The sequence below is a fragment of the Brachycentrus maculatus genome, unplaced genomic scaffold, assembly GCF_059751285.1.
Source record: "Brachycentrus maculatus isolate JH-2025_06_01 unplaced genomic scaffold, ASM5975128v1 h1tg000117l, whole genome shotgun sequence".
NCBI classification, from domain to species: domain Eukaryota; kingdom Metazoa; phylum Arthropoda; class Insecta; order Trichoptera; family Brachycentridae; genus Brachycentrus; species Brachycentrus maculatus.
The window spans coordinates 2,249,396-2,393,574 of record NW_028280870.1 but is presented as its reverse complement, the minus strand read 5'-3'; the positions used below and the strand labels follow the sequence as shown (position 1 = coordinate 2,393,574).

Genomic DNA, 144,179 nt, shown 5'->3' with positions numbered 1-144,179 from the left:
GAAGCGCAGGGCTTATCACCTTGTCTTAATGAAATAAACTATTAAAATAACACTGCATCACTACGATGCAGTGCCCTATGCACCTTTTGGGTGAAGTGAATAATCCAGTGTCTGATATAATAAATAATAAATATTGTTATAACTTTACTATCGACCACCTAATATTCTGTAGCAACAACCTCATAGCAACTATTAGTTTTTTTACACTCGATTTCAGCGGTAAAGCAAAACGTTCACTGACGCAAATATTTCGGTCAATGATTCTGCAATACACGTAGTACTGCTGCACAAACGTCATGTGGTGACGCAGAAATGTTGCAAAGACTTAAAGCTCATTGTTTTTCTTGCTCTCCTAATACAGTGAATTTATCAACAACCTGAAAAAATTAATAGTTTTAAGGGTGTACTCTCAAATATGTAATTCAGTAGGGGACCGGATGCGCGAGAAGCCACGCGTGTTGATTGCGGACATTTTTTTATAATATGTTTTTTGATTTGGATTTTTTTGTTGATTTATACTGATTTTTTTTTTTAATTCCTTACCTTTATAACTCTTCTTTTCAAAACCATATATTTATTTTGAAGAAAAACTAAATTTTTCAATAAAAAACGATGATTTAAACAAACAAGAAATACATTACGTTAAATGTTACCTGGTTATATTTTATTATTAGGGTTTTATTACCCTTATCCGCACCCCAATGGTGCATAGGGCACTGCGTCATATAAACGCAGTGTTATCTTGATCGTTTACACATGAAGGAAAGGTGATCAGCCCTCCGCTTCAGGTACCAGTCCAGGGTAATATTGAATAAATATGTCAGTGAAAAAATCACTTATATTTATTTTACCCCCCCTGGGAATCGAACCCGGGACCTCCAGAACGGTAGCCGAGCGTGCTGACCATTACACTACGGAGGCGGACAAATATACGTTAAATCGCGACTTAATTTTTTCTAAACTCAATAACGTGTGACGTAATTGTTTCTTTTCTTTAAAACACCATTATTTTGCAATGATAATTTTTTTCTTCGAAATAATATATGGTTATGAAAAAAAGAGGTATTGAAAAAGGTAAGAAGTTAAAAAAATTCAATATTTATTCATAAAAAAACAAAAAAAAATGTATGTTCTTAAAAAAATCGGGCGTGATGTCACGACCGGTCTCAGCGCAGGCGGACGCTTACTGAATTATGTTATTGCGTGTAAGACCTAAACTGTTTGTCAATCCGCCAAAAAACACATGATATCTATTCAGAAAACTATTTAGTTATTTTTAACGTTACGAAAATTTGTTTGAATAACGCAACCCTATTATGTCAGTTTTCTTCCGTCGTTCATCGTACAATTATAAATTATTTATTATAATTCGATTTTTTTACCTTGCATTTATATTGAAATATTGTTTTTGTGAACGAGATATAGTATGCGATAATTTCCTGTTCAAAGGTATACATACCCGTGTATAAAAATCAAAACTTATTAATTGAATATATTACTTGTTACGCTGTTGATTAAAATTCATGAAATTATCATCCCTCGTACTGAAGTTGGAATTAAATATTAATTGACGCAAGTGAAGTGTAAAACAACTGGTGATAATATTTTAGTTTTTAATTAAAGTTTTACTTAAAATCTGCTGTGACACGTGTTTCGATGCATTCCGCATCATTTTCAAGCACCGTATGAAAATGATGCAAAAGCACCGAAACACGTGTCACAGAAGATTTTCGAAATAGTAGTATTTACTAATTAAAACTTAAATTAAAAATGGATAGATTTTACCACAAAGTGACTGCCGAATCAATTAATGAAAAATTATTTTAGCTCCAACACATTAAAAAAAAAAGCTGATAACTCAAAAGTGGTAGTATCGATCGTTTGTTCAAAATCGTTAATCTCCTAAGGTTATTCACCGATTGCCTTGAATTTTTTTTTCAAAACCATTTTTTTTTGTATTAAAAAAACATTTTTCTGAGAAATAAATACATAAATATATGATTTTGACAAGAAAAGAGTTATTGAAAGGTTAGGAGTTAAAAAAATGATTAAAAAATCTATGCTTATATTTTTTCAAATAGTTTAATTTCAATAAACAGTTGACGCTCTCTTAACCGGCCTTGACAGGACCAACCCAGGATAACGAAAATGCCGGTTAAAGAGAAGGTAGTGAAAAAACAATTCAAAAACACTAAGAGCAGAACTTTTAATCTGTATTAGAAACTCACATTAAAAATTAACTTTTCTCTCGTTTTAGTTCTCGTTCTTTAACTCACATTAAGTTTTCAGTTTGGAGAGCCGTGCTGTAGCTGGATGCTTAAAAAAATTGTATGGAGAAATAAATATCATTTTTTGACATCTCGTCAAAGATGAAGAATAATATGGAAGTCTGGGCATTTGCGGGGCTGACGACCGTCATAGGCTGGTTTAAGTGATCACTTTACACGCGTGTAGCATAATATGAAAAATAACTCCTATAATTGTAGATAATCCAGATTTGTGAACAAGTATTTGGACACACTCAAAATTTTGTAGAGAAATAAATACATGCTGAAAGAGAGTAAGGTGAGAATCTTTTACACCTGCGTAAGACCGATCTTGACATACGGCACAGAAACAAGAGCCGACACCGCGAGAACAAAAAGCCTTCTTAGGACATCCGAAATGAAGACTCTACGACCCATTGCAGGCCTAATACTTTGCGACAGAGTTAGAAACTCTGAAATAAGACAAATCTGCGATGTTGAAGATGTTGTGCGATGGGGAAGAGAAAGAAGACGTTTCTGGAGAAATCATGTGGGAAGAGCGAGTTCGGATCAAGTGATGAGGATAGCAGCGGACAGCAGGATCCCCAGAAAGACCACCTAAACGATGGAGGGATAGCTGGTCTTCCACCTCCCAGGAGCGGACCGGAGAATGACAGGACATAGTCTTAAAAAAGAAGAAGTAGAAGAAGAATATAATAACCTAACAATCTTTTATAAATAAAAATATATATCATACTAACTGGAACAACATTTCGCGTAAGTTGGACGCTTCGGAGGTCATTCCTACAGATAAACAAAAAATAACCGGTTCCCAAATATATACAGTAAAAATTAATGGAGTCAATAGTCTGAATTCTAATCGACGACCGAATACATGCGTTTTTTACAGCAAATTCGCAATGCGAATTATTTTTGGGAAACATTAGAAAAATCTCAGAAAAAATAACTTTATTATGTATTTTCATACGGTGAGATTATTGACATTATAAAAAAATCAGCAAACTTCAAAAGTGCAAACAGCAACGTCACTTCACGTTGAGTGTCCGAAAACAATATTTTTTTGTGTTTTGTTTTATTTATTTATATCTCAAAACAGTGTTCATATTTCTAAAAAAGAGTTGAATTATAAAAAAATATTTATATAAAACGGACTTTCGATTTCAACTGACACCCCTCCCTTCAATTAGTCCGATATATCGAGGTTTTACTCTAAACATTTCAAGAATAATTGTATTCGATAATGGGAAGAATGGTGACCGTAATACAAGTGTATAAAGTTATCTTATAAGCCGGCCAGATGCCAGGTGGCGAGCCCCGGAATGCTTAGACATTTATCTTCTTCCGTATAAAAGCGATAGATGCTCTCCTCAGGTTGAGACACCTACAATGTATAATAAAATAATGGTCACTTCAAAAGACAAATATAGATGTTTAAAAGCAGTTTAAAATTGGTATATATTTATCTTCTTCCGTATAAAAACGATAGATGCAAATCCTCAAGTTAAGACACCTACAATGTATAAGTAACTAAAGGTCACTTCGAATGACAAATATAGATGTCAAAAACAATTGATGTGATATATATATATATATATATATATATATATATATATATATATATATATATATATATATATATATATATATATATATATATATATATATGTATTTATCTTCTTCCATATAAAAACGATAGATGCTCCGCCTCAAGTTGAGACACCTACAATGTATAAGTAACTAAAGGTCACTTCGAAAGACAAATATAGATGTTTAAAAGCAATTTAAAAGTTGTTTGTTAGTGTCGAATTGGTCGCTGCGTTATAGATGGACCATTATTTTAGTATCTCTCTTTATAATCGTCGGGCCAAGGCCGAAATTTCGCCATGCGAATCGGCGTCGTGTGTATACTATAATTGGACCAAATTAGTTGGACCACGTCATTGTGTTACAAATGGTCCAAAATGTACAGGTGTCTATTCTGACGCGAAGTTAGACTTTAGATATTAACACCTTATAAAAAGTATTTATGTTTAAAGTTATTAAGCTCCCCAATAAACAATAAATGACAATATTTTACGTAATTGACTTTTTTTCATTTCTTTTTTTGAGATAGGAGTTAAATTTTTATTTACCTCGATTTATTATGCAAAAAGTTTAACGATCATTACGTGAATTTTGTTTCTTCTAACTAAAATAAAATGTTTTATTTAATGTTGAAGTTTTTGCTTAAAATACCGTTTTTGTAATAAAAATATAATAAAAGATATGTTTTATAAAATTAAAATTAAACCTTTGCTAGTCTTAAGACTAAAAGTTGCGATCAGGTATTCACGCTGACAGTATAATATGTACTACTAATATGAATATATAAACAATAAAATTCCATATAAAAACTTTTTTTTAAAATACAATGAAAAGTCCACTTTGATGTGAAAAACATAAAAGTATTATTTAATAATTTTGTAACTTTAATCCATGTCTGCGAGGCACTTTATAAATATAGGGTTTGGTTTTTAAGCTGGCAACATTGTTTCTACAGACATTCAATTTGACAGTTTAAAGTTGATTTGTAGTCCGTACATTTTGCCATTTCACGGTGAATAAACTGAATGACCATTATGCGCGTCGTAGGTTCGGGTGGACCGAAAACAATATTCAGCTTGATCCTCTTTTTCAACGCAAAATTTTGCTAACTGATGAGGTAAATTTTTGGTCAAATGGCTATGTCAATAAGCAGAACTACCAAATTTGGAGTGGAGAAAACCCAGAAGCCTTTGTCGAGACGCCCTTACATCCATTAAAAGTCACTGTTTGGTGTGCTTTATGGGCAGGTGTATTCATTTAACCAAATTTTAATATTTAATACCCATAAGACGATATCGGCCAGAATGTTACGGTCAATGGAGAGCGCTACAGAACCATGACTACTTGCTTTTTCGTACCTCAGTTGAATGGCATTGATGTGACAGAGCTGTGGTTTCAACAAGATGGCGCAGCATGCTACACGGCGGGAGCCACCATCAATTTATTGGGAAATTTTAATTGATTGTTTCGGCATTAACTTTGTGGTAAGACATGTTACAATGATTAAAGAAATTACATTATTGTTATTATACAGACCTGAATGATGGGAGTTTAACTTCTGAAACATGTAGTCTATAATAAAACTCAAGTGGTAAAAAACAAGTGTTTTAATTAATATGTGTTTTAATTAATATGTTAAAATTTTAATATGTATACCTCTAAAAAACACATTTTCAAACAAATTTATAACAACGCTTTTAAAATTATGTCTGTCATTCTCAAAATAGTCCATCAGAAGGAAATTCATTCACACGCACAAACAAACAAAATGTGAATGGACTATTTTTGTTTCTAACCAGGTACTCGTTTATCTTATCGCAGCTTTTATGACGATCAACTCATGTTCGGTATTGTGATGCCAAGTTGCAATGGGCTAGCCAGTGGTGGGCAACCTTTTTAGCCAACTACTCAAAAAATATGCTATGGAGCATATTTTTAATGACAATGATTGAAAAATTTCTTGAAAGCCAAATCTGTTTGCAATTCTAGTAAACGTTTATTATGATTTTATGCCTTTATTAAGGGTTTGCTCTCAAGTAAACAAAGACAGTACGTGACTGGCTGCGCGAGATTCCGCACGTGTTGCCTGCGCACAATTATTTTAGAATAAATATTGGAATTTGTCCAAAAAATAGTGGTACCATTTTTTTTTAATCCTTAACCTTCAATAACTCTTTTCTTTTCAAAATCATATATTTTTTCGAAGAAAAACTTTTTACAATACAAAAACGGTGTTTTAAGCCCAGTATACGTTATGTACGTGGTTTTAAAAAGAAAAGATTTATTGAAAGGAAAGGAGTTTGAAAGGAAAGGAGTTCTAAAAAACAAAAAAAATATCCAATATCCTAATAATAATATATCTTTAAAAACATCGTTCGTGGAAAGACGTGTAACCTATCAGGCGGTCGGTCGTTGATTAAATTCTATGTTTTCGTTGTAAATCCTTTAAAAAAAATTAAGTTGCGGGCCATTGATTATCCCGGCTTAAGTTCACCATCAAATTACACACCGTGCCTCGTAAATTTCTAGACTGCTTTATTATTTTTTCCGCTTGGTGATTTTCAGTATCTTTTTTTTTGTTAGTCTTTCATAATATTTTGAACAAACCTTCTTATTTATTTATTGTAACTGCAGACAGTCGGTAGAGTTAAATGTTGAATTGTTGGGTAATATATCCAAAATTAAACACGGTTATTGGATTGAATTCTACTTTATTTACATATATATGATAATATGTGACGCGGTGATAGAGTGTTTGATAATGTTTTAATAATACGAAACGCGTCACATATTATCACACATACGTAAATAAAAGTAGAATTCAATATTTCTTACTTATTTCGCCAAAAACTACACCGTATTAAAAATATCGCGTTACATTTAGCGATTGTTACGAGGCAATGGAAATCTTGTAATACATACATAATATTTCACCGCGTTTATCTGAAAGTAAATAAAATTAAAGAGCTAAGCGAATAAAAAATGGAGAAATGTTTCACAAAGAGAAACTTAATGTCTGTCCATGTATCCGAACATTATCTTTGTGAAATCGATTCCAAAAATAATTATATTATCTGTTCTAAATTAACAAAAGTAGACAACAGTTGTATATTTAGGCAGGTATATAACAAGATAGAGGTGAACAACTTAAAATTGGATTGGCAAACTGAAAATCCTACCAAAAAAAACTGAAAAATAATCTTTAAAACGTCACATTTTTACCGTCCGGCACGTCAGTTAGTGTTTTAAAACGACGATTGGCTTGGATTGGCTTGTGCTTTTGTCCATCTTTCTTCGGATTGGAGCTCTTGCGCGTAAATTCGATCACGCTAAACTGTCGCAGTAGTTTTCATTTTTAAAAACCGGAATGCTAACGGTGAAATCCCGTATAGTGGACAAACGCCCCTATTCTTACCCTAAAATTAGTAGTGAAAATAACACTAAAATCCCGAGACGGAAATATTCAACAAATTACACACGCTAAAATAATCCTTACATGTGCATTTAAAAGTTAGTTAAGTGATCACCTTGTACACTGTGTACACCACGCAAAAACGATTCTACCTTAATATCAGACGTGCGGTATCATAAATGATAATAACAATAAAGGAATGTTACACGTGTGTAAAGTGATCACTTAAACCAGCCTATGACAGTCGTCAGCCCCGTAAATGCCCAGACTTCCATATTCTTCTTTATCTTTGATGAGATGTCAAAAAATAATAACAATAAAGGACATCGGTAGCATAAACCAAGTTAGGACACAAAATGCCGAACCCTCTTCTAGTGGAACGGAAGGTCTGCTGACGACAGTCAACAGTTGGGCTCCCCCTGAGATGTTTACCGTGGTTTTCTCCCAGTAATGAGCAAATGCTGAGATGTTCCTAATTGGCCCACACTTGATCCCAACATAGATTGAAATAAAACAGGTTTTTACATATAAGAAAAAAAATCCACTCAATGACCTATAAACCTTGTACCAAATAAGCGAGGTACATAATTAATTCAACTCCCATATAAATTTTATTTTAATAAAGCCGTTACTTAATTCGGAATCTGAATTTGATCAAAAAATAAAATAACCTATGTCTACTTTTATTTTATTTGACCAGCGATGTATTTCGTATCCATACCTCATCAAACTGGTCATACATTATAATGTTAAAGAAATGTAGAAAAAAAACCTCTTCAATGTCAAATATGTTGGTGAAGACCTGCGAATCTTGCCAAAATTTATCTAGATTTAACTTTGCGTTAGTTACGTCTACCCGCTCTGCCCCAATGAAAGCTTCAATCGAGGCGATCAGTTCCTGAACGGACAAATCACAAAAGTTGATACAGCTGGATGGGGATAGAAAACAGGTGGTTAGCACAGTCTACAGCCTAAACTGAAGTTATTATTTTTTGACATCTCATCAAAGATGAAGAAGAATATGGAAGTCTGGGCATTTACGGGGCTGACGACCGTCATAGGCTGGTTTAAGTGATCACTTTACACACGTGTAATATTCACCAACTCTACCCATTATTGACAAACACACTACTCAAATTCTTGGAAGTTCTATATTTATGAACCAATTTAGAAACCTTGTTCTTGAATCACTAGAACTTCACTAGAGATCTATTGGTGAGATGTAAAGAAGCTTTTTACTAAGCAGAAACTCTTATATTAGTATGTGAGGTCCAAATCCTGGATTTCAATCACACACATGAGAAACGCCAGAAAATACCATTTTCATTTTTATTATTTAAGCTAATAATTTGACCAGATAATTTATTTACAACATGTTGTAAATAAACTGAAGTTGTTTAAATTTCTAGGTAAAAACGTGGTTTATTATTATTATTTGTATTGTTTTATAATATAGTTTCTTGCCAAAAATAATATGTATTATCTAATGAACATTCTTTTAAATTCAGTTTAGTTTTCTTCTTCTTAGCTCCATCCCAACGTATCGTTTTTGTAGATTGTTGGGGCAGCTCTCTTCGTTCTCGGGCTGTAGGTCCTTCTATTATGAAGAACGTCACCTAACCCATGGCTCGAAAACAGTCTTCCTCTAGATGTCTTTTGAGGAAGATCCATGGCGATTGCCTAGTTCACAATATTTTCAGGTTCTCTGCGTCCTATGTGCCCATACCATCTCAATTGCCTTTCCTCTACCTTACAATAGATGCCTGTTACATCCACGAATGCGTAAATTCTTTATTTTGTCTCTAAGAGACAGTCCAGCTGACCATCTTAGCATTCGAATTTCAGCAGTTTCTAGTTACCTAGAGTAGGTGTTGTATTGTACATCGTGCAGCATTCGGAGCCATAGAGAAGTGCCGATAATTTAAATTCACATCAGTATCGGCTGAATAAATAACCTCATTGATGCACGGCTTTTAATGCATGGTGGCCCATGACACCCCGTAAACAAACAACCCATAGAAAAGGAACCTGCTCAATAAACCATAGTCATCTTAGGTAAAAACGAAGGATGACGTCAGGAAAACTTCGTTTTTCGTTTCATTAAAATGACCAGAGCTTAATCAATCTTCCCTATAAGAAAAGTACTTATTTTTTCTTTTCATTTATTTTCTAGCTAATTAAAAAAAAAACTTGAGAAGAACCCATTGTGAATGCACGCATATGAATGTCAAATACGCGCGATAACTATGCTAATATATTCGAAAACTGATTGCACACTGATAGATCGCAGACGAGTGATACAAGGTTGCCGTTACGTTTTTTAACTGTTTTATTTTTTTAATTAATAAAATTATCACTATCGATAAAATTAAGAAAGGTTAATTGAGATGGTTTGGGTATGTGAATCGAACGAGTGACGAAAGAATAGTAAAACAAATTTCTGATGCGAATGTGGTTGGTAATAGAAGCAAGGGAAAACCGCGGAAAACTTGCCATGATCAAGTATTGTAAATACTTGAAAGCGATTAGGAGTCTGAATAATCGACGGGTTTGTGTGAGGAGATGCATGAACGATGCGTGAAAGAGGTAAAAATTGTTTAAATATTGGTGCGGCGTCCTAATCTCTCTGCCTACCCCTGCATAAAACGGCCTTTGATACGTGTTTATTCCAGTATCATAGCCGTTGTCGTCCCCACCTCACGATATCTTCCATCTTACACACGCTTCGGATATCAATGTTTCCTGCGCGATTACAGATCAGAGAGTTCTCAGAGGTAGACGAAACTTTGTTCTAGAAGCATCTGCCACTAAATTGATTAGATTTAATCAAGTCTGTCTTCTAAAATTCTTCCATGCATGAAGAGGCGAAGAGTGTTTGCAAGAACAGATCGGTGTGGCTACCCCTGCGGGGAAGCGGCGCGTTGTTTAGTTAGTAAGCTGTAATTTATGAATGAAAGTCAACTGCCATTACATATGTAATTGTCTCCATACAATGTACACCCATCACATGTGGCGGGGTCACCCATTATTAGCAGCACCTAACGAGAATTAATTGACGTATTATATTTCAATTCCTGTTATCGGAGCCGCCTTTATACGATCAATTGACCATTATTCAAGTCTATCCTGTACTAAATGCTCTATTTTGTCTTCATAGCATAGTATACGATCCTGTGAAGCCAAACTTTACGGATTACCAAGGATTGAAATTGACATTTGTCCGACGAGTAGTCCGGCGTATGAATGAATTTCATTAATTCACCCTGGGAATCGAACCCGGGACCTCCAATATGGTAACTAAACCACTAAACTACGGAGGCAGACAATGATATAACAGGGTCATTTTTTTGCTGTCATATAAGTCTTATGTATGTATTTATGTATATATTTTTTTTATTTTTAGACTAAACCTACTATTTTATTTATCTCTTTTTTCTCAGTTTCCCTGAACGGCTAAAGGACGAGAGTCTAAAAGAAGATGGTTAATAGCCCTTGGAAGGGACAATGTGCGTCATGCACTCAAGCCAATAAGCAAATAAGGTCGCACTCCTTCGAGAGATGTCAGGTACGTTCATGTCATTACTTTTGCATCATGCACTCAAGCCAATAAGCAAATAAGGTCACACTGCTTCAAAGGCTTACTTTGCGTATGGCTCCGGCTTTTTCTTCACCCATATAAGTTGTGCTTTATGGGATAAGAGTCTTGGCTCCAGTTTTGTCAGCCAGTCCATCGCCTCCGGGGTCGCCCCATGAATATCCCGAAGGTCATCACCAAAACCTTTGAGTCGGCAGCCCGGCACCATGTGTCATACGGTCTGCTCAGCTCCACACTCAAAATCAGGGTTGTTCTTTTCCCCCACCTCCAGAGTAAGAAGTTTCAGCAACCCTGCTCCGTTCTTACTCTGTTCTGCTGTATAATAATACCGACATTGGGAGTCCACTACAGTTCATACACATAGAGCCACCCTGCGGATTCTCGCATTATCTTCTTCTTCTTTTTGTAGATCCTAAGGATCTGGTTGTGCTTCCGCCTGTCGCTCTTGGGATGTTGACTCCCAGCTATCTTTACAACTTTTTGGAGGTCTGCCTGGGGGTCTGCGTTCTTCATGGTTTCCTTGAAAGGGGATACGTGGAAGTCTGTCTTCGCATTATCATATCGATATTTTTTCACATTCAACCTTTTCATAAAATAATACGGGAAAATCAATTCGAGCTATTTCTTAGGCGGGGAAAGGCCCATTTTTTTCCCTATGTGGTACGGGAAAATCGGGCGAAGGGTTTGTTTTGGGAATATAGATTTCATCGTAGTGATTTTTTCAGTGGCAGAAGGATCCGGGGCCCAATGTATGGTACCTGCTGTATCGCTGGCTCCTGGCGCTGGCCTTCTTCATCCTCTGCACCAACAGCATCGTGAACCGGCGCCGGTGGGCCGACGACCACAGCAACGCGCCGTGGAAGTGGGTCGTCTTCCTGACCAACTGGGCCTACCTGGTCTGCACACTCCAGTCCATCCTCGGCTTGGGGATCGTCCAGTCTGCGTGGATCGACAAGGCCAAAGCCAAAGGTTTGCTATTTTGTTTATTAATATTTTTTCCAACTCTCGAGGTGTGAGGTGTGCAAGCCCCTAAGGTCCATATTGCATATACGAGTACTATGCATTATATGAAATACAATAAAAAATATAAAAAAAGTAAAGACATTACATGAATGTTTTTTTTTTTAAATCTCAATATAGATAAAGAGAAGAAGAATGTGGAAGTATAGGCATTTACAGGGCTTACAACCGTCATTGGCTGGTTTAAATGATCACTCCAGGATTCGGACCTCACATACAAATGCAAGAGTTTCTGCTTAATAAAAGCTTCCCTCATCCCACCATAGATGTCTCTAGTGAAGTCAAACACTGTGTTTCGAGTTTAATTAATATATCATATTCTACTTCGTCTATGTTGAGATGTCAAATTGTAATGTGAAAAAATAACAGTTACCCGCCCACTTGTCACACCTCTACTAAATGTGATATAATGTCGACCTTGAAATGGAATTCTCACGATTTTTACATGAATCAAATGATGAGCACATTCTGCATAATAAGCATAATGTGTTCAGCTTTTCCAGGGTTTTTTTCTATAATTTGAGGAAAATCACTTTATCATTATTGATTATCTTTCATTTCAAAGAAAAAATATCATCGAGTCTTGTTTACGTTTTTCTATCCTCAATGAATTCCATTGTAGTAATAATATCTTAGACGTGATCTGTGAATTATTATTTCCTCACCATTTTTTTAATATATATTATTTAAATCATAATTTATTCATATTATCTTATGCTTAATACAAAGGGGACATCTGTATGCTTCGTCCTTCGTCGTATCTTGATAAATTAAGATAGGAATTTTGTTTTTTCTTTCTCAGACGAAAATCGTCCACTTTCCAAGGTGCACTATTTATATTGGATTCTTCATAATCTGGCCGTGGACATGGCGCTAGTTGTCACCCTGATATACTGGACCCTTGTGCATGATTCGAGTGAGTTTATACCTCATATTTATTGTTAACTTAACTAACTAAATAACTAACTAACCATCACGCCGCTTCCCCGCACGGGTAGGCGGAGAGAATACCACTCTGTCTTTGCAAACATTCTTCGCCTCTTCCACGTTCATGCATCTCCTCATACATACCCGCCGATTGTTACGACTCCTAACCTGACCACTTTCAAGTATTTGGCATACGTGATCATGCCATGTTTTTCTCAGTCTTCCTCTGCTTCCTTCTTCCTCTGTTCTTTCCTCACTCATTCGTTCTACATGTCCAAACCATCTCAACACACCTTTCTTTATTTTATCGATAATGCTTATCTCAACTTTGCATTCCTTCCTTATTTCACTATTCGAACATCTATCATACATCGTTTTGTCGCACAGTCTTCTGAGAGATCGCATTTCGACTGCATTCAGTCTACTTTCATCCTTCTTTTTCCAACTCCATATTTCACTTCCACACATTAGAGTTGGAACCAGGACTCCGTTGTGCACTGCCAGTTTAGCTTCTGCTGATAGGTTTTTATTTGCTATAACTGATTTCAGTGCACCATTCACCTTGTTCCCAGCATTCACTCTCCTTTCTTTGTCTTTATCAATCTTTCCATCCCTAGAAAACATACTAACCAAATATACAAATTAGCGATTGAACTTACTAACTACTAATCCCTTTCACTGTCTACACGGGCGCACTTTCAAATTTGGTGAAATTCAAATATATTTATAAACTTTATAAAATAAAAAAACTTTGTTTTAACCACTTTTTATTGGTACACTTTTTCCAACCGGTTTCGACAAGAACCTTGTCATCCTCGGGGTTTATGTACTAATTCTAAAACATTGAAATACTCATGGGTAGGTTATCGTTAATTACCCTTCTTGTGAAAATGCTTTAAAAATGTGATTTGAAAAAACAGGAAAAAACTCCTAAATGTTGCTCTTATTGAGCATTGCGCAGCGAATACGTCCACTCTGGACGACAACTTCAAGAAGCGGTATTATAAATTTGTATTATTTAGATTGGCAGTGACAGGGACATTGAAAGCTATTAGCGTTTCCCGATAGTAAAGTAAAGGGGACCTGCAGAAGCTGGTGCCAAAGGTGCACAATGTGTGCAAGGAAAATGATTCGCTGATGAATGTTGACAAATCCAAAGTCTTTTTTTTTTTTTTAAAAGATGAATGTAGATCTGTATGTTAACTATTTTACTAATGTTGATGTGATAACATGTTGATGATTTCGACTATTTGGGAAGTTGTTTTCCAAAGTCAAAGTAAAAGGATAAACGTTTTTTGTGTCAAGACCTAAGGAGGAATACCAATCCACCTAAGCCACTAAAACAACCTTATCAAGCTTTTCTTAAATCTTGAGATAAAATACTGTATCTTTTTCTCTCTTGATAAATTAATGATAATTTGGAGTTCAATCAACATCCATTCAAGTGTTGCATGCTTATTTGGTTTTAGAAATCCACGAATTGGATCTTATAAACATCATGTCTCACGCTGGGAACTCAGTAATGATGCTTTTTGACATGTTTATGGTGATGCATCCCTGTCGTCTTATCTACATCCTGAATTCCGTCGGCCTCGGTATCATCTACACCGTCTCATCTTACATCTACTATGCCTGTGGCGGCACAGACAGGTAATTCTATCAAATATAAATTTTGAATTTCAATATAAGCTATTTTTTATTATATCAAATTACAAATTAATAGATACATAAATCAAGGATACTGCATTCGAAAATTTTATTATAAGTTATTGATTCCATTTTAAAATGCAAAATCGACGACCTAGAGACCTAGAGCTATGCCTTGAGGAACACTTTTAAAGGATCATAAAGATTGACAAAGGGGTTTTTTATATGGTAGTTGCAATTATTATTTTCTCGCTTATTATGTAAAAGGTTAATACTCGTATATTGTGAAGTTGAGTTTTCTTCTTTTTACTGGATATTATTTTTATTCTATCGGGAGGGATACTTCTATTGTGGGATACTCATGTGAAGAGGAAACCACTCATCAGAAAAAGCCATTGACCGCATCAACAGGCCTTTGGCATTTTGTGTCTTACTTTGGTTTATTTCACCAATGTCCTTTACTATCTTGACCATATAAGACTTTCTCTCGTGCGAACTCCTTACGAACTATCACAGATCTTATGTCGCATAGATCCTCACCGAGACTCCTGCTATACGCTTCCAGATTTGTCTTTTAAAACTGAAAAGGGGGCAATGTATCAGCAGATAAGGCACATTTTGAGGTGTTTGGCAAGAAGGTATAAGCTAATCTAAGTCTCGACTTTATGATACTTATTTATGAAATTATAATACTACTTCTTACACCAGCCTTCTTCTTGCGTCCAGTATTGAACAAAGGCCCTCTTGGACTTCCACATTTGTCTGTTGGATGCGGCTCTCTTCCAGTGCAGGCCCGCCACTTTCTTAATGTCATCAGATCATTTTGTCTGGGGTCTACCCACGTTTCTGCGTCCTGTTGTAGGCCTACAATCAGGGACCTTTTTCGTCCATCTATCCTCAGACATACGTGCCGCATGACTTGCCAATTCCACTTGTGGTGCCGACTCAGTGGAACTCCACTTTTGTCCCGCGTTTCTTTGGGCCACATTATTATGTATGCCAACAAAATACCACATGGTTGGGCATTGCTTATTTTGAAAGACTGCGTGACGATGCTGTCTTTCAAAAACAACTAATCTTTCTGTATTTTATCTATTCCAGACATGGACGAGCCTTCGTTTATCCTGCTCTGGACTGGAAGAAGCCTGGGAGGGCGGTTTGCTTCTCCCTCTTGTGCCTCACCATCCTGACCGTCACCCACTGCTTGTCGTACGCTCTGTACAGGATGAGGTGCAGATTGGCCCAGCGCTTCAACCCTGCTCCGATTGTGGATCTCACCCCGCAAGAGAAACCGATGCTAGAAGTGGCCTGAATTTGAAAAATGCCAGATGGCTGTGAATTTATTTTATCGTGCTGAGACCAAATGTAAAAATCGATACACGAGTCCTCTTCTTCTTCTTCTTCTTCTTAGTGAAGGCCTTGTGACCTGTTTTTAAGAGGGATTAGCCTCGTGCGATGTCGATTACCAGGTGTCAATTCATATCTTTGGTCACCGTGCAGTGCAATATGAGGGAGTCTGGATGGTCCCATTCTCCTCACATGCGCGTACCATTATCTTCTTCGTTGCCTTGCCCACCTAACGACATATTTCTCTTATCCTGGTATTCCTAAAACAATTCCAGTTTAAACATTTTTGAGTTCACGATAATAAGCCAACGATACTCTTTTCATCAATTCAATGAAGTAACTATTTAATGAAATAACCATTTGTTAGCAAAATTCACTGCTGGGTTATCTAAAAAAATCTAATGACTTTGTAAAAATCGTTTGACATTTACTCTAAAAAATTCACCAAAAGTTTTTTTTTTTGCTTTTGCTTTTTAATTGCTTTCAAAAATCAAAATCAAACAAACTTATCTGTTTTATGAAAAACAGTGAAAGATTTCTTTCTTTAATGCTGAAAAATCTATTTATTTCACCAATTCACTGAGTCATTAAAAAATCAATAAATATTATTTTTACAACGTCATTATCCCAAGACTTTATCGATGTCGTGTATCGTAAATTAGATTTACGTATATCAAGCATTTATAACTAATATTGTCGTTAATTTTAATGTTAGACAAATTGTATTCATATATCATCCTGATCATTAAGTTTTATTCATGGATTTAAAAAACGACTACTTTGTGGCTTTTTTGAAGAGCCCAGATCGTATTTTTACATTTAAAACATTGTGCCACAGAAATTCGGCAGAGTTGACTGGCTAAATTGATATATTGTGTTGTCCACTGTGCTTAGCAGTTTTTATAGATTTAAGAAGCCTCTATGGCGAAAAATTAATAGGATAAAAATACTTTGCTGTTATATTGCGCACGAATCAATAAGAACACAAGTAGATAAGTGTAATGTTTGTTTTACAAGAATCTTGTGACGGCACTCTAAACGTTATTTTTTTTATTTCTAAAATAAAAATCGTTTTTTTGTAAAATTTACATTTACAAATCAAATTAATATTTATTTTCAATTTATTCGACAGTCATTCTGTAGTCATATCTATCCATTTATAATTTAAAATTTACTCGGTAAATACCACTATTTCATTATCTATTGTGACACGTGCTTCGATGCATTCCATGTTTGAAAGTGATGCGGAATGCATCGAAACATGTGTCACATTAGATTTAAAGAAATTGTAAGATTCTGTACCATGTTAGAATTAAATTAAAAAATAATATTTATTGTTACAATCCATCGACAACTTTTGTAGTTTTACGGACACAAAAAAATGTACATTTTAAAAATAAAAGATATTTTATGTTGCGATATGACTAATTTACATTTTGAATTTTAAATATTTGGTTTATGGAAGGGGGGTGTCAAGGTTTTCTTTACTGCGGCCTCATGTTGAATCAGATAGACGATTGTGTCCTTTATAAATGCAATGTTTCCCCACCTTAGGGGTGTATAGACCGTGCATTTCGCAAGTAAATTGACTTGTATCGGTTTTAACTGAAACTATATAACTGAAAGATAGAATGAGCCATTATATGTTATTTGGTGTATTGTCTTTGATCTAATCTAAGAGCGGCTGTGTGTAGAGTATGGAAAGGAAATGATAAAGATTCCCGTTAGTGTTAAGATATTTTTTTATCAACCCCGACATGTTTTAGGATATAGTTACCCGACATGGGTTAGTACTGCCTCCCAGTGGGATCGAAAGGTATTTTAGGTGCTAGGAGAAAGGTAAGAATTAGAAAGATGTACATTTTCATTCATTCCACCTGTATACAATGAGAAATTCTATCAATTTCAAAATTTCAGTAAGGAAACGATAGACCAAAAAAGTTTGAAAACCCGCGCTTTATTTAGTTGTTTGTTTTATGTGTCAAGTCAAATTCAAATAAAACTAATTAATTATAGAATAATATATTCTTGATATTATTGTCGTGAACAACATTGGTTCTTGTTAATGATAAATATTAATTGAATAACAAAATAAATCATTCATATTTTGGTAGAAATCCCCTCAAATCATGGGGGCTGGAATTACGCTGAAAAAATAAAGCCATTAACTGATTCGGCAGCCATTTTGTGGAAATATCTATTCATTTTTAATTTTTTTTATTCTTGGTACCACTATTTATTAAAATCTACAGTTACACGTGTTTCGATGCATTCCGCATCATTATGTATCTAACACGGTGTTTGACAAGGATGCGTAATGCATCGAAACACGTGTCACAATAGATTTCTAGAAATGGTGGTATTTACCAAGTAATATTCAAATTAACAACGTTTTATTTCTTTTGAATATAAGAATGTAAGCGCTCGATGTTCCTTTTAAAATACGACACATTATTTAGTAACGTTTTATTATAACTATGAGCACTTAGTCGTTAGTATTTATTAGTATTCGCACCAAACCATGTCCATACTTAAAAAATATGTATTTAAAACTCGACATAACGATGTCAAAATTGGCGAAATATTAATCACCCTAACGAAAGATGTTATAATTTTTGCAAATGGCGTCGTACGTCAATTATATTTGACATTTCGCTCACTCCTTTCAAGAACGTCATAAATAAATAAAAAATATTTTTCAGGAGAACGTTTTTAAAGTTTAAAAATATAATACAATGTGTTAAAAATAAATGTCAAGCAACTTCTTGAACTTTTTACTGTGCAACAGATCTTTTTAGGTAAAACCTAAAGGTTTTTTCTCCATTTGAAAAATATTTAGTTTATTTGAAAAAAAAATTAAACAATACGTTTTCTTCAAAATGCAAAAACAACATTTTCTGCCCTGTAGCGGGTAAATATTAAGTTAAAAATATGCCTCTTTTGCTAGGATATAGCACATTTTATGGGCATTCCGAAAACATGCACAACTGAAAATTGACGATTTTTGATTTATGACGTTCTTGAAAGGAGTGAGCGATTTGTAAACTATAGACATCTCTGCAGTAGACAAACAGATTTAGGGTGGCGCAAATTAATCATCCAAATTTATTTTTCAATAACTTTTTTACTAAATAAAAAAAAATTGAGTCATGGAAATCTTTATTTGAACCTTCACATTTTTTTTGTTAATTAGAATAGATCGTATACGTCAAGTGGCTCCCGCCAGTTTTAATGCATATTTGTGCCCGTTTTATCAATTTGTTTGTATACTGCAGCTGTCTAGTTCACGAATGTCAAATATAATTGACGTGCGACGCCATTTGCAAAAGTAATCACATCTTCCGATAGGATTATTATTATTGCGCCACCCTGTGTATCGTGAAATATGTATTATCCTTTACAGTAAAAATTATCACGGTGATAAAATATAATATGTTATTTAAAAATAAATAATCAAACACATCATTGTTATTTACCGTTTGGCTATTTAGTTCCTTGTAGCTTTGATCAATTAATTGAATTAGTCTGTTTAATTTATTTAATTAATTGAATTAGTCTGTTTTTTTATTAATTAAATTAGTCTGTTTAATAGTTTCGAAATTTGATATTTTTCTGAACTTACATGACAATCCAAAACATATCTTTCAATATCTAGACTGGAAATATTTAAAAATCCTTACGTTTTTTTAAAAATAATATTTAATTATTTTTATTTATTTATTTATGGTAAAGTGAGCTTACTTTGCTCCACAAAATTATAGCAGTTAGAATCAGTGAGGATGAGATGATCTTTATAAAGATACTCATAACGCATTTGTTTGCAAAGTCATATCAATAATTATCTTAATTTAAAGAAATATGTATTATTTATTATACCTATAGCATTTCACCTTATTTTTGCATAAATTCATAAACAGTCATATTCATTAATTAATTAATTAGCTTTTTAAAATCAAATTAGATGTATTTGTTATAGTATTTGCAATATTTTTAATTGAAAACGTTTTACGGACACCTATATGAAATTTTAATTTAAGTTTGTTAGTTCCTATTACACTGCATTTTCTCTTAAATTAGTTTAGTTTAGTCAAAACTCTAATAAATGTATTTTTTTCTAATTCCTTTATTTCATTTATGGACCATTTTCCCCTTTTTCATCTAAAATAAAATACAAACTGGCAAGATATGATTGCCATAAGCCCTGCAAGTACCCAGACTCCCATATTCTTCTTCATCTGTGTTGAGATGTCAAAATGGAAAAATAACTCGTAAGTGGAGAACACCCAGATTTGTGAACAAATATTTGGACACACTTAAAATGTTGTGATTAATTTTTGGAACCTGCAATTTTTTTTAAAAAAAATGAAGATACAGTAAAAAATAATGAATTTTGTGTATGCGTGTGTATAGGAAATTGTAGTACATTTTTTGGCGATCCTTATCGACGGTAAGTTTTTTTTTCTAAACTACGGTAAGATTAAAATATTAACAATTATTTTTTTTATGTTCATATCTTTTTTTATATATTAAAAATAATTGCATTCAGAATACCAGCATACTTCCTAGATGTTTTGAAAATCGCAATCGCTTGAGTGCCTGAACCTTTAAGAATTTTTCAAACAAGATATTCATCTAATAAAATAACTACGTACTTATGTGTTTTTTTTCCAGATAAATTTTATTTGACCTGTAACCGTGTTTCCTCGTAACCGATATTATCAGACTGGTCTGAGGCTAGACGAAATTTAATGTACATTCATAACAAGGCAGGGGTTGGAAACCATGACTTTATATTATTTTTTTCCTGACAAAATGAATTTAAATTGTATTATAATAATAATTCCATTTAAGTTATGGTAAAAGTTTTATGTATGATTTGATGTATTTTATTGTAAAAATGGATTTTGAATGTAAATTTAAATATGTATATTCCACCTACATCTCTTATATTATGTATGTATATAACATAATTTTGCTAGCTATAATTTTGTCCAGTCTCACACCAGTCTGATGATATCGGTCACGACGAAATCCAGTCACTGGTCAAATAAAATTTATGTGGAAAAAACTATATACATAGTTGTTATTTGAATAATAATAATAATAATAATAAAACCCTTATCCGCACCCCAATGGTGCATAGGGCACTGCGTCATATAAACGCTGTGTTATCTTGATCGTTTTACACATGAAGGAAAGGTGATCAGCCCTCCGCTTCAGGTACCAGTCTAGGGTAATATTAAATAAATATTACAGTGAAAAAAATACTTATATTTATTTTACCCCCCTTGGGAATCGAACCCGGGACCTCCAGAACGGTAGCCGAGCGTGCTGACCATTACACTACGGAGGCAGACAAAATTTTTGTTATTTTATTAAATAAATATACAAAAAGTTGTTATTTTATTATATAAAATTCAAAACAAAACTTAATTTTTAAAAAAACTTATCTATCATTATATAACCGTTGACATTAAAATTTTTACATGGCTGTTTTCTTATTTTCCATTCACATTTTTGCCACTGTATTTCGGTAATATTCATATTAATTTGTATAAATATTCATAGTGCACTTTATTCGTTTTGCAATTCTTGAGTACACTTTCTTCGGGTCCCCCTCTTAATTCTAGTCTGCACTAAAGTGACCATACCTCAGCGATCGAGTTGTTTTAAAACAGAGTTTGATCAAACTTACCTGACGCTTCAAAAGATGTCGCTGCTTTATAAATTAAGACTTCGCTAAGCATAACAATTGGTTGGCACACTGACCGATTCACGCATTTGCCATTGCCCCTCTCGATATTTTTATATCTATGTCAACATATCAATTTAAAAAATCTACGAGGTCAATGATGGAGCTAAAAAATAACACAGATGTACAGCGGATATTTATTCTGTTTCTTCTTTTTCCTTTTTTATTGCTTTTCACACTTCTAGAGTGTTCTAGCCTGTGTCGAGTTATTGGTGGGTATGTATGAGGAGATGCATAAATGTGGAAGAGGCAAAAAATGGAAACGCAGAGTGGTGTGGAGTACGGGGAAGCGGGCGTGACGGTTAGTTAGTTACCAGAAAGAAAAACATCGAGACTAAAATCGCCATATTCTGTACAGAAAGAATTTTGAGTTAAATTTTTTTGATATCTGAACTTAGGCTGGTTTAGTGATCACTTTACATGCGTGTAAAATTCACCATTGTACCCATGATTGACAACCACACATCTCAAATTCTTGGAAGTTCTACATATATGAACCAATTTAGAAACCTTGTTCTTGAATCAATAGAACTTCACTAGAGACATCGATATATATATATATATACATATATATATATATATATATATATATATATATATATATATATATATATATATATATATATATATATATATATATATATATATATATCAGTTGGATCAGTTGGATCAATTCTGTTATCTGGGTAGCACGCTAACATATAACAATAAATGTACCCTAGACATAAAAAAGAGGATAACGCTAGCCAAGCAAACTTTTATGAAAAAGTACAGCCTCCTATCAAACAAACATTTAAAAATTGAAGTAAGAAAAGGATTCATAAAGGCTTTTGTTTGGAGTGTTTTGTTGTATGGGTGTGAAACCTGGACCATCCAAAAGTACGAAAAAGACCGGCTTGAAGCATTTGAGATGTGGGTTTGGAGGAAGATGACCAAGACATCATGGGTCGTAAGGAAGTCCAACGAAAAGGTGTTGCAGGACGTAAAAGAAAGAAGAGAGCTCATAAATCATATTTTGAAGAGGAAGGCCAAGCTAATAGGGCACTCAATTAGACATAGCACCTTTCTTAGCAACATCTTCGAAGGAAGAATCTTGGGAAAACGAACAAGAGGCCGCCCAAGAACTTCATACTTCCAGGATTTGAAGCGGCTCATGGACGTCTCCTCCTATTCGCAGCTCAAGAGGATGGCGACTGACAGAGACAAGTGGCTGACACAACAAGGCGCTGCCTTTAGAAGATGATGATGATATATATATATATATATATATATATATATATATATATATATATATATATATATATATATATATATATATATATATATATATATATATATATATATATATATATATATATATATATATTATATATATATATATATATATATATATATATATATATATATATATATATATATATATATATATATACAGTGGGTGGCCATATTATTAGGGACACTTCGAATTTCCTGTAATTTTCATTATTAAATGAATTTAATGAGCAAACAATTTGGTTTTTTGAATATTTTTTTATTGATTGGGGTGCTTTATTTAGAATTTAGAAACTGTATTATCATGGATTTAATAATACCCATTTATTTTTATCATAATAAGTGATTATTTGACAATTTCGAAAAAATCTTAATTTTTAGTAATAACACCCTTTGCTGCGATTACAACCTCCAAACGTCAGGGCATACTTTTTAATGCAGATTTTTGCATTATGCCAGAGATTAGGGTTATTATGCCATACTCTGATAAGAGTTTCTATCATTTGCCGCTTAGTGGTGATGACTTCTTTAGCAATCTCACGTTTCGTTAGTTCCCAAAGGTTTTCAATGGGGTTTATATCCAGCTAATTCCCCGGGTAAGGCAAAACACAGAGGTTTTTTTCAGCCAGGAATGTGATAACACTGATATAACCATTATAAAGAGGCATCCCATACCCTTAAATGAGATTACGGACCACAACATTATGCTAACAGGGTATTTTTAACCATCTCCACAAGGCAGTCTGGGTGGAATTTTTCTCCTGGGCCACGTCGGAAAAATGAAGTTTTTCCCACCAAAATTTTTAATGTTGACTCGTCCAAGAAGCAGACCTGTAATGTATTACCATAATTGCAAAAATACATATATTTTTTATCTTCTTAATTTATTATACGAATACAAGCCATAAATATTCGAATCTAGTCCGAAACAGTTACATTCCGGTGTTCTTTGGCCCATAGGAGTCGTTTTTTCTTCATGCCTCAGTCAGGCGTAGTTTTTTGGTTGGACGTCGACCCATTAGATTTACTTCAACTAACCGTCTCTGAATTGTCCTTTTGGATACGTCGATTCCTTCATCGTTTATCAACAGAAATTAACAACAATTAGACAATCAACAGACTTTTTACGATTTTGGAAATAGATGTCCCTGATTTTATGGGCACCACGCGGAGTTGTGATGCTTTTTCTGCCTTTTTTTCCGACGCGGGCTGATTCTAGACGCAGGTTTTTATCAATTTTTCTTTAAATCCGATGGACTCCTGACTTCGAAACATCTGTAAGTGCTGCTATTTCTCTCTGGAAATATGTGGAATGAAGTAGTAAGGTTATAATTTCCCTATATTTTCTCGGAGATATGTTTGAAGACTTGCCCATACTTAAATTAAGAATATTATGGTTCAGTTCAAACTAAATTGAATTTTATTTAAAAATTCATTGAAATTAACTTATTGAATTAGCAAAACTAATAAATTATTAAACAACACTTACGTTTTTATAGTCTTGAACTCAAAAAACTTACAGAAAAATGGTTTAAAAAAATATTAACTGAGCTCACACCAATATCATTTTTCAATAATCAACATCCAAATGAAAAAAAACTTACTTTTTTGATATTTCACAGTATTGATACATCTTCAAAACAATAATTATGATACCAGCAACAAAAATACATAAGAAAAAATAATTAAAACTCATTAATTTGACCAAAAAATTCATTTAAACTTGAAAATTACAAAAAAGTACAAGTGTCCCTAATAATTTGGCCACCCACTGTATATATATATATATATATATATATATATATATATATATATATATAAATATATATATATATATATATATATATATATATATATATATATATATATATATATATATATATATATATATATATACATATATATATATATATATATATATATATATATATATATATATATATATATATATACATATATATATATATATATATATATATATATATTATATATATATATATATATATATATATATATATATATATATATATATATATATATATATATATATATATATAAATATGTCTGAACCCGAACTGGAGCATTAGCCATACCCAATCAATATGCTAAGTAGGACGGCCAGTACTTACTTTCTAAGAACTGTGATTAGAAGAAAAAAGTTATTAACAATAATTGAAACGGGGTTTGATAGTGAAATCCTTTTTACACCAGTTTGGAATCTTTTTTACACTGGTTCGGAATCTTTTTACACTAGTTTGGATTCTTTTTACACTAGTTTGGAATCTTTTTTACACTGGTTCGGAATCTTTTTACACTAGTTTGGATTCTTTTTTACACTTGTTTGGAATATTTTTTTCGCTGGTATTGGTCCCAACTCTCTAAGAACATACACACTTATTATGATTAATTTATCGCCAGCTTATAAAAATTATGTTTCGTTGATGAGCAAATACAAATACAGTAAACCCCTTTATATCACAGGGCTAAGACAGGCGCTGTGGCGTAGTCGGGCGGGTATACGCTCGACTGCAAAACTGGCGATGCCCGTTCGATTCCCGCAAATTGTAAAATGAATTCAAGAAATATTCATTTCCAATTGGTCTGGGTGTTTGTAATGTATTTTTCACATAAACCTTCCCTTTCCTACCTGCAGACAAGCTTGTAAAATAGAAGCTTTGTGGCATATTCCTTTTAAAAAAACGTTGAGATAAGTACCTCGTTATCGGAGAGAACCTTGTACATAGATGGTAAATGTTTTAAATTTTATTTTATTTAATAAAGACTCATTTCAGTCGTTTCCGCCGGTTGAAATGAAAAAATACAATTATAAACATTAGCCCCTTATAACGTTCCCTCCGATAACGCAGTACCTATATCAACGTTATAGGGGTATTACTGTACACACATATTGAAAATCTCGTTATATACAACTTACTAAGTACAACTACGACCAGTCAATGACACAATGGGCTTACAACCTGTCATTGGCCGGTTCAAGAGATATTTTTTTTAAATCATTAATTAACTAACTAACAACGCTTTTTCTCCGCAGGGGTAAGCAGAGAGAATAGAACGCCGCAATACTGTCTTTGCAAACATTCGCCTATTTCATATTCATCCAACTCCTTATACATACCCGCCGATAATTACGACTCCTAAACTGTCCACTTTCAAGTATTTGGCATACCTGATCGAGCCAAGTTTTTCTCGGTCTTCCTCCGCTCCTTTTTCCAACTAAATTTATTTTACCGTTCTTTCCTCACTAATTCGTTCTAAAACTATCCTTATTCTTATTCTAAAACGAGCATTTAAGAATTTCTCTCACATAACACGAGAAAACTCCTAACAAAGTGCACAAATCACAATCAACACGCAGGATGGTAACGCTCATAGAACTACAAGATCCAAAACACAAAAACATATCAAACAAAATCTAACAATACTTTATTATGCAATGAAGTTGTACAATCTGCTTCCATTATCCATAAAGTCATAAAAAATATAAACGAAATACTTACTTATAAAAAACCTATAAATGAATGGATAATGGAAGTGGGTAGATCTGAAATAAATCACATAATTGGGATTGCACAAACAATTTTCTTTCATTATAATTTTATAAATAAATTTTGTAAAATATGCCCCGGCTAAATAGTAATGCAGAACTTAACCTGTATGCAGAATAGTTAAATTCAATATGATACACCATTCTATCAATTTTATTTGTCGAATGAAACCATTTTAGTAAGTCGGCAAAATATTGTATCCTTACTATCCTAAATATTGTCCACCGACAAGGCACACATGGTAACTTAGTGGGTTTCTGCAAAAAAAAATTAAAAATGTTTAAAATTGTTATTTAAATAAATGTATACAATTTATGTTAAAAAAAATATACATATATATTTTTAAACGCATTTGCATAGTTTTAGCAAGTTGATAGATAGCACTGCCGTAAAAAAGGGGGTACAAGTCCGAAAAATACGAAAAACAAGGTACCTACGTAAACTCCGCGGTAACGAAGATGGTGTTTTGAGATAATGATTACTGATGTCTAAAAAACTTGCGACGTCTATTTGATGGCGTCACAAAATTTCAGTTTTTTTTCACAATTAAAATATAAATGGTTGAAACCTTCGTAAATCCTTTATTCTTTACAAATTTCAACAAAAATAGTACTGATTCTTTTGTAATTTTTGTATTCACATATTTCTAAATAATAATATAATGAAAAAAACGAGATAACAGCCTATTGTATACCTCGTCGGCTATTTCTTGTAATTTGTGCCTCATTATTACATCAAACCACACAAGATGTTAATATTACCTAATTTTAATTCTAAACATAAGGAATACTTCAGCAGCAGAGGCGTGCGTTCCGTGTAGGCACATAAACAGTGCCTACCATACATTATTATTCTTCTTCTTCTAACCCTTATCCGCACCCAATAGTCATAGGGCACTGCATCGTATTGACGCAGTTGTATCTTGATCGTCACTTGCACGAAGGCAAGGTGATCACTCCTGCGCTTCAGGGACCAGTCCTAATAAATAAAAAAATAAGAATTTATATTGATTACTTTTTTGTTATCTAGAATATATTATAAAGAAAAAATATTTTAATACATATTTTTTAAATTCCTTTCTTTTTAATAAATCTTTTATTTTCAAAACTATATAATTATTTAGAAGAAAATTTATTTTTTAATTGCAAAAACAATGTTTAAGAAAAAATCATTTACGTCAAATATTACCTGGATGAAGAGAAAATAATATAACGCAGTTCTCTCCAATAAAGAGACTAAGCTCTTGTGCTTGGAGAGGGCTTACACTTATTATTGTTTATGTCTGTGTGGCAAATTTATATTTTTTATTATAAACATTTTTATAGTGATTTCTCTTGGATTAACATGAATATAATTCATTTAATTTATTTTTTAGCATTTATTTGTCAAATTTGCTTAGTTAAAAACTCTGCACGCCACTGGTGATAGGCTAGCTTATTAGTATGTAAACTGCACCTGTCTGAGATAAGATACAAAAGCGAAACAAAATGTAACACATACGTAATAATAATATTTTAATGTTTGTATTTAGTTCTGCAAAATACGTGTTTCACTAAGATACGTGATTCGGGGTAACATGTAGTGGTAGCAAGATGTATATTTGAGTTAGCATCGTACACTCGGGATGACATAACGACTTTGTTTTAAGAATTTTAAATACCTTTGTGCCCATTTTTTTTAAAACCAAATGTCTGCTTATAATTTTAATTATGAATATGCTTAAAAAAAAATTTGTAAAATTTGTCTATAATTTTGATTGTAAAAATCTGCTTGTAAGTTTATTTATAACTAGCTGCTTATAATGTTAATTTAAAATATGTACATTATTTTTTGACATCTCATCAAAGATGAAGATGAATATGGAAGTCTGGGCATTTACGGGGCTGACGACCGTCATAGGGTAGTTTAAGTGATCACTTTACACACGTGTAACATTCACCAATTCTACCCATTATTGACTACCACACTACTCAAATTCTTGGAAGTTTTACATATCGCTCACTCCTTTCAAGAACGTCATAAATCAAAACACTTGATTTTTCAGGAGAACGTTTTTAAAGATTAAAAATATAATACAATACCTATATTAAAAATAAATATCAAGTCACTTATTGAACCTTTTACTATGCAACAGACCTTTTTAGGTAAAACCTTAAGGTTTTTATTTTCATTTGGAAAATATTTATAATATTTTTAAAAAATTATTAAACAATACCTTTTCTTCAAAATGCAAAAACAACACTTTCTGCCCTGTTGCGGGTAAATATTAAGTTAAAAATAAGCCTCTTTTGCTGGGATGTAGTACATTTTCTGGGCATTCCGAAAACATGCACAACTGAAAATTTACGATTTTTGATTTATGACGTTCTTGAAAGGAGTGAGCGATATATGAACCAATTTTGATATATTGCTTATATGTAATTTTAAAAATTGATTTCTGTTTGTAATTTATATGTTGAATTTCGGCTTATAATTTCAACTAGGTGTAGAGACTATACATATCTGCTTATCTTCTTCTTCTTTATAAGTGCTTTGTCATCCACTGCTGGATAAAGGCCTCTTCCCCTTCTTTCCATTTCTTCTAGTCGATTGCTGCTTGCAGCCAGTTTCTACCCCCACAGCGACTATGTCGTCAGACCATCTCTTTTGGGGTCTTCCGACACATCTTTTGTTCTCCCAAGGTCTCCATCGTAATTCTTGGGGTCCATCTTGTGAGGTCCTGTCTTGGCAAATAAAATGAAACCGAATTCCGCGAATCAATATGGCATAGCAATTTGAGTAGTTCGGTGAATGAATCAGTTTTGGAAGAAAATCATATTGATTGGTGATTTCCTACTCACTTTTTTTCTTATGTTTTAACGTTCATTTATATTATTTAATATGTCTTATTTTACATATCGCTCACTTCTTTCAACAACGTCATATTTCAAAAATCGTTAATTTTCAGGTGTGCATTTTTTCGGAATCCCCCGAAAATGTACTATATCCCAGCAAAAGCGTCATATTTTAAAATTAATATTTACTAGCTACAGGGCAGAAAGTGTTGTTTTTGCATTTTGAAGAAAAGGTATTGTTTAACCATTATTTAAATGTATAAAATATTTTTCAAATGGAGAAAAAACCTTCAGGTTTTACCTAAAAAGATCTGCTGCATAGTAAAAAGTTCAATAAGTGGCTTGATATTTATTTTTAATACATTTTATTATATTCTTAAACAAGTTTATTCTTAACTCAAGTTTTTTGATATTTGACGTTGTTGAAAGAAGTGAGTGTCATATTCTTTATATTCTAATAACATTTAGTTATTTTTTCTTCTCTTTACCTTGTTTTTCTTCCCATATTTTTTATGCAAACCCATATAACAATTAGCTTGTTTCGTATTTGCGGCATTGTATCACTGCTGTATAAAATAATACAAATGACTCGCGTGTGAAATATGAAATATGGCCTTATTGAGCCACACACAGCCTATAATCAGGTCGGCGACCTCTCCGCTTACAATGTACATATCATAATATTTATATTCAGATCTATTTTCAAGTATTTGGACTAGTACTAATATAAGAGCTTCTGCTTAGTAAAAAGCTTCTTTACATCTCACCAATAGATGTCTCTAGTGAAGTTCTAGTGATTCAAGAACAAGGTTTCTAAATTGGTTCATATATATGGAACTTCCAAGAATTTGAGTAGTGTGGTTGTCAATAATGGGTAGAATTGGTGAATGTTACACGTGTAAAGTGATCACTTAAACCAGCCTATGACGGTCGTTAGCCCCGTAAATGCCCAGACTTCCATATTCTTCTTCATCTTTGAGATGTCAAAAAATAATATTTGGTCTAGAATCATATTATAATATCAAGTTAATTAGTAATTAGTTCACCCACGTGGTGTAATGGTTAACGTGTTTAGCTACCGTGCTGGAGGTCCCGGATTCGATTCTCGGGGGGATAAAAAGAAATATTCGTGATTTTAGGACTCAAATTCTAATATTTATTTAATATACCCAGGACTGGTCTCTGAAGCGCAGGAGTGATCACCTTGCCTTCATGTAAGTAATGATCAAGATAACACGAAGTCAATACGACGCAGTGCCCTATGCACCATTGGGTGCCGATTAGGGTTAGAAGAAGAAATTAGGAATAATCTATATGCTACATTGGTGGTATGTCGATATACAGCGACTTGTGCTATGCGCTATGCATTTTTTTTAAATTTCACAATATATTAAAATTACAAGTACAAAAATATATATATTATAATTACAAAAAAAGGTCCCACAAAGGTATGGCCTGTGTGTGGGTATATATTTTATTTTAAGTTATAATAAACGGCACTGGCAAGAATACAATAGATATCAGAAATAAAAATAGATTAAGAGTTAAATAATTTAGATTTTTTTTAATGTGTGTATTACAAGTACTTATTTACTAACTATCGTTCAATTGAACCGGTCTTAGTGAACGGTTACAAATTCACTGACGCGGATCTTTAGAATGATCGGATCTTATCCACCTTTTCTAGTATTTACATGTTATGTTTTGGGACTCGCAACTTAACCAAAGAAAACATGCTTTGTTTGATAAATAAATAATGAATAATAAGCCCCAAGGTTGAGACACCGAGTCAAGGTTCATTATTATTGTATTATATCAATTTTCCTGGTTCGACCTCCGATTTGGCAATTTTCGGAAATAGCGCATTTGCTTACACCATTATCGGTTAAATAATATTGGTTTTGGTTTATTTATTCAAACATTCCGGAAAAATTATGTTTCCAAATTGTAAAAGACCGCAAAACCGTGACTGATATGTTATTACTAACTAACTAATCATCACGCCGCTTCCCCGCATGGGTAGGCAGAGAGAATAGAACACCATACCGCTCTGTCTTTGCAAACAATCTTCGCATTTTCCATATCTACGCGACTCTTCATACATTCATTCGAACCCTTATCCGCACCCCAATGGTGCATAGGGCACTGTATCATACAAACGCAGTGTTATCTTGATCGTAAGCATATGAAGGAAAGGTGATCAGCCCTCTGCTTCTGATACCACTCCAGGGTAATATTTAATAAATATTGTATAACAGTGAAAAAAATAACTTAAAATTTTTGACCCCCCCTGGGAATCGAACCCGGGACTTCTAGAACGGTAGCCGAGCATGCTGACCATTACACTACGGAGGCGGACTTTTCATACACACCTGCCGATAATATCGACTCCTGACCTGACCACTCTCAAGTATTTGAAATACTCACCCAAGGTTTCCTCGGACTTCCTCTACTTCTATTACCAACCACAATCACCGAATTATTTGTATTACTATTCTTTCTTCACTCATTTGATTCACATGTCAAAACCATCTCAACACACCTCAATTTTATCGATAATGCTTATCTCAGCCTTGCATTATTTCCTCATATCACCATTTCATCATCTATCATACATCGTTTTGCCGTTCATTTGTCTAAGAAAGCGCATTTCAACTGCATTCAGTCCTCTTTCAGTTTTACTCACCAGCCATTTATTTGGATATCTGTCCTGACTACTTTTGCGTTTCAGGTACCAATCCAGAGTAATATTAAATAAACATTTGATAGAAAAATCACTAATATTTTTTTAACCCCCTCCCCCTGGGAATCGAATCCGCGGCCTAGAGCAGGGTAGCTAAACGCGTTAACCATCACACTATTCTTTACGTAGCGACTTATTTTTTTGTATTATTATTGCCGGTAAAAAAATGTTCAACCTAGCCGGATATTGAACCGAAGATATAACCCATAATATATAAAAGCGTGTTGACCTCTTCACTACGGATATTATTAAACCACGAACATATTTTTTTCATTTCAATAATTTTCCCTCCATTTTCTAATACAGACGTAATGGCGAGTAAAATATACAAGCCACGATTAAACGCGAACTTTAAAAAAATGTATGTAATCCAATAGGAGGTAACCGGCCGTCAGAATTAACAGCAGGTATGATAACTAGGCCTTCATACACCTGGAGGCTGTCGTATGTTATATGTTTTGAAAATACGTTTGTTTTCATTCAGTAACCCGTGTGCCGTCGCGGAGGAAACTCGTGTGGGGAGGGGTGCTCATTTTTTCTCCAAGTTTTTCTTAGTTTTTCCTTGCGAAAATTAATCTCGTATATCTTATTCATATAATTTGTACAATGCTTATTTTTAAATCGCATGTGAACTATCAAGTGTTACAGTGAAATCAATAAAAAAAAAACAATAATTCTTTTCCATTTCTAACAAAGGTATAATTTACACACAGTAGGGGTAGTTTTTTTGTTTGAAAAATTCATTTAATATGCAAAATACATTTAGCTTAATTATGTTGAATATTTATTCAGGGTTTACGTTTGGATGTTTTCGAGTATATTTATATTTTATTAAATTATACTGTAGGCACTTTGTGGTAATATCTATCTATTTTTGACTTAAGTTTTACTTGGTAAAATTGGTATTTTTTATATTATATACGAGAAGCACTTTAATTAATCGATAATCATATTAGACATATATATATATATAAAGCAAATAGATTAATTCATAATGGGTTGTAATATGAACATAAGCTTGATTTATACATAAGCACACTGACAACATGATATCAAAAAATATATATTTAAATAAAAACTAATCTTCTAAGAATTAATGAAAAAAAATTACAATTTTGTAGGAAATAACAACAGAAATCAAAGACGTTTTTTAAAACTTGTGTTGGGATTGTTTGGACATGTAGTGCGGAAAGAACGGTAAAACAAAATTATGAGGCGAATGTAGTTGAAAATAGAAGCAGACAAACACCGAGGAAAACTTGGCATGATCAAGTATGTCAAATACTTGACATACTTGGTCAAGATGGGTTCTTAGGTCAGGAGTCGGAATAATCGGTGGGTATTTACGAGGAGATGCATAAACGTGGAAGCGGCATGTTTGCAAAGAAAGACAGGTGTGGCGTTCTATTATCTTTGCCTATATCTGCGGGGAGGTGGCATTATGATTAGTTGGTTAGTTAGCTATAAAATGATATGTTGTTTTATTGATATCCTGAATTAAACACGGTTATTGGATAAAATTCTACTTTTATCTACATATACGAGTATATGATAATATGTAACTAAAAATAGAATTCAATCCAATAACCGTGTTTAGTTTTGTATACAACAATTCAAAATGGAATTCTACCAACTGTCTGCAGTTACAATAAATAAAATGTTTTTTTGTCCTGCGTTGTGCAGTATTTTGGTGTATTCAGTATTGGGTTCGATTTCCGACAGGGTAAAGATATCTTTTTATAATTAAAATGTAACTTTGTTCTAAAATCACTAAAAGTTACATTTTAATGATAAAATGGGAAATCACAATGTAAGTGTTTCACATATAAATTACATATTTTTTACATTTATTTATAATCATTAGATAATTCAATTTAATTTAATAATATGTAATTGGACTGAAAGAACAATCAGGACGAAACCGTCATGTAATTACCATTTATATTATTATACTAATTCATAATAATTAATTATTATATTAATTCAGTATACTGTATTCATGAAGACTGATTTTCAACATAACGGAATTCTTTCTGACGCATCCCTGTCACTCTATTGTCAGCTGAAGAGCTGCTTTAGAGGTGTATTATATATATGTATATATATATATGTATATATATATATATATATACATATATATATATATATATATATATATACATATATAAATATATATATATATATATATATATATATATATATATATATATATATATATATATATATATATATATATATATATATATATATATATATATATGTATAAATATAACACACGTAATAATAATAATGGTGCATAGGGCACTGCATCATATAAACGCAGTGTTATCTTGATCGTTAACACATATGACACCAGTCCAGGGTAATATTGAATAAATGTTAGAGTGAATATATTTCAAGTATTTAATGTGCCAAGAAACCGTGTTTAAATAGAGGATGTTTGTGTTTAAAAAATGCAAACGTTAACATTTATATGTTAACTCCAACGTCCGATATAAAATGCAGGTTAACCTAATACAACCAGTTTGCTGTGTGTTATATTCATATGCGGATATATGTATTATATATGAAATGTTTATTAATTATTTGAATGTGGGTCAATCCACCAAAAACGCATCATTTGTATTCTGAAAACTTAGTATTTCTGATAAAATTTCTTCATCTTCAAACCTTCACCTGCAACCGATGGTGCATAGGGCACTGCATCATATAAACGCAATGTTATCTTGATCGTTAACACACAAAGAAAGGGCAGCCCTCTCCTTAAGCACCTGTCCAGGATAATATTGAATAAATATTAGAGTGAAAAAATTACTTATATTTATTTGACCCAGGGGGTACTGGGAATCGAACCCGGGACCCCCAATACGGTAGCTGAACGTGCTGACCATTACACTAAGGAGGCGGACTAACATTTGACAACATTTTACGAAAAAAAAAGAAAAGCAAAACATTTTTCTTGAAATGCACCACTGTTATGTTAGACGTCATGTTGCCATTTATCTATTATACGTTTTTTGTTAGACTTTTTTCTTGGTACAAACTATACGTTTTTCCTTATTAAGTCTTGTTTATTTTTTACTTTTATTTTGCCCGTTTTAGTTAATTTACTGCGTTCCAAGAAATGACTTATTTACGATTTTTTTTCTTCATATAATATTTGTCATAAATATTGCGAAATATCAACCAATCTACTGGCGAAGGTTGATAAACATAACCAAAAAAAAAATTTAAAATCGGTTATCAAAACCATAAATGTTTTTATGATCATGGATTTTCTGTTAAGAAAAACACGCTCATATACTCGTATACAATGCTTTAAAAATGATAATTACATTTTGGCTTTAAAACACTATGTTACTCGTTTTTGGTTAACCCTTTGGCTACCAGGACTTTTGGGGTTACTATGCTAGAAATAGTAATAGATTTCAACGTAAATAATTAAAAAAGTAAAATGTATGGATCATTACAAATACTTTATGCCATTGTTTAAACAAATCGGTTTTTAAATTTCATCGTCATCTCGACGAAAATACCTCTCGAAGTTTAGTTAACTACTAAGTATGCAACCTTATATAAAAAATCAACTAACAAGAAAATGCTGCTTGCTTAATGTCTGCCTCCTTTTTACGCCGTGCCCACTGGGTTTTTTTTTCTTTATATTTACAGTTGCTATAATTTAGTAAGTAATATAGTGTAATGGTCAGCACGCTCGGCTACCGTACTAGATAATTTAATATAATTCACGAGTGAAAATTCTAAGCAAAAACCCTTGCTATCTCGTTCAGTAAGTGGCTTGATATTTATTTTGAATACATTTTATTATATTCTTAAACTTTAAAAACTATCTCATGAAAAATCAAAGGAGTGAGCGATGTGTTAAAAAATGATGCAAAATGCATTGAATATATTTGAACATATTTTAATTAATAGAAGAATTTACCACGTTAAACTCAAATTAAAAATAATCATTTTTAATTGATGTTTTACTTAGTAAATACCACTATTTCGGAAATAGTGGTATTTACTAAGTAAAACATTAATTAAAAATGGATAGATTTTACCACAAAGTGACTGCCAAATCAATTAATGAAATTAAAAATAATCAACTATCTTACATTTACACCTTTAAACTTTACATTTTTTCTAGATAAACCCTCTGTCTTTTAAACCGAACTCCCTGCAATGTGATTTCCTGATCTCAGTATTACAGTATCGGAATTGAAGCATCTCTTGACACACTTTTTACCAACAATATTATAACACGAGAGATTCATACTATTCTAAGCTTAATGTCCTCGACCTTTTCACTCAATATTGCATCCCAACCCATACTTTAGTATCGCTTCAAAGCCTCTGCGTACGGTGCCGGTGGGATCGCGGTCATCCGATATTCATCATAACCTTGCACTCTCATCAATATCTAACATTACAGATTTAAGGCCCAATATACGATAAATTGCAACTTCATTTTCTCTACACCCAGGTCACATTTGACGTAATTAAGTTCAATATAATTAAGTTAATGATTGCAGTCGAAATGCGATCCCTCAGACGAATGTGTGGCAAAACTATGTTTGATAGATGTTCGAAGGATGGAATAAGGAAAGAATGTGAGGCTGAGATAAGCATTATCGATAAAATTAAGAAAGGTGTGTTGAGATGGTTTGGACATGTGGAGCGTATGAGTGAAGAAAGAACGGTTAAACAAATTTATGAGGCGAATGTAGTTGGAAAAAGAAGCAGAGGACGACCGAGGAAAACTTGGCACAGGTATGTCATTTACTTGAAAGCGGCCGGGTCAGGAGTCGTAATAATCGTCGGGTATGTATGAGGAGATGCATGAATGTAGAAGAGGCAAAGAATGTTTGCAAGGACAGAGTGGTGTGGCGTTCGATTCTCTCTGCCTACCCCTGCGGGGAAGCGGCGTGATGGTTAGTTAGTTAGTTAGTTAGTTATAATTAAGTTTTTTATATGTTCTAAAAAAAAAGAGAAATTCCATTGTATGTATATATATATATATATATATATATATATATATATATATATATATATATATATATTTATGTATATATATATATATATATATATATATATATATATATATATATATATATATATATATATATATATATATATATATATATATATATATATATATATGTTTTTTAAATGAGCGTGAAGAGATGTCCAGCCCTCAGCGTGCCGAACGCGTTATAAATTGAACGCTCTAGATCTCGGCCTTAAAGAATAGATTTAAACAATTTATTTTTTTGGTAAATAAAATTACATATTTGTTCCTCCTGTATATAATTTATGTTATAGCTTTATGAGGTATAGCTTTCCATTAATGGTGGCAATACTTTTCTTATAATAAGTAAAATACTATTAATAAAAAATAAAAATCTTTTCGCGTTTTGCGTATGAAAAAAGGTGCGTCATATGATTTTAAGTTAATATTTTAAATATTCCAACATGAATAAATATTATCCTGTCTTCCTTTACTCGGCATAATAAGGACATGTCCTTAAAACACAATTATTTTTTTTAAATTTTACATACATTAGAATATCGTAATATTAGAATACGAATTTCATTATTACCATAAGATTTATTTTTTATTACGGTGGTATTGAAATAAGATTTTTACGAACGAATCTTAAAATTTGTGTGATAATTTCCTGGTTGAAGGTTTATTCGAATATTGGTAATACGCATAAAAAAATCTCAACTTCTTAAGGAGATATTCGCTAACACAGAATTCATTCCACCGGAGACCGCCGGCAAGGTCACATGTCTGCTCACGCCCGATTTTTAAAAAATAATATATTGGATTTTTTTTTTAATACATAGAGAAAATATTTCATTAGTTTTATTATAAACTCCTTGCCTTTCAACAACTGTTTTCTTTTCTGAACTACATAATTATTTCAAAAGAAAAACTTTTTTTAAATGCAAAAAAAATATTTTTATTCATCTTCAAACCCTTATCCGCACCCCAATGGTGCATAGGGCACTGCATCATATAAACGCAGTGTTATCTTGATCGTGTTTACAAACACATGAAGGAAAGGTGATCAGCCCTCCGCTTCAGGTACCAGTCCAGGGTAATGTTGAATAAATATAACAGTGAAAAAATCAATTAAATTTATTTAACCCCCCCTGGGAATCGAACCCGGGACCTCCAGAACGGTAGCCGAGTATGCTGACCATTACACTACGGAGGCGGTAATGGTCAGCATACTCAAAGCATATTAAAAAATATCAATAACGTCAAATGTTTTCTGGATCTAGAGAAAATTATTAAGTTGTGACTTAACGAATACTGGGCCTTAAATGAATATATTATTTGTCAAGTTATCGATTTATACGTCAAATTAATTATCATCCCTCGTACTAAAGTTGGAATTAAATATTAATAGATGCTAATGAAAAGTGAATACAATATTTTGGCTCAACGATTTTTAGAAGCTGATATTCCTTCATATAACATCATCGATTGGTAAAGATTTTTTATTAAAGTCGTAATATTTCTTTAGTTATTATTTCTTTAACCATCGGGTTGTGGTCCCGTGGTTAGTGTCGCGGACTCTTAAGTCAGAGTTTCTCGGTTCAAACCCACTCTACTACAATTTTATACCTATTTCTAATAATGAGCCGCTTAGACATACAGAAATAAATGAAATATTTTTGTAAATAATAAAAAAAACACATCTATTTCTCTCTTTAAAAATTAAAAATTAATATTGAATGTATACAAAAATTATAGATTTTTCACAGTAGTTTAATAGAAAGATCGTTTGTTGGACAAATACGTATTTACGTATTTCAAAGATTTTTTTCCTTTCTGAATTGTGAATTTGTATTGTAATATTTTTCTATATTTATAGCATTTACTTTGTGGTTATTAATTTTTACATTTTCATCTTGTTTTACAAAAATGATAATTATATTCGTCAAATACCAATAAACATGTACTATTTTTTTTTATTATGTGTGCAAGCACGTCCAAACCCTAGCGCGGTCGTTCGCGTTTCGACTTGGAAGATTTGAGATATCAGCCTTAAATATAACATATCGTCAAAAGTGCACTGCCCAAATATTATTGTTAAAAAATATATATATATTTCTGAATAATTTACTACACCTTATTTTCAATAGACTAATGAGCGATTTTATCCGAAATATCCAAGTAACCATTATATAATACAATAGATAATAGTTATGTACAATAAAACCTAGATATAACGAGCTAATTGGGGGGAGCGGGTGTCCGTTAAAGCCAAAAGTCTGTTATATAAAATTAGGATTAAAAAAATAAAAAATAAAATTGGAAACGATAAATATTATTTAGATATAAGTATGTAAATAAACAATTTGTTTTGCACAAACAATATTCCATTTATTGTCTTCGTCGTAAAATGACGTTGCTGTTTGATATCGACGCGCTTGCTTCCGGTAATCCTGCTTTGAAAACGGAATCAAGTTTTGTTTGCACTTTTGAAGTTTGCTGTCTTTTTTTAAATAATAATCAACTCTTTAAAATTACGAAAATGCGTATAATATGAACTTCGTTATCTAACGAATAATCAATCATTCGACCGGATTTTTTGTTCGTTTTATCCGAAGTTCGTTAAATAGTGGTCCGTTATCTTATGTTAATAAGTCATTTATTGTAATATAGTAAAATAGTAATTATTGTTTTGGCATTTACTTTGTGGTAAGACATGATTAAAATACCTATAAATAAAACAAAATCCGTAGATGAAATGTTTTACATTCAAACCCGCTGATGGAAGCATCTGTAGCTTCTGAAACGGTATAAAGTCGGTAAAAATATAATATTAAGTGTTAAAAATCAATTGTTTTACAGCATTTTGAGTGTGTCCAAATACTTGTTCACAAATCTGGATTATCACTTATGATCATTTAGCGTGTACTGCTGAGAAACGATATATTGACTCTTCGTCGATATACCGACGATTTTCGGCGGCAAAATACTGACGAAAAAAAAATTGTTGTAAAAACCCTTTTCATCCTCCTTCAATCCACTTAATTTTAAATGAACCTTATTGCAAATAACTTAAGCATACTTTAAAGAAAAAAATCTCGAAGTTAAACGGTTAAATGATGATCACTTAAACCAGCCCATGACGGTCGTAAGCCCCGTAAATGCCTAGACGTCCATATTCTTCTTCATGTATAATGTGATGCCAAAAAAATAAGTGTTTTATTTATAATTTAATGAGGTCCGTTATATCGCGGTTTTACTGTAATGTAATTTTTAAGGGAATTTAACAATGACTAAATAATAACCGCCATTATTCGGAACCAAATAATTATTATAATGGACCCCGCCAATTATTTTGCGACACGTGTATCCAAAAAAATACAATTGTTGAGTGAGTAATCAGACGAAATTGCGATTACGCAAGTGTACAAATGTCACCGGTAATGATGGATGATTGTCGGTGCAAGCACTTAGCTAATATTGAAATTAGAGATGGGTCCACACAGCGTATAGTGCTACAATGTAGCACTGGGTTCTGTTACCAGCGCACCTTTACGCTACACACATTTTTGTATGACTGAACACGACCTTTGTTGTAGGGTTTGAGATTTTTTTAGATAGGTTTTGTATTTATGATTTACCTTGCTTATTATATATAAGGTTTATAGATCAATTAGTGGATTTTTGTTTACATATTCTAGCTAACAACGTGTTAAACACGTTTGAATCTGTATTGTATATATTTTGGAAGCTAAGATGGTAGTGTAGAAAATTGAATATTTGTCGTTAAACACTGCATTGCCTATATTGAACCCAATAAAGTAAGTAAAAAGGAAGTATTTTATACGTATTATAAATATTAATATCTCAACATACATGAAGAATACTATGGAAGTCTGGGTATTTAAAAGTATGTGACGTTCACCATTCTGCCCATTATTAAGCTTCCATTTTTTAAAAAATGCAATATGCTTCATCTGAAGTTGAGATACCAATAACCCATTTATCAACCTAGTGGATTGTACGGCTGTCCAAATTTAAAACACAGTGAGGGACATTTTTTTGTAGTAGGTTTTTTTGCATTTATGGACTAAGTAGACTCTACTTAGTCCAAAAATGCAAAAAAAAAACTACTACAAAAAAATGTCCCTTACTGTGTTTTAAATTTGGACGGCCGTGTAGCGCTGCCAAGTGCCACCACTACATTGTAGGTACGAGTATATTAACCCGGAAAACGCTATTGACATCAGGATGGCCGTGAAAAGCAAAAATTTCACATGAAACTTTTGTTCCTGTTTACGTTTCATATTAAAACCTTTTGAACGGATAAATTATTATACATATTCAAAAAATTCAAACCAAATTTCTGTGAATTTTTAATACTTTTTTTCATTACTTGCTTCGAATCATATTAAATAACATATTTAATGATACATATAAGTACTATATCAAGGTTTTATCTATCTTTACAAGAATGTTAACAGATTTTTTTATACATTTTTAAATTAGTAATTTATATGTCAATTTAAAATGCCAATAAAACTTCCACGATCTTCTAAAATTTTACCTTAAACGACCAATTTGTCGGTATTTTAATTTAAACAAGGTACATCTATAGTCCTCTTCCATATTATAGAGGAACATAATGGTATTTTGATCACAGTAGAGAAAGGTTAAAATGGTCGTCAAAAATTTTATTTTCCAAACATCGATGAATCTGTGAATCCATGAATATGTGAATTAATCAGTTTGACAAAAAAAATCGGCGTAAAATGAATATAAATATAATGGACGATATAAGGTTAGACTTCGGGTCAATTCTTTTTTTTTTTTATTTATTTATTTCTTAAGTTAGCTTATATTAAAACTAATATAAACTATTATATACATTTACATCATCTTTATATATTTACATTTCCTTACAGTAACTTAGACATTTATTTTTAAATTCTTTCAGACATTTTTCGTTCTTCATACATTCAGGCATCTCATCATACATTTTTAAACCCTTATACATCAAGCAATTTTGCGACTCAGCTCTTTTCAATAATGGTAGTCTTATTTTATCCTTTTGTCTAGTAGCATATTCATGACAATTTTTGTTTAAGACAACTTTATCTTTAAAATATTTTGGTAATTTATCGTGAAAAAATTTATGTATAAATATCAACATATTAAATTTAAGTCTTCTTCTTACAGATAACCATTCTCTAAGAACAATCTAACATGTTTATTTAATACATACCCCTTTATATTCAAAATAAATTGTAAAAGCCTCGTTATTCCTTACATGTTCCGACCGATGAATCTCTAACATGCACCTGTAGCACCACATCTCAAACGCCTCAAGCCGCCCCCGTTTTGCCTGTCCGACATTCCACGTTTCGCTTCCATACAACAGCATAACGAACTGCAAATTCACTATTAGAATATCTATCATACATCGTTTTGTCGCACATTCTTCTGAGAGATCGCATTTCGACTACATTCAGTCTTCTTTCATCCTTCTTTTGCCAACTCCATGTTTCACTTCCATACTTAAGGGTTGGAAAGTTGTGTACTGCCAGTTTAGTTTATAAGATTTAAGACCTTGGTGGATATTGTGTATTGCATTATTGATCGATTTCAATTTAAAATACATATATCATCCGTTTCCTTTTGAAGTGTGCTCGTGACGGGATTCACACGTCCGATTTAGCAAGCCGGTTTTCAACTTTTGTTTTCATTTCATATCAAAGTTCGCGAATTTCGCCTTGGACCATAGAACACAACGAATTCATTGTTGCACGCACGACTTCTAAGAAATCCAAAACAATTATAATTCGCTTCAATTAGAATAGGTGTTCTAATAACAATGAAACAAAATACATTAAAAAAATATATACTATCGTTTTACAACATTTTGAGTGTGTCCAAATACTTGTTCACCAAATCAGGATTATCTCCAATTACAGGAGTTATTTTCATATTATTTTTTTACATTTCATCAAAGATGAAGAGAAGAATATGGAAGTCTGGGCATTTACGGGGCTAACGACCGTCATAGGCTGGTTTAAGTGATCACTTTACACACGTGTAACATTCGCCAATTCTATCCATTATTGACATCCACACTACTTATTATTACTACTTATTATTATTACATTATTACTTCCAAGAATTTGAGTAGTGCGGATGTCAATAATGGGTAGAATTTGTGAATGTTACACGTGTGTAAAGTGATCACTTAAACCAGCCTATGACGGTCGTCAGCCCCGTAAATGCCCAGACCTCCATATTCTTCTCTTCATCTTTGATTAAATGTAAAAAAATAATATTATCGTTTTGAAATTAAGTTATCGATGTCAAAAAAAGGGAAACATTGATAAGTGGAGGAACCCAGATTTGTGCACATGAATTTGGATATCCCCAAAACGTTGTGAATTCATTCAAACCCTCGTCCGCACCTGATGGTGCATAGGGCACTGCATCACACACACAGTGTTTTCTTGATCATTAAAATATGAAGGAAAGGTGATCAGCCCTCCGCCTCCCCCTTACGTTGTGAATATAAAGCAACTAATATATTATTTGTTAATATAATATATTAAGTGAAGTGGCTACCGTGCTGGAGGTCCCAGGTTCGATTCCCAAGGGCGTCAAAACAAATTTGGGTGATTTTCACTCTCATATTTATTTTATGTGACCCTGATCACCTTGTCTTCATGCAATTAACGATCAAGATAACACGGTATCTGACCGGCACCTTTATCTTTTTTTTCTTACAATATTTTATGTTGTTCATCCCTCTAGCGGACGAATTGAGAAAAAAGACTTACCGGTCTAAATACCTAAAGTTTGTGAGTTGTGTACTTCTAATATATCATACCAGTCGTTTGAGGATAAAACTATTCTATAGAAAATTTGCCCCAACTAAACATAAGGGTATACTCTCAAATATACAACACAATTCGCGACCGGCTAAGCGAGAAGCCACAAGTCTTGTAGCTTCACGCTATATTTTTATTTTTAAAATATATACTGAGAAAAAATAATTTCCTTCCCTTTAATGTAATTCCTTACCTTTCAATAACTGTTTTCTTTTCAAAACCGTATATTTATTTCGAAAAAAAACAATTACTCGTATTTAAATTTATATTTGAAGCACTAACTTTGTGCTTTTCCATTTTATAATTAAAATGTAACTTTGTTTTAAAATCACTTTAAATATTTTCCGCCTCCGTAGTGTAATGGTCAGCACGCTCGGCTACCATTCTGGAGGTCCCGGGTTCGATTCCCAGGGAGGGTCAAATAAATATAAGTGATTTTTTCACTGTAATATTTATTCAATATTACCCTGGACTGGTAACTGAAGCGGAGGGCTGATCACCTTTCCTTCATGTGTAAAACGATCAAGATAACACTGCGTTTATATGAAGCAGTGCCCTATGCACCACTGGGGTGCAGATAAGGGTTTTTTAAATAAATATTTTATTATAAATTAATTATTATGTCTACCGGTTTCGAAGCTTACGCTTCTTTATCAAGACTGATTTATACAAATTCAAATGTTACCTGTGTTTTACAAAAATTAAGTTGCGAGCTATCGAATATCCTGATCGGATATCGAATGGCCCTAAGGCCAGTTGAGGAATTAAATAAAATATCTTGAAAATTGTCGCTAGTAGGCGAACTCTCAAGTACAACCCATAATAATCCATAAAACCGTATGATTTAATTTTAATATAGCAAATTTATGGCGAAATGTGGTCATTTGCATTCGTATAATAAAATATTTCGTAATTTCTTTTATTTTCAAATTGTCCAAAACTTTGACAATGACACCAACATCCACAAATGTGAAGGATACAGGTAAATCAATTCCAAATTAATTTTATTATCCTTAATTGTGAAATTAGTCGTTTGGATGTGGTTATTAAGTGATTCAAGAATGTTTATGAGTTGAAAACAAAATAAATTTGTGTTATCCACGATTTAATCAATAATTTTCGATTTAACACGGAAGAAACCAAATACTTACTTAATACATTTCTTTTTTCTTACCATACATAAACAGTTTTACAAGTGCACTTAAGTAATTTATGAAAACCCCATAAAGTTTATATTTATCCAGGGCGTTTTTTTCATGTAACGCGATGGAACGGCGCGCAATTTTTTTTAAATTTCAAAATCAATTAGCCAAAAAAAAATTTGCGCTTACGTAATTACAATCTATATTTATATAATTTGTCAAAATTTTAGGAAAAGCTTCATATTTTATTTAAATGACATTTGAATGTATTTTTTTTAATTAAAATAAAAATAAAAATAAAATAAATATATATATATATATATATATATATATATATATATATATATATATATATATATATATATATATATATATATATATATATATATATATATATTTCTAAAGTACCAAGTATAAGAGGTGGGTATGATCCGTATCATTGGATCAGTTAATATGGATATGGAAGTCTGGGTATCTACAGGGCTTATGACCTGTCATATGCTGGTTAAATGGATTCACTTAACCAGCATATGACAGGTCATAAGCCCCGTAATACTCGGGCTTCCAGATTCATCTTCGTCTATAATGACATGTCAAAAACGTAAAAATAACTCTTGAATAGTGAAAACTAGATTTGTGAACAAGTATTTCGACACACTCAAAATAAAAATAAAATTTTATAGCTCCGTTTCTCAGTGAATCCATGAATCAGTCAGTCATCGATGATATTCACTTATAGTTCAATTAATCAAATCTGTGAATCAGTAAATATCGGGATTCGGAATTATTGTAAATGAACGGGTCGTGAAGACCTGGTTGCTTTCGATCGACCTACATCTACCTACCGCTCACGCATATGTGCACAGGTACACTACAGCCTATGAGAAAGGAACCATCCGAATTCAAAAAAGTCATTATGAAGCAAGCCAGAAGCACAGTTGATAATCGTTGTGGTCTACTTCCGCCAACATTACTTCATTCCATTAATTTCTAGTCATCAGACGTTTAAATTTGCACAATATGTGTGTGAGTACGCGTTTTTTTATAATTATGTATGTCGAATCGGCCATTATACAGGAAATATAATGTAATATTAGGTCTATTCTATAAAACTTTATTAATTTTCCACACAATCCATTATGCATCTATTTTATTTAAAAATTTCGACCTTTCCAATGAGTAAAACAACTTTCAATTTATTTACTAACTTTTACGCCGCATTGCCACAGGGGTTGGCAGAGAGAATAGAACGCCACACCAATCTAGCAATCTATTATCTTAACTAACTTACTTTTTGTCCGCCTCCGTAGTGTAATGGTCAGCACGCTCGGCTACCGTTCTGGAGGTCCCGGGTTCGATTCCCAAGGGGGGTAAAATAAATATAAGTGATTTTTTCACTGTCATATTTTATTCAATATTACCCTGGACTGGTACCTGAAGCGGAGGGCTGATTACCTTTCTTTCATGTGTAAACGATCAAGATAACACTGCGTTTATATGACGCAGTGCCCTATGCACCATTGGGGTGCGGATAAGGGTTTTATATATAATATATAACTTACTATCATGCAGCTTTACTCAGAGGTAGGCAGAGGGTATAGAACGCTACACCAATTTATCAATCACTTAATCTCCGATTAGTATTAGTGTGACAGATTACTGTCTTTGCAAACAACGTTCGCTTCTTCCACGTTCACGCATCTCCTCCATACATACCGATTTTTCCGATTCCCTCTCTCTCTCTCTCCCTCTCTTTCTTAAAACATACGCTTCGTTTGATGTGTTTCTGTGTTTTGGATGTATTTCTATGTGCGTTAAAATAAAGTGTGTTAATTGTGGTTTTTGTGCTTTGCTTGGATGCGCTTTCTTGTGTTATGTGAGAGTGATACTTATATGCATATGTAAGGATTGTTTTAGCGTGTAGTTGCTTGACTTTCATAAGTTGTTATTTGTTGAATATTTCCTCTGTGGGAACGTGTCTCGGAACATTAAGTATTATTTTCAATTTTGATTTTTGGGTAACAATAACAGTATTTGATAATGCATTCCTCGTACTACCCCAACAAATTATCCCATCCTATATAATGGACTGCCATGAAGCGTAGTCAATTTTTACTTGTTCTTTAGTATCTACGATGATGCGTATGGTTTTAAAGATGTAATTTTCCAGTTTCCAAATCATATTTGAAGTTTTCATCTATTTGTATTACTATGCATTTCATATTGTCTACTTTTGTATTGTAATGTTAATAATTTCGTTAATGATAATAAAAATTTCATTTATTGATTCGTCAGTCACATTGTGGTAATATGCGTTTTTAATCAAGTTTCACTTGGTAAATACCGCTATTTCTTAAAATCTATTTGTGACAAGTCGGCTGTCCAAATTTAACACACAGTAAGGGACATTTTTTTTGTAGTACGTTTTTTTTTGCATTTATGGACTAAGAAAACTCTACTTAATCCAAAAATGCAAAAAAACGTAATAGAAAAAAATGTCCCTTACTGTGTTTTAAATTTGGACAGCCGAAGTGTTTCGATGCATTCCGCATCATTTTCAAACACCGTATACTTCACTCACCAAACTCGGTGTTTGAAAATGATGCGGAATGTATCGAAACACGTAGATGTAAAGAAATAGTGGTATTTACCAAGTAAAACTTAAATTAAAAATGGATGATAAAAATATCTAAAGATTATAGGATCAGAACTATTGGAAAGTGTATTTACACCGTGCTTTAATAATTAAATAAAAAAAATGAATAAAGATAATAATTAATGAGATAATAATGAGATAATCGTCTGTATATTAATTTATTCACCTTTATACATTAATTAACCCCTGATGTAAAATTCTTCTAAAGTGCGTGACAATAATATTGGAAATTCCTTATATTTAATGTCATAACAATAATACGAAAAAATCCCATGGTATTTATTTATTGAATCATATAAGTAATTACAAATTATAGCAATGTGTTCTCATTGAGGTTTCCCGTGACGGGAGCATATTTTACAAAATTATAAAATTATAATGTAAGAAAATTGTCGGTGCTTAATATTACTTAAGTGCCTAGAATTGTACGAGTATAGCTATATAAGGACCCTCAGTCTATTTAATCTTCACAGTAGTTTGATAATGCCCTAACAAGGCGAAACAATTGCCACAAAATTTATTTGTGTGTTTTTAAAAATAAAAAGTATACAACTTAGTAGACCCTAAAAATCACTGTTTGATTTTAAATATAACATTTTGAGTGTGTCCAAATACTTGTTCACAAATCTGTATTATCTCCAATAAGGAGTTATGATAATCCAATCCAATATATTTCATAGTTTGATCAATACATATATCTAGATTAATAAAAACAGTAGGACGGTTGTCAATCATGGTTAGAATTGGTGAATGTTACACGTGTGTAAAATGATCACTTAACCAAGTTTTTGACGGTCGTAAGTCCTGTAAATGCCCAGACATCCACATTCTTCTTCATCTGTTAAGATGTCAAAAAATGCACTTTTATATTTAATTCCTTTTTAATGATATTAAAGATGTATGTACATATATAAACACGCGTATTCGAATGTAACGTTATGTCAAAATTTCAAAGCAGTCCGTGAATTAAAACACTCCTTATCATCCATTGTTCACTTTGTGTAATACCACTTTTATAAACACTTATTCGTGACTGGTTTTGGAAAATCATTCATATAAAATTTTGAAAGAGAGAAAGAAGACAAATGAATACAATGGGAATATTTTTAAAAGTGAACTCGAAGTTAAATTTAGTTGGTTATTTATTATGGGGGTAAGTCTTTATTGTTTGCTTTACATATTTCTAATTTTCTATATTATCTAAACAAATACCAGTTTTATTTACACATAAAATTTCTATAAGTCGATTTATTAAAATTGTGATCTTCAGATATAAGGTGATTAGCGAATTCCGAAAAATTATTATTATTAAGGCACATTAGATGTTCTTTAACTCTGTTACTGAGCTAACGAGATGTTTTTCCTATGTAAAACGCTGGACCATTGGTATAACTTAATTTATAAACACCAGAATGATTCAATTTATCTTCTTCATCTTTAAAATTTAACAACAGTTTACCTATATTATTGTTTGTATAATAAAAGACTTACCCATAATAAATAACCAACAAAATTTATCTGAGTCCACTTTTAAAAATATTCCCATTTTGTTCATTTGTCTTCTTTCTCTCTTTCAAAAGATTATTTTCAGACAAATGTCAAATCGTAATAATTTTATTTTAATGACCCGATGATTGAATGATTTTCCGAAACCGGTAGTCAATAATAAGTATTTATAAAAGTGGTATTACACAAAGTGAACAATGGATGATAAGGAGAATGTTTGATTACCATACACAAAGTTATCAATGCTTTTAAAATACAAAATATAATCGGTGAATTACTTATTGGATAAAAGACGCAGATTTTATAACAACTATTGCAATAAATTGCATAGTAATGAAAGTTCTTTTAACCAAAAGAGGTTATGTGTTTTGTTTGATGCGTTTCTGCGTTATGGATCCCTTACGTCACCATAAAGTGTGATAATTGTGATTTATATTCTTTGCTGGGAGGTGCTTTCTTGTATTAACAAGAAAGCACCTCCCAGCAAAGCACACAAATGACAATTAACGTTCTATATGATGAAGTACAAGATCCATAACACATCAAACAAAATCTAACACATACTATTTTTAATTGTTTTTCTTTCGCGGTTTCTTTTCTTTATTTTTTATTTCTTCATTATTGTAATTTTAATTTCATTTTATAAAAAAATGTTGTAAAACATATATGGCTGACTAAGTATTGCACCCACCACTTAGTCAAGCTGGAATAAAGAGTTTTTTTTTTTTTAATTTTTATCATACCTCTTTTGGTCATATAATTGTGAGAGTAATCCTTAAATGGATATTATTCATGTAATATATTCGTAATAAAACTCTAAACTTTTATTTTCATGCCGACTATTGCAGATTTAAGTTATTGTGTGTGCTCAAAATTAATTAAACAATTACACATTCAAAAGAAGTATTTAAGAAGAAATAACGCATTAATACGAAGGAAAAAATAATAAGTATTTCAGAATAAATAATACATTAATAGAAAGAAATATTCAGGATATCAGCGAAAAGCTTTAAAGGAGAGTACTTATTAAACTAAGACGAAATGGAGAAGACATCAAGATGGAAGCGCCACTTCCACACGTCCCAGTTCTCCCTCGACCATCCCGATCCGTCGCGGTTCGCCAGAGGCCCCTGGCACTCTGGCTCGGGGTCCATCCACTCCGCGTTCCTGGTCTACAGGATCGTCATGACTCTCCTGTTCCTCGCTGGGCTAACGTGGTCGGTGCAGGACCACTGGGACGCCGGCAAGTGGCTGATCTTCCTCACCAACTGGGGCTACCTGACCAGCACTGTGCACGCGATCGTGGCGACCTGGCTAGTCCTGCAGGCGTACAGGAGACAGAGGGCTTCCAACCCGGGAGATTCTACGTTTGGTAAGTAAATTATTTTTTTTTATAAGAAGTCTTACATCCCTTGTATCACTGCGACCATATCAGGTCTATCGTCACCCCCTCTGTATTATAGGTCACTCTTAAGACCTACGTGAGTCATGTAGCTCATGACCTGTCATTGTGTTAGGAGCTTCGCCTTCTCGGAGTCCAGTAGTGGCTCTCCAAGGATGTGACTTCGATTACCAGCGAGTACGTGGCAATTATAGAGAATGTGGATGGGTGTTTCGCTATCCATACAATCTGCAGACTGGGGAATCATGCAGTCCAATTTTCGACTGTGCTTCCTCAGTCTGCAGTACCGTGTAAGGATCCTTATTTGTTTCTTGTTAAGCTTCTGTGGTGAATTCCGCGAGTACCCCGTGATCACATCCTTCGCGTGTTTCACCCCTATGCTGTTGGACCAGATTCCAACTTAGTAACGTCTGCCTGCTCTGCCCAAATGAAGTTCTTAAACGGACAAATCACAATATTTGATACAACTGGATGGAGATAGGAAACAGGTGGTTAGACCAGTCTACATACTCAATTTGGATTGTTTAAATTTCCATGTAAAAATATCATAATTAGTATTGTTTTATAATTTATTAAAAAAAAATTACTACCCAACGAACATTATTTTAAATTCAGTTTAGTCTTATTCTTCCTGGCTCCATCCCAACAGTCTTCGTAGACTGTTGGAGTAAGCTCTCCTCGTCCTCAGGTTGTAGGTCCTTCTGTCATGGACAACCTAGGTCGTGCCTTTGAATCGTGTTTTCTTTCTCCCGCATCCATGAATTCTTTGATTTTCCTGTAGATGTCATTCGAGGAAGATTTGTATTTTTATAATACATACATCATAATATCACACTATATTAGTATAGCACGTTCAATATAGTGTAGTAACCATTTTGTACGAAAAGGTTTTTCAAAGTTTTTCTTCAACTATAAACATAATCTATCGTATCATCTTATCAACGCGATTGCTAATTATTGTTTGAATGAATAAACAGCTGATATTAGTCTACGGCCTTATATTTTTCCGTAGTGCGTCTAAAGTATTTATCTAGGAGACGTTTGACTAATCTAACTGAACGTGATGTTGCGTGTTTTCCGACTTGCCTCTTAATGACATGGTGAAGCAATTATTCCTAGTATTATATACATATCATGTAAATATACACGATTTTCTATAATACCTGATATTTAAATATTACATATTCAATTATTATTGTATTTTTATCACTAATACACACTGACCGCCATATTACATTGGTATTCAATGCCACGACCGTGACAAGTACATAATGTATTGTTATAATTTAATTCAAATATATATATTTTTATTTAAGAATTTAGCAGATCGGTAACATCAAGTTATACACACGAGTATTACAAAACAAGTGCTTATAGTGAACAATATTAGTGATCTCAGCGCTCACAGTCTTGAGTTGAATATTCAAAATTCCCATATTCATCGTTAACCAATTTGGATGAACGATAAATACAGGAACTTTGTTTAGAGTGTTTGTTCTACTCATGGAAAGGGCTAAAGAGTCAGTTGGCCCGGTGATTTGACTGTGAACTCTTATATTTTGAATATTGAAAGCATTAACTTTGTGGATCATAGATATATTATTTTGAGAAATAAAAAGACTTTGTTTTTTGATCCACTAACATTTTTACTAAAAACCATCTAAATCCGCAACAACCTGTTGTCCTCTTCAGGGTTTATTTAATAAAATAAACCCTAAAGAGGACAACAGGTTGTTGCCGAAACTAGTTTTTTTATATAAAAATGTAAGTGGATCAAAAAACAAAGTCTATTTATTTCTCAAAATAATATAGGGAACTCTTATCTTAAATATAGATGTTCGACCAATTCCAACGAGTCAATAAAATACAAAAAGTATGGTAGCCAAATGTGCTAAACACTGCACTACGGAGATTGATAAAAATTGCGAAAATCGATGGCACAATGATGAAGTCGTAGACGAGTGACATAACAAGGTTGCGTTTTTTACCGATTTTCGTTATATTAATCAGTAGTTTAACGCCATTCAGGAATTCCGCTAATATAACGATATGATATTATGTTATAAACGCGTGGGTCAATGTTTTCTGAAGTAGGCTAACTGTGAAATTATTCATTTCGTGACGTAACGACTTTTGGCCACTCGATTCACTTTCGGCGAACACGTTCGTGGCGGATTTTTTCCTGCGAACTCGCGGTGATAACATTGACTGAGGGGATTTTCTTACAATAACGATTAAAGCGATTTACGAATTGTTTTGTGAATTTAAATTCTATCCGTGCTTTATTCAAGGTTTACCTCGACAAATCCCTGAAAGTCGAATATTTTTAGACAGTCTAAACATGATCCAAGACTATCTTGGAGACCGGACTTCACTGAGTCTAAAGAATGGAGATTGAATGACGCTATATAAATTATCCAATTTTTTTTTTAATATACTTTATTACTTTGTTATACTGTGTTTAAGTTTATTTTATATTTTTATTTTTATATTTTTTCTCATTCATGGTTTAACATATTATCTGGATCGCTAATGAATCACTAATATTAATATTGTTAGTTTGTTCAATATCTTAAACTTCCTAAAGTTTTTCTTCGATTATATTTAAATTTAATACGCTCGTATTTTCAATATATGCGTTTTCCTGTGAATAGGTAAAAACATTTTTCAATTGGTTTTTTCCGCCATGGCAGCGCCATCTGTTAAAAGTAACAGCAACACACGATGGTCAAGGCCGTCAGCGCATTTCTTAATAGCTGCTAAAATATCGTACACCTACGAGCATTACGAATTTAAACAAATGGATCAGAAAACTTTTCGTTCTCATTTCTTTCTTTTCCATTTATCAGTATTGAGGTACGGCAGCGTATGGTTGGGTCCAGCCAGCAAATAAATGAAAAATATCAAAATAAAATAGCCTGTCCAAGGTTTTATAATTGCAGTAATGAAAATAATTGAGTTCTTGTCGAATCCAAGACCTCGTGCTTTGTAGCCGAACGTGCACACTAAACCACCGCACGATAAAAAAATAAAACCTTTAATGAATAAACAATCATACATAATTATATAATTCGGTATTTTTAAATAAGAAGAATCAAATTTTGCCTCCTTGACCCTTTGAAGTCTTAAACATCTCAGCCTCGTTCGTCAATTTAAGGTATGCCATTGTCCATCCATCTACCACGAATCAAGGTTCACCATGTATGTGTGGTTCATCGGAAACTCATTACTGAACGTGACAAGAACTCAAGATGATAGCCTCAAACGACTTACTATCTTTTATCGATTCTATAATGTATTCTCCATAACAAAATAATAACCCGTATTCTTAAATCCCGTTAAAATTTGACCTTGCAAGGATAAGTGTGAAAACGTTATATCGCTAATATAGTAAATAACCATCGCTCCATATCTTATGTGCTTAAAATCAATACAAACACAGCCCAGTATCGTCACACTTTGTGAATTTTTCAAAGAAAATACGAAGAAATTTGGAGTTTGTTTTCAAACATAAAATTGAAAATAAAAAAAAATCACCCACATTTATTCTTTTGTACTTTTTTCCAACGGTCAAAAATCGGTTGAAAAAATTATTCTTCAAACCCTCATCCGTACCCGATGGTGCATAGGGCACTGCATCATATAAACCAAGTGTTATCTTGATCGTTAACACATGAAGAAAAGGGTATCAGCGCACCACTTCAGGTACCAGTCCAGGGTAATATGAGTGAATATGTGAGTGAAAAAATCAATTATATTTATTTGACCCACCCCCCCATGGAAATCAAACCCGGGACCTTCAGTACGGTAGCTAAGCGTGCTGACCATTACACCACGGAGGCGGACAAAAAATACAAATTATCAATGCGGTTAAAAAGAAAGTTTCAGTTTAATTTTATAATGTTCATAAAATGTGCCGCAAAGTATCATCAAAAAACTTTAAAGAAAAATGAAATATCTACCAAAATACTACGTTCTAAATCTCTTAATTTACCTGACATACTGAATATTGAGCGTGTTGTCAACAAAATATATGCGCATTTCCCAATAGAAGTTTTGCGTTATGCGCTCCGTGAAGAATCGTTGTGTTTGCGACGATCTTGTGAGATTGTCAAAAGGTGAGGTAGTGGTGTTACGTCATACGAAGATTATGCCAAAATGCAAATTTCCTCACCTCAGCATGCAGGAAGCAGTAAGGAAAGTAGCCCGAATTCAATTATTCTTTTCTTCAAGTCTTGTGGGTCAAATGTGGGTCAATCCACGAAAAAACGCATTATATCTCTTAAAAATTTATTGATCACTTTTGATGTAACGAACAAATGTATATGTTATGTTATTCATCTTCGATCTATCGTGCCATTAATATGTCATTTGCTAGATTTTTTTCTTGGTATAAACTACACGTAGAATAAAATAACAACTACTTATATACCTTTTTCCACATGAATTTTATTTTACCAGCAACCGAGTTTCGTAGTAACCGACATCATCAGACTGGTGTGAGGCTACACAAAATTCTGTGTTATATACACAACAAGACAGGAGTTTAAAACCATAATTTTATGTAATGTTTCCTTTCAAAATGAATTTAAATTGAATGAGTTTAAGTATTGTATTATAATAATAATTACATGTAAGTTATGGTAAAGGTTTTAGGCATGATTTGATATAATTATATGTAATAAATGGATTTTGTATGTGAATTTAAATAATATATGTAAAGTTAATTCTGGAAATGTTGGTTGAAGACCTCTTCTACTGCTCATTAGTATGGGGGAGTCCTGTATTCTCTGAAACAACAAAATTTTCGGCACAACTATACGTTTTACCTTATTCAGTCATATTTAACCTTTCCCGTACCAAACATCCAAAAATTACACGTGATTTAAGCGGGGTACCAAAAGACCCCTTTTCTCATTTGTATGGAAATCGTTACTCGCTGCGAGCTGAGTCACAGATCCTACGTCCTTTCCGACGCGCAGCCAAGCGCCGACTAAGCGAGAGCGAGACGTCGAAAATTAACCTGCTGATAAATAAATACATAGAACTCGCGGTACCAACTTAAATAATATTTTGAAACATTTAACAATTTGAAATTATTATTATAAAAATGGGAAAATTTTCTTCAATATTATTGTTTAGATTACAAAAAATATAGATTAAGTAGCTTTTACAATATTTAAGTTATCGAATTAAAATTCACATATCGTAGTCGTACAGGAGAAAGTGACCAACTGACAATACGTAAAATGTTCAGGAGGGGTATTTAAGTCACTTTTGCTCGTCAACAAAACAAACATCAATGCAGTTAGTCATTTTTAAGAAGTCAATATATTATACTTCCAAGATTAAAATCCTCTGGGAAAATTTTCAGGGCAATATTAAGCTAGTGAGATATCTAATAGTTCATCATCACGTTTTTGTAAACAAATGCACTTGGTCACTTTCTCCTGTATGACTACGATATAATTCCTAACTTCAGCATTCTTCTTGTGTCCAGTATAACAAAGGCCTCACTTTTAGACGTCCACAGTTCTTTGTAGGACGCGACTCTCTTGCAGCGCAGGCCCGCCGCCTTCCTAATGTCATCGGACCATCTTGTCTGGGGCCTACCTACGCTTCTGCGACCTTAAAGCACCTTATCCATCTATCCTCAGATATACCTTCGTCCATCTATCTTCAGATATACGTCCCAAATTAAAATATGGGGGGTTTCGATCCCCCTGTTCGAGCCGGCTAGGTTAATAGTAAAAAAACCTTTCAAGTCTCAATGTTTCTGGTATTATAATGGAGGTCATCTCGAAAGTATACCATAGTTACAGTTAATAGAACAAGCCAATGGTGCCATCTCAGAAGACGGATACTTAATTAACGGATGTTTTAATAACAGACAGGCAGTGATGAAACTAGACAAACTTTAGAAGCAAAATATACAAATCATTCAGGTGTATTTTCAATACGTTCATTCTTCTCATATCACAATATCAACGTTTGTATCTTATCACGTTTATATATTGTACAAGGCAGCATCCTTCCACTAATCTCTGCCCAATACAGGGTGGCGCAAAAGATACGTTTTAGAGTGTTATTATGGATAAACCACACATTTGTGTATGAAAAACGCCTACGTGGTGTAATGGTTAGCGTGTTTAGCTACCGTGCTGGAGATCCTGGGTTCGATTCTAAGGGAAGGGTGAAAATAAATATTGGTGATTTTACACTCGAATTTTTATTTAATGAATCGCAGGAGTGATCACGTTGCCTTATTGTAAGTAAAAATCAAGATAACAGTGCGTCAATACGATGCAGTGCCGTATGCACCATTGGGTGCAAACAAGAGTTAGAAGGTTTATTTTATTCTTTGTATGTGTTCTAAATATGGGATAATTTTACATACTGGGAGACGGATGAAAACATGATTTTGAATTTTTATTCAGCGTATAATTTGACCAGTTATGTTATTCACAACAGTGTGTAAAGTCATCACTTAACTAGCCTATGACAGGTCATATGCCCTGTAAATACCCAGACTTCCATATTCTTCTTCATCTCTATGTTGAGATGCCAAAATATAAAAATAACTACTAAGTGAAGAAACCCAGATTTGTGAACAAGGATTTGGACACACCAAAAAAATTGATTCTTTTAGTTCTTGTATTACTCCTTTTAAGTTTTCTTTATTATTTCTTTTTTTCCGATTTTTTATTAAACAAATTTGAATTTTGATATGTTTCAAACTGTTTCGTTAGCTTTTTATGAAAGTCAAAACACTCCCCTTACTATGTACTTTAAGTTTGGCAATTAATAAAGTTGCCGCTTGAATGAAAAATACTACAAATATTGAAGACATTGCAAATATCTGTCTTTAAAAAATAACGTGTTACATTTTTAAAAAGTCTTTAAGATCATACATTGATACATACCAGGTTTCTATAACGCCACGTAATAACGTAACAATAGTTAGTATACATTTTATCATGCTTCGTGCTTTTATGCTTCACGGAGCAGAATCCAGGATATCTTCCAAACGACCCTGATTTCACTAAATCCGATGTTTAGATTGTCCTAGATATATGTTTTTAGCATAAATTATATTTAATCGTTTGCAGTACCTTTAATCGTACGTAAGGTAGGTACATTATGCAGTACACGACCCAGTTAATGCATAAATTGTAAGCATTTTAATCCCATAAAAAGTTTTCAGTAATTACGCAATACTTATTAAGCTATGTAAATCGAAGCAAATTGTTTACCTTTAGTTTAAAAATACCACATATATGTACTTATATGTATATTTTTATAGTTTAAAATAACTACAAAAATAGAGTTGAACTAAACTTAATTAATTTGTTTGTTTTCGATTTTTCATCATTTTTGATGAAGGTTTTTTTTATCGTTCTTTGTCTTTTTATGTCACATTTTGAAACTTATGGATTTATAGCAATTTTATCCTTGTTTATATAAGGATAAAAATGTACTTATACACCAGATTATTAATTTGTTTGATTTATTTTAAACTACAGCTAGATCCAATTACAGTGATATCATACATTCCTTATATGTATATATGTATATATACATATATATATATATATATATATATATATATATATATATATATATATATATATATATATATATATATATATATATATATATATATATATATATATATATATATATATATATATAAATACATAAAATAAATGGGATATTTTTTAATTCCTTACCATTGAATAACTTACTTTTTCAATACAAAAACAACAAAAAAAAATCTCACCAATACATGTCTCTAGTGAAGTTTGAAGTGATTCAAGAACGATGTTTCGAAATTGGATCATATCTATAGAAATTCCAAGAATTTGAGTAGTGTGGTTGTGTCAACAATGGGTAAAATTGGTGAATGTTACAAGTGTGTAAAGTGATCACTTAAACCAGCCTATAACGGTCGTCAGCTCCGTAAATGCCCAGACTTCCTTATTCTTCTTCATCTTGTATGAAATGTCAAAAAATAATATGAAAAAAATTCAATGAGGTTAAATGTTACCTAAGTTAAGGACAATTAAGTTGCGGGCTTTTTATTATCCCGCCTTACAGACGGTTGAACAGCATCAAGACCAAGGCAGTCTGGCATTGGCTATCCATTTATTATCCCACAGTTTTCCTTATCAGACAGGGATTTTATTTCTTTGCTTTGTGAATCGGCGTCATGTACGTCACAAAGGAAAAACATTAATCATTGAATTATTTAACACGACCGCATTATAACTCATTATAACGCATTATAATTTATTTTTTAAATATATACATACAAACGTCTTATGTTATGTGGGATTCTCCACGCATTTCCTATATAAACAGGAAAATTATAAATGGTTTACTCATTCCGTGTAACACGAAGCGTTTTGTGACGCAGTAAGGAGGCATTCGATCAAAAAGCAGAATATAATATAAACAATAATTTCATAATTTATAGAGCACATATTCATATAAATATATGTTCAATTAAAGAGAATATTTATGTACCGTAAATGGTTTTGCGAAAGAATGCGTTCGTATTTTTTTTTACTAAAAATTATCTCAATTAGCAAAAAAGACTGAATAGGTCGAAATGTAATCTTTTAGAGGAATATGTATATATGATAGAAGTTCGAATGGCGATGTAAGGAAAGAATGCAAGGCTGAGATAGGTATTATCGATAAAATTAACAAAGGTGTGTTGAGATGGTCTGTGCACGGGATTGAAATTAGTAAGACAAAATAACAGTAAAACGAATTTATTCTATCACTGTATCGTGTATGTATATACATACATACATACGTGAATCTCTTTTGCTCCACTCTCGTAGCATCGGAATTCATAACTTTCTTTCTCATTCTCTCTTATACTCACGTTATATTATTTTTCTGTAATGTTACGAATTGTGTCTATTAAAAGTGACGCGTCCTTGAAATTTCACTATCTATCCTCGTCCAACTATAAATTGTCGAATCGACGCCTAAGAAGTTTCACTTTCAGTTACTTTAAATAGTTACAAGCGAACATTTTACGCACAACATTTTGAGTGTGTCCAAATACTTGTTCACAATGTATTATGTCCAATTAGTAGTTATTTTTTTAAATTATTTTTTGATGAACATAGATGTCTCTAGTGAAGTCTAGTGAAGTCAAGCACTGTGTTTCGAGTTTGATCAATAAGATATCTAGAAATTTTAAGAATTTGAATAGTGTGGTTGTCAATCATGGGTAGAATTTGTGAATGTTAAACGTGTAAAGTGATCATTTAAACCAGCCTATGATGGTCGTAAACCCTGTACATGCCCAGACTTCCATATTCTTCTTCATCTATGTTGAGATGTCAAAAAATAATGTAACATTTTGATCAGTCGCGTCGAGTGGTTTGGCTGGTCTGGGTACCCAGAAAATAAAGCAAAAAATGCATCAGCCAAGGGCACCTTATTGCAACATAGTTAGCATGGGATCAATGACATTCGCGAATCGCATCGTGTACGTGACCTCGTCGGGAAGTTCACTTTTTATTACCCGTATTTATAAATACCGTAATATTCGACCTTATAACGAAAAGTCCTTGCAAAATTGGGTTTTGGCAGATCCTCACTCTTGTATCCTACCCTCGTCCAGTTAAAACTATCATTTATCTAATCACAAATGTGGGGCAAAACGTTGTATGATAAATGTTCGAACGGTGATATAAGGAGAGAATGCAAGGCTAAGATAAACATTATAGATTAAATGAATAAAGGTGTGTTGAGATGGTTTGGGTATGTAAATCGCGTGAGCGAAGAAAGGATAATTAAATAAATTTATGAGGCGAATGTGGTAACAGAAGAAAAAGAAGACCGAGGATTACTTGGCATGAGTCATCAAAATATTTCAAATACCTGACCTGACCACTTGGTCAAGTCAGCAGTCGGAATAATCTGCGTGTATGAGAAGATGTGTAAATGTGGAAAAGGTGAATATTGTATGCAAAGACAGATTGTTGTGGCGTTCTATTTTCTCTGCCTACCCCTGCGGGGATGCGGCGTGGTGGCTAGTTAGTTAGGTTCCCAAACTGGGCAATATCGCTGACTTGTGGGCGATTAATTCCCCATTTTGACAGTTGAAAAAACAAAAGAATCACTTCGTTTGCTTTGAATAATTTTTTTTTCCAAATTCAAAAGTTTGATGAACTCATAATATACCTACCCAGGTTAAGCGGTAAAGGTACCTACGCATATTTTCTTCTTCTTTTTAATGGCTTTCCACCCTTCTTGAGTGTTCTAGCCAGTGCCGAAACCTACGCACATTTAAATCTATTAAACAGGACACACAAAATTTAAATTTGGAACATAAACCTGAAAAATAAACAAAGTGAGATTTTTCTGTGGTTCCAAATGTCAAAATGGTGTAAGAAAACTGTCATGATGTGAAAATAGTTTTACGCTCATTCTATTCCAAGTGGTAAATAATAAATTTTGACATAACGAAAAACATTCAAAAAGCAACCCTGTTATCCAATATAATATATTGTATCGTATTACATACAAATTGTAACGTGTGTGGAATGGTAATTCGACCTGTGTTTGAAGTGCTTCATACTGCGTACTTCTCTTTTTATTCTCAAGGTTATTTGTCCGCAAAAGATGAGCATTGGTGAATAATTAAAATGGTAAATACCTATCAATATGTATCTTTGTACTTTGTATATATGTGTGTATCTATCTTTATATACTTAAACCAACAATCATTTACTGCTAATTCGTAAACATATACCTACGTCTATTTTACTAAAATTGTTAACAATTAAGATAACAAATTTATCCCTGTTATTTTTAAAAATACTGAATTTTTTCCACTATTTCAAAAGTTCATCTTTGATATTCCAAAATGATTTTACAATAACAAAATGCAACACCATACAACTCGAACATAAATGTTTGGGAACCAAATATTTCGAAACCCTCCCTTCAGATATAAAAAATAGAAGATATTAAAATTCTTTAAAACAGAGACAATTTAAAATTTAAAAATAAATACCTTGATAATTGCAACAACAAAAAAAAAAACACAAAATAATTATCCAAAAAAAGTCAAATCACAACGCGCTCGGCCGCGCTGAGGGCTGGACGTCATTTCACGCTCATTTTTATTAAATAATATTTTTTGAAATTTGAAAAAGAATATATTTTTTTAACTCCTTACCTTTCAAAAACACTTTTCTTATCAAAACCATATAGTTATTTCGAAGAAAAACTATTTTTTTTAATACAAAACCGGTGTTTTAAGAAGGAAGAAAACAATTACGTCAAATGTTACCCGAGTTTCGAGAAAATTAAGTTGTGATTTATCGTGTATTGGGCCTTAAGTTCATCACGGTACTGCGAGGAAGTGCCGTGATGGTTAGGTTAGTTTGGGTTAGTTAGATAAAACGATATTTTTTGGTTTAATATTGATAAAAAAATATATTACAAGTAAATCAATAATAAAAAAACGAGCAACTCTCAAACTGACGTTTATTATACAAAGGAAAGCAACATTGGAAATATCGTTAGACTTCGATTAGAATAACGATTCAAGACTGCGTTTACATTTATTTTACACATGAGATAGAGCGACGATAATTTAATACGTAGAAAAATAATATTTTAAACCATATGACGGTTGTATACAGATTTAATAAAATATAAATTAATTTCTTTTTTTGTGCTAACGACAAAAACCAACTGTTTTAAGTCACGTTTCTACGTTCAAACAAAATAAGCACAAAAAATAACGCAAATTATGAAATTGCGTCGACGGAATTACCCAGATTATTCTTAAAAGCCTAGGAAAAAGTTGAAAATATCTTCGAACAGAAAATTCTGACTGAAAAATTCTGAAAAACGGAAATAATTTTAATCGAAATCTCCCTGCCCCCCGAAATCCCACAGAAAATATTTCATATTATTTTTTGACATCTCATCAAAGATGAAGAAGAATATCGAAGTCTGGGCATTTACGGGGCTGACGACCGTCATAGACTGGTTTAAGTGATCACTTTACACACGTGTAACATTCACCAATTCTACCCATTATTGACAACCACACTACTCAAATTCTTGGAAGTTCTATATATATGAACCAATTTAGAAACCTTGTTCTTGAATCACTAGAACTTCACTAGAGACATCTATTGGTGAGATTTAAAGAATGTAAATTGGTTCATATATATATAGAACTTCCAAGAATTTGAGTAGTGTGGTTGTCAATAATGGGTAGAATTGGTGAATGTTACACGTGTGTAAAGTGATCACTTAAACCAGCCTATGACGGTCGTCAGCCCCATAAATGCTCAGACTTCCATATTCTTCTTCATCTTTGATGAGATGTCAAAAAATAATATGAAAATAACTCCTGTAATTGGAGATAATCCAGATTTTGTGAACAAGTATTTGGACACACTCAAAATGTTGTAGAAAATATTTCAATGGCCGTGTTTCTTATTTGTTTGTTTGCTATTGTTATCAAAATCCACCGCGATCTCGCGGAAATATTGCAACACAAATATTTTTATGGCGATATATTTTTTTCTTGTTGACCCTAAATATAATTTGTTTAAAAAAAATAATCTTTGTAAGTAAGATGTTATTTAATTAACGCCATCTGTTGAAATCTTTACGAATCATTAAAGAAAATTGTATACAAATCTTGAATAATTTTGAAAAAGGATCGATTATTCGAACCTCCATTATCCGATAGGTAAGAGTTTTTATTTTCATTTTCAGATCTAACTGATGATAACAAGCAGATGCCGATCGCCTACAAGGTATACTGGATCCTCTACAATGTGACTCTTCCACTGGCATTCTTCATCACCATTCTCTACTGGTCGATCCTGTACAAACGTAAGCAAAGCTCGCTCTTCTTAGAATCCCGTCATTTCGTCAGCTGAATGGCTGGCTTGTGCAATAGTTAGCAGATCCTCGCACAAGTTATTTATATCATAAATAATAACTGCTATTGACATCTCTACGTAAATAAAGAAGCATATGGAAATCTGGGTATTTACTGGGCTTATAACCTGTCACAGGCTGGAGGCGCGTTGAAGGAACCTGGGTGAGGACCTATCCCATATCGGATCTGTGTGTTAATTCATAAGGAACTTTTACAAATAAGGTATCATAACATACATGACAAAAAAAATAGTGGACATTCCTACCACAAACCAAGCTAGGACACAAAATGCCGAACCCTCTTCTAGAGGAATGGAAGGCTTTTTGTCCGCCTTCTCCTGAGGAGTTTTGTGTGGTTTCCTCCCAGCAATAAGCAAATCCTGAAAAGTTCCTGGTTGGCCCACAAAAGATTTTCCCCCTTTTTCCAACACAGATTAAAATAAAATGTTTTTTAGCTAGAAGAAACAAAATTCTACTCAATGACCTTGTACGTAATAATAATTGACACCTTCTTCTATATGTGAATTCTCAACACTATGGATGGTTGAGTCGAGTGAGTTTATTTTTATTTATTTATCAACCCATTTATTTGTGAATTATTTTACATAATAGAAGACGCCTGAAAACATGATTTTCAAATCTTCAATACATAAACCTTCTTCATCACCATACATCAAACGTTTTCAATCTTTTAGTCTCTCTCTTTCTTCTCCGTTTCTTCTTTTATCCGTCATTTCAAAGGGTTTACCCCATAACAAAAACAACATGATCTATTTTAAGTTTTTTCTTTGACTTGATTTGCTTTTTTCCAGCTAACGAAGACAAAGGAAGCACGGGTCCCTTTTTCCTGAACTTCATAATGCACGGTGCCAACAGTATCCTCTGCTTCGTGGAGCTGGTCGTGGGAGGTCCTCCTTCGAGGTTCCTGCACATCCTGCAGCCAATTCTATACGCCATGACGTACGTGTTATTCAACATCATCTACTGGGCAGCCGGAGGACTCGGCCCGTAAGTCACAAGTTCTCTATTAAAATTAATATTTAAAATATTTACAGTCTTATGGAACTGGCAAAGGAAGGATGAAAGCAGAGTGAACCCTGAAGAAATACGTTCCCTCAGACCATGGGTGGCCAACCCGCAGCGACCTTACGTGCGGCCCGCGGTCATGAATGACGAATATATTTTTAAACTAGTGATATTATAAATGTGATACACTGTTTGATACATCAACAAAATTTATGTGCTCAGAGCCAAGTTATGCATGTTGTTATAAAAACGATGAACTATGTATGTCCTTTTGCACACTCTTCAGCATTGTCAATTTAAGGCAACTTGAAAAATCTTGAAAACCAGTTAACGTATGCAATTCCAACTATTGAAATAAATACATAGCTTTAGAAAAATTAATTAAACGAAAAGAAATTAAAATCTTGCAATGAGTGGCCATTGATAAATGGGTTTTATTTAAAATAAAATTGGTGATATTGTCTGATTTATGTGTCTTAATAAATACATATTTTTCATGGTTAAAAATTTTCAAAATGTTTACTACTATACAGATAAATTTGTTGTTGGTTCAATGTGTGTTTCCATCTCAAATCTGATCGTAGTAATGTGTTTTTTTTTCGCAACTACCCTGGATTGTACTTTCTGATTACCTCGGCGTTCAAATTATTTATAATGCTTACAAAAATTAATAAGCATGAAATTCATTGTTATAATTTTTTTCTAATATCTGTATACGAAAATTTGTCCACTTGGGAAAATTTTTGGTTATCGATGCGGACCGGGGTGCAATTTGGGTTGGCCAGGCCTGCTTCAGACGAATGTGTTATTTGCAAAATCATTGTATAATCAAAAATGAAGATAAAAGAAAGGAATGTAAGGCTGAACTAGGGATAGTTGAAAAGATTAAGAAGAGTTCTTTATGGTGGTATGGACATGTGGAGTGAATGGATAACGAGCTTTTTTAATCCAACATAGATGGCTGTTGTGAACATGAGTTCATCGGTAGATATGATAGTATACTGTGTCATGGGATTAATCATATCTAGGAGTTTTAGTAGTGTGATTATCAATCATGGGTAGAATTGACAGGTCATATGCCTGTAAATATCCATAATTCCACATTCTTATCCATCTATGTTGAGACGTCAAAAATGTAAAAATAACTCCCATGTGGAGAAAATCCAAATTTATGAAAAAGTACTTGGACACTCTCAAAATACTGTAAATAAAATAACTAGTCAAATTATATGCATTAAAAAAATATAAAAAACAAAAACGTATTTTCAGGCGTTCCTCAGTATGTGAATATAATCCAGGATTCGGACCTCACGTACAAATGAAAGAGCTCTGCTTAATAAAAAAAACTTGCCTCGTCCCATCATAGATGTCTCTCGTGAAGTCTACCGAGTTCAAGAACTGTGTATCGAGGCAATTCAATATATCTAGATGTTCCAAGAATTTGAATAGTTTGGTTGTCAATCATGGGTAGAATTGGTGAATGTTACACGTTTGTAAACATTCACCAATTCTACTCATAATTCTTCGTAAAAAAAAAGTAATTTCTGGCATTTTTCGGTATGTGAATACAATATAGATTTTCTTTTCACTTTAAAATTTTCTCAATATTACCCTGGACTGATACCTGAAGCGGAGGGCTGATCACCTTTCTTTCATGGTTAACGATCAAAATAACATTGTGTTTGTATGATGCAGTGCCCTTAGCACCATTGGGGTGCGGATAAGGGTTGGAAGAAATATGATAAAATTTAGCATCCATCAAATCACTCGCATAATAATGATTACCCAAATCTGCATGGAGCACTGCATCTTTTTGACGTGGCGTTATCTTTATCGTTTACTGCAAGAGAGAAAGGTGATTACCCATGCGCTTCTACCTTGTATATATTATTGTAATAAGCAAGATGAATAATAAATGCAACTCCCATCGAAAAAAGTACTGCGATTCTTGTACTAGTCCAGGGTGATATAAACTAAATACGAAGAGTTTGAAGAAGAATACCATATAATCCGGGATCGGGATCTCGCATTTGTATGCAAGGGTCTCTCCTTTACTTACTATGTTTACCCTTTCCAGCCGAGACAGGCCGTTCATCTACCCCGTGATGGACTGGGGAAAGAAGCCGGAGCTGGCCATCGGCATCGTGTTCGGGGGAGCCGGTCTCGTGGTGTTCTTGCACGTGTTGGTGTGCGCCGTGTCGGAGCTGAGGGCCGCGCTAGCACACAGACTGCACAAGCCCAGGGAGAGCAACATCGTCATATCGGCCCTCCCGGTCACCCTCGACACGGGCAACTTCAACAAGGGCTTCGTGCCTTGAGCGAATGGATCAGACCAACAAACAATTTATTAGTGTCTTTATATATAATGAACAATGTAATCGACTGTGAATGAATTATTGTATTGATTTTTATATGTGATAATAACTTAACTTAATATATATATTTATAATACTGTACAATAAAACGTCGATTAATTAGTCTTAAGGAGGATGCTGTTTGCTTTGAAACAGGTCGACATTATAATTAAGGTATGGATATGAGTTTTTTTAATGAATTACTAAGAAAGTTTATTTGGCTATGTAATCGGAGGGCGTGTATGATTAGATGTATGGACGTGAGGGGAGCTAAGAGTGTATGTCGTAACAGAAAAATGTGGCGTTCCGTCCTCTCTGCCTACTCCTAAATAGAAACTAAATGATAGTAGTAGTAGTTAGGGTATATATTTATATATATATATATATATATATATATATATATATATATATATATATATATATATATATATATATATATATATATATATATATAATATACATACGTAATTTTTAAATGGGTATGACATATATGCACATGGATGCAAAACGGTATTTTTAATTAACCTATTGTTTTCACATCGTCGCTAACTACATATAATATTTATGATATTTATAAGAAACACCCACCAATAAAAAATATTTATAAAATACTTAAAATATTCAATTAGTTTTTTATTTATCATACAAATAATAACATAAGTTTTTTTACTCACATTTCTTGGGGGACTACGTTTTATATAATTAAAAAAAACATCAGCTTGTCCACTTTTATTTTCTTTGACTAGTGACAATAATAAACAACTATACACTGTCAATCATGAAATGTCTAAATGATAGTGTCGGGTTATGGTCCCGTGGTTAGTGTCACAGACTCTTGAGCTAGAGTTTCTCGGCTCAAACTCACAATTTGATACTTATTTCTAATAATGACCATGATTTGATACCTATTTCTAAAAATATTTCATTAATTGATTCGGCAGTCACTTTGTGGTAAAATCTATCCATTTTTAATTAATGTTTTACTTTGTAAATACCACTATTTCTTAAAATCTACTGTGACATCTATGCGGAATGCATCGAAACACGGTCACAAATTACGGTGTTTGAAAATGATGCGGAATGCATCGAAACACGTGTCACAGTAGATTTTAAGAAATAGTGGTATTTACTAAGTAAAACATTAATTAAAAATAAAAATATTTCTTTGAGCCTAAGGGCTCACAGAAATAGTATTAAGTTGAAGTATTTTTGTAAATAATAAAAACACAAATATTTTTCTTTAACTTTAAAAAAACTATATATATATAAAAAAAAAAATATATATATATATATATATATATATATATATATATATATATATATATATATATATATATATATATATATATATATATATATATATATATATATATATATATATATATATATATATATATATATATATAAATGTATGTATATATATATATAAATGTATGTATATTTTTGTGTAGAATTATATATATATACCGTACGACAAAGTTAATAATTCTTTTAAAATACAACTCCTTACCTGATCCGGCTTATTCTGTCATCAATTTGTTTGCATGACATTATTCAACATGAACTGTGAAATGTCTCATAGAGTAGGTAGGTATGTTGAATTAGTACGATCGCTATGTGCCCACTAATTAATACAGCAATTAAAGGCCTGCCTTACCTTGAAATTCTCACCATAATGTATTTGGTTGGTTGGAAGATGTTGCTTCATAGCAATAAGCCCGTCAATGCATGTGCCTATTTAGCTATTTTTAATTTTAAATAAATAATACCGACGGTAATTGATATTTTTAGGTATTCATGAATTCGATGTACATAAATTAGAGGGTAGGTAAACTCACACAATGGAGTCTTGGTCCCAACCCTAAAATGCATGGAAGTGAATCATGGATAATACCTGTGGGAATAGATATTTTTAGGTATTTATAAATTAGAAGTACATAAATTAGAATAAAGCTTATCGGGGAGTACACAACGATGTCCTTGTTCCAACCCTAATCTATGTAAGTGAAGCATGGAGTTGGCAAAACCATGTATGATAAATTTTCCAATGGTGATATAAGGAAAGAATGCAAACCTGGGATAAGCATTATCGATAAAATTAAGAAAAGTGATGAGATGGTTTGGACATGTGGAACGAATGAGTGAGGAGAGAACGGTAAGAAATTTATGAATAGAATGTAGTTGGAAAAAGAAGCAGAGGAAGACTAAGGAAAACTTGGCATTATCAAGTATATCAGATACTTGAAAGCGGTCGGGTATATATGAGCATGTGCAAGAGGATGTGGAAGAGGCGAAGAATGTTTACAAAAACATAGTGGTATGGCGTTCTATTCTCTCTGCCCACCTGGCTTCGCGCTAGCAATAGATGATAGAAACATTATTATTATATATTTATTTAAAAGTAATATGGTTTTATAAAAAAAATATACATAAATAAACGACAATTGTTTTATTTAAATACATACATGCTATCTGTACACGTGTAAGTGAATGTTACACGTGTAAAAGTGATCACCAGCCTTTGACAGGTCGTAAGCCCTGTAAATGCCCAAACTTACATATTCTTCTTCATCTTTGTTGAGATATACAGTAACTTAAATTGTAAAATAGAAAACCTACTTACAATTAGGCAATAAAATTTATAAAACTAGCACTAAGTAGTAGTATTATAAGCTACAATAATAAAAATGAAAATGATATTTTCTGGCGTTTCTCATGTATGTGATTGTAATCCAGGATTCGGACCTCACATAATATAAGAGTTTCTGCTCAATAAAAAGCTTCTTTTCATCTCACCAATAGATGTCTCTAGTGAAGTTCTGGTGATTCACAAACAAAGTTTCTAAATTGGTTCATATTTATAGAACTTCCAAGAATTTGAGTAGTGTGGTTATCAATAATGGGTAAAATTGGCGAATGTTACACGTATATAAAGTGATCACTTAAACCAGCCTATGACGGTTGTCATCCCCGTAAATGCCCAGACTTCCATATTCTTCTTCATCTTTGATGAGATGTCAAAAAATAATACTAAGTAGGAACATGATAAGCCGTGGCTAGATTTTAGAGTCGCTCAGACGTAAGGTAATTCCAATGCCGGGCAGTTGGTGAACAGCGCCGACGATGTATGTACCGATTACGCATTCTAGACAACGCTCGATTGCGTATCTACCGAAAAGTAGATACCGGTAGATACGTAATACGTCAGTGATCCCCAACCCACGGGCCGCGGACCGCCACTGGTCCGTGAATCAAATGGATTATAAACTACGTTCGAGACAACACTTCTACCGTTTTTTTCTGGATTAAGGGCGTTTGTGCACTACACGGAATTTTACCGTCCGGCACTTCAGTTAGCATATAACACGCATGATTGGTTTGTGCTTTTGGGCGTTTGTGCACTACACGGAATTTTACCATCTGGCAAATAAAACGGATTATTGGCTTGGATCGGCTTGTGCTTTTGTCCATCTTTCTCCGGATCGATGCTCTTGATCGGTGTGTCGTAGTCGCTTTCATTTTTCAAAACCGGACTGCCGGACGGTAAAATTCCGTGTAGTGCACAAGCGCTATTTGACTACCAAAATCCTGGTTGGTTTAAGTGATGACTTTACACACGTATAAAATTTTCACCAATTCTACTTATTATTGACAACCACACTACTCAAATTCTTGGAAGTTCTACATATATGAACAAATTTCGAAACATTGTTCTTGAATCACTAGAACTTCACTAGAGACGTCTATTAATGATATGAAAAAAAGTTTTTTATTGAGCAGAAACTCTTATTTTAGTATGTGAGGTCCAAATCCTGGATTATAATCACATACATGAGAAACGCCAGAAAATACCAGTTTCCAGCCAGCCCATGACGGTCGTCAGCCTCGTAAATGTCCAGACTTCCATATTCTTCTTCATCTTTGATTAGATTTTAATATATATATATATATATATATGTATATATATTTATATATATATATATATATATATATATATATATATATATATATATATATATATATATATATATAAATATATATATATATATATATATATATATATATATATATATATATATATAATATATATATATATATATATATATATATATATATATATATATATATATATATATATATATATATATATATATATATATATATATATATTAAATCACTTTATTCTTTTTTGTGTAGGTACCTAAGTGTATTTTATTTTAAAGTCATGTTTACATACAGTTAAATAAAAATGAATTAATCAAAACAATACAAACAATCAACGTGTCCCCTCAGCGGGCCGCGGTGAAATCATCAAAGGTTGACCTGTACGCGTTGATAAAAAGGTTGGGGACCACTGCTACACGTATCTACCGGTATCGAGTAGGTGTCCCAAGTGTTGATAGCACTATTTGAAACACACTAGTTTCCCGTCAGTCGGTCGATGAAGGCGGTTGTGGTGGTGACGACTGTTGGAGTCGAGTCGAGGTGTTCTAAGCGCGCTTTCAGTTTTCTAAGTGAATTGTGAAAGTAAACAAAAAATCCAATTACTTTACATAACGAAAAATCATGGCGTTTTAATCGCTCTAAAAATATTCTATTTAAAACATAGTTATCAGTGAACTAGCCAACTGTATACTAAAAGCATTGTTAACTTTGTGGTATGGTAATATAACGCAACTAAATTATAAATATGTAAAGCAATTACTCATAATAAATATAAACTCATGCCTCTAGCGAGAAAACGAATGTTTTTGCCTAGAATTTTCACTCATGAATTACATGAAATTATAGTAACTTAAATAAATGATCTGAAAAAATATTTTATGGAAAGATATATATGTAGCTATTGGTCACATTTTCTTATTTTGTTTTTACCTTATGTTTTTTTTTTCTTTTGTTATATATTCTCATTTTTTATATTTTCTCATTTGTTTATTTTAAATATGCTTCTTATGCCTTTTTATTATACCTGTTTATTGTTTTTATATTTTGCCATGTCTAGTTTTGGTATTTTTTTTTAAATTGTAACTTTATTTTTTGTGTTCCAATCTTGTTAACCTAAATTCCATGTCCCAAAATGAGAAATAAAAATAACTCATCCGGAATATTACATATCGCTCACTCCTTTCAAGAACGTCATAAATCAAAAATCGCCAATTTACAGTTGTGCGTGTTTTCGGAATGCCCAGAAAATGTACTATATCCCAGCAAAAGAGGCATATTTTTAGCTTAATATTTACCCACTACAGGGCAAAAAGTGTTGTTTTTGGATTTTAAAGAAAAGGTATTGTTTAATTATTTTTTTAATATACTAAATATTTTTCAAATTGAGAAAAAACCTTCTGGTTCTACCTTAAAAGATTTGGTGCACAGTAAAAAGTTTAATAAGTGGCTTGATATTTATTTTGAATACATTGTATTATATTTTTAAACATTAAAAACGTTCTCCTGAAAAATAAAGTATTTTGATTTATGACGTTCTTGAAAGGAGTGAGCGATATGTATGACTATAATATGTTTTGAAAAAATAAAAAAAATTTAATAAATAATAATAAAAAACATAAAGAGTAAATCCACTCACGAGTAGGCATAGGCTATAAAACTTTAAATAGTTGAAGCCTAAGTAGGGTCACGATAAGCGGTGTTGCATAAGCCGCAGCTACATGTCCAGAGTCACTTGGACGTTGGGTAATATAAATAAAAACTCAATAATAAATAACCAATTTAATTCTAACTTCAAGTCCACTTTTTTCAAATAAAAACACAATTTTTTATTTAACATAAATAGAAGACCGTAGCAACTTTAGTCTACAGTTGACCTGATGATGGAATGGTTCTTCTGAAGCCGGTAGTCATGAAGTAGTGTTTTTAAGTGGTATTACACAAAGTGAAAGATGAATTATAAGGAGAGTGTTTTAAACTAACTGACTGACTATCCATATCATGCCGCTACACTGTAGGGGTAGGCAGAGAGAATAGAACGCCACACCAACCGTCTATCTTTGTAAACAAACTTCGCTAAGCGTCTCCCCACACATACCCGCCGATTATTCCAACTCCTGACCTGACCACTTTTAAGTATTTGAAATACTTGATCACACCTTGGTTTCCTCGGTCTTCTTCTGCTTCTATTTCCAACCACATTCACCTCATAAATTTGTTTTACCGTTCTTCACTCATTCTGTTGATATGCCCAAACCATCTCAACCATTCTCAATTGTATTTATTAACAGTTTTTCTTTAACTCGATGGCAGCGCCATCTGTTGAACGTAACAACAGCACGCAACGGTCATGGCGGACAGCTTGTTTCTTGACATTTATAATTTCTTTAGATTGTATCATAGATTTTTCATAGATTTCAAGGAATCTGAAGCTTTTTTTTTAATCACGAGTCAATCACGAGTAGAATCGTGAATGCTACAGGTGTGATCATTTAAATCAGCCTATAACGGGTGGTAAGCCCAAACATCCATTTTCTTCTTCATCTATGTTAAGATGACATAATGTCTAGGAACGTGAGCCATCAAACCGGTTATTGGCCAATCACTTGATGTAGGTCAAAGTGTAAACCTGTAACTTCAGTTATTAATACAAAGTCTCGCGTTCTCATAACCTCCTTGCCCGCAAGATGACCTAGCCCGAGGGCTTTTCGATAATGGCATTTAATTTGATTTATTAGGCTTGATTTCGCGAATCAAAGGTATTCAATTGAGACACATTGACCTTTGAATAAACCCAGACACAATTTATTGTTTCATCAATTGATTCGGCAGTCACTTCGTGGTAAAATCTATCCATTTTCAATTAATGTTTTACTCAGTAAATACCACTATTTCTTAAAATCTACTGTGACACGTGTTTCGATGCATTACGCATCATTTTCAAACACCGTGTTGTTTACAGATCATAGACCTGAAAGGGGTTGATTAGTCGGCTGTCCAATTTTAAAACACAGTAAGGGACATTTTTTTGTAGTACGTTTTTTTTGCATTTTTGGACTAAGTAGAATCTACTTAGTCCAAAAATTAAAAAAAAAACGTACTACAAAAAAATTGTCCCCTACTGTGTTTTGAGTTTGGACAGCCGTAGTACTTTAGGCGGACGGTTTCGGGAGTTTTTCCACTTTTCAATAACTACGTGGAATAACACGATCCTGAAACATCATCAAATCTCCGAAATTTAAGGAGGATTCTTGTTCTCAAACACCTCGGCTTTAGCCTATTTTGAATAACCACAAATTTAAATGTGACTATTGGTGTACTAAGAGTGTACTCTCAAATATACAATTCAGTACCGGACATCTTGCGCGATAAGCCACGCGTGTTGTTAGTGCACAATTTTTTTTTAAATATTTGAAATTGATTTTTTTTAGATTTTAAATTCAAACAATATTATTATCATTTTTGTTAACTCCTCGCCTTTCAATGACTCTTTTCTTTTCAAAACCATGTATTTATTTCGAAGAAAAACTTATTTTTTTAATACGAAAACTGTGTTTTTATTTAAAAAAAATGCCATTACGTTTAAATGTTACCTGGATTTAAAGACATTTGAGTTGCGGGCTATTGATAATCCCACCTTAAGTGTAGTTAACTATTTCCTTAGCTAGAATGGTTACTTATGCATTTCATAAGTTTGTAGCATATATCGACCCAATCGTGGTAAATTATTAAGTAAAGAACGTCGTGTTTACTCAAATTTACAGGTGTGACTAGAAGAGCCGGCATAAGGATGATTAGGATGGCATTCGTTACGTTTTTTCGGCTTATATTTCTTTCCAACTTAAGCGTTTGATGTCAAATTCAAAATTATATGAAGTTCTGAAAATATTCAATCGCAAACAAATTTGTGCACATCAGTGATTAGCTGCAAATGACTTAGTTTTTAGCCCTAATTTACGAGACATTCGTAAAATTTACGACGGACACCCAATCTGTGGGGAGCACCTTAGGCAACACATGTAAAGAAAGAATGTAGTGACAACTAGTGTGTATCTTAATTTTTTACCAATATTTTATGTTCGTATTTTATATAAAGTTCTACAAAAAAATGTGTGACACTTATTTTTTTTTAATTACCAGACATTTTGGAAAAATGTGAGTTTTTCTTATCGTCGTACATTTTATGATAGTCCCGTATTAAGTACATTGAGTGATTTAAAGTTAAAAAGTCTCGTGGTTTAAGGTTAAAAAGATGAATGGATGAAACAAGAATTGAGGAAGGACCTACAATATATTTCTTGAATTCTTCATCTGAGAGATTGCATTTCGACTGCATTCTGTCTACTTTCATCCTTCTTTTGCCAACTCCGTGCTTCATTTCAACTCGTGCTTCAAGATTTATAAATAAATAAATAAAATATATAGAAACTTATATAAAATAACACTACCTTGTTTTTAACCACATTTACGGTTTCGACAAGAATCTTGTCATCATCAGGGTTAAATGTGTACTAGATCTAACATTGTTCTAACATCCATAACATACAGTACCTTATTGGATTGATGCAGTGTAATCATTGTAATGTATTACAAGGTGATGAGTTTTTTTTAAATATTAAATGTATACATATATGTTATGCAGAAATGTATTTCGTTCGATGACCGACACAGAATCACATCTAATTCTAACATTACATTAGACAAACACGTTATCCACTACACTACGAATGCGGATAAGCCCGATTATTCTTATTTCGTAATTTGTAAATCGATTTTAAATTAATCAATGTGAAAAATGAGGTCAAAAAAAGTGAAATCCATTGCGTTGTGTCGCAATTATACTATTTGAATCGTATGTGTATATAATATGGTATATACACTTATACACACACGTGTATTTATATTTATATATATATATATATATATATATATATATATATATATATATATATATATATATATATATATATATATATATATATGTATATATATATATATATATATACATATATATTATATATATTTTTATATATATATATATATATATATATAATATATATATATATATATATATATATATATATATATATATATAATATATATATATATATATATATATATATATATATATATATATATATATATATAATATATATATATATATATATAATATATATATATATATGTATATATATATATATATACAAATATATATATATTTTATATATATCTATATATATATATATATATATATATATATATATATATGTAATAAAATACCTAGGTACCTACCTATACATTTTATTAAGTACTTACAAAAAGTACCTACATAAAACAGTTCCAGCTCACAATAAAACAAAAGACTTCCGATAATATTATTAACTGTCAGAATCAGAAAGATAGATAGATAGATAGATATAAAAATTATTATAAAGATAAATTAAGAATAAACTTTAATTACAAAGCAACACATTGTTTATTTTATTATTATACACCCACTTTACATATTATTTACACTTAATTTTCAAAAGGAAAATATTACCACGTTATAAAACGACAATTTTGTTAATATGGAAATGGATTATGAAACATTAGATGTATTAAAACAATTACTACAATATGTTCGGAGTGAGAGAGAAAAATTAGAAGATGATCAAAGAAAACGATTAAAAGATAATCAAAGAAGACGTGGAAATCTAAGAACTAGTGATAAAATTAAAGATAAAAGTCCATGTAAGATTTGTGAAAATTTACATAAGGGAACTCGATATCACTCTGAAGCAACGTGCTGGTTTAAAACAAAGGAGGATGATAAGATTAATAATAAAAATGAAGATTTACAAATTACACAGAAACAGTGCTTGAAGAATGAAAATAAAAATAATGTGGAAAAAATTTCTACAAAATATAAAATAAAATATACTCCAGGAAAGAAGAATTTCGAAGCAGATTGTGTGGGCAGGAATCCAGTATTAGAATCGAAGGAAAATGCAAATGAACAATTAAAAGTTGTAAATTTGGTTAAATTAGAAGATATTTCAAAAGATCAGAATAAAAATGAAGACATACAAATAACACAGAAACAGTGCTTGAAAAATGAAAATAAAAATAAAGTAGAAAAAACTTCTACGAAAGATAAAATAAAATATTCTCCAGGAAAGAAGAATTTAGAAGTAGATTGTCTAAGCAGGAATCCAGTTTTAGAATCGAATGAAAATGCAGATGAACAATTAAAAGTTGTACATTTGGTTATATTAGAAGATACTTTAAGAGATCTGAATAAAAATGCAGGAATTCAAAAGAAAAAAACAAATGGATTGAAAAAAACTGTGTCTACTTTAAAAGGGTCAAGAAAAAAAATTACAAAAAAAAGAAAGAAAAAAAAGAACGGAAAAAAGAAAAAAAAAAAGAAAGAAAGGAAAAAAAAACAAGAAAGAAAAAAAAAGAAGGAAAGAAAAAAAAAAAAAAAACTTTATCACATCACTAAACTTATACCAGTCCCTTCACTACAAGGAGATGATCCGGAGGACGAGTGAAAATTTTACTATGAATTTTCATCCCCAAGGGGGGAGATGTAATAAAATACCTAGGTACCTACCTATACATTTTATTAAGTACTTACAAAAAGTACCTACATAAAACAGTTCCAGCTCACAATAAAACAAAAGACTTCCGATAATATTATTAACTGTCAGAATCAGAAAGATAGATAGATAGATAGATATAAAAATTATTATAAAGATAAATTAAGAATAAACTTTAATTACAAAGCAACACATTGTTTATTTTATTATTATACACCCACTTTACATATTATTTACACTTAATTTTCAAAAGGAAAATATTACCACGTTATATATATATATATATATATATATATATATATATATATATATATATATATATATATGTTTATATATATATATATATATATATATATATATATATATATATATATATATATATATATATATATATATATATATATATATATATATATATATATATATATATATATATATATATATATATATATATATATATATATATATATATATATATATATATATATATGTATATAAATATACATATATATATATATGTATATATATATGTATATATATATATATATATATATATATATATATATATATTTATATATATTTATATATATATATATATATTTATATATATTTATATATATATATATAGCCATCATGCCGCTTCTCTGCAAGGAAAGGCAGAGAAAATAGAATGCCACACCAATCTGCATTTGCAAACAATCTTCGCCTTTTGCACATTCATGCAACTCCTCATACGTACCCGCCGACTATTCCGTCTCCTGACCTGACCAGATTGACCAGTATTTAAAATACTTGATCATGCTAAGTTTTCGTCGGTCTTCCTCTGCTTTTATTACCAACCGCATTCGCCTCATAAATTTGTTTTAACGTGTGTATAGGTAACACAATTTCATAGCTTCAACTAAAGCCACATCGTTTTATGATCTACCTTATCTAAAATATTTCACATTTCCCAAATGATTAAATTTTTATGTGTTTTTATCATTCATTATCTGCATGTATTCTTCAGATATACACTGTTATTACACCACTCCGATAATTCCGTAAAACATACAACAGAAGAGTAATAAATCATGTAACATATTTTTACCGTGACTCAAATAATGTATTGTTAATGTATTTTACATCATAGTATTAAATGTATCCTAATTAGATGCACTAGGAGCAGCCAGTGACTCAATTTGGAGAATTAACGTAGACTAGCATTGATATCCGCTGGTTAGAATTATTTTAGTGATTAGTTATCATGATGTACCCCAATCATTCTCAACTCAGTATATGTGACGTCATGATGTAGATTAGGTTATAAGTGCTTTATATTCTACAATTGTATGGGTGAAATAAATTTGTGAACACCTATGGGAACAGGGATCAATGCAAAAAAATATAAATAACAAAACAAAACTGAGAGTTACAAAATGTATATAAAGCACTAGAATTTACAAATGCCATAGAATGAACTAAAATTATAAACTAATGAAAACTGCCGCCTCTGCCTCCGTAGTGTAATGGTCAGCACGCTCGGCTACCGTTCTGGAGGTCCCGGGTTCGATTCCCAGGGGGGGTCAAATAAATATAAATGATTTTTTCACTCTGATATTTATTCAATATTACCCTGGACTGGTACCTGAAACGGAGGGCTAATCACCTTTCCTTCATGTGTAAACGATCAAGATAACACTGTGTTTATATAAATCAGTGCCCTATGCACCATTGGGGTGCGGATAAGGGTTTTATTATTATTAATATAAATTAAATCTAATGCTGCGAAAAATGGATGAAAATTTGCCTAATTCATGAAAACTGCAAGACAATTGTTTCATTGGTAAATTCATCAAATACCAAGAGCATTTTTATTTAATTTGTTGATTGCTTGAAATAAAAATTAACTAACTAACTATGACGCCGCTTCCCCCCATGTGTAGATAGAGAGAACAGAGCGCCATACCAATCTGTCTTTCCAAACAGTCTTCGCATCTTCCACGTTCATGCATCTCCTCGTACATACATACCCTCTGATTATTCCGACTCCTGACCTGACCCCTATCAAGTATTTGAAATACTTGATCCTGGTAAATTTTCTTCAGTCTTCCTCTGCTTTTATTACCAACCACATTCACCTTATAAATTTGTTATACTGCTACTAATTAAGCATGTCTATAAGCATACTTAAGACGAGCATGCTTTCTAGCTGTATTCATTTGCTTGAAATAAGCAAATAAGGAACATCGATACTAGCATGTTCATAATAAGCAAACCTGTTCAGCTGCGCTCAAAGCACGCCCCTTCCACCTGCGCTGCAGGTAGCATGCTCAAAAATCTAATGAATGTCAATTTTTGAGCATGCTTATTTCTTCTAACAAAGTATGTACACATATGCTAATAAATAGCAATTGCTCAATACTATCATATTTTGTGCTAATAGTGAGCCTGTGTAGCTAGACTTTTATGGACCAATTTTCTTTATAATCTATCAGTAGAACGGATCGCCAATGTCAAGTGTGAATTCACAAAACTTGATACATTTAAATATAAGTTAACTGGTGTAAAAATAGCTGTCTGCTCAACTTCTTCACTTATCATCTCCTTAATTCGGATTACTGATTGGCAGATTACCAAAAAAATGAACATAGGACAAAGAACAGCTTTTATATTGATATCTCAAAATAGATGAAAGAAAGAAGAATATGGGAGTATACTATTTACAGGGATTACGACCTTCATAGACTGGTTCAAGTGATCACTTTATGGAAAATTCACCGCATGTAAAATTCACCATTATATCCATGATTGACAACCACACTTCTCAACATGATCAAAATAGTGTAGGACATTGGTGCCATAAACCAAGGTAGGACACAAAATGCCGAACTTTCTTTTGGTGGAGTGTAAGGCCTCTTGACTGTTGTCAACTGAGTTTTATGTGGTTTCCTCCCAGCAATGAGCAAATGCTGAGAAGTTTCTGATTATCCCTCCATCTCCCAACACAGATTAAAATAAAACATTTTTTTTTGCCAGAAGAAATAAAAATCCACTTAATGATCTTTAAACTTTGTACATAGTAAGACACATTACAAATGAAACTCCCATATAATAAAAAAAAATCACAATACACAAATTTTTACATATTTTTTTAGAGTTACAAAAATGACTAATTAATCCAACCTATGACTTCCATATTCTTCTTCATGTATGCTGAGATATCAATAAAAAATCATTCTATTTTTATATTCTAATTAAAACCGCAATTTTTTTATATTCCCATATAATTTAACAATCTCTTGATAATGCTATCTCTCAGTACATGCAATATACCCGATACTTGATGAAAATGTTATCAGTGCATATCTACATACATTTAAATTTATTCAGATTATATAAAAGTAAATACAATTATTGATAAATATTAGGTAAAATGTTTTATTATTTACTTATTTATATTATATTAAGTTTGTTTCTAACTAACAAACCATCACGCCGCTTCTCCACAGGTGTATGTGGAGAGTATAGAACGCCACACCAATTTGTTTTTGCAAACAATCTTTGCCTCTTGCACATTCCTGAATCTCATACATCGTTCACTCCTTTCAAGAACGTCATAAATCAAAAAACTTGATTTTTCAGGAGAACGTTTTTAAAGTTCAAACATAAAATACAATGTATTAAAAATAAATATCAAGCCACTTATTTAACTCTTAACTGTGCAATAGATCTTTTTAGGTAAAACCTGAATATTTTTTCTCCATTTGAAAAATATTAAGTATATTTAAAAATAAATTAAACAATACCTTTTCTTCAAAATGCAAAAATAACACTTTCTGACCTATAGCGGGTAAATATTAAGTTTAAAATATGTCGCTTTTGCTGGGATATAGTACATTTTCTGGGCATTACGAAAACATGCACAACTCAAAATTGACGATTTTTGATTTATGACGTTCTTGAAAGGAGTGAGCGACATATCCGCTGATTGTACATTTTATTAAAGTTTTTCAATTATCCAAATTATCATATTCCGTTATGTTAAAGTGATCAAAAAGTGAAAAAATTGCCATGAAATCAAAAACAAAATATCGAGACAGTGAATTTAAAATATATACTTAAAGCTGTTAGTAAGTGAAAGTGTTTGAAAGATGGAGAATAAATCAAAATGCAAGGCAGCTTTCCAAAAGTCTAAATTTGGTTTGGAACATCCCGACTCTTATAGGTTTGTGCAGTGCCCGTGGTATTCAGAAGAGGAGACGCCTTTCTTGTATTTGTTGTATCGTCTGGTCGTCACGGGGATCTTCGTCGCGATCCTGGGCTGGTCGTTCTACAATTACTGGGACGGCGGGAAGTGGTTCATCTTCCTCACCAACTGGGGCTTCCTGCTGTGCACCCTGCAGGCGCTGGTGGGAACCTTGCTGGTCTGTGTGGCCTATTGGAAGCAGAAGACTACCAACATCATAGACTCCATATTCAGTGAGTATAGAGCCAAAATTCGTTGTTGTTTACTTTTACTTTCAGTTCAGTTATGATTAAATATTCTGGATTCGTATAAAAATGAATGTGTAGTTTCATTCAATCACAGTGTATATTTCTGATACTAAATCTAACAATTGAACTGAATTGAAAAATTCAACAAAATTGACAAATTTAACCTAATTTTATTCTTCTAACCCTTTTCTGCACCTCGATACTGCATAGGGAACTGCATCATATAACATAGTGTTATCTTGATTGTTAACACATGAATGAAGGGTGATCAGTCCTCCGCTTCAGGTACCAGTCCAGGGTAATATTGAATAGAGTGAAAAAATCACTAATATTTATTTTCACCCTCCCTGGGAATCGAACCTGGGACCTGGAGGTCTATGCTGGAGCACAGTAGCGGAGCGTGCTGACCATTACACTACGGAGGCGGACAAAATTTTATAATTCAACCAAATTGAAAAATCTAGGAAATTAAGAAATTGACAAGTTTAGCCAAATTAAAAAAAAATAATTTATTGGAATTGCAAAATTTTACCAAATTAATTAAAAAATTACTTTAAATATAGCAACAGTATTGTGTGTAGTTGATTCAATATACACATAATATATTATGTCATTTGTACGGGTAGGCAACCCTGAGTAGCGACCTAGCCATTGCTGCTATACTCCTTTTTCACTCTTTCAGTATCTACTATTTCTCTTTCATTTTCCCTTCCATATTTACAGGTGATACCCTCAAACTGGAACTCTTTCAGTTTATGATCCATATCCAAACAAATAATTAGACTTTTATCAGTTACAAGAACTCGGTCCTATGACTGACACCCTACATTCATATAATCAAGCATCCAGTTAACACTGTGTCTATCTGATGCAGCACTCTATGCACCACTTGGGCGTGAATAGACCCAGAAAAAACTTTTCTTTTGATGGATGTGTATGTAAATTTGGCATGAGTGATATTTCATGTCTTATATTTCATGTCTGTATGATGTTGGCTGTATTTTCTACTAATGATTTCTTTTTTTACAGATGTCTTAGATGAAGATAATAGCTTACCATTATTTTATAAAATATACTGGGTCCTGTACAACGTAGCAGTCAGTGTTGCAATACTTATCACAATACTTTACTGGGCGGTAATATATAACCGTAAGTTATAATATTATTTATTATTTATATTTTAAGCACTAACTTTGTGATTTTCGATTTTATAATTAAAATATTGCTTTGTTTTAAAATCACTATAAATAATTTATTATAACTTAATTATAATGTCTACCGGTTTCGAAGCTAACCGGTAGACATTATAATTAAGTTATAATAAAATATTTATAATTATTTTAAAACAAAGTTACATTTTAATTACACAATATTATTTATCAAACTAAGAGAGAAAACTCAATATTACAATAACAATTCATCATATCACCGGAATTCCCCCAGGATTCGAACCCAGATTCTCTGATGTCTGCTCAAATGCTTATTCTCTAAGCCATATGTCGGCAAAGTGTGCGCCGCATGCGGCTGTTTGACCTTTTAAGTACAGCTCCAGCACAAATATCCGCGGGAAGGCTCTTCGTCTCTGCGTATTCATGCAAACAATCTTTTTAATGAGAACCTGGAAACAAAGCTAAAAATACGACACACAAACCTAACTTGATCAAACTTTCAAAGGAGATGCAAGGACATTATTCACAATAAGTAGTGTTCTTATGGATACTCTAATTTCAAAATATTTTTTTATCAATGAATAAAATCCTTATTAAGCGTAAATTAAAGTTTTATTGAGGGTACCCATAATTTAATAAAGGTCTTAAATTATAATTAAGGTGTACTAAAATTGCAAACAGATTTGTCTCTCAGAAAAAAATATATTATTGTAATGTGTATATTTGGCTCTTTGGCTAATAAGTTTGCCGACCGCTGCTCTAAGCTAAATGATCATCTACCTAAACTGAGAAATTAAAGAAAGCCAAAGTATTTTTTTAATAACACCTCTTGCAGTTATGCTAACTACTTTTTTATAACACCTCAAGCATAACTGCTAGAGGTGTTGTAAAAAACACTTTATCCAATGTTATTTGGAATCCAACCACCCTTTGTATGTCTAAGACCCAGAATGAGGCAAAAAGCTATTACATATCAACAATAAATTGTGGGATGTAAACCTTATAGATTATTATAATATTTTAATTATTAAATACAATAATTTCTTAAAATCTAATGTGACACGTGTTTCCATGCATTCCTCATCATTCCCATGCATTCGCAAGTAAAACTTTTAAATTAAAATGGATAGATATTACCACAAAGTGCTTGCCGAATAAACTAATGAAATTTTAATAGTGGATTGAATTAATTTTAGTGAATTTTTTAAATGACTAACATTTTAATCATAGCTTTAATTGTTTTGATAAAAAATAATTGTTTAATGTTATCATCTTATAGACACAATAAAAGATGTTAACCCAATGAACTCTGAGAAACTTACCTCGTATCTGGTTGGCTGTAATAGATATTTCGGTGCCAATAATCCACAAGTTGTTCAACTTGTGTCCTATCTGTCTCTTTTGTATTTTAGTTGTAAACAATTTCCTTTAATATTAATTTAATTTAAAAGAATTCTTCTTCTGACACTTAGTGCCACCCAATTGATTCATATATTGAACGATTTGCATCCATCCCGACCCGGCATCCTTTTTAGTGTCGTCAGTCCAGTGCATCTGCAGATGTCCTCTGCTTCGTGGTCCTAGTAGGACTAGGACTCTCTAATTCCACCATCCATCTTGAAGCCTTGTTACGTGGCCGGCATAATCCTACTTCAAATAACGAATTAGCAATGGTCTGTGTAATGACTGCAACTTTTGTCCTTTTTTACTAAAGCATAAGGATAAGTCTACACATTTGTCAATTTTATTCCTCTCTATAATTGCTCATTCCTAGGATCTCTGCATAACAGCCAATTTAACATACGTTGATGTGTAACTCCATATCTACGCTCCATATGTGATAATTTAAGGGTCATATGTGATGTTCGGAGGTACTTAGATATTTCTTAGTCTTGAGTATGTAGCTGAGTTTTTGCAAAGCCTGCCTACCTATTCCCATCTTCTTTGTTTAATTTTGTATTTCTGTTTCTCCTTCCCCATTAGTTTTTCTACAACAATTCCATTTAGCCCTTGGCTTCATTTTTAGACTGATTTTCATAGACAAATGCTTAGATTAATCAGCATTAATATTAAATCATCATTGTCCGATCTTCTGCCTACCTTAGGTGATTTAGTCTCTAACGGTGTAAATTCGTACCTTTATTGGTCTATTGTAGATTTTTAAAGGGTTAGAACGCTTTAGGTTCCAGCACTGTATAGGACTGATCACCTTGTCTTCATAAAATTATGATCAACCCAGTGCATGGAGATGCACCACTTATATGCAAATAGGGTCAAAAGAAAAAGTAGAAGAATTAATGCTAGTTTAAAACACATAAGTTCATAGAAACAAAACACAATTTTTACTCAGAGATAGTCGGGTCGACTTAACTAAATTAGTTGTCCGCCTCGATAGTGTATTAGTCAGCACTCTCGGATACCGATCTGGAGGTCCCGGATTGGATTCCGAGGCGGGTGGTCAAATAAATATAGTGATTTTTTTCATAATACGTATTCAATATTACCCTGGACTGGTACCTGAAACGGAGGACCTTTCCTTCATGTATTAACGATCAAGATAACACTGTGTTTGTATGATTCATGGCCCAATGCATCATTGGGGTGCAGTTGAGGGTTTGATGATAAATTAGTTCTAGGTTCTGGTTGCCTTTTTGACCTTGTTTTGGCAAACTCCATTCTAGCCACTGATGAAGATGCCATTGGAAGTGACGGGAGTTTCCTTCTCAACCTTGCGACTCACGCCGGGAACAGTGTCCTGTGCATCCTGGAGCTGATGATCTGCGGGATACCCTCCAGATTCCTGCACGCATTCCATCCCGTATTCTTCACCTTCATTTACATAATCTTCAATCTCATCTACTGGGCGACAGGGGGCCTTGGACCGTGAGTAACATGCCACTTATTATTATCAAATTCAAACAAAAGAGAACTTTTCATCTGTCACACTCACCACACAGGGTTAATATTTATATTCAAGTCAAATTTTAGAAATGAATTGTTAATTTTTAACGATATCAAACTGTTTATTTACCAGAATCGCTTTAATTTCATAGAGACATCTATTAAGTCCAAAATTGTCATATTACAAACATTAAAAGATTTTTTTAACCTGGGTATTTACAGGATTTAAAAATCACTTAATACACTGCATAACATTTACCATTATTCCAGTGATTGACAACCAAATCGTAAACTTCTTCATTTATTTATTTATTGATTTGGCGTTTAATTTGTAGAACACCATTTTAATTTATGTATTAATTTTAAATCAAACACAGATTTTTTGAGTCTACTAAGTTGTATTTTATTAACAAAAACACATAAAAAATTATATTGTGACAATTGTTTCGCCTTGTTAGGGCATTATCAAACGAACGACATTCGTTTGATAATGCCCTAACAAGGCGAAACAATTGTCACAATATAATTTTTTATGTGTTTTTGTTAATAAAATACAACTTAGTAGACTCAAAAAATCTGTTTGATTTAAAATTAAAACATAAATTCTTCATCTATGTTTAGATATCAATAAAAATCTCCAAATGAATAACTACAAAATTTCTGAATATGTATATTACACCTGTATTCACAAATTATGTTAATACATATTTGACCTTGTAATTAAAATTCCATACAAAAAAAATTATATGGACTTTTGTGGCAACTTTGATGACTCCAGATTTCCACCCTGCAGATACACTGAAAAGATGTACCATTGTACAATTCTCATGTGAGGTTGAAATTTGTAAAATATGACTTTTCTAAAAAAAATACTTAAACTGGCAGTTGTTTATTTATGTTTAGTTTTAGGCACATTTATTTTTAGTTCTTTACATCCACATAGACTTAGTTACAAAAGCGATAGAAATACGATTTCAACAATAATTGACTGATAAAACTTTGTGTTTCTCGTTTCATGTTCCAGTCACGATCTCCCGTACATTTACCCAGTTTTGGATTGGGAAACAAATCCGGAAGTAGCAGTAGGAACAATGTTTGGTGGTGCGGCGTTACTTGTAATAATTCACGCGATAGTGTGTGTGCTGGCAGAACTAAGAAACATGTTGACGTACAAAATCAGAAGACGCAACGAGAATAATATTGTTGCATCCACGATGCCAACTGGACCCGCCAACACCGGGACATCAAACAGAGCTTTTGTGATATAGTGAGATAGAAAATAAATATTTGTGTGACATTTTTATGTGAACAGACTTTTACTTGAGCTGTTATATATTTTAATAATGTGATAATACTTTTTTAATTTAAGTTTTATTTAGTAAATACCACTATTTCTTAAAATCTACTGTGACACGTGTTTTGATGCATTCCGCATCATTTTCAAACACCATATAATACTTATTGGGTCGCCGAGGTGTGAGCAGAAGACAGATCTCCTGGCTCTGAATTATATGAGATTGAACGAGGATCAGGACTGTTGAGGCACTGTTTAGAGCTGTCCAAGACAAGGACAATTACTCTCAAGTGATAGTTGACATCATGACACGCACAGAAGAAGTACATATACTTTGAGTTCTTGTTTTAATTCTCTATAATTCAACAGTATTCTTAATAAAAATTTACCATTTAATTTAATTGTTCATTGTGTTCCTGCTACAGATAGATATAATCCTAGGAATGTATTATATTTTATCTTCTAATGTACTAATGTACATTTTAAACATCCAAGTAAAATTTTCACAGGATATTACATACTTTGTAAAAGATGTGCTGTTTGATCTATCATTTTGAATGCACATACATTGAAAGAGTTAGCATTAGATTTCGCTATTAGTATTGTCCGCTTCTGTAGTGTAGTGGTTAGCGTGATTGTCTACCATACCGTAGGTCACACATTCAATTCCCAGGGGGGTCAAAATAAATTTGTGATTTTTCACTGACATTTATTAATATATCAATATTTATTTCATATCTCTTTGGGCTGGTACCTGAAATACAGGGCTGATCACCTTGCTTCTACATAATTAACTATCAAGATAACGCTGCATCAAAGCGATGCCGTGCCCTATGCACCATTAAGTGCAAATGGTGGTTAAAAGTATTTTCCTTTATTTCCTTATAAATCTGGGCTTTGTTCAGAAAGTTTTATAGCTTGGTTTGGAAATACGGCCCACATATCGCTCACTCCTTTCAAGAACGTCATAAATCAAAAATTGTCAATTTTCAGTTGTGCATGTTTTCGGAATGCCCAGAAAATGTACTATATCCCAGCAAAAGAGGCATGTTTTTAACTTAATATTTACCCGCTACAGGGCAGAAAGTGTTGTTTTTGCATTTTGAAGAAAAGGTATTGTTTAATTATTTTTTTAAATATACTAGTTATTTTTCAAATGGAGAAAAAACCTTCAGGTTTATTCTAAAAAGATCTGTTGCATAGTAAAAGTTCAATAAGTGGCTTGATATTTATTTTTAATACATTGTATTATATTTTTAAACTTTAAAAACGTTCTCCTGAAAAATTAAGTTTTTTGATTTATGACATTCTTGAAAGAAGTGAGCGATATCTGTAAAATTTATAAGTGCTACTATTTTTCTATACAAATAATAAAATCCATTTTTACATCAACAGCTTTTTTTTATTTATTAAAAATATTTTTATACATAATAGTTGGTCAGTGATGAATTATGCTAAACGTCAAACAAATAATTGATGCGTTTAGATTGTTACTTCATTTGTGTCATTTTGTTTATATAAATGTATATGTTTATAAATACGCACACACCCTTATTATATGGCTTACTGCAAAATCACATTAGATATTCAATTCTCATTTAAAAATATAAATAGAATAATGAAAATGGACAGAAAATCTGATAAAGATAAAAAAGACAAATATAGGCCCTTATTTGGTCAGTACATATTTAATTTGGTGCTATGATCTGCAAAATAAATTGTAAATAACATATAAAATATGTATCAGCGATGAGTCCGCAGTGTAGCATGTAGCACTATATTTCTTATGAAGATACATAATGTACATTCTCACATGGCAGTATGCTACGATTGCAACTTTTATATGTTCACACAATTTTAGACATACACTATCGTACAATTTGAAATTGGCAAACTCTCTTACTTACAAAGTACTGAAAATGTATTCAATTTGTATTACCGATTTGTACATACTTCAATCATTTTATTGACTTTAAAACTCACGCAAGTCAACTAAATTTCTCTGATATCATGTTGGCACTGCTGACCACGATTTCTAATTTCACGTTGACTGACAGCGGCCAATAATTTCATGTTTTACTATTTTTTACGTACAGGATATTTTTTTTTTTGTACAATATATGTGTACATTGGCGGGCTTATTGCTATAAAGCAATATCTTCCAACCAACCAATTTTACTATTTTTTGCTGACCATTTTTGTTGACCATAAAGGAATTAAGTGACTGGTCGTGTATGAGTCTGATTATGTACTAACCAAATAATTACACATACAGTGGAACCCGCAAAATCTGAAATCTCGGGAAATTCGAACAAGACTTTGATTCGAAAAATTCGAAAAAAACACGCAAAGACTGAAGAACACATTTATTATTACATAAAATGATTATATATAGCTTAATTGTGTTAAAAAATTATTGAAAAGTTAATAAAGTATACAAAACTGTAACTGTGTTGCTACTCAAGTACTGTAATATTAGATTGAAATGTAAGAAGTTGAAAATAATAATGGCGTTACATAGATTCATACGCGGACCATATCGTAGTCGTACAGGAGAAAGTGACCAACTAACAAAACGTAAAATGTTCAGGGGGGCCATTTAAGTCACTTTTGTTTGGCAAGAAAATAAACATCAAAGCAGTTAGTCATTTTTAACAAGTCAATATATTAAACTTCCAAGTTTAAAATCCTTTGGGATTTTTTCAGGGCAATATTAAGCTAGTAAGATATCAAATAGTCAATCATCACGTTTTTGTAAAAAAAAATGCACTTGGTCACATTCTCCTGTATAACTAAGATATGTTTAATACCAGGCGGCATAGGACAGAGCTTACAATGTAACTACTGTAGCGTAAATTACTATGTATATACTTTATTAAAAATTTCTCAGTTAATCCGAACTTTTCCAAATCATAAGAGGCTACAGCCCTAATTAGTTCGGATTTCCAGGTTTCCACTGTAATTGCACAAAAATGAAAATTTTGATTTAAAAAAAAAATAAAAACATATTACAATATTTGTAATTTTACATTTTTTTACAGAAACATGTATTTATAAATACTGTTTATAAATGAATTAAATTTTTGGATTACAAACATTCAATAATATATTATTGAATAACATATTATTGATATATCAAACTACAATATAATAGTTTTAAATGTGAGAAGTAAACTTGACCAATAGACAAAATATAATTTACATAATTAGACATTATTATTCTCAAATATCTTCATTATTTGAAAATGTTCATTAATAACAATTTATTGCATACAGTCCATCAAATGCGGTTTTTGCCAATGATTGACCAAATACAGGTCGCATATTCTCAACTGCACTACGCAATTACTATGCACTCAACCATGTATCGCAACTTGTTGAGAAAATATCTCAAGTCTTTAAGTTAGAGATGTCCTTTACCAGCATTTTGAAATAATTCAGTTAATTGTTAAATTCCGCCTTCTTAGAGCAGTGGTTAGCGCGTTTGATTACCGTACTGGAGATCTCTCCCAGGGGATTCAAAATAAATATCCGTGATTTTTCAATAATATTTATTCAACCCTAGATTACGGGAAAATTCATAAAATTTACGAGACATTCAATTTAAATGATATTAAGATATGTTGGGAACATAGGAAATAATACCAACATTGGGGTACAGAGTCTACGGTCCTACGTTCCGCACACATAGAGCCACCCTGCGAGAACACTTTTAACTACCTCATTAAAAAATATGGGAAAATCAATTTGAGCTATTTTTTTGCCGATGTGCAGGTACAGCAGGTACAGGCAAATCTGCAAAGGCCCATTTTTTACTCATATGTGGTATGGGCAAAGGGTTAAACTTCTTATTATTTCTTCTTTTGTAGATCCTAAGGATCTGAGATCATTTGTAGATCATAAGGGTTAAACGATTGAACAAATTCAGTCCAAATATCAGCCAAATTTACTTCTCAGTGACGAATGTACACTTTGTGATGAGATATTTCATATTAGCTACATTCAATCGCATGCACCTTACCAGACAATCACGGCAGTATTGCCCGAATGTTATACGCACCGTCGCGCAAGATCAAACCAGTTCTCACTGGTTTCTTCTTCCGCAGGCTTGATCCATACAAGACTCACTCACGCCTTCAGACGTACACTTTTAAAACTAATACTGCGGTAAAGTGCAGACGTGCAAAGGTAGCTATGGACAGTCCCTACATCATATTCAAGACCGTGAACTCCATACTGATCCTTCCCGAGATCAAACTTGTATAAATTTGTTAGGAATGTTAGTGTAACTATATATGTAATCAAATATACGTAAATTCATCTTAAATGCCATATTTAATATTAATATGAATGGACGGCTAATAACTGTGGGATTCTGAATCATGAAATAGATACATACGAAGATGGCAATGTAAATTTCAGAAATTAAATATTGATTTAAAAAGTTAAAATAGTAAAATTCATGGCTGTTACATACACACAAATGCATATGGCTGACCAGGCGGTGAGAATTGCCAACCTGGCGACATATGACAGAGATAGACTAATTCTGGCCACTTTAATATGTGATTTAAAATTGACAATGAATGGATCGCCGCAATATTAATGGTTGACGGGAAACACTATAGACAATGCCGAAAGATAGAGGCAAAATGGATCCTGCATTCATCCGTATGTAGCCCGCATCGGATCTTCAATTCTATGTACATATAAATATATCCATAATTGCACAGTACAAAATTGAACATTACGCAACTAAACCATTTTTTCGTCAACACTGGACATTGTCACAACAAACATTCTTTCATGGAACTCACAGTTTCTATCTGTTTGATATCTCGATTCAAGCTTAAATTGCTAGCTAATAATTGTTACGCTGACCTTTCCCAATCAATAACACAAAACACCCAAACAAAATAAGCAAAATGAACTAAATTTATAAATCTGATTTTTCAAAGGAACATTCGTTTAATATATATAGGAAATAATAATATAATATACACCGCAGGACAAAAAAATTTACGAGTTTACTTGCTACCGCACGCCTTGACTTTACTGAACTCTTTTTCTAAGAAATCCTTTATCGATACCTCTTTCTTTTGTTCAATAAATTAAAGACACTTTGTGTCACCTTTCTACAATATTTACATTTTAAAATGTCTCAACAATTTTGTTTTACCCGCGTTTGAGGGAACATAACACAACAATCATGGAAAGTGCAAAGCAAATGTCGATAGCGATAAAATCCAAAATAATCACACTGTCGCAACAAAACATATCTAATTGTAAAATATCTCGTCGAGTTGGGTATTCAGAAGGTGCAGTGAGGTTTTTATTAAAAAAATTCCAACAAACTGAATCCATAGAACGGAAAAAAGGAAGCGGATGGGGGCGCGCGACATCTGCCCGAGATGATCGCTTAATAAAAAAAATTGTTATGCGCGATCGATTTTTAACGGCACTCAAAATACACGCAGAGGTGCAGTCTACTAGCTAATCAACATTTTCAGTAAAAACAGTGTTCAGGCGGTAGTTGGAGCATGGTTTCCAAGCACGAAGTCCCGCAAAGAAACCATTACTGACGAACAAAATGCAGAAGGCTAGACTGGATTGGGCGAAAGAGCACCAGAATTGGACTTTGGAGGATTGGCAAAATGTTATTTTCTCCGATGAATTAAAATTCAACCTTTTTGGTCCAGACGGCATAAAGATAGTTCGTCGAAAACTTGGGGGAAAAATACCATCCGTCGTGCGTCCCTCGAACCGTTAAACATTCACCCTACGTCATGATTTGGGGGTGCATGACAGCGTACGGTTTGGGACCTCTAAATTTTATATATATATATATATATATATATATATATATATATATATATATATATATATATATATATATATATATATATATATATATATATATATATATATATATATATATATATATATATATATATATATATATATATATATATATATATATATATATATATATATATATATATATATATATATATATATATATATATATATATATATATATATATATATATATATATATATATATATATATATATATATATATATATATATATATATATATATATATATATATATATATATATATATATATATATATATATATATATATATATATATATATATATATATATATATATATATATATATATATATATATATATATATATATATATATATATATATATATATATATATATATATATATATATATATATATATATATATATATATATATATATATATATATATATATATATATATATATATATATATATATGTAAGTTGAAAGTTGGTTCCCATAAAATTTTAAAACCAATTATTGTAAAGAAAGGGTCAATATTGCGTTGTTGGTAAATTGGCTAGTTAGACTTGAAATTGAACAAGGGCTAAATTATAAATGTAGGGACGTTTACAAGCATCAAATTCACACATTCTTTATAATATATCGTCATAAGATTTCTAAAAAATTCCTGCGAGAAATAAACTCATTTTAAATGGTCGCATTCGCTAATGGAATATTCTTCTCATCGCTTCCTACACAAAACACTTACACATACGTACACACTTTGCTTACAGTAACAGTCACAATAGTTGAGAGTTTTACTCTCTGGATGTTGGCACTACCGATTATATCGTACCAATATCAACTCCTTATGCCTTACAAAACATAACTAACACAGTCACTAACATATATCTTAATTCATTCTTTATAATAACAGTGTTGTTGATGCATTGGGTATACGTGAACCAATGAGCTGCCAAAACAGCTGGAGCGCTCGTGATTTGTCACAGATTATATCCCCCTCAAACTGCTATAGGGATAATGCACTAGAAAGAGACAGAGCTCCCTCTCGCTTTTTTTTTAAATAATTGGACACAGTTCACATCCTGGCACTCCAGTTATTTATGGAACCCATTGCCATGGACAATTCGAATACAGACAAGATTATAGTACTTAATTAATAGAAATTTTAAGCATCTTTACATAAATTTTTGGGAAGACGCAGGATTTTGAAATAAATCCTAATAATTCATTTTAATTTTGACTTATTCATTTAATTTTGATTGTGCATACCTCATTCGCCGAGGAAGGATCATTTTCAAAAATGTACAAATAAATTAATAAAATAATTTAACAGTACATGATATGTATATAATTTTTCGTTTTTTAAGTGGTGGTAGGGAAAACCATGCGGTAACTGACCGTTCAACGAATCGTATCACTATGCAATAGCCAATTTAATAAACACAATAATAGCGCATATTTTTTTCCTGAAAATATATAATATATTGTGAGTTCTATTTATATTTTCAATTAAAAAAGAACACGTTCCAATATACTTTTGGCATTATCAATCTGAAACTTTGGCAAAGAATGGTGTTATGTTACGGAGTTGAATCGTACACCCTCAAGATCGGCACTATGAACCAGTTAGAGGCATTCCAAATATGGCTACATCGTAGAATGCTACACATTTCATGGTCAGCAACATGAATATGCTCCAAATAGCAAAAGTAGGAAAACAGTTGCTGACTGATATCAAAGTCTGGAAAGTAAACCTATCTAGGGCATGTGCTTAGAGGAGAGAAGTACGAGCTATTGCACCTTCATAAAAGGGAAAATAAAGGGTTGACGAGGTGTGGTCAGAAGACAGGTCTCCTGGCTCCGGAATATACGAGATTGGATGGGGATCAGAACCCTTGAAGTACTGTTTAGAGCTGCCCAAGGCAAGGACAATTACTCTTAAGTGATACTGACCTAATGGAACCTAACAAGACACGCATAGAAGAAGACATAGTGAGTTTTTGCATAATGCTTGCAATATATTCTTCACAATTTAAAACTAGGATAGGATTGGAAAAACATTGAATAAAAATTACATCATATCTTTAACAAAAACAATGCACACAATAGTACACTAACTACCTACATAATAGTAATTGCCAAACTAGTTTTCAAAAAGAATTAAGGTAGTGTGGCCAGTTACCGTTAGTGGCCAATTACTTCTTGATATACCCTACTTAGTGTGTCTTCCACATAACCTAAAATATATTCAACTCCAATTACATACGATACAGATGACCAAACACGGATATGTAAATGACTAATTACGATATACATCCCTTGAATCCCTTCCTTTCTCGGCAAAAGAGGTATAATAGTGTATACGTCGAGTATAATTTTCCTACGTAATTCACAATGTAACAAAAAATCGAAAAGAAATTTGTATAAATAAGTTTTGATTGGGTGATGTAAACCTAACCTAAAATAAATTTGGCTAAATAAAGCGAAGTTATATTGCAACAAGCGTTATAAATTATCAATCCAGGTGCCGAACATATACATAACTAAGAATTACACATTCATATCACACGGGGAACACATTTTCGGAAAAACTGGGATGGAAAACATAAATGTAGTATCATCAGGGAACTCCAATGCGAGCTATCTGGAGAACATCCAATTTTAGCAGAAGACAGTATCAACATACCATTATAAAATTTTACAACATTTTTATTCGATATATTTGCACACAAACACTGATATATCACGATATATTTTAGATTTCTCAACAGATACGAAACATCTTTTTACACAAAAGGAATAAATTGAAATGATATTTCAAGTGCAGACTGGTATTGTAGGTTCGATTACCACCTATTGCAAAATGAATTCTAGAAATATTTATTTTCAATTGGTCCGAGTTTTTGTGACATGTTTTTCACATCTACATTCCCTATCCTTACCGTCTAACCTGCGGACAAATCTCTAACATAGAGCCTTTGTGGGTTATTTCTTTTTCTTAAATAAAGTGTCTCCTAATAGGTCTGAATATTTGGGAGAATTTTGCCTTATGGTAGGAAGAGGAAAACTATGCACTTCACAGACTTGTGCCAACTGAGATACTAAGGAGGTTTTTTTAGATATTCTATATATACAACTTCCAAGAATTGAGACAACATGGATATTCAATGATGGGCAGAATGGTGAACATTATACAGTATATAAAATGATCAGCTAAGCCAGCCGATGCAAGGTTGCAAGCCTTATAAATGCCCAGACTTTAAAAAGATGCTTCGTCTCTGTTGAGATATCTTATATATCTTAATCCTAAGGGGTTCAATCCAATATTTGAGTGCAGTTTTTTTTAAGTAATGTTCATAATATATAATAAAATTTCTTTAAGCGTCTATAAACCTATCTGTTCTTCAAATAGCTCATTTTGCAATGTCATTGATGATAAAAATAAAAATTAATTAATTTTAAAAAAAAACATGATTTACAAAAAATAAAGTCAAAATTGACAGAGACTAATCAAGACTTACATGTGTATTTCAATTTTTTTTGGATGAGATTTTTTCAAATGTGTCTGAAATGATCTCTTGAATTGTTGTCAATGGCATGTTTATTGGGCAATTCTATGTTAATATCGTTTTATGATGTTTCAACTACACCATAACATTGAAAAATACAAAAATCAACATGGAATGGAATTACTTAAATATCATTAATACCTAGGCCACGCTGAAAGTTTCACAAAGCTCAAATATTTTTCATTTAAAAAAAAATTATTAATTCAAGGAAATCAATGCCTGTTGTTTTTTATTTAATGTTCAAATCTTGCCTGTTAATGAATACAGATTCTAGGCTTATGATTTTTTGATGACATTAAAAGTTCACCAACACTGCAAAAGTGCAAATATCGACTTTAAAGTGCTTTTAACACATTCGCCGCGGATGACTTGTACATGAATCTTTGAGTATGTCATACTATGAACGTAAAAAAGATCTAAGACCAAGGTATTGTTTGGATTAGAGGTAGGTAAGATCTGATCATGTAGAAGATCAGCATCAGTGAATCCATACTCTAATACATACCAAAACAATAGATCTCTCATCGGATAAATCGCACTAATAAGGCTGGAGAATTTTTATCACAAATATTACGACAACTGAGAAAAAAAATGGATATCAAGGTACAACATTTTGAGTGTGTCCAAATACTTTTTCACAAAATCTGGATTATCTCCAATTACAGGAGTCATTTTCATATTATTTTTGACATCTCATCAAAGATGAAGAAGAATATGGAAGTCTGGGCATTTACGGGGTTGACGACCCTCATAGGGTGGTTTAAGTGATCACTTTACACACGTAAATGATCTATCAATAGATATATCTATTGATATCTCACCAATAGATGTCTCTAGTGAAGTTCTAGTTATTCAAGAACAATGTTTCAAAATTGGTTCATATTTATAGAACTTCCAATAATTTGAGTAGTGTGGTTGTCAATAATGGGTAGAATTGGTGAATGTTACACATGTGTAAAGTGATCACTTAAACCAGCCTATGACGGTCGTCAGCCCCGTAAATGCCCAGACTTCCATATTCTTCTTCATCTTTGATGAGATGTCAAAGATATCAAGGTATTTTACAAATATTTGAAGCCATAAACATGGCATAAAAGTGACACATTGTTGTTCTTTCTCTGTGAATAACAAATGTGTTTGGCCTTCAACACGTGTCACGACATTATAAGTACTATTGTGAAATGTTTTTGTTTTTATAAAATATATTTCCAATGATTCAAGTGTCCCGGATAATACTCCCTCTTCCCGGTCAACCTGACCCCGGAAAATTGGGAGTGTACCGTATGTCATTTGCAAGTTGCTCAAAACTTTCAGAGTAGCCTACGTATGTAATACAAAAGTGACTAAGAAAATCAATAACCATATTTTAAAAATTAACATCATGATTGACATTTTCTTAAAATATTTTACACATTACAGATTACTCCATCAATTCCATTTTACACTTGTTTACCATATGTAATATCCATATTAAGCTAAAATACATATAGTCCCTTATGTAATTATGATACATGTCATTAGACACATTGTTTGGCCATTAACAAAAAAAATTGAACTAAAAATGTCAACATGTGTTCAAACTATCAAAACATAATATTTTTCTTCTACATATGTAATTAAGTATTTTTTTCTGTGAAAACCAAATTGATTGTCCCACCTTGGTCTGGTCAGTACAAATTTAAATACCGAGAAACTTAAAAATAAATATATATATAAAATTAAACAAAAGAGATTTATGAAGAAAACTATTCAATTATGAGCGTAATTGTCCCATAATTTAAAAAAATCAGTCAACTCAGAATTGGCTAATAAATTGATTACTGAAATTTTTATCGATATCTCAACATAGATGGAGAAATCATTGAAATAGGAATGTGGAAGTCTGAGCATTTATAGGACTTGGGATCCGTCAGAGGGCATGTATGACTAGATGCATGGATGTGAAGGAAGCGAGGAGTGTATATCAAAACAGACGAGCATGGCACTCCATCCCCTTTGTCTACCCCTGCAGAGAAACAGCGTGAGGTTAGTAGTAGTAGTAGAACCTGTCTTAGTCTTTATTGAAAAATGTGAATTAGCACTCGAAGTTTATGTAACTTTCGAAATTTGAGTAATATAATTGTCAATCTTGCTCAGAATGGTTAAAATGCAATATACAGTGCATAAAGTGATCACCTAAACTTGGCGATGATAGGTCATACGCCTTGTAAATACCCATCACATCTCGATAACTTCTCCATCTATGTTGAGTATAAAAAAAAAACTTCATATAAATAATTCCTTACGTACAAAAATTAAGACACGCAATTTGAAACATTCTTATATAGTGATTGCATCAGTGAAATGATTGAAATTAACTATAAAAATAAGTCTAATATATATTTTTTAACAAACGAATAAAGAAAACTTACTTACACAACATGAATTCATATCACAGGAAAAAGTGACTGTTCCGCCCCAGGATTCGAACCCGAGTCCTCTGATATCCGGTTAGGTGCTTTTATCCCCTAAGCTAAACGGTCATCTTCCTAAACTCAGAAATTTATTGCAAAAATATAATATAACAAATATGTATGTATCTCAAAATTCAGCATTGAATGAACTTTTATATTTTGATATAAAAATATTTCTATCCACACACTAATGTGAATTCCATTCACAGTTCTGCACAAAAAGAAAAACTGGTCCATATTTTTTTTATTCTAGAAAAAGAAAAAAATTAAACATACACTACATACGTATATCCTTTTTTGTTATTAATTGACAATTTTTAATATCCTAAATCAATCTAAAAGCACCTTAAATAATTTAAAAAGTAAGTATTTTTTCGTATAAAAATAAATTCAAAATATGCGAATCGATTATATCCGTGTAAAATTTTATCTTAGCGGCAATTTTGTGCAAAAAAATTAAATGAGTATATATAAATAAAGGAATAACATGGCCAACGATAAAACGTGTTGGCGATATTACTAGAGATCAGTATTCTTTGAATTTGTTAAAGCTACTTATAGTAAAATGCGTCGACCTCGCACACTGATATAGTTCCAAATTTATAGCAAAATCACACTTAGGAACATTCCGTTGTATGATTTGTTTTTAAAATATATAGTTTTTAAATAAATATAAGATAATACAGGGTGGAGCAATGGGTATTGACGGTTTTTAAAATGTTATTATGGATTTACTAATGAAATAACCAAGGTCAAAAACATATAACATGTAATGCAGTTTTAGAACAATTTTTTTTTTGAAAATAGCGTGTTTTAAATAGCCACAATGTTTTTCAAAACATTTTGTTAAAGTCGCGGTTGAAATTTGTCTGTAACTCATAAAAGCGTCATCTGGTTTGTTGCTCCGATTTCTAGGGTGATTGGCTTTTAAAGCTCATAGCGTTTGAGGCCTATTTACAAAAAGGTAAAATCAGTTTGAGCTATTTCTTTGCCAGGTTGCCGGTAAAAAAATTGGCCTTTGCGGATTTGCCCGTACCTAGTATGGGCAAATCCGCAAAGGTCCATTTTTTCGCCCATATGTAGGCAAAGAGTTTAATCTGGTGACCTGGCCGGCCAATTAAAATCGCTGTATCGGAACACAAGTCGTCCAGAAAACATGTTTCTTAGAGCAGTCATGCAAATTTGCGCAGTATGACTTTTGCAACCATAAACCGTTATTTTCAATGGCAAAAAATTGCTGTAAACTGCATTTTATGTATTATAAAAATAAATGTTTTTGACCTTGGTCTTATTATATATCCATTACAGTATATCCATAATAACCCCCACTGAACCACCCTGTATATATCTACTCTCGGAAGAGCAGTAGATTGATTGCAGTCGAGTGATGATTTACAGTGATAATTTAGTAAAACTTAGTACAAATATTGTTACAAAGTAATTCAACCCCTTAACTGAGTATTTTTTTTATGTACAATCCATAAAAATGGCATGTTTGTTTTTTTATTACACTGAACCCACTCTTTTTTATACACAATTTTGAAATAAAACGGTGCAAAAAAAGAGAAAAATTAAAACATTCATCAAACAGCATGTTACGGTAATTTGTAATTTCATACATCTCTCGCGTGTGCTTACTACTCAGTACTATGCGCAGAGATGTATGCGAAAGGGGGCTAGGTGAATAATTTTGTTACCTTTGATTTTTTTTAAAGCATTTTCCAGATAAAATAAGCTTTAATTAATGAAATAATAATTACTATCCTGGATTAATTTTTATGCAAGGAAACCTGTCCACCATATTATTACTTTTTTTTTTAAAGTTCAGTGTGCACTGATAATTATGATTTCTTTTATTTATCATTTTAAATACTTCTTTCCTTGACAACCATTCATTACTCCAATAACAGATATTTAAGTAAGTTAAAACCAATGGACGATAAATTTTCGGAAATTATTCCTCCAACCCTATCCGCACATCCGAATGGTGCATAGGGCACCGAATCAGAACGATGACGAATTGACTCGATTTTTCGATTATACAAAGACAGGATGATCACAAGTGTAGGCAACCCTGACTGCTGTTACTCTCCTCTTTCTCTCCAATAGTACTTGCTATTCCACCTCCAACTTCTTTACCACACACCAGTTATGACCAACACCCTAAGCTAATTCTCTAGCGTCGCCAGAATCCATGAATACGGAATGCAGGACTAATAACCCTGCCTTTATATAATCATGATCCAGCTAAAAACTCTTCCATTAGATCCAGTACTCCATGAGCCATTTAAATGAAGATAAGACCCAAAAATCAATACAAAACATGCTTATTATTCATACTAATTTCTCAGTTAAGGGGTTAATTGTGTAGAAAAAGAGCTCATATCAATTGGAGTAGTGTTATCTTGATAAGTGAAGTAGAATAAAGCGTAGGTTGAGTGGAAAAGATTCATTTGGACGTCCCGGTTTTCAGATTCTGGATCCCGGGTCTTCATTCAGCAGCATGACTTGCAAAGCCGCCTCATCTTCGGCAGCGTATAATATACCATCGGACAGCTCTTCCTGTTAAAAAAAAATCAAGAAATTTAGTTTTAAAAATAGAGTAAGCATACATGCAAATAGGTTGGATGGAATTGAATATTAGTACCGTAGAACAGGGCTACTTGAACTTTGATGTGTTACTTGAGCCCAGTGCAAAAAAAAAATACTGACACTTATTGTCACAATACGTTCATTACTGTAGACCAAATACAGATTTAAATCTTTTTTTTGTACTGGGCTCAAGTAACACATCAAAGTTCAAGTAGCCCCGTTCTACGGTACATAATGTTCCCCCCAAATTAATATAAGTCCGCCTCTGTGGTGTAATAGTTAGCATGTTTAGCTACCGTGCTGGAGGTCCCGGGTTCGATTTCCAGGGGGGGTGATAAAAAATATTAGTAATTTTACACCCTAAAAATAATTTAATATTACCCTGGACTGGTCCCTGAAGCGCAGGAGTGATCACCTTGCGTTCATGTAAGTAATGAACAAGATAACACTGCGTCAATATGATCCAATGCCCTATGCACCATTGGGTGCGGATAAGGATAGAAATAGAAGAAGATAAATTTCTACTAGACTCGTGTTTATCATATTGACTATACAAAAATATACTCAACGAAAACACATTATTTTCTTTATAATTCCGTTTCCATCACTGAAAACATAACTTGGCCTGAGAGAAATGGATGAACATTGTCTTACATAATCGGGGGAGATAAATCCCACATTGCGCCTTCGAAATTTCGTTATTTTTTAAATGTCACATTGCCTTATTTTTTAAATTTCACTATAACCAGCTTTAAATCTCAGAACATTATGAGATACATGAGGTGAACTGACCTGCATGAGCAGACTGTTGATGTTGAGGTCCAGGCCGGTGGTCTCCGTGTCCCCGTCCAGACACAGCTCGGCCCCCACGGCCCCCATGTCCCCCTCACCCTCGCCCTCCCCCTCGCCCTCCAGCTCCAGCTGCCCACACACCAGCGGGTTGCCCTGCTTCGAGTCGCAGCTGCAAACATGGCGACACAAAATTATGTTATGTTAGGTAAAATAATACAGTGATCCCTCGCAAATAGTACTTAATTTGTTCCAGGACCATGTTCATCACGTTAACCTTTCCCTTTAGGTGCTAAAAGCTTCAACGTGCACCCGTGACCTGTATTTTGTACACCATATTAAAATGTGGTTTAAAAACAGGAAAAATGTGAATATTCCCAAATGTTGCTTTTATTGACCATAGTGAAGTTGAAATGTAACAATTTTGTAATGTTAGCTCTGGTAAGTATCCGAAAATACATCGCAAGTAGTTGCAATAGTTAGCGTAGTGACACAACCGCCACGTAAGACAATCTGCGCACTACTGGGGCAGTAAATACGCTATGACGTGCGTGTATACACAAAGCACGCCACACACGCACATGCTGAGAAACGGTTATATATTGGTGATTTTATCCCTGATTTTTTCACAAATTATTTATTTCCGTTGCTGCAAATGAATAACTTTATATCATACTACTTTCACGTAATACATAATTATATTATGGAGGAATACGAAAATTCTGAGCCCGTATCTATTATATTTTATATTGATATTCAAAGTCGAAATCGAGTTGTAGTAAATACATATCACCGGGGGGGGAAGGTTAAAAAAAACTTTCCCTTTTCATCATTCGAGTGGTTATACCACTTACAAAAAGTGAGCGATGAATAATAAAGGTGTTATATTACCATTTCACAAAGTTAACAATGCTTTTAATATAGAAAATACATTTTGTTAAACGCATTTTCCTAACACAATATGTACATGTTAACCCTTTGACTGATTTTAATGCAGATTTAATTTGAAGAAGGGACAGGTTTTTTTATTTCTATTGCAAAATGTAGCTACCTCGTAGAATGCTACACATTCCGTAGACCGATATAGTCAGCAATGCAAATGTGCTCCAAAGAGCAAAGCAGGGAGACAGTTGCTGACTGATATCAAGGTCCGGAAGGTGTCCTATCTGGGGCATGTGCTAAGAGGAGAGAAGTACGAGCTATTGCACCTAATCATAAAAGGCAAAATAGAGGGTCGAAGAGGTTTGGGTAAAAGACAGATCTCCTGGCCCCGGAATATACGAGACTGGACAGGGATCAGGACTGTCAAGGCGCTGTTTAGACTTGCCCAAGACAAGGACAATTACTATCAAGTGATAGTCGACGTCAGGGGGACCTGACATGACACGCACAGAAGATTTTGTAGCGATTTTTTTTTAAAGATTTAGAACATATTTACTATATTGCTGGTATATACAGTATCTACTCAATGAATTAGGGCCACGCAGAATTTCGCGCAATTTCTCAATTCAAACAGGAATAACTCAGAGAAAACCTTGAATAAAACAACATTGAATTTTATTTACACATGAACACTTTATTACGCTTAAATTATGCATATATTTTCATATAAATATAGTTAGTATTTAGTATTTCCACCTTTGGCAGAAATAACTGCCTCAATTTTTTTTGGCATACTTAAAATGCACTGTTTTATCATGTTTTTTATTTCTTCGTCTTCTGACCAAATTTTTTGAATATTTTTTTTTACACAGTCTACTGTCGGATTTGGAAATGAGTATACCTTATTTTTAACATGCTCCATACGTTTTCTATAGGATTAAGGTCCGGAGAATTTCCAGGCCAGGGGAGCAAAGGCAGATTTTTGTTAGACAAAGATTTTATTATTGATTTAGCCCGGTGGCAAGGTGCCCCATCCTGCATGAAGGTGTATGGACCTTCTGTTGGGTCGAGTGTATGGTAGAAGGGCAATAAAATTCGTTCGAGGACCTGCTTATAGGAATTTTGGTTCATTGTTCCTTCCACGAAAAACAACGGCCCAGGTAAATTGTTAATAATACATGACCATATCATTGTTGCAGGGGGGTGTTTGATAACTTTTACCACACAGGCCTCATTGTAACGTTCCATTGGTGTTCTCCTGACGAATCGACGGCTCTCTGTCACGGCTTCTAACCGGCACTCATCATTAAAGATGACCTGAAAAATAATGAAAATTTAAGTTTAATTCAAATATATAAGTTTATTTACTAAAATGATATGTTGAAAATTAAATTTAAATAAATACCTTTTTCCAATCATCTACCGAGTAATTTCGATGTAGCCTGGCCCATTTTAATCGATCCGCTTTCATTCGTGGTGTCAATTTTGGTACTTTTACAGGGCGCCTGCATTTCAGATTTACTTCGTAAAGACGTCGCCTCAGTGTTGATACCGATATATTTATACCCTCTTCTTCCAATTTTGTTTTTAATGTTTTGCTGATGCACTACGGTTTTCTAAGGCACTTTGAACGATTTTTCGATCAGTCCTCGGTGTTGTTTTTCTAATCCTACGACAGTTCTTTCGCCGATTGCTGGTGGCGGGTGACTGATTTTTTATTGATTTTGAAATTCTGTCCACTGTTTGACGAGAAACGTTTTCTTTTTTTGAAATTTCTCTATTAGATAGTATTCCTAATTTCAGTAGCACTATAACACTAGACTTTTTTTTCTCAGAAATGTCTCTACTTTTTCCCATTTTGTCCTTTTCAAAAAAAATACTTGTGTTTACAAAAAAAAATTATACTATATGAACTAAAATTAAAAATTAAGTTTTTTTCACAAGACACGATAACTATATAACCTCTCTGAACAAAACAACAGCCAGAACTCAAGAAACTTCACTAATAAATGAGATAGGACTATTTTTTGAACTTTCAACTATCTGTCTACCTGTGCTAATTAGGGACCTTTCTCAGAAAAAGGGTTTGAAATTTTGCAAAGGCTTAAATAATCCAGGTATATTTTACATATTATTGAAGGTAATATACATGATATTAGATGTCAATAGAAAACTTAAAGTATTTATGTAAAATAAATATAATAATCCAAAAGATTTCAGAGTATTCAAAAAAATAATGGGTGGCCCTAATTCATTGAGTAGATACTGTATACTATTATATTATATCCCAGGTACGATTCCCAAGTGGGTCAAAATAAATATGGGTGATTTTACTCTCGTATTTATTTAATATCACCCTGGACTGTTACAAGAATCGCAGGACTAATTGCACCTTGCCTTCATGCAATTAACAATCAAGATAACACTGTGTTAATACGATGCAGTGCCCTATGCACCATTGTGTGCGAATAAGGGTTTAAAAAATGTATACTATGAAGTAAAAACTTTTATGATAATTTCTAGTTTGATCCGGTGATGATGATGGTTATCAAAAAGTGAATGATTTGGTAATGTTACCCGGAAAGGTGTTGCATGGGGTGGGGGTGGTGTGTGTGTGGGGGCGCGGGCGCCGGGAAGGGGGGCGGGTCCAGCTGCCCCCACGGCACGTGCGTGCGCGCGCTGCGCAGGGACAGCAGCTCCTCGCCGCCCAGCTCGGGCAGCCAGGCCGGCTCGGGCTGCTCGGGCGGCGCACGCCTGCGCGGGGCCTTGCGCGCGCGCGCCCCCCGCGCCGCCCCCTCCGCCCCCGCCGCTCCCTCCGCGCCGTGCTGCTTCTTCTTGTGCACGTACACCGAGCTCTTGTTGGAGAACTTCTCCTCGCAACCTGAGGAATCATTGCATCGGGTTAGTCACTCCCTCCTACTGCGTAGATTCGTGATCCGCACTTGTCATGAAACGAGAATACTGTCACTGCGACCATATTAGGTCTATTGTGACCTCCCTCTGTATTACAGCTCACTGCCAAGACCTACGTGAGTCACGTAACTCACGACCTGTCTCGGTGGTAGGAGCTTCACCTTCTCGGAGTCGAGTAGAGGTCCTCCAAGGATGTGACTTCGTTTGTGAGCAATGCGTCACAATTGTAGAGAATGTGGATTAGCGTTTCGTTATTCTCCATACAAAATCTGCATACTGGGGAGTCCTGAAGTCCAATTTTTTTTCATACAGAAGTTAAGACCGTGGCCCAACATTTGCCTTATCGACTAAACACATTTTAGACAGGTATTTTTTTACACCTGCGGACCACTGGCGGCAGGATTTGATTATTATGTACATATAGTTAATACCTTAACAAAGTGATTGGTATATCATATTCATATAAAAGCATTGGATAATTCCTTCTTTTCTGCCTTTGATATGAGGCTGGCGCAGAAGATAAAAATACCTTACCCGTCCTTAAGCATCAACCGATTGAACAAGTAGAAATACCTTTACTGTCTGAAGTGTATTAATGCCAAATCAATAAATACCATTACGAAGTAAGAAATAAAGTTGAAAATAAATTATACAGCCTTGGTCAAATGTATTAGGCACCCTCTACAGAATTGGTTTATAAATTATCAACCTTTCTGAATTCAATAAAGTTATTAGAGACCGCTCAGTTTCACTCAGATCACCTTTTTTTGGCATTTTGATATAAAAATAATAAAGGCTTAAATGAAAAGTACATAAAAAATGCACTTTTTCACTGATTAAAATAACTGGAGAGCAATGTTTCATATGTAAAACTGACCCTTGAAATAAGTAAAAAGAGTTTTTAAATAAACCACGCCCCTTACTATTGTAGGTCGGGATAGCAGGTAATAAGTAGTAGGTAAAATCCATCAAAATACGATAAACCGAAAAGATTGCGAGAATTCCAAGAGTCACAGTATTTAAAGACATAAGGGGTTGATACATTTCGCTCACTCCTTTCAAGAACGTCATAAATCAAAAATCGACAATTTTCAGTTGTGCATGTCTTCAGAATGCCCAGAAAATGTACTACATCCCAGCAAAAGAAGCATATTTTTAGCTTAATATTTACCTGCTACAGGGCAGAAAGTGTTGTTTTTGCATTTTGAAGAAAAGGTATTGTTTAATTATTTTTTTAAATATGTATACTAAATATTTTTCAAATGGAGAAAAAACCTTCAGGTTTTACCTAAAAAGATCCGTTGCACAGTAAAAAGTTCAATAAGTGGATTGATTTCTATTTTTAACCTTTTAACCGCGTTCACTTTGTTCCTGAGAGACGCCCGTGCGCGGCGGTATTTCGCCGTTTTTTAAATGATTACTTTTATCATGTATTTAGTTAAGAAACGATTTATTTTCCTAAGCAAAAACGTTCAATGGGATTCATTGTGCCTTTTTGGTACTCTATAATACACTCGTGTCACATTATTCTTGAAATATATCGTAATATAAACAAATAAGATCGTAACATAAATAAATCAAAGCACGCATCGTGTGACACTCTTACCCACTGGCGATGCGTAGCGTCGAGAGTGAGACAGATATAGGGCATGATTATGGCGCGGACTAATTACCGACCGCAAGAAAAATGAGGGATCTGTTCTTTTATTTATCCTTGTGATGTTACAAATTATTAGTCAGATATTTCAACAGATGTCATAAGGCCGAGGATTGACGTATTATTTTATCCAAAGTTCCACACCATGAAAAAATCCCTCCAAGTTGAACTGAGGTTCGAAACTTGGAGTAAAGTAAAAATACAAACGGTTATGTCAGCCGCGTACAGGGAATGTTTTGTGAAAACACATACGGTTATGCGAGCCGCGTGGATCCGGTTAATACATTGTATTATGTTTTTCAACGTTAAAAACGATCTCCTGAAAAAAATTTTTTTGATTTATGACGTTGTTAAAAGGAGTGAGCGATTTGGCCAAGGCCCTCTTGTTGTATACAAGAGGGACATTTTGATAGATACGGATGTTGACAAATAATAAAATATTGCATTTGTGTCTTTTTTTATCTACTCTAGCAGGTCTTTTTGTAAATATTACCCCATATTTTAAATATTTGTAACTAATAAAACACATGGTTATGGCAATACAACTAGTGAAATCAACCAGGAATAAAAATTTGAATGGCCGCAGTAAACCCTGGGTGAGGATCGCACCTGGATGGTCGCAGGCGTGGTGGCGGTGCGGGAAGTGCCTCGGCTGGTGCTCGCGCAGGTGCTCGGCGCGCAGAAAGGAGTGCCCGCACACGGAGCACGTGTGGCGGCGCGCCCCAGCGCCCGCGTGAGCGCGCGCGTGGCGCCGCAGCTTGCTGGCCGACGGGAACGCCCAGTTGCACGACTGGAATCACACCCATCAATATTGTCCAGGGATTACATTAACGCTACACCTAGTGCCCTATGCACTAGGTGCAGTTTAACCTAGCCAGTTCTAACCCCATAATTAATTTAATTTTAATTTGATAACTTTATTATTATAAGAGCTACTTACTACATTTTTTTTTGTTTATTACAATTCAAATTGTTAAATGTTTAAAAATATTATATAATTAATATATATTTTTGTTTTAAAATCATGATAATTTTTTTATTATAACTTAATTATAATGTCTACCGGTTAGCTTCAAAACCGGTAGACATTATAATTAAGTTATAATAAAAAAATTATCATAATTTTAAAACAAAGTTACATTTTAATTATAAAATACAAAATCACAAAGTAAGGGCCTTTGTGCATTACACGGAATTTTACCATCCGGCAGTCCGGTTTTGGAAAATGAAAGCGACTACGACAGTTTAGCGTGATCGAATTTAAGCGCAACGTGCTCACGCACAAATCAAGGGCACGGATCCGAAGAAAGATGAACAAAAGCACAAGCCGATCCAAGCCAATCATCCTTTCGTTTTATATGCTAACTGACGTGCCGGACGGTAAAATTCCGTGTAATTCCGTGTAGTGCACAAACGCCCTTAGTGCTTCAAATATAAATTATAAAAATATTGTTTTTGATAAAAAGCACAATCAGTCGGTACCGCGAGATCTACTTTCTTTCACTCTAATAAATGTGGTATTACCAAAATAAGAGAACAAGAGAGTTAGATTACTCCGCTTTCATTTGATCCGATTTCTAGCCTCTCGTTTATCGGATGGCTGCTGTCAATCGGCGCTTCACGGCGCGTTGGAACAGACATATCACCTATGACTCAGCCGGCGGCGAGTTGGTACTCGCTGCGAGCTGCGTACTTTTCCATACAAACATGAACTGGGGTCTTTTGGCACCCTGTCCCTTGGCGGGAAAGATTAAATGTAAACATCCACAAGGACAAGTTTGGAAGATAGTCACGCGGTCGGGCAGGCTGACCAGGAAGGTGGCACTCACGGGGAAGGTGCAGCGGTAGGGTTTGTCCCCGGTGTGGGTGCGCAGGTGGTAGCGCAGGCGGCAGGGCTGCGGGAAGCGGCGCCCGCAGCCGGGCCAGTGGCAGAGCAGCTCCCCGGGCGGGTGCGCGTGCGTGCGCGCGTGCACCGCCAGCCCCGACGGCCACCAGAACCGCTTGCCGCAAGTCCCACACCTGACAGACACACAACATATTGTCGCAAACTCAATCCATCCTACTATTCACAACATTTTCAGTGTCCAAAAACTTGTTCACAAATCTGGGTTTTCTCCACTTTTTATAAATTTTTTCACATAAAATGTAAAAATAATTTTACAATAGAAGTTTTATTATATTATTTTTTAATAATAATAATATAATAAAACCCTTATCCGCACCCCAATGGTGCATAGGGCACTGTGTCATATTAACGCAGTGTTATCTTGATCGTTTACACATGAAGGAAAGGTGATCAGCCCTCCGATTCAGGTACCAGTCCAGGATTATATTGAATAAATATTACAGTGAAAAAATCACTTATATTTATTTTACCCCCCTTGGGAATCGAACCCGGGACCTCCAGAACGGTAGCCGAGCGTGCTGACCATTACACTACGGAGGCGGACAAAAAGGATAAGTTATTTTTTACATAATATAAAAATATCAATATATTATTTTTAAATTTTACTACAATAATAAAATGATATTTTTACATGTTGAAATAACTCATAATAGGTAGAGAAAACCCAGATCTAAACAAGTATTTGGACACACCCAGAATGTAGTGAATAAAATAACTGGTCAATTTATAAGCTGCATAAAATAAAAAATCATGTTTTCTGGCATTTCCCTGTATGTAAAAAAATCTGGTTAGGATCTTGTCTACAAAAATGATCATGCAAAAATTATTCAACTAATCCTTCCGTTATGCCATTTGGGGACGATACTAGAAACTCACGACTGCATATCTTGTATGTATTTCTTTTCAGATGTCGAGGGGTCAGATGATCCACAAAGATAAAACAATGTACGATACTTGTACAAATTAAAAGTGACAATTAGAGAAGTTCTCGTGAAGCGAATACCAGAAAATGAAACGGACCTGTTGACAGCCTGCTGCGGGGTGTGGTCTGCACTGAGATGCGCCTCCAGCTCGGGGCGCGCGGCGAAGGTGTGCGGGCAGGCGCGCGCGGGGCACTTGAGGCGCGCGGCGGGCTCCGAGTGCGCGCGCAGGATGTGCGCCGTCAGGTTGAACTTGGTGCTGTAGGCCTTGCGGCACCCGGCCTGCGGGCACGCGTGCCGCCCCGCGCCCGTGTGTGTGCCCGCGTGCACTCGCAGCTTGCTCAGCGACTGGAACGCCCAGCCGCAACTCTCTTGAGAACACTGAAAGCATATCGATAAATCAATCCCAGATTATGGCTCGCTCAGGCAAATTTGTGAACGAAATTACAGTCATTCATCATATGTTTGCCTCATATTAAAAACACTATTCCTCTTTTTGGCCTTAAATATTAACACACTGCTTGCGGGAAACGCTTAAAAGTGTCTTTTAAATACTGTTGGTAGAGAGTAAAAGATGCTTTTAAGCGTTCTATTTGCTTACTTTTGGTGAGATATGTATATATTTTATACGTATATGTATATATCCTTATATCACCATTGGAACATCTATCATACAACATTTTGCCCCACATTCGTCTGACAGAAGGCATTTCAACTACATTCATCCTTCTTTTGCCAACTCCATGCTTCACTTTGTATTTACCTAATGTATGGAACATGTTTTATTTCAGGGTAATTACATATTCAATTCGATACGTCTTAAAACCATCGAGACAAGATCTGATCTATATTCGATTACAAAGACTGCAGTGGCAGGGTTGTCACCTTGAAAGGTCTGAGATCGAAGTGCGCGAGTATGTGGTTCCTGAGCAGGTAGTGCGTCTTAAAGCTGAGCTGGCAGTCGGGCTGCGTGCACGGCCAGCAGCGCGTGCCGTCGGGGCGCAGCTGCGAGCGCACGCGCTGCTCCGGCACGCCCACCGACTCCAGGGCCTCCGTCACCAGCCGCCGCGCGCGCCGCCGCAGCTCCGCGCCCGGCTCCTGCCGCTCCGGGGGGCGGTGCGACGCCTGGTGCTCCTCCAGCAGCTCCTGGCTCGTGTACGCCGTGTTGCAGCCCGAGCTGTTGCACTGCACGCCGGCCAAATACAAAACGGATGTTAGATTCAATAGAAATAAATCAACATAGTGACTTTTTTATTCACTAAACATTCAAAATAAATCTCAATGTTCAACAACCAAAAAAAATCAACACCCAATGGCGCAAAGAGCACTAATATTATAATTATATTATGGCAAGGTTATCAGTCCTGGCCATTCATTAGCTATCAGTCTAGAACAGTGTTTCCCATGGTGCATCACGCCTCAGAGGTGGGGCACCATGCTTCACCGGTGGGGCATCACGCCTCGGTGGTAGAACACCACACTTCACCAGTGGGGCATCATACCTCAAAGGTGGGACACCACACCTAAGAGATGGAAGACGTCAGCAATTATCTATCATATATCAGCAGTTATAATATATGTTTTGAAAATTTCTTGAAATTTTCTTAATTAAAAAAGAGGACGTAAGGGCATATGACATTTGTAAAGACTATAGTGGGACATGGCATAAAGGAGGTGGGGAAACAGTGTTCTAGAGTGATATTTAATCATTAAAGTAAAATATAAAGTATTTTGACCCTCCTTGGGAATCGAACCCGGAAACTCCGGCACGGTTACCAAATGTGCTAGTCAATACACAATAGAAACAATATATTTTTAATGCATTGTTTAAAGCGTGCACATATAAGTGAATTTCAGAAACCTAAGGTATGTTACGGGGATGTGCACATTTTTGTGCATTTCGGTTGCTTTTCAACTTCATTATAGACAATTTTATTTATTTTATTTTATTTTCAATTAGACATTCAAAAACAAGTCTTGAATGTCTAATTTCTTGTCTTGTTTGCTTCGCTGTGTAGCGATGTCACTATAATACAAAAATATGGTATATTATTTTCTGGTTTCAAAAAATGGCTAAATATTGTCATTCTTTCGATCCAATCTAATATCGCCCAAGTCAAATTAATTTCCTAAAAAAACTTCACAGTAACAAATGTGGTTATCAAATGAAGAGTACTTGACATTTCACTCACCACATAAATATTGAGATCAAAGTGCGTCAGGATGTGCAGGTAAAGTGCATTCTTCTGCCCGAACAGGCTGTCGCAGTCGGGCAGGGGGCAGAGCCACACCGTATGCGGGGCTCCCTCGTCCCCGCCCAGCGCGGCCGGCTCTTCAGGCAGCCCCGCCGCCCGCAGCAGCTCCAGCGCCACGGCCGGGTCCAGCGCCGGCCCCTCCGGCTCGGGGTCCGGGGAGCCCCCGCCTGGATCACCCGGATCTCCCGGGTCTTCGACCGCAGAGCCTAGAAGAAAGAAAGGTTTTGTGAAGTCAATGTTTAACCTACCTAACCTAACATACTCTTTATATGTATATAGAGTATGTTAGGTTTAGTTTGTGTCGGGTTGTGATCCCGTGGTTAGTGTCGCGGACTCTCAAGTCAAAGTTTCTCGGTTCGAACCCACTCTACCAGAATTTGATACCTATTTCTAATAATGAGCTCCTTAGGCTCACGGAAATAGTATGAAATTGAAATATTTGTTTAAATAATAAAAAACACATATATTTCTCTTTTAAATTAAAAAAAAAATTATAATAATTGTATTTAAAGTACTTAATTAGTGTTTCTTTAACATGTTGACTGCCAACTACGAGATGACTCGTAGATTGTGTTCTTTGCTAGGACGCCGACTAGGAGTTATCTCATACTGTGTTTACTTGCCATATTTGTGCAGCTACGATAAAATTCCTAGTATATCAGTGCTAATATGGATAGATGGCGCATGGGAAGAGAACAAAAAATCTATGTTGACTTACATGAACAGAAAATTTATTTTTTGTGGCAACCCACAACAATCGAATGAACGAGCATAATCGAACACGCTGTGGCAACTTGACAATCGAATGAACGAGCATAATCGAACACCCAAACCGAGCTCGCACCGAACGGGAACCAGAACGCTACATTTCGTCACCGCCCGTCCACTGATCGACACGTCTTTCAACTGTTCTCACATTATAAATGAACAGAAAATATAATAATAAAAAAATTATTCAAAATCGAAAAGTAAAAGAATATTTTTATTGTTTGTGAAATTGGCTTTTTAGACCGGAATTCTAAAAACTGCCGTGGCAGTCAACGTGTTAATTTCTGAATTAAAAAAAGTGTTGTGCTGATAAAACAAAGTGTGACAAATCAAATCAACATGGTGAAGAAACGCCACATTTCAGACGGGTATTTTTTACGCTTGCGGACCGCTAGCAACGGGATGTGATTATTATGTACTTATAGTAACAAAGAAATTTATTTATAATATTCATATAAAAACATTAGACAATTCCTTCTTTTCTGCCTTTGAAATGAGGCCAGCCCAGAAGGTAAAAATACCCTTCCCGTCCTTAAGCATCAATCGACCATATGGGTAAAAATACCTTTCTCGTCCGTAAAGTGTGATAATAACATAAAATATCATTATTGTCTTTTTTAATAGCAACACGTGTATATTGAGTCCAATATGTTTTATAAAAGTATTTTTATTATTTTTGACTTGTTTACAAGCCATTTTTAAGTGACTTGAGAATAAAAGTATTATAATGTGTGTGACTAAGCTTAACACATGCGAGACCGAGTTAGAAATACCGACATCCGGAGCATGTGCTAGACAGAGGATATCGTGAGGTGGGGACAACAACGAAGGCGATACTGGAATGAACATACAAACAGAATGTCAGAAGACAGACTTCCACGTATCACCCTTCAAGGTAACCCAGAAGGACGCAGACCCCCAGGCAGATCTCCGAAAAGTTGGAAAGACAGCTGGGACTCAACATCCCAAGAGCGACATGCGGAGGCACAAACAGATCCCTAGGATCTACAAAAAGAAGAAGAAGAAAGAAGAAGACTAAGTTTCTGAACACGAGGTTTACAAAGAGATGTTATAACTTTTAACAGAAAATTTTTACAATGAATATTTTTCTTTCAAAAAGTGAAAGTTGTTTAAAAAAAATAGAATAATGTTTTAATAATATAAAAAAATAGAACAATAAATATATGGATAAAAGAAATATTATTAGATATATAAAGATGTTTTTTTTTTTTAAGAAGTAAAACTATAAATTACTGCATTATCATGAGTTCCTAACAATAACATTTAATTAAAGACTTCATTATACAGATAACATATTAATGTTTATAAAAACAAAAATAAATAAGTCACTCTCATTTTGGTGAGAATGATTGAATCACGTCCGTTAACCATGTGGCTATGACGTGCACGTGTGGACCAAAACATGTGAGCAATAATAAATACTTTTTTTTAAACATTAAAATTCACAAATTCACCCAAATTCTCTTCACTATCCATGAATGATATAACTAAACTTATCACATAAAAATCAATAAAAATGCATGCGTTTAAAAGGTAATGTATTCCATTGAGGAAGTCTGGTGCAACTGACTGCCGCAAAGAATGTCGGGGATGTTTATTTATCTTTTTGCTTTTTAGCCTTTCCCACACGATTTGAATGGACAATACACTTGCGGACCCCATTCAGAGAGCACAAAGGAGAGATGTGAATAGGAGGAAACTGGTTTGTGCGGGGTTCAGCGTATTGCTAGCTCCTGCAAACTACCCCCTCCCCCTGGCACCACGCTCTTAGGACAATCATCTTAAAGGAAGCTTCATTTTTTATTTTGTTTTTATTTTTATAATTTTAAAAAACAATAATAATAAAAAATGCAGTTCATAGATTTTAAGTCATTAAAAAATATATATTAATTAATTTGGCAGCCACTTTGTGTTAAGATATTGTTTGCAGGAAACACTTAAAAATGTCTTTTACAAAAGAATTATATTTGATTACTTTTGGTAGACCGCGAGAGACACCAAAAAACATCGCACAGATTGGAATTAAATTTGTGGTTACTTGTGATTAGTAAACGACCATAATTAGTATACTAATTAGGGTCTGGGTTGATGAAAAAACCGCCTGACAACAATGTATTCGCATTTATCCATTTTTAAGTTATATTTTACTCTATGCATACCACTTTTTTTAAAAACCTATTGTAAAACGTGTTTCGATGCATCACGCATCATTTTCAAACACCGTATTTGAAGCCAAATATAAATTTTAGAGGCAAAGATTGTTGCAGGAAGACAGACTGGCGTGGCGTTCTATTCTTTCTGCCTACCCCTGCGGTGAAGCGGCATGATGGTTAGTTAGTTAGTTAATAGGTGAATAACTTAAGGAGCTAGAAGATTTTGAAAAATGAACAAATACATTTTTATTTTTTTCACAAAGAAAAAAAAAATCCAAAATTTAAATATAATACAGAATAGAATATATAAGAAAAATATTTCGTTTACCGTATACCACTCATGTAAAAGACATTTTTTGAGGACTAATAAAATACATTTCAACATATGACATTACAAATACAATGCTTCAAATAATGTTTAAAACAACTCACAGCAACACCAAACCGATTTTTAACAGAGAAATTCGTCATCATCATAATACACGCAGACATAATAAAATACATGTGGAGCCGATAAACACAACTAAGTAATGGAAATTACTCATCGGGAATATAATATATGTGACTTATATACGTAATATGTTTTAACCTTTCCGGGAGTATGGACGTAAATGAACGTCGGTACAAATTTTCTTCCAAGGAGTATCGACGTTAATGAACATCCAAGTCTATATGTCAGTTGGTATGATGTAATTTGTATAGTAATGACATCTGTGGATATTTGTATTTAACTTCGTCATAAAATATAACCTAGAGATGGTAAGCTTTATTTTTTATTTAAATTATTTTATTAATATTTTTTAACACCTCATCAAAGATTAAGAAGAATATGGAAGTCTGGGCATTTACGGGGCTGACGACCGTCATAGGCTGGTTTAAGTGATTACTTTACTTTTTTTTTATTTGGACACACTCAAAATGTTGTAAATTATTTTTACATAATTTCTATCTTCATAATACAAAGATTTTAATAATTTCTTTCTTCATAATATAAAGATTTTATTTTTTTTTAAATACATATTTAATGTAAAAAAACCCACTCCCCAGAGAAAGTCGGACACCAATTATTGTACTCCTGGAGAGGTTAAAATAAATTAATGAAATTTATTTAGATATTTATTTGTTCTCGGGTACATGGAATATACCCCTTATATCAAGAGTTAATAATGCATATAAAAGTATAATAAATCACCTCCTTTCATCTTTTATAACCGTACCCCAGTATGTGAAATATCCCAAAGTACTTATTAGCTTCGGTTACTGCTACAAAAGGTCTTTGTGAAGTACTCAATATTCAAATGGATGGGCACTAAAGTGGCTTTTACAATACTGTGGGAATACCTTTTTGACCATATCTTCTTCTTCTTCTAACCCGTACCCACAACCAATGGTGCATAGGGCACTTCATCATATTGATGCAGTGTTTTTTTTTGAGGTCAAGGGATCTTGCATTCCTTATGTCACCGCGACCATATTAGGTCTATTGTGACCTAGGTGACGCGGTGTTATCTCGATCGTTACTTACATGAAGGCAAGGTGATCACTCTTGCGCTTTAGGGACCAATCCAGGGTAACATTAAATAATTATTATAGTGTAATATAACTTATATTTATTTTTACCCCCCCGCCCCCGAGTTTCGAACCCGGGACCTCCAGCACGGTAGCTAAACACGCTAACCATTACACCGGGTGGACAATTTTGACCATTTAGTACCAGTTTACTTCTTATCCATCTGACTATCATCGAAACTATATTTCTGGACTGATGCAGTGTAAACATGATTGTTTATTACATAAGGGCAAAATGCTCAGTCCTGCACTTCAAGTATGAATCCAGAGTAACATAAAATAGATATATTAGTGAACAAAAAAACTTTGTTACTTATTTATTTTAAATGAAAATCAACATAGACAAATCTCAGTCACAAAATCATATAAGAATGCAAGGCTGAGATAAGCTTTATCGATAAAATTAAGAAAGGTGTGTTGAGATGGTTCGGACATGTGGAATAATTGAGTGAGGAAAGGACAGTAAAACAAATTTATGAAGCAAACGTAGTTGGAAATAGGAGCAGAGGAAGACTAAGAAAAACTTGACATCATCAAGTATTTCAAATAGTTGAAATTGATCAAGTCAGGTGTTGGAATAGTTGACAGGTGTGTATAAGAAGACAACACTGTGGAAGATTGTTAGCAAAGACAGAGTGGTGTGGCATTCTATTCTCAGTGCCTACTCCTACAGAGAAGCGGCGTGATAGTTAGTTAACTAACTAATCATCTCAACGCTCCCGCAGGGGTAGGCAGAGAGAATAGAATGCCATACCACATTGTCTTTGCAAACATTCGTCGCTTCTTCCAAATTCATGCATATCCTCATACATACCCACCGATTATTTCGACCTTTTAAGCCTTTGCAACTTTCAAGTATTTGTAGTTCTTTTTAACCTTATCCACACCCAATGGTGCATAAGGCACTGCTTCGTATTGACACAGTGTTATCTTGATCGTTACTTACATGAAGGCAAGTTGATTGCTTTGACTCTTGCGCTCCAGGGACCAGTCCAGGGTAATAATAAATAAATATTAACCCTTAATAACTAAAAATTCGTCTGGCAGACTACGCAATTAAAAATGAGAAACTTAATCAAAAGTTTTTATTAAAAATAGGAACCAGTTACATGGCACTTAAGTTTGGTTTATTAGGAATGAATGTAAGAGACATTTAACAATAAATCACTATTCCGCACAGCCACTACATATCACTCACATTACATTCTCTCAACAACGTCATATGTCAAAAATCCTTGATTTTCAGTTGTGCATGTTTTTGGAATGCCCAGAAAATGTACTATATCCCAGCAAAAGCGGCAAATTTTTAACTTAAAATTTACCTGCTACAGGGCAGAAAGTGTTGTTTTTGCATTTTGAAGAAAAAGTATTGTTCAATTATTTTTTTAAATATACTAAATATTTTTCGAATGGAAAAAAACATTCAGGTTTTGCCTAAAAAGATGTGTTGCACAGTTAAAAGTTCAATAAGTGGCTCGATATTTATTTTTAATACATTGTATTATATTTTTAAACTTTTAAAAGGATATCCTGAAGAACAAGTTTTTTTTATATTTGACGTTGTTGAAAGGAGTGAGCGATATGTCAATATTGTGCGATCCACAAATGGCATTGTATCTACAAATATAGTTTAGTTACCTAGCGTTAAATAAACAGTAGTTAGTTGGTTGAACCAATGAATGGACATACCTTCTTCATAGTGAAGTGTGACATCTTCTATAAACGGGGCATCTTTGTAAAGGAGCCGACCGGAACATTCCGAGACTACCGCTTCAGAAGGATATGTGCTGGTCGCCGCGGGCTGACTCTGTTGCTGTGACAATCTGTTCTTGTCGCAAACATACGTGTCCAATATGATCTTCTGGGATGGACAGCGCCTCCTCGGAAAGGTCTTGGAGCCCCGATTTTTGTTTATGACCAGCCCATCGTTCAAGAACACGCTATCAAACTCCGCTATGAGCGAGTGCGACTCGGCACTATCGGGATACAAAGCGGAAATCGCATTACTAACTGATTTCTGTGGCACAAAGTCAGGGACTGTTAAATTTTGGTGACTTTCTCCAGGCAAAACAGCTGATTGTGATTCGCCGTTTTCCACAAATTCCACCGCGTCTGTTTCGGAGATAGATATTGCATCAAAATCAATTAAATTAGTATCGTCCAAAATTGTTATATTAACATCATTGATAGTGGTATCAGTAAGTTGAAGTATGGGAGCCAAAGAATCGCTCGAATCGACGGGTTTTTTCAATGATCCGCTAGTAAGACCGGTAGAATTTGTCGGCGCATTGCCCCCTTGTTTAGTTTTCTTCCTAAGTATATTCGGTCTCCGATTTTTAAAGGAGCTTGTAGAGACACCGTGGGTTGCGTCAGAATTTTGCATTGCACTTGTTGAATTAGGAATCTAAAATGTAAACATAAAAATGACGAAAAGCTTCAAACGCCGCAATAAATGAGCCGAGTAAAGATAAAAACTTACTCGATTACCGTAGTTTTACTTATCATTCTCAGGCGATGAACTAAACAAAGCGCAGAACTGAAACTTAACTGGCAACAGAAATAATACTAAGGATAAAAACTTGCGCAAAAACTACATCCCTAATTTTATTATGATGAGGTCGACTCAATATTCACTTCACCATGAAAATATTAGGAACATCCCAGGCAAAACAAACGCCCCATTTACCGCCGGTCCGACCAGTTCTGACGTTTTCGAGGTTAATTTCTTTGTCTATGGTAAACTGAATCATAAACAGTAACATTTGGAGTGGCCATATAAAAAAATATCTCTGTGAATTTTTCTTCCCAGTTTTACAGATTTTTCCGAGATTTTCCTATGATAATATGGCGACATTTTTGCAGTCGGTCGTTACGATGGGTGGCTGAAATTATCAACCCCTCCCCCCGCCCCTTTTAATCCAAAATAAAGTACGATTGAATATTCGGTGAATTCTAAATTTAAAACACATGTATTCAGGTGGTATACCTACATGTTCGTGTTAGATACTCGTTAAGACTGATTTTTCGAACTCATAAATTAATGAATGATTATATTGTATTGAGATATCATCAGAATTTTTTTCACTAAAAGATCAACAACCAAAAAGTTGTCATTTAATATTTTCAGGGTCCAGTTTTTTTTAATTGTGAACGGGAGGGGGAGAGACATTGTTTTTTGTTTACATTTTCGGGATTTTAACTACAATAGTAAACTAACACATAAGCTACGTGGTGAAGGTAACATTAAAGCTAGTCACATTACTAATGAATCAGTTGTTTTAAAACCGATTATCGATCAGAAGGTATTGTCGTTAAGTTAATGGCTACAGAACTCGGGTAGCAATGACTAGGGGTCTCGGGTTTCCATACTAGTACTCGTTGTAACTTCCGTAACGTAGACGCTGCTAATTTAAGGTACCTGCGCTAGGATTACACAAGGAAATTAACGGGTTAACCTCGTAGTGTAGATAACATTAACATTGCTACTATTCGGTAAATGACACACATTATTTTTTGTCTCTAGTTTTCTGAAAGCACAGATACAAAAAGTCATAAGAAATAATAGGCAAGAAGTTATATATATTGTAAAGTATTATTAAGTAATCCAACCTACGTTGTATAATCGGTAACATGCCGATTTAAAAACTTACATTTAAAAACATAGATGTGCATCCCTGTCACGATATAGTAAAAACATTTTTGTGTTATAAATTTATTTGGATACTAGCTGTACTTGACCATACGTTGCTGTGTCTATTAAAAGGAAAATAAATTAAATGGAAAGCACACATTTCTAATACGTTTATTTTCAAAATGCTTGTGAAACAATGAAAACATTAAAAATCTATGAAACGCTGCAATAAAAAATATTAATAATAAGTCAAGAAGCATGCTGTCTGCCATGCGTAATGTTTAGTTTTGCGTGTGTTGCTGTTACAGATAATACTGCGTCTCGTTTTAAAAAATGTTTTCAAAAAAACATGTTTTTACCTGTCACAGGTAAAAACATCAGTGTACAAAAACACGCGCGTGTTTAAGAGGAAAGTTGTGTCAAAATTTTAAAGCAATCGTTGAATAGTTTAAGATGATTTGAGATTTTGCATTAGCTAACATTTACATTTTTATTTATATAGATATTGTGTGAATTATATACTACAAATGTAATGAATGGATCTTTGTCAGATGGGAGGAATATCTAATTTAACATACTCAACCTATAAAAGATTGTATTAGACTTGTTTTGTGTTTATAACAGCCGATATAATTAATATTTTCATTCATCATTTTCTTTTGGAAAATTAGCCTTCGAAAAAACGTTATTTTCGTAAGCTGGCAATGAATGACGTCACAGAAACGATGGTGTTATTTTAATGTTGGTGTCATTGCTAAATTATTGGCGGCTCTATTTGTTGATGTCTATCATCAATATTCAGTAAATTAATCAATAATCCAACATTCTATAGACAAAAGTCTATTCTACTAATTCAGAAGATTAAAAATAAACTTTTTACTACCACATTACAAATTCAGCAAACGAATTCAGAAACATAAATTATTAGGAGCGGTTGTCCATATTATAAAATGCAGAATATAATCAAATTACATTTCTCGGGTCTTAACATACTTTGAATAATTTATTTGGTTTGCACAGCGCGGGGAAGCGGGTGGAATGGAAATCAAATAGGGGGGAAGATAGGGACAAATTTAGCCGAGGTTTGTAGTTAAACTAACTGTTCATAATGCAATTTGTGTCTAATTCAGATTACTGGCTCTGTTCTCTATACTCTATAGACCCAGGGGTGGATTCTGACTCTGGTTTGAGAAAGAGAATGTATGATAAGTACCTACCTTTTTACTCCAAAAAACGTAAAAGTACCTACCAACGCACATAGAACTACAAGATCCAAAACTCAAAAACATATCAAACAAAATCTAACAATACTTTATTATGCAATGAAGTTGTACAACCTGCTTCCATTATTCATAAAGTCATTAAAAATAGAAACGAAATACTTATAAAAAAGCTATAAATGAATGAATAATGGAAGTGGGTAGATCTAAATAAATCGCATACCTAATTTGTATTGCACAAACAATTTTCTTTCATTATAATTTTTTTAATAAATATTTTAAAATGTGCCCTCGGCACGGGAAAACTCAGTGAGGGCACATTATTGTAATTTGTGATTTGTGATTCAGAATATTTATGTCATTATGCCTGCCTTTTCTTACCTGATTCCCATAATACCTTCTTGGTCTTCCTCTTCCTTTATTTTCTCCTGTTTTCCCCTCTATTATGGCAGTGTGGCCACTGTGTCTCAGTATCTTATCATCTTTCCACTGATGTTTTCTATTGTTGTTGTTGTTGCCAATGAGGTTATTTTTATATCAATAAGAATTTCAAAACCCTACAAAGGGTTCCCTCATAGGAGGGAACCCTTTGTAGGGTCATAGGACGGACATCTACTAAAGAAGAAATTCCTCTTAAGTTTTATCATTTTGTGGTTATCAAATTAGAAAATGAATAGTAAGATGGTATTTAAATTAGATTATACTTTTTACTGTTAAATATACGAGAGGGGAGTTTTACAATGAAGAGGAAAGCATTCAGATGTCTTAATTTAATAATAAGATTGTATGTCGTATTTGATTGCATAATCAATTTTCTTTCGTCATAATTTTTAAAATAATTTTTGTAAAATGTGCCCTCAGAACTCAGTGAGGACCCATTACCGTAAACTGTAATTTGTAATTACGTATTTTCTTCTTCTTCTTCTTCTTCCTTCTTATTGATCTTTGGATCTGTTTGTTTCGTTATCCGTCTCTTGTGATGTGGACTGGCTCTTGTGATGTGAGCTGTCATCGTCATCGCTTTGGAGGTCTTCCAGGTGGTCTTCTTCCGTCTCTAGGTTCTCTTGAAGAGGCATTCCAGAATCTTTTTCGCTGTCTTCCACATCTAATTATTATTATATAATCAAGAAATCAAAATGGAATACTAAACGAAACGGATGATAAATTTTACTCGGTAAATACCAGTATTTTTACATGTTTATGAATTTCTATTGTTTCAATTTTATTGTTTCAAAATGTTGCAGTTTATAACTTTTCGTATTTTTTTCGTTAATTTTCAGGTGTATGTGTGATTGTTAATTATTAGATAGTTAGCAAAATTATTATTTCTTAAACACAATTCATGTTCCCTGATTCTTGTTTTGAATTTCTTGAAGTTATACCAAGACTTAGCTTTCACATACGGTGTTTGAAAATGATGCCGAATATATTAGGTACATGGAAACAATTGTCAAAATAGATTTTAAGAAGTAGTGATATTTACCAAGTAAAATTTAAATTAAAAAATGGATAGATATTACCACAAAGTGACGAATCAATTATGTAATGAAACAATTAATCATTTAGAAACGACGCACGATTGCTCAAAATAAAAGAAGCTAGATAATGTTCGTGTTATTATTCTCAAAGCTCGACACCAACTGTGTACAACCTTTGATGTCATATTTTCCGTAAATATACCTCGCCGCCGCAATTTCCGCAGCGTGGGATGGGGAAAGCTACGTTAAACCAAATCTAATGGGGCGTTCCGAACATTTGTCAAAACGTGATTAATTTTGCGCGGCGCAAATTTTAAATTCTGCAAATTGTTTCGCTCAGTTTGCGACCGTCCGCGACGTGGTCTGGATGCCAAAGCGGCTCGCGGGCGAGGGGTGGGGGGGGGTGGTCCAGAGGAGGCACTAACTCATCCCGGGCAGACACTAAATCACGGTCACCCCGGCGCGGACGCCCATTAAAATATTCATGATAATAACCGGGGCAATAGTTTCTTTGCGGGACCTAGGGACTACATTATTTTCGGTACTTCGGGATACTGCATAATTTAATTATCAAATAATTTAATCAACTGTTGTAACATAGATGTCGTAATGTCTTGTAACATAGATAAAAAAAAATATCGGTTTGATTGAATATAGTAACGCATCTCTTATAAATTTTCTGTGGACAAGCAAAATATTCAATATTTTTGCAACCTTGTCTTGATTTTGAATCTATGTATTTATAACCACTCAGTTCAATTGATACGTTTATCCCTTTTTTTAAAATAAGGCAAAGACTCAACTTTTAGAGGCTTGTCTGCAGGTAGGAAAGTTATAGGCAAGGTAAATGTGAAAAATACATCACAAAGACCCAAACGAATTGAAAATAAATCTTTCTAGAATTTATTTTGCAATAGGTGAGAAACAGTTTCACAGTCGAGCGTCTACCCAACTACGCCACGGCGCCTGTCAAAAATTTAATTAACGATAACTATGTTTTAATTTATTTAAATAATGCCATACGATTCTCCTAGTAAAATACTTCTTTCCAGGGTAGGGCCTCAATCACAATTATATCGCGTAACATTTAAAATGCGATATAAACCCAATGACGCCCATAAATAAATAAATTAATAAATTTGAATGGAATCACTAAATATTCATAGATATTTAAATGCTTGAAAGAGTCGTTTGATTAGCTTAAGCTAAGACGTGATAAAGACTTATTCTTACTTAAATCTACATATTCATTGTATGGTCCAATTTTTGAAAAAGAGGAAATAAAATGTGCAAAAAATGGTATTTAGTTGACAAAAATTGACGAGGCAATGGGACATAAAAATTTATCGGATTTAGTGGTGTCTTGTTTAGAAAATATGACACGAAGAATAAGACAAATAAATAAGCTATGTGACAAATCTTGATTTTTTTTATTCATTTAATATATTTACATTTTTATTTATAACATAATACATTTGAATCATTTATACATATGGAGAACTTTTATATTTCGATTCGCTGTGCCTCTCCATAAAAAAGTCTGTGCTCTTGTGCTTGGAAAGGGATTTACACTCGTGGTTTAATGTTATTTAATAAAAGATATAATAGTTTTTTATATATTTTTTAAAAGATTTAATTGTGTAGAGAGCTTTAATTTTTTTCTTAAGGATTTTTATATCATCTATTTTTTTATTTCTTTAGGGAGTTTATTGAAATGTTTGATTGCCAAATATTTGAAGTTTTGCTGAAATTGCTCGGTGTTGCATTTTGGAGTAGAAAAATCGTTTGAGAATCTCGATGATAATCTTTTTGTTAAATTTATATAGTTGTCACCCTTTAGTATTTGAAAAACTGCGGTTTTTTTATAAATTGATATAAGATATTGAATCGACTGTGTCTGTTGTATTGTTGTATCTTTTGTATTGTTTTTAAGGATCAACCTTATTAATTTATTGTGAACTATACACATCCACTATCATTTTTAAGATATACAAACTAAATATGCTATAAATCTTTGTAAATAATAGGCAAGGAGAATTTTAATTTCAAGGCAAATAATTTTTTTTTAATATATATTTTTTTTAAAACAAAAAAAAATACCTATACCAAAATAGATCGTATTATGATGAGCAAGTGAGTATTTTTTTTAAATATCGAAACTCACATTTTGTTTTCACTGCGATACACGTCAAAATTTGACAGTAATTGACAAAAAGGAAATATTTTGGAAATGTGGATAGAGTATGGGTCAAACCAATGAAAAGCCTTCAAGCAGGTTCCCTAAGAGCTTCACGAAGTTTCCTCCGTCTTTCCAGCAATGCCGAGGTCCAGGACTCGTGGACGAGCTGGACTCGGAGACCAGAGACGTCATGCCCAAGTGCTTCGAGGGAGCCAACCTCAAGGTCAGGAAGAAACTGGCGAAGAACTTGGATGTCGGCTGCAATATGGTATTCAGCTCTGTCACCCCCAGCGGTGGCCAAGTTGCGAGTGACTACAGAGATAAGCGAACCCAGCTGGAGTTCAGTTTGGCTCCATCTGGAGCTTTGGCTTTACGATCTAAGATACTACTCACACCTTCTGTATTCCTGGATTTAGATACCCAGTTGATTCGGGATAAAAACTCCATCGGAACGGCTTCTTTAGTCTACAGCAAGTTTAAGACTTCCGCAGCGGTTTCCGCATCCGCTTGCTCGATTCCCCTCAAACCCCTGAAGCATGAAGCTGATATACTGGACAACTTTGACAAAGCCATGCTGACGTTCAGCTTGCAGTTGGTAAGAAGACTCAAAAACAATTGGGTAGTCGGTAGCGAGTGGAGTGCGGGCCAAGGAGTGAGGTTGGCCGGGAGCACGGCACTGAGGAGGGGAAGAATCGGAGCCACCGTCGAAAGAAACCGGGGCCAGTTGTTCTGGTGGAGACGTCTGGCTGGACGGCTGGTCGTCGGAGGGACTTTGAGCGCGAATTACAACGGCACGCATGCGGAAGCTCGTGTCGGAGGGAGCTGGCACTGTCCCGGCACGGCTGTCCGCGCGTCTTACGGCAGCGACGGTCTTGTAGCTTGCTCCTTGCGCACGACGCTCCTGCAAGGGGAAAATGGTCACTTCGCCATATTACTGAGCGGCCTACTGAACCAAATGAATAACAAATTCCGTCTTGGAATGGGTTTCGAGGGGTACTTTTAAATATTACCTATTGTTTTGTATACATGTTTTCCTTTTTAGTGTGTTTCATTTTTTTTATAATAAATTTTTGTTATTATCCCGATATTTAAATATAATATAGACACACACATTCACATATAATATTTTACTAAAAACAGTTTAAGTAAGATGTTTTTTAATGGAATAACCCGCAAAGCCTCTACTTTTGGAGGCTTGTCTGCAGGTAGGATAGTAAGGATAGGGAAGGAAAATGTGAAAAATACATCACAAACACCAAGACCAATTGAAAATAAATCTTTCTAGTTTTTATTTTGCAATAGGTGAGAAACAGTTTCACAGTCGAGCGTCTACCCAACTACGCCGCGGCGCCTGTCAAATTTTACAATAGTTTCGAGCACTTTTTTTCTTAAAATTTTCACAAATTGGAAACATTCGTTAAGTAATAAAATCACCATTAATATGCTAAGGATGCCAGACTGCGTGATTTAGTACGATGTACAAGGTATCCAGCAGTTTATAGCGATGATTGTAATCCAGGCTTCAGAGGAGACGGGGTGAGAGAATGCCTTGGAGAGGGAGGAAGGTGAACGTGGGGATGGGATGGGGGTGTGTAGAAGAAGAAGTAAGGGAGAGACGTGCTGCAAAACAAGAAACATGACTTACTTAATCAATTAGCGGCCGGATTTCAAAGGATGGCACGTGGAAAAAAAATATATAGTGAATATTCATACATCGATCACTCCTTTCAACAACGACATTTATCAAAAAACTTGATTTTTCAGAAAATCGTTTTTAAAGTTTAATAATATAATAAAATGTATTAAAAATAAATATCAAGCCAATTATTGAACTTTTTACTGTGCAACAGATCTTTTTTGGTAAAACCTTAAGGTTTTTTCTGCATTTGAAATTATTTATTATATTTAAAAAAAATAATTAAACAATACCTTTTCTTCAAAATGAAGAAACACTTTCAGCTCTGTAGCTGGTAGATATTAAGTTAAAAATAAACCCCTTTTCTGGGATATAGTACATTTTCTGGGCATTTCGAAAACATACACAACTGAAAATTGTCGATTTTTGATGTATGACGTTGTTGAAAGGAGTGAGCGAAATATGGTATTGTAATGAATGTGCAAATGATATTTGATTTTTTTAGTGAAATTCGGACCTTTTTCGGAAGTATATAAGACTTCCGGGGACCTTTTTTGTTTTAAAAACGACCCTAGTGATTTATATGTTTTTAAGTTCTTAAGTTTACAAAGCCTGATTTGTGAACAATGATTTGGATACACTCAAAATACTAAAAAAATTAAATGGCCTCGTTGAAGATAGACATCCCCGTCTCTTGCGAATGCCATGGTCTAATTAATTCATTAAGATTGATTCGGGGTAAATGAAACACTTAATTAAGAGTAAGTGCTAAGGCATTAGGGGGGGAGAGACAACGGTATCTAGAGAGCGAGATGGAGATGCAGCCGCCCTGTAGCGAGGGTGTGTGAGTGAGTGTACTTACGTTATATTGATAGGGTAGGTGTACGTACGTAGACATGGTTCTGATCATAGCTATAGGGTGCTTTTTTTTTCAATTTTATCATTTCAATTTTATCATCATAAATGGCACGTGAATAAGAAAAAGTAATCATAAAAAACAGTGTTCATAAATAAAATAAACACATAAAATTAAATAAAGCAAAATAAATATCTGTTGGAAATTGAAATGGAAATAATCATAATATTATCATACTTTAGGTCAATCTGCAATATATTCGTATACTTTTTCATATATATCCAATTGATCAAATATTTAACGTCAATTATTTAAGTATCCTTTAAATATCCACGTCACGTAAATATTTCTTTTATATTTTGTACATTAAAGGCATAATATCTTTCATCGTTCACATTGTGTAAAAAATAAAATTAAAATTAAAAACATTGATTTGCTACTACCGGTTTCAGAATAATCATCATCAGGTCATTAAAATGAAATTGTAACGGTCAAAATCTACTCAAAATTAATGAATTTCGCAAAATGGCGTCAATATCGAATAATATAATGACACACGTCTATGTTCGATTATTTCGAAACCGGTAGCCACTAATTATTGTTATTTTTTATTACACAAAGTGAACGATGAATGATAAGAAGAGTGTTGTTTATTTTATTTTTACATTTAAATAATCATTTAATTTTTTAAACACCTTGTACCTCAGCCGCTGTGATCAGCCAAGTATTGCAGGACTAATCGGCAATCCTTAACTCTAATACAGGACACTTTCGACTAATTGTATTAGGATCTCCGCTTCGAGATCCATCTCTATATAGAGTGTTACCAAAATATGCTATCTCCTCCAAATTATTGAATTTCGCGACATACGTGTCAATATCGAACAATATAAAAACATACGTCTACATTCGAATAGTAAAATTAAGAAAGAAATCGAGAGTGAAAAAAATACTATTAAATTAAGAAAGACAATTTTAAAAAAAACGTATAAATATATACATATGTATTTATATATATATATATATATATATATATATATATATATATATATATATATATATATATATATATATATATATATATATATACATATATATATATATATATATATATATATTTATTTATATATATATATATATATATATATATATATATATATATATATATATATATATATATAAAATATATATATATATATATATATATATATATATAAATATATATATATATATATATATATATATATAAAATAACTAGGTACCTACCTATACATTTTATTAAGTACTTACAAATAGTAAGTATAAGGAAGGTAAGTGTGAAAAATATACAAAATACAAAAATATCAATTGGCGGATATGTCGCTCACTTCTTTCAACAACGCCATATATCGAAAAACTCGATTTTTAGGAGATCGTTTTTAAAGTTTAAAAATATAATGAAATGGATTGAAAATAAATATCAAGCCACTTATTGAACTTTTTACTGTGCAACAGATCTTTTTAAGTAAAACCTGAATGTTATAAAAACCTAAAGTATATTTTTTTAAAAAATCAATACCTTTTCTTCAAAATGCAAAAACAACACTTTCTGCCGTGTAGGGGGTAAATATTAAGTTAAAAATATGTCTCTTTTGCTGGGATATAGTACATTTTCTGGGCATTCCGAAAACACCCACAACTGAAAATTGTCTATTTTTGATATATGACGTTGTTGAAAGGAGTGAGCGAAATGTACTGTGTCATGATTGATGAATTTATCTAGGAGTTCCATGGTGTGACGTTCTCTCCAAATCCATGTCATCTGGAATTTTTTACCACCTTTTTTTTATTCGCCCTGTACATTACGAAGGTAGGTACTAGAAGCGTCTGTTTCAGACGGTTAAATTAAATATTTATCACTCCACGTCCCCTGAAAACCAACCTGTGGATTTCATTTTTATTAATGTTGGATATTTTCAATGTCTAATTGTGCTTTAATGTACGAAGAAATAAGAAGGCAAAGTTTGAGGAGCGCAAGAAATCCAACCCTGGACATTAGGCCCGGAGTTATACTCGTTATCATGTATTACCTGAATTTTTGAGTGATTAGTGCCATAGAGTAGAAATATAATGAACCCAAAACTTGGAACCTACTGCCTATAGTCAAATTAATATTCTTATTAAATCAAATAAATGAAATATATTATAACTAGCTCTACCCGACCAAGTAGATATTACTGTGGTATAGTCTGGTTAAATGGAAAAGAAAGAAAAAATTAAGAACACGGCTTTAATTTGTTCAATTTCACAATGCTCTTGAAACAAAGAGAATATTATATTAAAAATCTATGAAATAGCTATGCAATGTTTTCACATTCAAAATGCTAAGACAGGAACTGTCCAGAAACGCGGTGTCCGCCAAGATCAATGTTCAGTATTGCATGTGCTGCTGATACGTTCAACCGATGGCACTGCCATTATGGTAAAAAAAAACATGTTATTATCTGTCACTAATAAAAATAACTACATACTTACATAAATGTATATAAAAACACGCGCGTGTACATACGAATGTAAATAAAATCTGGTCAAATTATAAGCTCCATAAAAATTTTAAATTATGTTTTCAGAGTTGTTATTTTACTATATAAAATGCAGTTCCACCTATCTATAAAACCTGCGTAAGACCGATCCTGACATACGGCACGGAAACAAGAGCCGACACCGCGAGAACAAAAAGCCTTCTTAGGACATCCGAAATGAAGACTCTACGACCCATTGCAGGCCTAACACTTCGCGACAGAGTAAGAAACACAGATATAAGAAAAATCTGCGATGTTGAAGATGTTGTGCGATGGGGAAGAGAAAGAAGACGTTTCTGGAGAGATCATGTGAGAAGAGCGAGTTCGGATCGAGTGGTGAGGGTGGCAGCGGACAGCAGCATAGGCGGGATCAGACCCCCAGGAAGACCACCTAAACAATGGAAGGATAGCTGGTCTTCCACCTCCCAGGACCGACCCGAGAATGACAGGACCTAGTCCTAAAAGAAGAAGAAGAAGAAGACAGTTCCACCAAGAAATGTCAGTACAAAACTTAAATCTATGATAATAGTAAAAGCGCTTATTAACTTCCCCATAACTTTCTTTGACGACGTGCTCGTACCTACCGACAAATGCATAATTAATTCCACGCAAAATAACAGCAAATGATGTTTCTGTCAAGCTGGTGAAGCGCGGGGGGATCTTACCTCACCCCCCGCTGCCCGCCAGCGACCCCTAATCATACATTATATTCCTCTATCAGTGTCGGACATAAATCACCCCATTTATCGCATTAGCGGCCAGCCAATGGGGGCCCTCGGGGGCGTGCTCCCGCCCGGCCCCGCCCTCGCCACGTGTCCTCCCCCACCCGCCCCCGCCCACCGAAAACAACCCCTAACCACAGTGGAGAGTCGGTCCAACCGGAAGGAAGAGCGGCCGGAGAGTGATTTCAGCAATACTAATAATAATCATCTGTGGTGAAAGTGAAAAATTGTTAAAAAAAAATATTGAAAAATTGTTTCTTTTTGATAGTCCGTTGTGAGAAAACATGTGTCAAGTTTAATGATATTTTTGTATTTCTAAAAATCAAAATGTTGAGGTACTTTTTTAGTGAGATAACTTTATAATATAATGATTTCTTTTACTCCGAAATAAGTACCTTTCGAATGTTTTGTATTCGCGGTAGTTTTAAGTGTTGCTACTAAAAATTAAGCTACCGCGATGGAACAACTATCAAATTTCGTCACAAAATCCTTCGAATACAACAACAATAGCATAAAAGAAGACGAAGGGGCCAGTTTAGATGGAGACCGTCCTGACGAAATAGATATTACGGAAGTAGGATCACCAGGACGAGAGAGTCCTGTCCCTTTGGTCAAAAGGGGTCGACTGACTTCTACAGCAGCACCGGCAAAAAACTGGCTCTTGCCGGACAGCGAGCGCAGACCGAAGACGCAAAACTTCACCCCGACCCGCATAGAGCCTCGGAGGTTCTTCAACGCCTTCATCACATCCGGAATAAACCAGGACTTGGAAGATGACGTCAGAAAGGGTAAAGAAAACGTTATTGGACACAGTGACAGTGACGCGGAGTGTGGTGTTATTAACTACAGTAAAGACAGGCCTTCGGGAGACACGGAGGAGTCGTGTTCGGATGACGAAAGCAAAAACGTGAATGTGGAGGACGACGAGGAGTGGTCGGGGAGTGTCGGGAAGGAGAGCGTGGGGAGGAGAGAAGAACCAACGGGAGAACGAGAAGCCCAGACTGATAGAGAACTTGATATTAAATTAAGTAAGTTGATATTTTTACCATTTAGACTCTAGCGCGTTCAAAGTGAAACTTTTTAAGTTGAAACAGTTGAAATCATCATGCTTGGTTGATTTTCTGTTTGCATTTGTTCATGCATTGATCTAATTGAATAAGAAAATGTTTGTGTAGAATTTTATGAATTTGAATTTTATGAATTTATGAGTCTAAGCGGCTCATTATTAGAAATAGGTATCAAATTGTGGTAGAGTGGGTTCGAACTCAGAAAGTCTGACTCAAGAGTCCGCAACATTAGTAACATGCGTTTGTGATAGCTGAAAATACAATCAATTAAGAAGACAAATTTTCTAAATAACGAGAGAATACTGCGTCCATGGACGTGTCTAATCCGATTGTAAACTGACCTTTGTCAGTATTCAATTTTCAATTGAAATTTTCATCCAAAAATCTTATCAATGTTTGGAGGTTTGGAGGTCCAAGTTGAAGTGGATGTTGTAATCACTACTCATATTTATTGGCATTTTGTCCAGTTCTTTGACCAACAATTTTACCTTCAATAGTGGAAATTGTAAATGAATAAATATTAATACTGTTCAACTAATCGGCTGTCCAAACTCAAAACACAGTAAGGGACATTTTTATTGTAGTAGGTTTTTTTGCACTTTTGGACTAAGTAGATTCTACTTAGTCCAAAAGTGCAAAATAAAGTAGTACGAAAAAAATGTCCCTTACTGTGTTTTAAGTTTGGACAGCCGTAATGATTGTACGAGTATTATATGCAAACACTATTAAATGTTTGGTGGATTGTATGTCCTTTAGCTGGGAGTTATTTTCTTATGATTTGTGTTATTCTTAAATGCATTTTGTAAACATGGATTTTACAATAATTGTTTGAAAATTAATCTGTTAGTTACATTTTGTTATGAGTCGTGCAATGAATGACACGATATAACACCTTTCTATGTATCTCCATTATCTGTTTATTGATAGAAATTTTATAAATAATCTCGTTATGCAATGACTGATAGGAGTAGATTATAGAGTGTTATTTCAAAATACTTAAAATTCACTCTACCAAACGTGGTACATGTTTGATTTTTTTATGCGTTTCTGGGTTTTTGATATTGTGGTTTTAGGAATGTTTCATTAGTAATTTGTTTATTGTTTTTCTAGAAGATGATATATATGTATATGAGATAAATGTGATTTTTTTATGAGGAATCTTATCACATTTCATCTGCACTCATTTTTAGAATATCCTCTATTTAATTTCGTATCAAGTCGTGTATTTTTGTTTTTAGAATATAAGTTTTTTTTAAACGAATTTTTTTTTTAAATTTAGACGGAAACAGAATTTTGCATAGTTAACGTTGCGATTTCACACAATTCAAAATTCTAGGCGTTAAACAGTATTTTGGCACATTAGCTTAGGACACAACGTTGGTACATTCTCCATAAGAGTTGACCCCAAATAGTAGTAAGACAGACCCAACGCTTGTACTGAACGTTTATATTGAAAATAAGGAAGTAAGAAGAAGGAAGAAGGTGAAAATAAGAAGAAGGAAGAAAATAAGGAACGTTTATATTGAAAATAAGGAAGAAATCACGTGTAATTTTATATGAATAGCGTATATAAATGGCGCAAAGCCGTTAAATTGGTAGAGTCGGTAAAGCAGTTCGCGTAAATAATATTACCCATTCTGGAAATGAAAAAAGCCTCCTCAGTGTTCGCCGCCGACGTCTCAATAAAAAATCAGGGGTGTATTAAATTGTCGAAATGGAGCAGGAATAAACCGAGCGGAGGAACAGGGCATGTTGTAGGGTGGAAGGGAGGTGCTAAAAGTAGCCCCGGAGCGCTCACAGGGTTAATCCCTCAATTTGCATAATTGCAAAATAAAACAGTAAGCCTTTTCAATTTCGCAAATTGTTTTAAGTGAGAACAAAGAGTCTGTAAAGTAGTAGTAAAAGAAAAGTGGGTTTTCTCGCCTTAACACCTTCGGGCAAGCGGGAAGAACGGTACAACCGGAAGTCTCTCTTGTGTTGAGATTAAGTTGATTTAAATATAATATTAAAACACTTGTGTAAAACCACTTTCTTGAGTTTATTAATGTAAACACGACTAGTTTCTAGAACGGGCGTTATCGAAACTAGTCGTGTTTACATTAATAAACTCTAGAAAGTTGTACACTTGTGTAAGAAAGTGTTTTATTTTTATAACATTTTGAGTGTGTCCAAATACTTGTTCAGGAATCTGGGTTTCTGCTACTTAATTTTTTTTTGTATTTTTTTAACATCAGAAGCAGAATATTAAAGTCTGAGTATTTACATGGCTTACTACCAAATATTCATATTGTATATATATATATATATATATATATATATATATATATATATATATATATATATATATATATATGTATATATATATATATATATATATATATATATATATATATATATATATATATATATATATATATATATATGTATATATATATACTTACATGTATATATAAACGCGTGTAACATTTAACATAGCTGCCATTTTTGTATTGAAAAAAACAAGTTTTTCTTCAAAATAATTAAATGGTTTTGAAAACAAAAGAGTTATTGAAAGGAAAGAAGTTTTTAAAAATGTTTGTTGATGTATCTTCTTCTTCCTTCTTCTCTTCTACTACTCTAGCTTTCAATTTTCCACTGATGGATAGGCCTCTTTGGTTCTGTTCCTGATATCTTCATGTCTTCATATTGTTGATATATATTCGCCAATAAATGAATATTTATTCGCTAAATTCCAATATTTGTATTCTAAAAAAATATCCGCAGATAACACGTGCGACTTCTCGCGTAGCCGGTCGAGTACTTTCTTTGTATATGAGTACACCCTTTAAGTATTTATAAAATTTCACTATAAAGTGCATAATTATGTGTGTGGTAGCGTGTTGGGTTACAAATCTTCCATTCGTAGTTCGAGTACCTACTACTACCACTACTACTACTACCATTTCCCCGGAGAAGTAGGCAGAGAGGATGGAACGCCATACTCTCTTGCCCTGACATACATTCCTCACATCCTTCATATCCATACATCTAGTCATAAATACCCTCCGATTACGCAGACTTTTGATACCACCAGATTCCAAAATCTCTTGAAAAAAAACCCAAGTTCTGATTGATCTGACACGCCAAGTCTCTTCGTGATCTCTCGTGCCCCTCTGGGAATCGAACCCGGTACTTCCAGTACAGTAGCTAATCACGTTAACCATTACACCACGGAGGAAGTCTAGTTCGAGTATAAATAGAAAAAGCGTGTTTTTTTAACGAAACATAATTTTGTATGGGGGAAGAATTGAAAGGGTTATTCACCCCAATTAGCTTCAGGCACTCAGGATTTGACACCTTGCTAGGCATTCCGACTTGCGCAAGCCTCCTCCGGGTATACAAACATCCCCTATACTAGCTAAATCTATACCCGTAATTGAATGAAACGAATAAATAAATATAGATCTTCCCCATCCACGCTTCCAGAATGTTCAAACATCGATTCGATGGGTATTTTATTTTATTCACATTCTGGTACATTTTTTCATTCACGCCAATTTAAAAAGGTTTACCATTTATTTTTATGGAAAACTTTAACTCTAATAAAATGGAAATGTTAAATTCACAACATTTTAGGTGTGCCCAAATCCTAATTCACAAAACTAAGGTTTCTTCACCACAGGGTTATTTTTACATTTTCACATCTCAACATAGATGAAGAAGAATATGAAAGTAAGACAAAACGTGTCACATATTATCATATATATATATATATATATATATATATATATATATATATATATATATATATATATATATATATATATATATATATACAATAAACCATATCCGCTCCCTAGGTGGAGCATATGGAGTCTACAAACTGTCTCCAGGCTTTTCTGTCGGCTGCCAGCTCCCTTGCATCCTCCCAAGTCAGATACGCGTCCCGAAGTTCTGACGAGAACTGCCGACGAATTGTCAGCAGTGGTCGTCCTGAGCGGCGCGAACCTGATGCCTTGTAAAAGAGGCAAGCTTGATTAAGGCTCTCAGGAGGCATGCGGAGTACATGGCCAAGCAAACTGAATCGCCTTTACTTGACGACAGTTGAGACCAAGATTTGCTGCGTCCTACGCCTTATCTCTTCATTCCTCACAAAGTCAAACCACCGCACGCCTAAAATTCTCCGCAAACACCCATTCTCAAAGCTTAGTACACGGCTGCTCTGGGCCCTTGTAAGGTGCCATGTTTCACAGCCGTATAAGAGAACAGGAGCAATGCAGGCATTGTATAGGCGGCATTTGGTCTTTACCGAGTATATATATATATATATATATATATATATATATATATATATATATATATATATATATATATATATATATATATATATATATATATACATATATATATATATATACACATATATATATATATATATATATATATATATATATATATATATATATATATATATATATATATATATATATATATATATATATATATATATATATATATATATATATATATATATATATATATATATATATATATATATATATATATATATATATATATATATATATATATATATATATATATATATATATATATATATATATATATATATATATATATATATATACATAAATAAAAGTAGAATTCAATCCAATAACCGTGTTTAATTTTGGATATATTACCCAACAATTCAATATGGAATTCTACCGACTGTCAGCAGTTACAATAAATGACTTTCATATTCTTCTTCATCTATGCTAAAATGTGACATTTTAAATAATACAGTCTCTCTCAAACTGACGTTATTTCGCCATGTTAGTTTTTCTCTGTCGCACTCTGTTTTATCGGCGGAACACTTTCTTTACTTTCTTTACATACGTAACTCCATTACTTACAGTATGTTGTGTTTCCTGAGCGTATCAGTTACACCACGGTTGTCTAGAATGACGTATGGACCAGTGTTTAATTTGTAAATTGTCGAGTAAGTGATTCGAGGTGTGAAGGACCCTCGGCTCGGTCCCGGGGGTCCCATTCCGACCCCAGCCACTGGCACTAACCCCGGGGGGAGGCGTCGCTACCCCCTTTCCTTCCTCTCGGAGGACGTCACGGACCGTAGCTCGCCTTTTACCACGGACTACAGATTAAGTAACAGAAACATGGTAAAGGGAAAACTTGAGAAATTTGGAAACTGCAAGGAAAAGTAAAATGTTTTAAAACTGTGCGCTTATATTATATTATGTACAAGATTTTGCTCTAGTACATGGTATTGATAAATTTCTCAGCTCGCTCATTGACTCACCGGAATTGCTGGAACGTATATATTTTAGAGTTCCCAGCCAAATCACCAGGGAAATTTGTCAGTTGCATTCTCCTGCGCATTTCCCTCTTAGCATTTCCCACGAGTAGATAAAATTCTAAATATTTATCGTTTATCAAAATTGGATAAAGATGAATATGGTGATTTAGGGGAATATACTAAATTAAATGGGGATCAGCACGGCTGTCCAAACTCAAAACACAGTAAGGGAAAAAATTTTGTCGTACGTTTTTTATGCATTTTTGGACTAAGTAGATTCTACTTAGTCCAAACATGCAAAAAAACGTACTACAAAAAACTGTCCCTTACTGTGTTTTAAGTTTGGACAGCCGAGCACCATAGAGCTGCCAAAGATAAGAATAATTTTATTCTCAAGTGATAGTCGACATCGTGGGGACCTGGCATGACACGCACAGAAAAAGATGTGGATTTCGATATGTTCAACTCGACATTGTCAGCGCTGAGATTCGGCATTTTTTTGTTTTCGTGGTGTGTGCCTTGTTTCATACAATTTATCTTTCACTTGAACTTTGCTCCAAGCACTTTGTACCGTGTAAAGTAGACTATGCACCATACTCCGTACACCACCCATCACGCTCCAAGCACTATGTACCGCAAACTTAGATGTCTAAACTAGTGTATTCCATAATCTAGCAAAAGGATATAGCTGTAGTTGCAATACTTATTTAGTTTTATTAAGATATGTACATATAAAAATACATAAAACAAATGAGTTATTTAATTTTACAAGTTTTTGCTCTCCTGTAAAATTTGGTTTGAGACAGATAATACCCCTTTGCCTTTACACTACCGATATACAGAGCATCGTTGACTGTGCACCATACTCCTTGTACCATCCACCACGCTCCAAGCACTATGTACCGTGCATAGTAGACCATACACCACACTCAATGTACCATGTACCATGTACCGTACACTATGCACCATGCCCGTGCACCACACTCCAAACAACGTGCACGAAGAAACAATAATTTACTAGAAAAAAATTTCATTTTTAAAATATTTTAAATGGGTAGAATTTCATTACAAATCCAAACTTTCAACTGATTTTGATAATTCTGCCATAAGCAATAATGTATGTCAGTATGTGGAGGCACACTGCCGACTATAGTACATTAACTTAACGTTACCCAACTTCGGAAACAGGCTATGAAATCTTGAAAGGGTTAATTTAATTTAGCCAAACCAGTTTATAAATTAAGTTGCCGTTAAATCAGCGGAACGATCTGAGTCTGTACTAAAGGGGCGGGGAGGGGGTCGGGGGAGGGGGAGGAGGGAGGGGAGGGTACTTCTGGATTAATTTTATTCCATTACGTTAATGAAGATACAAATACCTTCCGGAAAAGTCGGTCGGTAGGTGCGGAGTAAAGTTAAGTAAAGACAACCTGTTTAAAGACGAAGACACGGATTAGAGAGGAAATTTAATTAATTATTTGTTAAAACTAATTCCGACGTTTCTCTGCTTGGTGGTGTAGTGGTTAGACCATTTATGAAGTTATACGAATTGGATGTATAAAAAATAATATGAAAAATAACTCCTATAATTGGAGATACTTAAGATTTGTAAGGTGTATTTGGACACACTCCAAATGTTGTGTATTTACAATATATTATATAATTTCCTACAAAATAAGATTGATCTAAAATGTTTAGATTATGTCGAAAATCATATTATTTATTGATTCGGTATTAACTTTTTGGAATGATATGTTTTTTTTTTATTAAACACTTGTACTAGTGTATAACGAAATAAAACTCATTAAGTGGTATAATCTGGAAGTCTGGATATTTACAAGTCTTACGAGCTGTCATAGGCAGGTTTATGTGCTACATTAATTTTATACATTTGTAACATTCACCATAAAAGAATCTCTTCAAGTAAATATTGGAGTAGTGTAGTGTGAATCATGGTTTTAATGGGGAATGCTACACTGTATAAAACGATCACTTAAATCAGCCTATGATAGGTCACAAGCCCTGTAAATATCCAGATTTACATATTATTATTCATCTAAATTAATTTAATTAAATTAATCTAAGAATTGGTGAATGTAACACGTGTGTAAAGTGATCACTCAAACCAGCCTATGACGGTCGTCAGCCGCGTAAATGCCCAGACTTCCATATTCTTCTTCATCTTTGATGAGATGTCAAAAAATTATATGAAAATAACTCCTGTAATTGGAGATAATCCAGATTTTGTGAACAAGTATTTGGACACACTCAAAATGTTGTAAATAAATTATCCGGTCAAATTATTAGCTTAATAATAAAAATGAAAATGGTATTTTCTGGTATAATCCAGGATTCGGATCTCACATACTAATATAAATTAATATAAAATAATATTATTCATCTATGTTGAGATGTCTAAATGTAAAAATATTCCTGAGTGGAGGAACCCAGATTTGTGAACAAGGATTTGGACACACCCATGTTGTGAATAATAATAACACGATATAATAATGCATTTAATATTGCATAGAAGTTAGAATATTTCTTCAATCTCAGATGTAAATAGCAATGGTATTGCAGCATTGGCATTTTGGACGTCCAAAGCCTCGTGAAAATCTCCAACATCCGGTCACATGGCCTCTTCCCCGGCGACCTCCCCCCCTCCTCCACGTTTCCGGATTAAATTGGATAAAAACATAAAAACGCCCATTTTTGCAATTTAAATCATGTCATATAGTCCCCGTTGGAGGTGTTCCCGTCTCTCTCCCGCTGGTTTACGAGCCTCTAGTGCAAGAGAGACGCAGAATCTACGCCGACAGATGGTGAGCGTAGCATATCTGTAGACCAGTGGCTCTAAAACTTGAAACATAATTTGTTGTGTAGATAATATTTATTTTCTTTATTTATTCTCAACATTATTGGACCTTCACCAATCAATAAGTGGCTGAATAATCATTGGTGTGCACAGAGAATTAATTATTGTAGGCAGTAGAGGTAAGTAGTAAGGTAAGCTGGTACTACTTACTAGGGTAGGTAGTAGAGGTAAGTTGGTATTACTTATTAGGGTAGGCAGTATAGGTCTTATATAAAAAATACTTAATATGCACATCAAACTACAAAATATATGTATATATATATATAAAATACCTAAGAACAGATTTTATTAAATACATGTAGTGCCGACCATCACAATTGTGACAGTCGGCAAGGCAGATCGCGCAAAAACAAAAGACGTCAGACGAAAAAATATATAGTTACGTTTGGTGAACGTGTCAAATCAAATGTGAATTATACAAGATTATTTTAGAATAACCTTTTATTGTCGTTTCTTTAATTACAAAGCAACACATTGTTTATTTTATTATTTTATACCTCCTAATTCCAAAGAAAAATATTACCGCGTTATACTTAAATATATTACTTATTTTGTTTTGGTAGAAAAATATTTTATTCAATAAATCAAATATTTACTGACTTAATCAGAGAATATTGATTTCTCTTAATTTAACAAGGGGCTCGCCGGCCCAGGTCTAATTTAACAAGGGTATCGCGCGAGCCCCTCCGAGCCCCCTGAGCACCGCTGGGTACGGTTCCTCGGTCTTCCTCTGCTTCTTTTTCCAACTACGTTCGCCTCATAAATTTGTTTAACCGTTCTTTCCTCACTCATACGTTCCACATGTCCAAGCCGTCTCAACACACCTTTCTTAATTTTATCGATAATGCTTATCTCAGCCTTGCATTCTTTCCTTATTTTATCATTCGAACATCTATCAAACATCGTTTTGCCACACATTCGTCTAAGGGATCGCATTTTGGCTGCATTCCATCTGCTTTCTACTTATTATTACTGTCTGCTTTTTATGTATTATTTCACACTTTTGTTCCACAGTTTGACAATCGCGGCGTAGAGGATCGTAGAGAGCAGTGTAATCAAATAAATATCTCGGCAATTTTATGAAATAACACGTCGGACGGCTGTAGGGGTGGGCGGGTGGGGGGTGGGGGTGGTGCGGGGTACAGATAGCAGGGGGAGCTCTGGTTATCAGGGGGTCGTTTGGAACTTCCACTCGGATCTCGTACTAGGATGTGAAGAACGGTTATTATTACGTTTTTGTTTTATCCATTACAGAAATGATACAATAAAAACGTACATTTATCTAAAAATTTTATGAAAATATATTACTGTTACACTTTGTTTATTTACATTTAATTTGGAGGGCTTATTGTCTTTAATATTTACATTACAGTGAGTAACATATCGCTCACTCCTTTCAAGAACGTCATAAACCAAAAAACTTGATTTTTCAGGAGAACTTTTTAAAGTTTAAAAATATAATACAATTTATTAAAAATAAAAATCAAGCCACTTATCAACAATAACTTTTCTTCAAACTGCAAAAACAACACATTCTGCCCTGTAGCGGGTAAATATTATGTTAAAAATATGCCGCTTTTGCTTGGATACAGTACATTTTCTCGGCATTCCGAAAACATGCACAACTGAAACTTGACGTTTTTTTATTTATGACGTTCTTGAAAGGAGTGAGCGATATGTTAAATAAAAGCAACATAAAATTAGGAACAACTATATTCGTATATAAACGATCAAGATAACACTGCGTTTATATGAAGCAGTGCCCTATGCGCCATTGGGGTGCGGATAAGGGTTTTTACTTATACTCGTATATATGTATATTTACGATTCCTAATGTTTTTAATTTTGATGTACCATGCTGTTTTTATTTATATTTAAGTTCTTGATTATTATTTATTTTTTCTTTAATGTTTTTTGCTGATATTTTGTGGTACATTTCATAAACATTATAATAAATCTCGTACATTTTTCAACCGGTTTAGACAAGCAACTTGTCATCTTCAGGGATGAATATATCGTAGTGATGGATGGTACATATCCATCCCTGAAGATGGTCGGAACCGGTTGGAAAAAGAGTCAAAAAATAAAAGCGTTTAAAAACAAAGTTTGAATTTTATTTTATATAATGTTTGTAATAAAATAAAAATAAAAACTCTTTTATTTTTGATTTTTTTAAAACCACTTGCGACAAGTTCCTTATCAACATTAGATATGGATATGTACATACTATACAGTAGCATCTCGAAACCGGTCGAAAAAACAATACCAAAAATAAAAGTGGTCGAAAAATGTTATTTTATGTAAGTATATCAAAGCAATTACTGATCGTACGTATTTGTAAAATATATTATTTAGCATTTCGCCGCAAAAGTTTCAAGCTCTAAATGAAGTACCTACTTAGGAGTAGGTGTGCATATTACCGTGAGTGCTGTCCCTTACTACCCTCGCCGGTTTTATCGTCCGATTACCCGGGGAAGTGGCAGTTAACTGGCCGTAACAATGATCGTGTCACCGGGCCCCACGAGCGGCGAGGGAATCACCCACTGCACCAACTAATCACTTACATACATCTCGTGATAATGTCACTCGATTGCATTGCTCAATTCAGCGCTTTTATTGTGCTTACTTTGTATTATAGAACAACAAGAATTTCAGACTCCCAAAGAAGTATTCAACAAATTAAAACTTGTGACAGTCAAACAACTAAACGCTAAGACAAACATTACATATGCATTTAAGGGTGTACTCACAAACATACAATTCATTTCTTGACCCGAAGAGCCATATCGCTCACTCCTATCAACAACGTCATAAATAAAAAAAACTTGATTTTTCAGGAGATCGGTTTTAAAGTAAATATAATGAAATGTATTGGCACTTATTGAATTTTTTACTGTGTAACAGATCTTTTTAGGTAAAACCTGAATGTTTTTTCTCCATTTGAAAAATATTTAGTATTTCTAAAAAAATAATTACGCAATACCTTTACTTCAAAATGCAAAAACAACATTTTCTGCCCTGTAGCGGGCAAATATTAAGCTTTTGCTGGGATATAGTATATTTTCTAGGCATTCCGAAAACATGCATAACTGAAAATTTACGATTTTTGATATTTGACGTTCTTGAAAGGAGTGAGCG

At 33.5% G+C, this 144,179-nt stretch overlaps 4 protein-coding genes across 8 annotated transcripts in view; 3 read left to right on the top strand and 1 right to left on the bottom strand.

Annotated features, from left to right (window-relative positions):
* LOC148309841 (protein rolling stone-like) overlaps positions 1-17,181 on the top strand; it is a 23,631-nt gene extending 6,450 nt beyond the window's left edge. Inside the window, exons 2-6 of the mRNA XM_088259444.1 lie at positions 10,704-10,828; positions 11,584-11,827; positions 12,681-12,794; positions 14,275-14,455; positions 15,554-17,181. Coding sequence (XP_088115570.1) covers positions 10,742-10,828; positions 11,584-11,827; positions 12,681-12,794; positions 14,275-14,455; positions 15,554-15,764 — 837 coding nt within the window. The 5' untranslated portion in view covers positions 10,704-10,741 and the 3' untranslated portion in view covers positions 15,765-17,181. The remainder of the gene's footprint in view (positions 1-10,703; positions 10,829-11,583; positions 11,828-12,680; positions 12,795-14,274; positions 14,456-15,553) is intronic.
* Positions 17,182-32,470: 15,289 nt separating this feature from the next.
* Positions 32,471-67,231, top strand: LOC148309840 (protein rolling stone-like). Of its 2 annotated transcripts, none has more exons than XM_088259531.1 (5): positions 32,471-32,662; positions 50,101-50,522; positions 63,321-63,440; positions 64,301-64,496; positions 66,592-67,231. In XM_088259531.1, the coding sequence occupies exons 2-5, from the start codon at positions 50,192-50,194 to the stop codon at positions 66,830-66,832; spliced, it is 888 nt and encodes a 295-aa protein (XP_088115657.1). In that variant the 5' UTR covers positions 32,471-32,662; positions 50,101-50,191; the 3' UTR covers positions 66,833-67,231. The 2 variants fall into 2 exon arrangements, with proteins under 2 accessions (XP_088115657.1, XP_088115656.1); XM_088259530.1 differs by having other exon boundaries at positions 49,999-50,522.
* A 4,001-nt stretch (positions 67,232-71,232) lies between these two features.
* Positions 71,233-93,065, top strand: LOC148309839 (protein rolling stone-like). Of its 4 annotated transcripts, none has more exons than XM_088259492.1 (5): positions 71,233-71,395; positions 81,424-81,855; positions 82,900-83,019; positions 85,721-85,922; positions 86,965-93,065. In XM_088259492.1, exons 2-5 carry the CDS (start codon positions 81,528-81,530, stop codon positions 87,206-87,208), a joined length of 894 nt encoding a protein of 297 aa, XP_088115618.1. In that variant the 5' UTR covers positions 71,233-71,395; positions 81,424-81,527; the 3' UTR covers positions 87,209-93,065. The 4 variants fall into 4 exon arrangements, with proteins under 4 accessions (XP_088115618.1, XP_088115617.1, XP_088115616.1 ...); XM_088259491.1 differs by having other exon boundaries at positions 71,233-71,526; XM_088259490.1 differs by having other exon boundaries at positions 71,233-71,531.
* A 7,883-nt stretch (positions 93,066-100,948) lies between these two features.
* LOC148309838 (uncharacterized) lies at positions 100,949-120,259 on the bottom strand. Its single transcript, XM_088259458.1, has 10 exons — positions 120,006-120,259; positions 119,216-119,930; positions 112,953-113,221; positions 111,646-111,945; positions 110,861-111,141; positions 109,764-109,953; positions 108,544-108,724; positions 105,942-106,245; positions 102,486-102,654; positions 100,949-101,663 (listed from the first exon to the last, which is right to left on the bottom strand). The coding sequence occupies exons 2-10, from the start codon at positions 119,907-119,909 to the stop codon at positions 101,571-101,573; spliced, it is 2,481 nt and encodes an 826-aa protein (XP_088115584.1). The 5' UTR covers positions 119,910-119,930; positions 120,006-120,259; the 3' UTR covers positions 100,949-101,570.
* Between the last annotated feature and the right edge of the window lie 23,920 nt (positions 120,260-144,179).

Coding starts and splice junctions, on each gene's coding strand:
- LOC148309839 (XM_088259492.1), top strand. CDS start 81,528: ATGGAGAATAAATCAAAATGCAAGGCAGCTTTCCAAAAGTCTAAATTT. Junction 81,856..82,899: donor CATCATAGACTCCATATTCA/GTGAGTATAGAG, acceptor CTTTTTTTACAG/ATGTCTTAGATGAAGATAAT. Junction 85,923..86,964: donor GCGACAGGGGGCCTTGGACC/GTGAGTAACATG, acceptor TTCATGTTCCAG/TCACGATCTCCCGTACATTT.
- LOC148309840 (XM_088259531.1), top strand. CDS start 50,192: ATGGAGAAGACATCAAGATGGAAGCGCCACTTCCACACGTCCCAGTTC. Junction 63,441..64,300: donor CTGGTCGATCCTGTACAAAC/GTAAGCAAAGCT, acceptor GCTTTTTTCCAG/CTAACGAAGACAAAGGAAGC. Junction 64,497..66,591: donor GCAGCCGGAGGACTCGGCCC/GTAAGTCACAAG, acceptor TACCCTTTCCAG/CCGAGACAGGCCGTTCATCT.
- LOC148309838 (XM_088259458.1), bottom strand. CDS start 119,909: ATGCAAAATTCTGACGCAACCCACGGTGTCTCTACAAGCTCCTTTAAA. Junction 109,954..110,860: donor CCGCAGCAGGCTGTCAACAG/GTCCGTTTCATT, acceptor TGTGTCTGTCAG/GTGTGGGACTTGCGGCAAGC. Junction 101,664..102,485: donor TCAACAGTCTGCTCATGCAG/GTCAGTTCACCT, acceptor TTTTTTTAACAG/GAAGAGCTGTCCGATGGTAT.